This window comes from Lagopus muta, chromosome 2 (genome assembly GCF_023343835.1).
Source record: "Lagopus muta isolate bLagMut1 chromosome 2, bLagMut1 primary, whole genome shotgun sequence".
Lineage (NCBI taxonomy): Eukaryota > Metazoa > Chordata > Aves > Galliformes > Phasianidae > Lagopus > Lagopus muta.
The window spans coordinates 93,033,308-93,174,751 of record NC_064434.1 but is presented as its reverse complement, the minus strand read 5'-3'; the positions used below and the strand labels follow the sequence as shown (position 1 = coordinate 93,174,751).

Here is a 141,444-nt window from a genome sequence, read left to right as displayed (position 1 = left end):
ATGGATGTGTTTCATGTGTAGGTAAGCTCCCCTTTCTCCAATTAAAAGTGAAGCACTGTACTCCTTACAGCTCATTTAAGATAGTTCTCTGCTACAAGAGGGTTATCAAATGTTTCTGAAATTGAGTCATTTGCAGCAGAAGCTAGGTGGTGCGACCTACACTGGCAAACCTAGATTCCAAACACAGTGGGCCTTTGAAAAACATTCAGTAATTAATCTGGCAGACAAACTGGGCCTATGTGAAGAGTCATTACAAATGACACTGTCTTCTGAGACAGAGTTCACGTGGATTTTGCTTATGCTTCCTCTTCTGGTTTGAGGCAGCTGCGTGGTCTTCCTTGACTTCTTGTCCTGACAGTGAATGGTCAAGAAGGAATTGCTTTAAATTATAAGATGGGAGATTTAGGTTAGGTGTTAGGAGGAAATTTTTTCCTCAGAGGGCAGTGAGGCCCTGGCACAGCTGCCCAGAGAAGCTGTGCTGCCCCAGTCTGCTGTCAGACAAGGGCTGAGGGATAGTTCAGCCATTAAACCATCTCCTACTTATGTGATTGCTAGAAATTAGAAAAGTAGGCTGTGTGGACCTATGGAAGTGTAAAGAGAAGCAAAGCAGCCACCCTTTGTCCATGTTCTAGGTGCTCTTCTCCAAACTAACAGCTCAGTGCAATTGTAAGCATCTAGACCAGCAATGCAAAGGCTGCTTTCTGACTTGACTGATGCTGTTTCTTCTGGCAGCTGAGCCTACTGTGCCTTTCATTAATGCATTTGTAGGGAAAGGAGTACAAGGGGGAGCTGAAAAGTCACCTGGGGCAGCCTGCCTGTGCTGATATGGCAGTGTCAAGTATGAGTTCTGTACTTATGGAACTGTTGCTTAAAAAGCAACTAAATACCTGCTGCATTTAGCACTGTGTACTGGAAGATTAAGGCAGAGCATGAAACTTTATCCCAAACCTTCCCTCACCTTCCTTCTGGTTGCACACTGACAGCCTTTCAGGGGTACCTGGCTCATGGAAAAACAGTGGCTGCTGGGCTTAAAAAAGTACACGAAAATATTTGGATTGGTGACACTATGCGTGCAGAGATCTCACTGGGTATCCTAGGAGACAGGGAATCACAAGGAATGAAGAAAAAGGTGTCACTTGTTCTTTGTAACAAGTTCTGTCCCTGGCCTTTACCCATCCTGCAGTACCAGTGCTGTCATTCGCCCTCCCTCCCTCTTTTCATTTAGTGGGAAGCAGGGACACGAGCTGCAAGATGAACAAACCCATGCACTAATACAAGACACTCAAGGCCTCTCTGCTCTTTGCAGTGCAGGTGTAGATTACAGCAGAGGGCTCAAACACTCATAACCTTGGATCTGATTTCTAGACTGTGCTTAGCAGTGTGCCTCTGAAGCAGCCTATAAAACACCTGGAAGTTATTTGTGTCCTGCTTGGGGATGTTCCAACAGGATTGCAAAGCGAGTGCATTACAACTAGCAGAGGTTTGTGTGACACTTAAAACCCTTTTACAGTTTGGTTCTGGTTTGCAGAGAACAGGAGGCTTTTTACCCTTCTAAAAAAAAAAAAAAAGTGTTAAAGTTCAGCTTGCTTTATGTGTGTAGGGATGTGGGGTCCAGTTCAAGTGTGATGAAAGGAAGAGCAGGGTGGGAAGTACTTTAGTGCTATTGGCCTTTGCAAACATATCTACTCCGGGGCTTAAAAGAAGGCTAGTGAAAGTGTGGGCCATCTCCTGAAGGGAAAAGGAGACTTGGTTACACTGACAGTGGAAAGGCTGAAGTACTGGATGCCTTCTGTACTTCCCCAAGACTGGCCTTCAGGAATCCCAGATCTGGGCTGAAAGGCTGGAGCCAGGAAGATGGGCCCTTAGTGGAGGATGATCATATCAATATGATCATATGATCTATGATATGAATACTGAACTGGACTTCCATGCGCCTGGATGGGATGCACCCACAAGTGCTGAGGGAGCTGGCAGATGTCACTGCAAGGCTACTCTGTAATCTTCTGTCATCGTGGCAACTAGAAGTGCCCAAAGTCTGGATGAAAGCAGTTGCCCCATCTTCAGGAAGGCCAAGAAAGATGACCTGGGGGCGAACAGGCAGGTCAGCTTCATTTTGATCCCTGGGAACGTAATGGAACCATTTCTGAGCACACAAGGGAAAAGAAAGTCATAGACACAGCAGGAATTCACAAAGGGGGGAAGTCTTGCTTGACCAGCCATCAGCCTTCTTAGCAGCAAAGGCACGTTGCTGACTTGTGTTCATCTCAGTGTCCTCCAGGACCCCCAGGCTCTTTCCTGCAGAGCTGCTTTTCAGCTGGGTGGCCCCAGGGGTTGTTGTGCAGATGCAGTGCTTTGCTTTCTTGAACTCCATGATGTTCCTGTCTGCTCAGCCTGTTGAGGTCCCTCTGGATGGCTGCATCGCCCTCTGGTGAGTCAGACAAGTCCCATAGTTCTGCCACCAGCGCTTCACACGGAGCAGCTGTCATTTGTACCATTAGATGGGGCTGTGGTTAAAGAATCAGGATTTGAGAGTTACAGCTTCAGAGCCAACAACCTGCCTTGAGGAAAAGTGGGGAGGATGAGTCTCTGCCCTTGTTCTGCCTTCCCAGTGCGGGGTGGGAATTTCAGAGACCTGAGGCACCACAAGAGCAGTGGGCCTGCCAGCCATGGAATTGGCATTGGGTGCCCGGGGGAAACCTGCATGGATTTGAGGTAAGCCAGTGTGCTGTGCCTGCAAAGCACCACCTTGAGGGATGGTTTGATCACAGGACATTCCTTCCCCAAGGGCTCATGTGCTTAGGATGTGAACATCAGGGTGAGTAAGAGTAGGGGGGTTGCCATGGGAATACCTCTACCATGGCTTTTTGTTGTGCCTGGGCACAGGGGGATTTCTGGAGCACCAGCAGGGCCTGAAAGTTATTTTGTGTTTTGGTGTTGTTTTTTTTTTTTTTTTTTCCTTGGCTGTTTAATCCCAAACAAAGGAAATGGCAGGAAAAGCCACAGTGTTGTCAGCAGCAGCCAGGCTTCTGGCAGCGCTCCCTGCTACCTCCATTATTTCACAGCCACATTCCAACAGCAGGCAGGAGGGGAGAGGAGGCTCTGTCCTGCCCCAAACCTGTCCTGCTTCTCTTTGCCAGAGGGGCAGAGGGCAATGGGGGGCATCCCTTGGAGCAAGGGCTGTGCTGGGACCCCCAGAACCACCAGCAGCCTGGCCATGGCGAGCAGGAAAAACAATAGGAAATGGAGACAAAGCCTTTCTGCTGTGTCTCCAGAGCCGCTTTCCGCAGGGGAAGCTGGAGCAGTTTTCCAGGCGCTGGGGGGCTGGGATGGGCTGCACCTGGGGCCTGGGTGTTCCCACAGGACAGCCACCTCCTCTGCCCTTCTCATCTTCAGGCCTTGTCACAGCCAAGTGGCACTTGGGAGGCAGGGCAGGATGGGAGGTGTCACTGCACTGCACCAACATGTGAATAAGCTGTAAGGCAGTAATGGTTAATGCTTTAGTTGGGTCAGAAGCTTTTTTTTGGAAGCACCCTGGTGTCAAGAATGCAACATGGTTATATCTTGTTAGAGGTCTTGCAAGGCCCTCTTCCACCTGATGCTGGAGCCTTTGGTGGCCAAAAGGCACCTCAGTCTTTCAGGCAACTATTTTGGATCCCACTGATGTCTGCTTTGTGTTTCTAGCATGCCCTGCTGTCCTAGCTAGGTGCTGAAGATGCTCTGTTCCCAGCAGCTGACGAAGAGGGACAGGGGCCCAACTGTGAAATGTGTTGTCGTGGTTGTGATGTCTGGTTATTAAAGACACAGGGAGAGGGAGCATGAGGGATTTTCCTGCCAGCTACCTCCATGGATGTCACACTGCTTAAAGCAGCATGGATAGGAACAGGAGAGAGGCTGCTGGAACCAATTGTGCTGGGATGGGCTCTGAAGCAATGAACCTGGTGCAAAGGAAGGATGACCCCTTCCTTTGCACAGCCTCAGATCAGCACTGGGAAATATGGGAAACCAGCTCCGTTTCGCATCGAGGAGTGAGCCACCTCCTTCTTGCAGTGCACAGTCAGGTTAATGAGGCCACATTTACACATTAATTAGCTTTTGCTTAGTGCCTAGAAACTCCTGGTGTACCCACAGCACTTGGCACATCCCAGTGCCCATGTGCAGGAGCAGGATGGTTCCAAGTTGGGTCCAATGGGCTGTGCCCCTCTGAGCCATGCTGTGTAATCCTGGAGAACAGCATGAGGAAGACAGGGTCATGCATGGCCCCGGGTCAGCTGCAGCCACAGAAAGCACAGGGCAGCCTGATGAGCTGCCCTCCTGAAGCAGAGGGTAAAGGAACCATAGGAGAAAAATAGGTGGTAGCTGCTTCACTACACACTGATTTCCCATGAGAATTAATTAACTCTAGTTAAGATATATATGTTTTTTCATGGAATTATGCTTCAGTTAGGGCCAGCTGCTTGCTAGTACCATGTGGAGCCAAAACTCTCAGCCCATGGGGTCAGTTTGCCCCTCCCAAACCCCTCATGGCTGCTGCCTCCAGCATTGTGCACACTGCAGGGCTGCAGGAATCAGCAAGGATGGGTCTGTCAGCCAGGAGAGCACTGTGCCATTTGGGTTAAAAAAAAAAAAAAAATCCATTTCCTCAGCTGCCTTTTAAGTAAAGTGGGTGGTGTACTTCCTGCTGTTTGAAGCTGTTCAGTAGGGCATTTATATCTTTACTGACATCTACACTAACAGTGAAAGCATCAGGGAGCTCAGTGCTGCTCCTGGAAATAGAATTCCACAGGCAAGGGCGCCCACATCTGCCCCAAAGAGCCCCAGTACAACCTGCCCTAATACCTGCACCCTGCAGAGGGGTGACAGCAGTCACCTTGCTTTTAGGTGAGAGCAGGGAAGGCCTGGTGGTGATGCAGTTTGCCTTAGGGGCCCTGCCCTGGGGTACTGCAGAGCCTCCGCAACCTGCAGCGGCACCTCAGAACCAACAGACTGCTGTTAAACCAACAGCAGAAGTGGCCAGTGCAGATAGGGGTAGGACAACAGTGCCCTTTAAATCACAGCTCTGCCTTCCTCTCACGTGCGCTGGGCAGGGATGTGAAGGCAGAGGGAAGGAGTGCCTGATGCCAGACTGCCTGGGAAGACTGCTGAAGTTGGGCATTTGTAGTTGCTACTTGTCAAACTCCATCTTTGCAGAGTTTGAGGCACCTCAACCCTGAGGAGCTTGCAAAGCACTGGCTGGAATCACTGTGACAGGGGCCTGCTTTGGCACCTAATGAAAGAAAGAGAGAAAGAGGGCATCATTTGGATACAGCTCCCTGAGGAGGGACAGCAGAGGATGGGAAAAGGCAGGAGAGCTGCTATTCATCCTCCACCACCCATGCCCCTAGTCTGTGATGCTGGTGTCACATGTGTCACCAAACACCTGGCTTGAAAATAGCTTACTTCACTGCTGTGAACTTCAAGGCTCCTCTCTTAGTGTTTATTAATTTACTGAATAAATAGCAGCAAGGTTCAGTACTGTCTGTGGCTTTGGCTGCTGCTTCTACAGCGTTCAAAGCAATTAGTGCCATGAAAGCAAATGGTCTATTTAGTGGGGGAATTTGTAGGGTAGAAATGAGATCAGATTCCTGAACAGATGTGCCCTCCTCTAGCAGGATGCAGCGCATGGTAGGCCTCAAGCTGACACCAGGCAGAACCCCTCCCTGCCTTCCCCAGCTGGCTGTGATATCAGAGCCAGTCCTCTAACTCCACAACAAGCACAAGGAGCTGCCAATTTAAAGCATTTTGTCTGCCAGGGATGAAAAAGAGGAAGGATTCCTTTGTTGTGGGGGCAGGAGGTGGCACCAACATAAAAACACTCCCCCCAGTTCTCTAAAAGGAAGCAAGCGCCTCACACAAGAAAAAAGCCGGGCCTCCAGTAAAGGGCACAGTGGCAGTCCTGCCCCAGTCCTGCACTGCTCCCTACCTGCTTTGTGGCTGAGCCAAGGCCTGAGGTCTCAGGGCTGCACATGCCTGTGCCTGGCAGCTCTCCCAGCCCTGCACTGGCTGGCACGGACTGCTGGAAGCTGCCCAGCCTCCAGATGCAGCTCCTCAGCAGGAGTTGGTCCTGGGGTGCAACCAGCTGGGGGCTCCTTCCTTTATCCAGGGCTCCGTTCCTCCCCCAGTGGCACTCGCACAGCCCTGTGTCAGCCTGGCAGCCTTTCCATCGCACGGATCATAACATCATAAAAATGATTTGGGTTGGAAGAGACCTCAAAGCCCACCCAACCCCAGCCGTGGGCAGGGCTGTCCCCCCACCAGCTCAGGCTGCCCGGGGTCCCATCCAACCTGGCCTGGAGCACCTCCAAAATAACTAATTTTGAAAAAGCAAAGTCACCTTTCATACCATCCTTCCCCCTTGGTCCCCACCTAACCAGTATCAAGCAAGAGGTCCATCTGCAAGCAGATTCTTTGGACACATCAGAGGTGAGATGGTGCACTCAGGGCAGGGCATCGAGGGAGCTGGAGCTTAAATAATTTCTTCTGTGACACAGTGGAAAAAAATCCGCTAAGAATGAAAATCCATCAAACCTGAGAAGACAAACGAGGACCAGAAATGCAATAGCCAAAGATTCTACAGGAATAAAACCAAGACAGCACATCTGGTCTCAGTAAGCATGTGCCCATGGCACCTCCAGTGCCCTGACTGACTGAATGCTCCCAAGTAGCAGTGCCTACATCTGAGCTGTAGCACCGCATGCTTAAGCACTGTCGCCTATGTAATTCCTGATTCCTGACCAATCCTTTGGTCTTTTCCCTTAGGAATTCCTCTGGCTTGATTTCCTTACCTGCATTGTCACTGTCCTGAATCTCTCTTTCAAAAGGAGGAAGTCAGTATTTCATTTGCATACCAGAATTTCTAGATTTATTTCTCTAATCGAGATACAAAAAAAAGAAAACTTCAGTTCCTTTATCAATGCTTCCACATTAATAAAAGAACAACTAATTATTTTTTTTGTGTAGGTGGTTGCAACATTGTCAACAGATGCATGAAGCAGTTCTGAAGGACAACACAAGTAGATAATAGCTGCAGATGTGCTACATTCAAATGCATTTGTATCAAGTTTAACAGGGCTGTTACCAACTTGACAGGAGCCCAGTCTCAAAGAAGTTAAACCTCAGTTACTCACCTTTTGTATGTGCTGTTCTGGATGCTCCCGGACAAGTGCTCCTTAATTTTTACTTTGTGGCTATAAACTGCTTGGCATCAGAAGTGTGTGATCACGTTTTGCCTAGCATTAGTTCTCAAAGTGACAAACTACTCCATTAACACAGACTTTACACAGCGCAACCCTGGCAGACAGCAAGTTATGAATAATGTGATTTATTCTGCAATTTTGGGCTCTGTTCAAGATACCAAAGCAGAGAATACTTCTCTGTTAATCCTCTTTGGAAATCTTCAGACAACCTCACTCGTGTGCTTAGAGCTCACTCAGAATTTCTTGAAAAGTTAGCAGCTAACAAGCTTTGCAGGGAATCTCAGCACAGAGGTGAAATCCATTCACTGCCTACGTTGTTTTCTTCTGTGCAACTCACTGTCTATAAGAGACACCAACAAACACACCACCTAACTCATTTTCAGACTGGTCACCAGAATCCATAACCAAGTTTCAGGTAACTGCATTTGAACAGAATGTGACTTCAGGTGTACATTTCTTCACAGCGACTTTCATCAGTGATTGCAGGGAGGCATATAAAAAAAATTAAGTTTCAAACATATGTTCCTGTCTAAGTACTGCTTCTAGAAAGTACTCTAACTATGAAGAAAAACCACCACCACCAACAAAAACACCATTACGGTTTTAATTTTGGGTGGTCCTGAGCAGAGCCAGGAGCTGGACTCAGCAATCCCTGTGGGTCCCTTCCAGTGTGGGATATTCCGTGGTTATGAAAGTGATTAGAGCATACAACAGGCACTAATTGCGCGTGGGCTCAGCTCTCAAATGTGCTGGAGGATGTCAGTGAAACAGAAAGGAGGCAGTCAACCAAGAAGCCAATACCTACACACCAAGAAACCAGATAACGGAGTGTAAAAAGCTTTAATAAAAGCAAACAAAACACAGCTTACACTGCCTGCTCTGTCTGGTGAACCATGAAGAACAGAGAAGGTTCCAAACTTGCCATTAACGCAAATAAGAGAGGAATCTGGACAGCAACACAGCTTTCTTTTCCTCAGCTCTATTACTAAGTTAGGGAGCTCATTTCAGCTCCAGACTCTACCCAGCAGTATATACACCAAGCTTGCAGACAGATATAAAGCTCAGATTTAAACCATGACATATGCAGTACTTCAGCCAAGGTAGCAACTCTTGTTTGTTTCCTAAACCTACTGGAAGTACTGGGGCCACAGGTAGAAGAGAAAAACGGAAGGGAAAAGATGCAGCCAGATGCAGAAGGGTAATTTTTTAATCAGATATAACCCAAATATAACGTTTAAGAATCAAGACTAAAACCAGGCATCATTTAATGTATTTTAATAGCAAACTTACAGGAACAGCACAGAAGACAGACAACATTAAAAACATGTACTTGCATGTAGGACAACTCAGTTAGAAAAGTATAGTGAATGGATGGAAACTACTGTATGATAAAAATGCTACAAACACCATTTAGTTGCCATTGGTAAGAAATTTACTTGTTTAAAAAAATCCAAATGCTGGCATTGTCCAGAAAAATTTGACAGGCTTATTTATACTTTTTTTTTCTTTTTTTTTTTATAAAGTTGAATTGTTGAAACTTGTTCACTCAGACATTTTTTTTTTGACCGCATTAAATGTTTTGTCCCCTCGTTTATATTAAAAATCCACACACAAATGAAAATGGAAAAAAACTTGCCAATACCCAATTCTGTCCCCTATTTTTCCATTTGCAACCATATACTTAGGTACCTTTTAACCCCATGGAAAAAATATCTAACGTTCATTACTACCAATAACAGGAAGAAGATTTTGCTTCGAGAATGACAAACGCATCACGGTGAAGTTTAGGCACGCTCCCCACGAATGCGGCGTGCTAGCTGGATATCTTTTGGCATGATTGTGACACGTTTGGCATGGATAGCACACAGGTTGGTATCTTCAAACAGGCCAACCAAGTAGGCTTCACTTGCCTCCTAGTATAGAAGAAAAGAGTAAAGAACACTTTCACTCTGTGAGTATGAGGAAAAGGAGAATTCCAAGTACAACATAACGCGGTATTGAGTTTCTATCTCTATTAATACACATCTAAAGGTTGAGATTGCCAACGAAAGAAAAGTCACCATTTTCACGTAAACTGTCAAGTAACACCCATGTCAAAGCTGTGTACTAATGCCATTGGGTGAGGACATCCTCTGGAACACGACTGAATAAACGTTGTGACAGCACTCACGAGATAAGGGGCCGTCTTATCAAAAGGTGAGTTTGTTTAGGAACTTCTCTTTTTAAAGGCTGGCTTACACCATCTGAGTTACTCGTCTGCTCTTCCAGAGTAAGAGCTGCTGAGCACCAGGTGCAATTGGCTGTTGCTAGGGAAAAGAGGAGGCGTTCTTTCACAAGAGGCAGTTAAGGCACACGGCTCCTCGCTGCAGGATCTGTGGCTACTGAGAAGGTTGCTTAATTCTAAAGTCACAAACTAGCAGAAAAAACCGTATGGAGAACTGTTAGATGTAAGGGGACAACACCTTTAATTCAGAAACTTCTTCCGTCACCAAAAGCAGGACAGCAGTCTGAAAACCACCATTAGACAGCTCTCCTTTTCCTACAGTCTCTTCCTCCCTGTAATCACAGCCTAAACCCCTGATTAACACCTGAAGACAAGACCCAATCAGCCCTGGGAGTACAGGTGAAGGCAATTCACGCTGAGGTGGAGCCTGGCTCCACCTCTACTGAACCTCATTTAAGGGCTTCCAGCCACTCTGGAAAGGTCTCCTGGAGATCCCTTCTCTGTGAACCTAGATCCTTGGAGACAGGTGAGCAATCTTTTCTTTGTAACATCTTTCTACTCTGCTAGTCTTTCTACCATTACGCTCCCTAAGCATCACCTGCTTGTTTGGGGCATGGAGGGCACAGCCCTATTAATACAGAAGGCTCTCACACTTGTGAATCCTAGGGCCAGCACCTCAGGAATGAAAAGGACAACCCCAGTTCTAACAAAACCACAATCCTGTCCTTGTTACTATGACACTGCAGGCAGGATCTGGGGTTAGACAGATGCTCGCTTAGACCTAATTATTCTCCTGGCTCACTTTAAGCTTGCTGCTAATTAGGCCTAGCACAGCAATGGCAACTGTTTCGACGTTCTCAGGTCGATTCAGAATTCCAGTATCTAACAACCTCCTAAGAAATATGCCAACATGACTTGGCACACAGGGTGAGCAGGCAGAAACGATGGGGTTAACTTCCAGAAAGAAGACTGAGATCCATTCAAAGCAACAGCTTATGTGAGCTACAAAAAACCAATTAAGTTACATACAACATTAAATTAGAAGAAAAATATTTACTGCAGATGAGGACTGTAGTATTAAGTTACTTGATATTCTGTGTTATTCCAACACAGTTCTGCTAATTCACTGCATGAAAAGTTAAGAAACTTCACCAAGTAAACCATACATAAATAATACAGTACTGAAAGGGTTAAGGCTGGGCTTGTTTTTCTTTTTCTGAAATATGCAAGTAGGAAGCACTATGAATATTCCACAAACAACTTCTATACCAACAACTGCTTAGTGCACAACCTGGAACATTCAAGCTAGTATTCTGAAGATGCATCAACTACGGTCTAAATGTTGGCAAGCAATTCCAGTTTACAACAAAACAACACAAACGCATCAATAAACCTCAGGATGGAAGAATTACCATATTCACAGCCAGGAGTGAAGTCAGAACACCAAGAAAAAGCAGCAACCTTGGAAATGCATGCAGTCACCTTTCAAAGCTAAGCATGTGCTCAAGTTTGTAGGACTTCATGGTGCACATTTTGGCCCTTTCCATGTGGAAGCCAATAGTCAGAAAGAGAGCTACTCTACAGAAAAGACAAGGTGCTCTACAACTAGGTTTTGGAATCAGGAATATACTTCTATCATGAGAAAACTCTTTCACTCTCGTAAGAACAAAGCCTTGGAGGAGATCTAACAAGACTAAACCTTTGGGCACTTGATTTGGGAAGCACAACCACACAGCTGGAGTCCATCAGTTTTCAGAACAGACAGAGCAAAAGGAACCTCAGCAGAACTAACTGAACAGGAATACTGAGTTCTAGGTAGCTTATACTAGACTCAGACTGCCAGGAATTTGGCTCAGGAGGAGCAATCAATGCTTCACCCTCAACTTATTTTAAGTTATTTAACTAACACAATAAAAATATTGTGCTTAGTATAAACCACTTTACACAAATACCCATTTCATCAACCACTTTTAGATGTGGCTCAGCAAGCTGTTTTTCTTTAACCTGAATTTCAGGACATCAAGACATTCATTTGGACAGACTGGAACAAGTTCTACTTTCAACACTTTCCATTCTTCCAAAGGTAAGACGTTTGTTCATGTTTGGAGCTTAGGGTAGATGCATTTATCTACAGCGTCTTATTAACTGTGCTACTCTTTTGCTGGGAGAAAGGGCGGGATGGCCAGTTAAATAAGATACATTGACAGCTGTTATAAGGAGCTGCTGACCTGTCACTATACCATTTTAGCTGCGGCACCTGCAGACCAACATCAAGTCAACTGTAAACAAAGGATGCACGTTACGGTGCGTCCTCCATGTTGGAGCTGTGGCAGCAGAGGCTGTGCCCACCACAGCACAATGCAGCTGGAGCCAACCATAAAATCCCACTGCCCAACAGGACTGGTGGGGCCGAGCCCTGCCTTCCATTTCTGAGTTAGGGTGGGAGCCTCCCTGTTGCAGCATTCACATTAGGAACAGCAGCATCCTCACAATTACCATTTTTTTTGGAAACCTCTCCCAGTGATCTTGCAGATCTCTGGGAAAGCAGATGGGTGCGTGCTTTAGCACAGCTTCTTGAGGGAGCCATCAGGCGAGGTGCTGCTCCCAGTACCACTTACCTGCAAAGCACCGATAGCAGCGCTCTGGAAGCGCAGATCTGTTTTGAAGTCCTGAGCAATTTCACGCACCAGACGTTGGAAGGGAAGTTTGCGGATCAAAAGTTCGGTAGACTTCTGATAGCGCCTGATCTCACGGAGAGCCACAGTACCAGGCCTTTAAGAATAGACGATAATAATTTTTAAAAGAGAATTAGTATTCAAAACATAATTCTGCATCACCTTAAGGTTCATGACCTACACTGAACTGAACATAAAAAACACGTGTAATTTTAGGGGACGGAAGAGACCTCTGGAGATCATCTTGTCCACCCCCTACTTCAGCAGTTCGCCACAGGAGGGCACACAGGTGAGTGTCCCGGTGGGTCTTGAGTATCTCTATGGAAAGAGACCCCCACAGTCTCTCCGGGCATCCTGTTCCAGTGCTCTGTCTACGCACTGCTTTCATTAGAAGCATCCTGGTGGCAGCAACAGGAACTCGTTTTCCCTTTCTCTGTCACTCACCACTCATCTGTGTGCACTCCCAGTGTCCCAGTAGCATCCCTCCCCTCACGAGCACAGGACAGCATCAGGCCGCCAGAGGTCCTGATCACAGTGATCAGGGTGCTGGGCACACGTCCTGACAGTACGCGGCAGGCTCAGCACAGCGCTGTCAGTTAGTTCGTGCAATGACCCCAGAGCCACCATTCCCGCAGTCATTCTGACAGGTACACACGCTCGCAGGGACACGGTTCTTCCTGCCTGATGACTTCAAGCCGTGTCAAAATTCCCGGAAAGAAAAAAACGTATCTGCCGTATCGCGCAGCCCGCATCAGGAGCGGTGTTATTTCCCAGCACTCATCTCGGCGCCGCCACTACCGACAGCACGCCCTTCTCCCGCTAACACTGATTTCCGCGGACGCTCCGTCCCGCCCGGCCCCGCTCCCCCCACACCGAACTTTCTCCGCCGCCCGGCCCGCCCCAACCTCCCCCCCCGCAGTCGAGCGGCGCGGTGCCGCCGGGTGGCGCTGCGTACCGGTAGCGGTGCGGCTTCTTCACCCCGCCAGTAGAGGGCGCGCTCTTGCGGGCCGCCTTGGTGGCCAGCTGCTTGCGGGGCGCCTTGCCGCCGGTGGACTTGCGGGCGGTCTGCTTGGTACGGGCCATGCTGCTGCCGACGTCGCTGCCTTACACCTGCCGCGACAAGACGCCCGCCTCACCTCGCGGCCGGGGCGCTTTCCCCCCCCGCCCTGCCTTGCCCCACCGCCCCACCCGCTCGCGGGGTGCGGGGGGAGGCGGGGGGGCGGCCGCGCCGCCGGCCCGCTCCGCCCAGCGGAGCCGTTAACCCCAGAGCGCCCTCCCGCTCCTCCCCCCTCCCTCCGGGAAGCGGCGGAACCCGCAGCCCCCCCCGGCCGTCGGGAGCGGCGGGGGGCCGCGGTGCGGTGCGGCAGGGCACCCCCGGCCGGCTCCTACCTCCCCTTCCCCCTCCCCGAGCCGGCCCGCGCCCCTCTCTCCCTCCCTCCCCGCGGCCCCACCGAGCGAGTGAGCAAGCGGCCGACGGGCGTCCGCGGCGCCCGAAGGGCGGGGGAAGGGCCGGGACGAGCACGAAGGGAGAGGGCAACTTTCGGGGGGCGGCGGCCGGGCCCCCCTCGCTCCGTGCAGGAGAGCCTCCCGGCAGCGCCCCGCTCCGCGGCGCCTCTCGCGGGCGAACTCCGGCGTCGGCCGCAGCGCAAGATGGAAACAGCCGCCGAGCGCAGCCCCGCGCCGAGCAGGAAGGGATCTGTCGCCAAAAACGAGGCGCGGAACCCCGCCGGCGGCTCCGAGCCGCGCGGGTGCTGCTGGAGGGGGGCGGCGGAAAAGTTTGCGCTCGAAAACCCCCAAATCGCGGCGCGTTGGGGCCGTTCCCGGAGCGCGTTTCTCTGCCTCCCGATCGTTTTTTATGCGATAGGGGGGAAAAAAAATATGGTCGGTGACCAGAGAAAAGAGACAAGATGGTGAAGCTGAGCAACAACCGCGGGGAGCGGGGAAGGCGGCGGCGGCCGGGAGGTCCCGGGCGGCCCCGGCGGCGCTCCGCCGCCGCTCCCCGGCCCCGATGCGGGGGGACGCGGGGCCTGGGGCGCCGCTGAGGGTCGGGGGAGGCCGCCGAAAGGGGAGGAGGGGGGGGTCCGGAGCGGGGCCGAGCGGGGAGCGGCGCCCGCGCGGAGCGGGGGTTCCGGCGGAGCGAGCGGCGACGCGGGGGAGCGAAGGGGAGGGCAGCGCGGGGCGGCGGCGGAGGGGAGCGGGCCGCGGGGCACCAAAAGTTTGTGGGGAGGGTCGGGGGGCGGCGGGGCGGCGGCGGGGGGGCGCGGGGCGCGGCGCCGCACTTACCCCGTCCGCCTGGGCGAGCGCGGCTGCCGTGCGGGAGGGAGGGAGGGAGGAGGGCGGGCCGAGGGCGGGCGCGAGGAGGAGCCGGAGCTGCGGCGGCTGCTGCTGGCGGCGGCGGCGGTTGCGAGCACAATTGAAAGATGGCTGACCGGGGTGGGCCGGGCCGCCGTTGGGCCGCGCCCCCGCCCCGCCCGCCGGCCAATGGGGCACAATGGAGGGAAGGCCCCGCCCCGGCCGAGGCCCCGCCCCCTCCCTCGGCGCCGTGTGTACAAACACAAAAGGCACGCCGCGCGCCGTGGGGGATTCCCGCCCCCGCCGGGCGCTTAACGGCCGCGCAACGGCGCCCAGCGGCGCGCGGGGCCTCGCTGCGGAGGGCGAGGGGGAAAGACGAGACTGGCGGGGAGCCGGACCCGCCCGACCCGCCGCCGCTCGCGGAGCTGCGCGGAGGCGGGCGGGAAATGGGCGAGAAGCGGCCGTGCCGCCCCTGGGGTCCGGCCCGGAGTGCGCGGTGCCGTCCCTCACGAACGTGCGGGCGCTGCGGGCAGCCCCCCGCCCGGCCCGGCGCCCTCTGCCGCCGTCCCGCCGCCCCGCGCCGCCATTGGCCGAGCGCCTGGAATTCCGTGACGTGGCGACGCGGCGCCCGCCCCCCGGCCCGCCCCTTCTGCTTGGCGGCCTCGCCTCGGCTGCCCTCTTTTCCCCGGCTCGGCAGCTGGCGGGAACGCGCCGAGGGCTGTCGCGGGGCTTCGGACCTCGGCTGTAGGAAATGAGATTAGGGTGGGGAACGGCTGGCGCGGGCTGCGGCCAGGGACTGAAGCGCCGCCGGGCAGAAGGAGGCAGGTTGCGATGGGAAGTTGTGTGGGATGCGGGAACACCTCCCGCAGGAAGCCGCCATCCAGCGCAGGGGGCAGAGCCCGTTCGCATTTGGGCTCTGTCCACGTTTTCCAAAATACTTCGCTTCCTTGGGAAGCTCGCTCCTATCCTGCTGAGGAGGTTCTGGCAGGGAAAGGCGTGCATTTCTCATAACGCGTCTTTCAGGCGGCCCCCGGCCCGCTCCAACACCAGCAGAAAGCTTCAGCCCCGGCTAGCGTCTCGTGCTCTTAGCCAACATCATCCCCAGTGTCGCTGCTGGCTGCAGGCAGGTTCGCAAACAATGGCAGCCGCTTCCCTCTGCGGCAGCACAGGTTGCAAACCCCAGGGTAGATGAAGCGCACCTCTCCTGCGGTTGTTTGTACAAAGGAGAAGGTGTGAGCTCAGAGTACAACAGTTTTCAAACGACACTGCTGGCATCGTTAAGAAATGTTTGAAAAAGGTTTTTGCTTTAAAAGACGTTCACAGTTTGTTATATCACCACACAAAGTCCAAGCGGCCTCTGATCAAAGAAGAAATCTTTGTTTCCCACCCACACAAAAAGCACAAACCAAAAATGCAAACCGCTTTGCCTAGCTCCCACTCAGCAGACAGAGAGAGGTTCCCTTCCCGTTACCCACGCAGGGCGAGTTTGTGTTGTTACCAGTTAGCATAACAACTTCTTCACGGTGAGGGTGATGGAGCACTGCAACAGGCTGCACAGGGAGGTCGTGGAGTCTCCTCCTATGGAGAAATTCAGCACCCGTCTGGTTGCCCACCTGTGCAGCCCGCTTTGCACAGGGGTTGGACTCTTGAAGATTGAGGCCTTTAATTCAGCCTCCAGCTCTGTAGTTCCTCTCTTGGAAAGACTTACCCAGTGCTCAATCCCCCTGAACACATTTGCCTATATATATGTGCTACTGCCTCTTAATTCCCTGCGCATCATCAAGGATTCTCATATTATAATCTCATTTGTACTGCCTATTATAACATGCACACGCTGCTGGAACTCATGTATCATCCTTCTAATGAGGTCCTACAGAACATGAAAGAGTAAATAACATTACATAAAACAGCACTAATTCTTTCTTTTCCCTGGTCTACCGAGTTTCCTTTGGAGGAAAGAGTGTTACACAGGAAACTTGTAAGAAAATACTGTAATGACATCCCAAAGTTCCATTCCCTTTTAATTCGTTTGGTTGTAAGTTTTATTTACAATAGCCTTTAAAAGATGCTTAGTATTTTAATATCCTTTAAAATATCAAGTCCATTTCCTTTTAAAGACTGGAAGTTAAAAACAGCTTGAATTGCCTGATGCACAGCTAAGAACAGAGTTTGAGATGCGTTAAGGTTCACCGTAGCTGTAACCATTGCCTCCATTCTTATTAATCAGCTTTGAAGAGCTTGGGTACAATAGTTCCTTATCTTTTGGGTGGAAACAGCACATTGAATATTTCACCCCCAAAAAACATCATTCCAATTATACTGACATTGTAAAAACCCTCAACAGAAATTTAAGTAGCTTTTCAAACAACTATGTTTCATATTTTCTCCCTGACTCGCACACTTAGTACTGGATAATTACACTCTCTTTTGTTACACACATGAGATGATAAAGGAAAATGATAACAATACAGACAGGACTGCACTTCTACACAGTCAAGAACCTCCCCTTGTCAACAGAACCTCCCCTTCTTAATGTCTCTGTTGAGCTTATACCTTTCTTCTTCCTTTTCTAAGCAGCGCTATGCTATTTTTCATGCACTTAGGCAGACATTATCAGTCTAGAGTGCACTGAAGAGTTAAATGAAACAGAACTCCAGTAAGAGCCAGGGAATAGTGTTCAGCAGATTGTTGTGCGGTGGTTGTACTCACCAAAGACTGGAGATGATACAGCAGACTTTCTGTGATTTTCAGATGAAATATAACCAAATGGCATAACGTATTTTGGAAATATGCTGTGAACTTTTAATATGAAGCTATGTTACAGCCAACGACAAATAAAAAGAGAGTTCATTTCCTCTAATGGTAATACGGGATTTTGGAATTTACTGTACCTAGCTGAGTTAGTTTGCATAGATTTCAAGCAGGTTTTTGCAAGTCTTTCTGCAGCTTAGGGAAGAGCAATTGTCCTGGGGAGCGTCTCCTCCTCCATTTACAATAGCACAAAATTATTCAACTCTTTCTAGCCCTCCTGGTTCTTCACACATGACTACCTTATCATAACAACCTTCTTCATCTTTTAAAAGCACTGCATAGTACTGCAGAAGGAACTAGATAGCTGGTGGCCTTCATCCTAATGGAGACTAGTGTAAAATCTTTTATGTCCTGGTACTTCTGTGTTGATAGATTCATTAAAGCTGTCAAGGGGAAACAAGCTGCACAAACTCTAATTGGTTCCAAATAAGATCCCCGCTACTACAATGATTTATTTTGAGCTCCTGTTGTAGTAGAGTTTTATCAAGATGATTTGCCCTAAGACTCATACATGCTGGCAAATAAACCCCTGCAGGCTTGCATTAGGGAGGAGAAAAAAACAGCTCACTGTTTTCCACCACCCATTAGGCTCACATTGGCCTCATTTTGCAGTGCTGTTCTTGTAAAGGATGTCTTTTTTTTCCACACTGGTGCCGTATCTAGCCCATGCTGACACTGCCTTTAAAAGCTCTTTCTGTGAGCTACTATTCTTGACAGAACTAAAAGAGTAGTATTATCTATTCCATTTCTTTGCTCGGTGGGGTAATCTCACGAGATATGAATCTCCTCTTCATGAGGGCCCTAGGGATAGCAGCTGGAGTGAAACTCAGCCATGCTTTAATACAATGCAGACAACACCGAGCATAGTACTCAGGCTCCAACAGCAAAGCAAAGCATCTGGTATGATGCCCAATATTATAATTTATTTGTGACAATATTTTATGGAAGAGTTACATTCAAAATAGATCTGTTTCTTCCATGTAAAACCTCATAAACAAGACTGTCTTGAAATGGCGTTGATGCTTCACAAGCCCACCTTGTGAATCTACTGAGAAAGGTTTTCAGAAATGAAATTATTATTCTGAGGTCTGATCCTAGCACCACTGTGAGGTGTTCTGCCATATCCTGTCTTTCTTAACAAGTACTCCCAAATCTCAAAGCCTACTTTGGGAAGCCTAGTCTCCTGAGTGACAGCAGAAAAGGGAATGAGAAGGTGGAGTGGCATACAGAACATTGACAGCAAGGAACGTTAATTAAGTTCCTTTCAGTCTTAGGAGGCTGCAGAGTTTGGGGGTTTTAGAGAAATTAAAGCTTCCTAGTTTCCCAACATTCTCAGTAACTCCCATGCTTTGTAGTCTATACTTTACTGTGTCACATTTTAAAATCATCTTTATGCATTTCTCCTCCTTTTTTCCAATTTGCATCTCACGAGGCATCTCAGTGCGAAAACTACAGTTGCTGTTAGCAGTGCTTGATGTTACTGCTGCTTGGGAGAGTTTCCAAATCCTCAGAAACTTATCCAGCATCATTCACATCCGAGTCCTTTCTGGACTAACTTGTCCTTACTACACATTGCTGAGTATCTTCGATCCCAGCTGAGATTTAAAGGATTTGAAGGTATTGAGCTCTTAATCTGGCTTAGTATGACTTCAACTGCGTTCCCAAAGACAGGAACCATGGTTAAAAGCTGTCTTAAAAAAAAAAAAAAAGAAGGTGCTTCACATATGCCTGGTGCTAGAGCAAGAATTAGAAGTTCCAGGCTTCCAAACACACTCCATACCTTCCAAGTCTCATTCTCTTTGTGGGCACTGCAAAGGCACCTTCACGCGGCCCAGATGCTTTAAGAGCGTTCCGTGTTCCTTGGTGTATGAGAAGAATTTTTCAGGCAGCTCCAGTTCTTCCTATTTGACTTCCATGTCTTAGCTGGTTGCCAATAAGCCCTAAATCCTTTCAGACAGGTGATAACATCAGAAGTTCATCTTCTATTTTTGAATGCTGAAGAAAATGTCAGGCAGCTGTGCTTGCAGAGACAGGTTTGATTCCCTAACAGCTCCAAAACCCACCAAAACAAACAAACAAGCAGCAGAAGGCAAACGAGAATGCACAGACTTAAGGTTTTTTTGGCAAACCTTATGTTCTCTGGGGACTGACTACAGTTTTGTTATGCTAACTCCTGGTACTAATGCTTAAAGCATACAAGCAGTGTTATGATATTAGCTGAAATCTAGCCACCAAAGTGGTGAACATCAGCTGAGGTTAGCATGGAGACAAAGGCAGGGAAGAACCACTAAACGCCTCAGCAAAAAAGCTGCAGGAAAGGCTGCAAGTGTCCTCTGGGCTATAAGGTTTTCAGGCACAACTCCCATACTGGCACTGTGTCTTACATCCAGCAGAGGGGCTGTGCTTACACAGGCTAAACCCCTACTGAGAGAGGGAATAACTTATCCAATGCTACTGAAGTCAATGCCATTACATTGAAGTTCCACCCTTTAGCCTGGCTCTGACCCACACGGGACATTCCTGGGAGATGCCATCATTTCCCACCTGCAATGGGCACAAAGGACCCTTCTCACTTGGCTTGGTGAAGAACGAGCAGGCTATCTGGCACTACCCAATTTTGGTACGTGGCTCAGAGAGCCATGAAGATCAGCCACAACTCAGTATTTAAGATGCTTGGTTATGACTCCCCCAAGATCATTTTGTACAGAGCCTGTGCAGGCAAAGGGCTGCAGAGCACACCATGCAGTGAACTTGCTTCTGCAGACCTGAGACAAGGAGACGTGGCTCCAGCGGCACAAGGCTTCTTTGACAAACTGTTCCTGTGATTTCCTGCTCCAACAGAACAGTATGTTGGGGGAGAGCAAAACAAAACAAAACCAAAATAAACAAAAACCCTAACAACAACCGCCATCACCAAGACTTTCTGGCTGTGACTTTTACACACTGGCACAACTTGTTCATAGCACTACTTTCAGAATCAAGCCGTCTGACACCAACTTCTAGGCCAGAGCCCAGGCTGGACAGGAAAACGAAGGAAAAATATGCACAGCAGTGTCACTGTCATGTCACTAATGTTCAAAAGCAACCATACGGGGACACAATTTTTCTAGGACTCACATACATGTGTCTTAAGAAAGATCCTCAAGGGGCATACTATTCTGTACTGTAAATTCCTCATAGACGACACATGATTACTTCTGTTTTGGAAAGGATTAGAAGAAATACTGAGAGGAGTCCAGGGTACACCGATGATACTTCTAACACCATGCTAATGACAACAACATGTGTGTGAAAAGTTGTATAAACAATACAGCAAACTATTCCAAAATCAAGCAAACAAGAATCTACTCATGGCTGTAATGTTATAAAGTCAGTGTTTCCCAAGATTGAATTTATTGTATAAAAACAAAGAAAAGCATTTCCCTTACCCCCCCCCCCCCCCCCCCCCTCCCAGAAGTGTTTCTTCTAAAAAGAAAAACATGCACCTGTCATTATCCATTTGCAGGTCCTCTTCAGGATAGCAGAATTATCTCTAAACCAGAAGATAAGTATTATTATTACAAAAAAGTTGTCTGAATGTATGTGGCACTCATAACAAGCTGGCTGAAAGGCAGCCATATCAAACTCAGCATTCAAAGAATGAGGCTTCTCTATGCTGCAGACTGGATCCTTCAGTTAAGACACTTCTCCCTGAAGTCAGTAGAGCTTTGACAGTGGTCAGTAGGTGAGGATCTAACTCATTGTTTCATCAAGGGGTGAACAAATTGGTGATGTGATCTGCTTTAAATGAGATTTATGAATACACACAGTATGCCGTGCCCCGTAAACAGACTGCTAGCCACTCATTATCTCTGCTGAACATAACTCAAAATGAGGGCATACCTGTTTGAAGCACTACTTTAACTTTTTATCTTTTTAGATAGGTTCTCTGTGCTCCTCCTTTTGCTGCTGTGCCCTTTCTTTCCTTCAGTTTCCTTGTAGAATTTCCCGAGGTAAACCGAAAGCAACCAGACGTGGGTGGGGTAATGTAATCTGGGAGCTCCTCCCAACTACTGGAAATGCAACTTCAGTTTCAGCAAGGAACATTTCCAAATCGACTTCCGTCTCAGTTGAAAAGAAAATGAGGACACCTGATCTCTTTTCCCTTTTTCCACCTCAGCCGATCGTTTCAAGAACAGTGTGATTTCTTCTGCTCTTGGAGCTTCCAGTTATTGCAAGCAACGTCACAATTGGATGAAAAGCTCACATGGCAAAGGCACGCAAAAGTTCAATCTCTGCTGTTTCTTAAGACTTTATAGTATAGAGGTCAGACACATTTATTCATGGAACACATTTCATCCTGTTCTCTCTTAGCTTTGGACTTTTTTCAAAGCTGCCAAACATTCAGATGCCAATTAAGAAACCAGAATCCAGACTTTAAACGGAGATTAAGTAATTCGGCAGTGTCTCTACAAGCTATAATTAAAAGCAGTTAGCTTCATTACAGGGAGAGCAGAGGTATGGAGGCAGAGACCTACATTTGGTATTGTTTTCCAGTAAAATATACTGTAAACAACAACTAGCCCATTCATTCCTCCCCCACTGCATTCGGTTAAAATTGATCAGAACAGATCAAATCTAAGCACTGAAACTAATAAGTAAGAGGCAATGTATGAGGTTAAGGAAATACCAGAATCTGACTGGCCAGGAAGTATCAACTGCAATATTACCTGGGCGTCTAATTAGCCAATTTATCTCAAATTATTGCTGCTAAATTTAAAATGATCATTGACAACACAAGCAAGGCAGACTGTGGTGCTGATACTCACAGCCAAACAAAAACAAGCCTTAGTTTCTCAGGTTCAATATTTACATGCACAGAGCAGTACGTGTTTCTTTGAATAAAACCCCACTTTCCATATTCTTGCATAGGATGAAGACAAAAGTACGTCCACAGCAAAGGGAATGCTGTGATGGTCAATAAAAAAAAAGCAGTTATTTTTAAATCTCAACAAGTATCTGCATCATCACCAACTGAGAATAAATGTAGTTATTCATCACAGGACTTATATGGAGATTGATATGTAGGTGTTCACCGTGAGACAATAAGCAGATCTAACAGTCGCCATTGCATAATACAGGGTCATACAAGTAATGTGATGTCTCTAGTTCTCCCCTAGCTGCTGCTGATCCAGTATCAGGTATCATATGCACTGTCTCGAGCCATTGTGCTGATGACACAAAAACTGAAGCAGATGACTACTGATGCTTGGCAGGAAGCTGCACCTGCAAATACCAACTTAGATTCATTAGGGTTAATCGCATTTTTGTCAAACACTGTGATGTCAGTGTCTGAAGTAAAAAGTGTTCCCTTGTGTCATACAGCTTCTTACTTATTGTTCTGAGAATATGCATGCACAGGTTTCTTTTCATGCTGTCCTGACCTTCATGCAAAAATAACATGAAAGTGCATAAAATGTTTATGGTTTGCAAATATACTATCTGCAACTTACACATTGGGACCATGAAAACGTAAAAGAAAATATAGCCAGGTGAGCCAGTCTCCACATACATTACAGAATGTGACAGACTGTCTAGTAGATGGAAAACCAGTTCCTAAACGATAGGTTTTCAAGTTCTTTCAGTGGCTTCCGTTTTTTAACATCTCTGCACACTTACAATGTTGTAAAAGGAAAATGCACGTCTGTTTCACATTGTAAGCGATACACTTAAGAGCGAGAAATGTTGAATTCTTATCAGTACAACTTCTGACTCAATGTTTGTTACGCTGAGCATCTTGGTGAACAACCATTTCCGTGCTCTTCCCTACCACAGGCATCTTGTATGCACACATTAGAAGTGATGGGCCAGTGAGTATCTCTCAGCACTGAGTCTTGCATAATGTGATCCTGGTCTTGAGTGGGGCCGTTATTAGCTGCTGTAAAGTGCTGCTACTGCTATTAAAATGCAATATACTGGAGGAAATAATGAGGATGAGTGAATGAATGACCAAGTAGCATTTTGATGGTTATGTATCTCATCGTTTCAGATACTGAAAAAGAAAATCCCTCTGCTGCACGTTAGATGAAGTAACAGATTTTAAGCAGAAAATAGTCCAACATATTGCATGTAACAGACCATGAGGCCACACTCAGTAACCCAGACATCACATGCAAAGAATGAAACAAGGAAAGAATGGGTGCTCTGAAAATGATACCAAAATAATACAGAATTTTAAATTCTAGCCTTGTTCCTGCCACTTACTTGAGAAAGCAGTACAACCAGTTTGCCTGAGTTTCACTGCTTAAAAAGTCGGAGTGCTTCCTTATTCCACGAGGACAGTGTCAGGTTTAATTAATTATGTCTGTAAAATCTTTTCTAAATGAAAAGTGTAGGCATGATTTATTAATTAACTCTGAAACACCACTGCACAATCAGAGACTGATCACTGTTTTATCAAGAGGATAACATTTTAATAAAATATATCTCAAACTGGAAATTACAGTAACAGCCTTTTTGACTTATTTAGATTTCTTTTGTGGAGAGCAAAGCAATAGATTTTTGATGAGTTCTAGGAGTAGAAGGGTAATCAAGAACAAGAGAAACAGGAACACTCAACCAGCCCTTCTACTGCCATGAATGTGGTACCAGCTAAATGACATTGCATAAATCATGAGAATAGGGACTGTACACCTAGTGCTGCTGCCAGACCAAGCTGAAAGAAAACTACTCTTCTACCTATTAGATGTCACTTGTAGCCTGATGACTTGCAGGGATCCGTGCGAGTCACTTACATATAGCCATCCAGAACTGCAGTGTGGCATTAATAGCTTCAAATTACCTGCAAGTGACAATGTGTGATCTATAAAGGTCTTGATTTATGTTGTGATGACTCCACTATTGTCAGCTCTCAATTTCACAGGTGCATTGCAGTGGTAGGATGCATCTGCAGGCAGGATCCACGCGTCAGAGTTATGAATGACTGTTTGCTGCAGTGGAGACAAGTGGCACCTCTTTTTTGGTGCTCTTTTCCCTGCGAGGAGCTGCCATCACAGGGACATTGTCATTCAGCCAATACTGAATTCATCAGCATGGATGTAAGAGTAGTACAAAATATTTAGACAAGACGTGGATCAAATGACCTGTGAACTACACTGACTCAAGCATATCTTCCGGACAGTCCCATGGCCCAACTCTTTCCTGGACAACTCCATCTATTCTTTGGCCTGTACTGGCAAGCTCCACACCCTCAGTGCCAACAGCCCAAGTTTCACAGTAGGAAATGAATCATGCTCTCAGAATGCAAACTGAAATCCTACAAACCTAAGAAAATAGCTATTCATCTCTCATATATCAGCATCACTCATGTATTGCCTACTATGTTTTAATCTGATATTATATATGAATAAAAATGCCCAAATTTGTCTAGTGGCCAATGACCCTGCCTGTGGCAAGGGGGTTGACACTAGATGATCTTTGAGGTCCTTTTCAACCCAGGCCATTCTATTATTCTCCGATTCTATCAAATCTACCAGAATTCATCATTAGATGGCATTCCAAAGATTAAATACATGATTATAAATGAAACTAGTAACATCAGGTGATTTGAAATACAATGTAGGTTGAATTGGAGCCCAATCCAGGACAAAATAACCACAACTCTTCCTGGCTACACAGACATCAGGTTTGTACTGCTGCAACATGGCATACAATTCAGCAATACCACTTGCTCCAACAGGTAAGACGTAAGGGATTGTCCTGCCTGGGTGAAAATACTTTGTGAAAACACTGCAGCTAAAACGAAAACAGTGTAACAACAGTGGGCCAAGTTTGACTTGTTAGTAGGTCAAAACAAGCATATTACCTTAATTAATTACTCATTTGTTTATGTGAAGTCCACGCTTGCTGGTCACATCATCTCTCTGCTTCTGAGTTTCTCAGCTTTCTCTTTTTTGCCACACATTCTTCAGACTGCCTGGCAGGAGAGCTACATTTCTGCACAGCCCATGCTCATGCTGACCCAGCTGAGCAGCACCTTGCTCCCCTGAGCAAAAACACAGTGGGACAGCCATGGCACCAAGCCTTCCAAAACAGCCAAGCAGCCCAGACATGAGTTTTATTTTGTTGAGGTACAGTCGGTACCAAAGGCGTTATGCTACTCTCGGGCTCCGATACAGGCATCCTTCTCCCTTCCAAACCATAAGGGTGGCTGAGAGCCACCGGGCCAGGCTGGAGCAGGCAGATTACACTGCTGCCCAGTGCCAGATAAGCTGCCAGCCAAGTACCTTCCCAGGCACCTGGGATGGCCCCATGGAGCTGGGTCTCCCTGCCCACCCCTCCAGGAAGGGACTGGACAGGCATGCTGAATCTGCAGCTTCCCTCAGTGTTCCACCTGCTGCATGCACAGCCTAATAATAGTGACATGGGGGTAGGAGGCCACCTAGCCCAACAACATTTTCAATGGTGTTTGCAACAAGGCGCAGGAGGCAGCACCCTGCCTTCAAAGTGTGCTCTCACTAGGTAGCTGTGCTGAGGGTGTGAAGGAGACCAAAGCCTAGATCTCCATCATGCCATTGCACAGATCTCTTCTTTGAGAGGCAAAGGTACACACTTCCTTATAACCACTCCTCAGGCCTCCTGCTTATGGCTAGCTGCAGCGCATCACAGAGAGCTCAACTTCCACCCTAAACACTCCATGTAACTATGCCACTGGATCAGCCCCAAGTATCACAGACCTTCAGGATTGCTTCCTGTGCAGGAATGCTGGGCACGTCCTCTGCGCGGTGAGCTCCAAGTGAGCCACACAGAGCCACTCCATGAAAAATGCCATGTTCCCGTGGGCCTCCAGCTAAAGAAAGATGTGGAGTTTTCAGAGTAAGTTCAGAGAAGGCTACAAAGATGCTGGAGGGCTGGAGCACCTCTCCTATGAAGAAAGACTGAGTGGGAAGAGTTTTTTCAGCCTGTAGGAGGCTCTGGAGAGACCTCACTGCAACCTTTCAGTGCTTAAAGGGAGCTTGTAGACAGGAGGAAAATCAACTTTTCACACAAACAGTGACAGGAAAACGTGGTTTTAAACTAAAAGAGGAGAAAATTAGGTGAGATATCAGGGAAAAATTTCACTGGGTGGGCAGTGAGGCCCTGGCGCAGCTGCCCAGAGTAGCTGTGGTGCCCCATCACTGGAAGCATTGCAGGGTAGGTTGGATGCAGCCCGAGCTGGTGGGGGCAGCCCTGCCCACGGCTGGAGGTGGGGCCGCGGGGCTTTTAAGGCCTTTCCAACCCAACCCGTCCCATGCTGTGACTCTATGCCACACAGGGTTGTCTCATTGCTACGCCGTGGTAATGGACTCACAAACCGATTGCTGTAAGCTAGCATTTAGGAGGCCTCGGAAGCAATGAACTGAAGGGATTGAGACAGCAGATCGACCCTGAAGGTTATGGTGTAACACTACAGGTTGTTTTAGGCGATGCTTGAGCCACTAGCAGTTTAAATACGGAATCCAAGCCACTAGGAAGCCTTTTATAGCTCCTATGAAATACAAGCAGTCAATTGCCACTAGCAGCGCGCCCCAAAGGCTCGAACGGCACAACCGACAGCACAACCACCGCCGAGCTCAGGCACCGCCCGCCCCTTATCGCCCCGCGCCAGACGACGCTCGCCGCCCCCGCGCGTCACCTGACCGCGCGACGCTGACGTAACGGGCGCGCGGGGCGGCGGTTGGTGGTGGCGAGCCAAGATGGCGCTGCTGGTGCGGGAGCCGCTGTGCTCGCGGGTGCGGCTGCGGGCGCTGCCCTCCGGCGGCGGCTCGGTGCGCGGCCTGCTGCGGGACTGCGCTCGGGAGCTGGTGAGTGGCGGCGGGACGGGGCTCCGGCCCCGCGGGCGGCACTCCTCGTCTTGGAGGCCGGCCTCCCTCGCCGCGCTGTTCCCTTGTTGGGCCTCGGCTGGGTGTTTCGTTTCCCGTTGGGTGACGAATTGTTGTTTGGTTGTTGTTGTTTGGTTGGTTTTAGAACGTTCCCGAAGAAAGCTTGTATGTGAAGTGTAACGGGCGGCTGGCGGCTGGAGAAGACGCGCTGCGGGATGGCGCCGTGTACAGCGTGGAGCTGCGGCTGTGCGGGGGGAAAGGAGGTCGGTGTGCTCTGTTACCCCATACACATCGTGCGGGCTTCTAAGAACTGACCGTGCTGTTCTCGGGCCTGGTGCAGCTCCTGCTGCCTTCATGAACGAGCTTGCTGCTGTTGATTTTGGGGAACGTGTCCTGTCCAGGTGTAGCAGCTAGGTCCTTCAGAATGTGAAAGCTGTAGCATGTAGTTAATGAGCTATGTGTATTTTCCTTGGCTTTATTAGCTGAATGCAGTAGTGCTCTGTGGTACGGCAGGCTGTTTAGAGTGTTTAGTATTTACAGCACTCCTTAAAGATTACTTAAAGGCATCAGTGTATAGATATGTTCCAGCTTTTGCTTGAAAAATCATGCTTGCTTCTTTTAGGCTGCTTAAAATTATATTAGTGTTAGTCCACGTAGTGTCTCATTGAGGTAGCTGAGGGATTTTGTCGAACTTCAGACAATGTAAGGTGGGACTGAGTGAGAGAAGTTAGCAGTTAGCAGAAGTTGCCTGTGACTAGTAGCTGAGGAGTTATGGAATCACTAAGGTGGGAAAAGGCCACTGAAATTGTCACATCCAGCCATCATAATCTATTTGGTGAAGCTGTACGGCATAATTGTGGTCAGCTTGATGACATGGCTGTGCCTATCTCTTAAAAATAGGTGTTTTTTTTAAAATATTTTTTTTAAAGGATGTTTAAGTTTGATGGGAGGTAAAGGGACATAGGGGAGAAGTATATTCTGGATAAATTGGGAAGGACTGAGAATGTTAAGTTGAAGATGGAGAAGATTGCAAACAATTCTGCTGGGGGGAATCCAGGGGTAGGCTCTTGTGTTAGGTGTGCTGCACAGGTCCTGGTAACCTTAGTGTGCAATATTAGGAAAGCAGAAATGACATGAGTGGTAAATGTTGGATTTTTTAAAATTATTTATTATTAAAACATTCTCAGTGATGTTCTAACATTGTAACTTTCAAGTTACCTTGTATTTCAGTAACCTTGAAGGAAAGTGAGGCATCGAATCACTATTATTTTTCCATAGGCAATTCTATTATGTACTATCTCATCTCAGTTTGTTTCTGCATATCTAATTCTTGATTACTCTTTTTCACAGGATTTGGATCTATGCTCCGAGCACTCGGTGCTCAGATTGAGAAAACAACCAACAGAGAGGCTTGCCGGGACCTCAGCGGAAGGAGGCTTCGAGATGTCAATCATGAGAAAGCGTGAGCATTTAGGCATTTTCTTAGAAGCTAGCACTGTAAAATAAACCCATCAGAAGAGGGGTGGCCAGCAGGGACAGAGAGGTGATTGTCCCCCTCTACTCTGCTCTTATGAGGCCCCATCTGCAGTACTGTGCCCAGGTCTGAAGCCCCCAGTACAAGAAAGACAGGGAGCTGTTGGAGAGGGTCCAGAGGAGAGCCAGGAAGATGATCAGGGGACTGGAGCACCTTCCATATGAAGGCAGGCTGAGGGAGCTGGGCTTGTTCAGCCTGGAAAAAAGAAGGCTGTGGGGTGACCTCATTGCAGCCTTTCAGTACCTAAAGTCAGCCTACAAACAGGAGAAGAATCAACTCTTTGAAAGGGTAGATAACTGCAGGATGAGGGGAAATGGTTTTAAGTTGAGGGAGGGAAGATCTAGATTGGATGTCAGGGGTAAGTTCTTTACAGAGAGTGGTGAGGTGCTGGCACAGGCTGCCCAGAGAGGTTGTGGATGCCCTGTTCCTGGAGGTGTTCAAGGCCAGATTAGATGGGGCCCTGGGCAGCCTGGTCTAGTATTAAATGGGGAGGTTGGTGACCCTGCTTGTGTCAGGGGGGTTGGAGATTCGTGGTCCTTGAGGTCTCTTCCAACCCTGGCCATTCTGTGATTCTGTGAAATCAATGGCAGAGTTTGCTGTTAACAAAAGAGGTCACATGACAGTTACAGCAGTTTTTATTTTGAATACTAAAAAGTCCGAAAGACTTTCTGTATCATCCATAATTCCCACGGGTGCTGGTGTTCTTCTTTTCTCCTTGTCTCCTATCCTAGCAAGTGGTAAAAGCATTGGTAATTGCAAAGTCATGATATTATGTTAAATGTTGGAGATGCTCTCATTTTCATGGATCCGTAATCTGCAGGATGGCTGAATGGGTGAAGCAGCAAGCGGAACGGGAAGCAGAAAAAGAGCAAAGGCGCTTGGAAAGGCTGCAACGGAAACTTGCAGAGCCAAAGCACCTGTTTACAAACACAGACTACCAGCAACAGTGTCACGAAATGGCTGAACGCCTAGAAGATTCAGTCCTTAAAGGTACTGCAGTTTAGCCTCACTCTCTTTCCTCAAAAGATAAAGCAAACTAAAAGCTCAGTTCAGCATGGAATTTAAAGAAAAAAGTATGGCTGACGATAACTCTTTCAGTTGAACTACATTTTAAATTCCAGTGAAATTTGTTGAATTCATTTTTCCTCTTTGTCTACTGCTTTTCTTAAATTGTGTTTAACAGCATGACTAAGGTAGAAGTGATGCTTTGTCTGTGAAATACCTTGTTTCATTTGCTATGCTTTGTAGCTATTATATTTACCCACTAGTTGGTCCCTTACTGGCAGCTCATAATGAAACTTGAGGCTGATTGGGATGTAGAAACTAAGAGCTCGTGTCAGGAATCCAATTGTAAGAATGACTCTGTGTCTTAATAAAGCAGCGTAAGGAAGCTTTTGCTGCTTCTGAGATTGCTGAATCTTCAAGTTTCCATAAATATATATCAGTAGTGATTATTTTCAGTTCGGGTTTTAGGCTGCATCTGAAATTAAAAGAAATAGAATTTAGGGCAGGTGTGAGCTGTGTATCAGTGAGGTAGACTTCAACTTTTCTTTTTAGGATTGCAGGCCTCATCTAGCAAAGTAGTGTCACCAGAAAGTGGCAGTGGTCGGAAGCGTCCTGGTGAATCCGGAAAGAAAGGAACAAAATATGGAAAAAAGAGATGTTTTTGGTAAGTATTAGGACTCCATAAAGGTTTGAACACAGTGTAAGTTAGGTACGTGCATGTAAACAGCATCTCATCTTAATGTAGACTTAAATAGCAGTGGCTACATTGAGGTGATTAAATTGGAGAACAACATATCTAAATATTTGTCATGTACTGCTTGTGCCAGGCTGGGGTTGGAAGGATTGGATGATACCGACAGTTCAGATTCTGATGATGGCAGTGAAGATGATTCCCCTCAGACATCTGATGGAAGCTGTCCATTAGGAAGCAGGCATAATGAAAATGCTGGAAATGCCAATGAATGTTCAAGCAGCTCTGTGGATTCGGTGGAGCACAGTCCAGCTGCCAGTGCTGCTGAGGAGAAGGCATCGCAGCAACCAGAGCTTACCAGAGTAGATCTGCAGGAGGAGACCCACACGGGTGGCCAGCCTGAAGTTCCAGCTGATGAAAGCAGTGAAATGACAAAGGCACCTCTGAAGGAAGAGGCCCAAGAGAAGAGTGAAATAACTCAGACTCTGAAGGAAGAAGAGCAAGAAAATGTTTCTTCTAAGGCCCAGGAAACAAATTGGTTACCAAGCACAGTAAGTATGAAGCAGTACAGAATGTAGTATATTTTTCTTCAGTTGCTTGTACTTGGATCATTTCTTATTTTCTGTGATCCACAAATTGAAGAGGAAGAGAGGGTATGTATCACCTGAATTTAATGCAGTGGCTGTAAGTGCTTGAATTAGAATCAGTTTTCCTAGGAATTTAATAGAATCTTAAGAGTTTGATTCAGACCAGACATCCCAAAGTTAAAAAGGAAAAACAGCTCATCTGAAGATGGTGCATTAGAATCACACTGCTTAGGTTAAGGGAGTGTGGAAGTTAATGGCAGCTGCAGCCAAAAGAGGCTCTTGGTTGAGAGTCTCTTTGCTGATCCACATTAACTCCACATGTTGAAAGCTGAATTGCAGTAAAGTAGCAGTCTTGATTGATCCTAAGTAGAGCAGGTCAGGGCAAAACTTTTTAAGATGGAAGATTTTTAATAGTAGTTTCAATTAAGGTGCAGTTGCTCTTGATCATGTAGTTGTTTTTCCCAACATCTGTGTTTCCCTTTTTTTGTTGGTTTTTTTTTTCTCCTTCCACATAAATAGATGCACTCAGTATCACCTATGGTTGGTGAGTGAAGGAAAATAAAACCCTTGTGTAGAATGAAAGACTCCTAGCAATGCTGTTTGAGACACTACCAAACACTTGCCAACTTGACTAATCTTATTTATGATGTACTTTGTCCATAATCTTGACCACAGTTTTTAAATTAGAATTTGTTACTTGTAGAAGTGCCGTAAACCAATCAGCTAATTAATATTTCTTAGTGTTTTATTTATAAAAGACTTGAGTTTAATTCCCAAACTGACACAAACTTCAGCTTTTATTTGATCATTAAAAGTCAGCAAGCAGTGGCTCCTTACTAGAGAATTAGGATTAATGTGTTAGGCTTGACCTGAACTTGCAAAAGATGGTGGAAGAATGATTTTAAAAAGATCATCTAGCCTATCAGGGATAGAAGCACTTCTGTACTGTTACTGTGCCATTAACCCTGCTGGCAGTTGGGGTTGGTGTCCCATCAGGAGCAGTGCTGACCATGGGATTCTTTCTCTGGCAATAGCCAGGAGCATGAAAGGAAACAGCTTATTCTAGATATCAAACTAAAAATATATTTTTTTCAGCCTTGAAGAGATTGCTTGAATATTCTTCCTTTGTTCAACATGAGCAGAAAGTCTCCCATCAGCTGCCATTGACAATGGCTGAATTCTTTATAAGTGAAATTTAGTACAGTTAAATGGAAAAAAAGACCAAGGCTGCAATCTGATAAGTTAAAACTTAATCATCTATTGTACCATTAAGACAGAGAAGCTTTTAACTGAATGTTTACCATTCTCCAGTGTTTACCTTTAGCTTAGTATTTGAGATGGTCTATTCTTAGAACAGGAAACTCCACCAGTGCTGTAGCAGATTGTTATTGCAGGTGGAAATATTTTTATAATAGTCCTTGATGGATTTATTTTTAATTATTATTTTTAAAGTAGAACTAGAATAATGTGACAGCCAGGCTTCTTTTTTTTTTTTTTGTTCTTTTGTATGGTCAGCAGCACAGGTTCTAATTCTGCTAGCACTAGTGGCTTTTGTTGAGCTTGTAAGGGAGCGGGCTTACTCGCACCACTGGTGCTACTTGCTCTGAAGTCCTTTAGGTACCTCCAGCATTATACTTACCCTGGGGATAATAGGTGCTCTATATGCTGAACAAGGTGGGATTTTGTGTCCTGTTTTGGGTGTTAGTCAATTCCAGCTTTTGACATGTCTCATCCTTGTCTGTATTCTTCTGTGGGCAAAGCTCTGACCAACTGCAGCTGGTGGCTCCTTGCTACTGCTGTTATGGGTGTACTGGTTGTATTCTGCATGTTGTTAAAAAGGGTCTGACAGCTTTGCCATGATGCTGGAAGCCAAGTTTAGGCTGCTGAACCACTAGGTGAGATGGTGGGCTGTTGTTTTTAGTACATTTTTTCTTGAGAGTACTTAACTTCCCTGGGGATAAAAACAGTGCTATCTGTTTTCTCTCCAGAATAAATTAAGCACTGTTACTGTTTTTCATTATTATTCTATTTTGAATGTGTTAATTCTACTGGAGTTACTTCAAAAATTTAGCCACTTTCATAGCATTTAAAATGAGCAGTGCTTCCATCCTGGGGGCTGTGTACATCCCTAGCTTAACCCCATCTGCAGCTTGTCTGGACATCAGGATTGAGCCTCTGACTAGCTCAGAGACACTGCCAGTAGTGAAGCTGCAGGAGCACAGCTGCACATTGGATAGGAAGCTGGACATTCACTGTGCTCTGGGGTGTGTTAGCACTGCTATGATTTGTGTTGTTATGGCCCTGATGCTAGCTAGCCTCAGTTTGCTTACACATGATGGAGTATTGCTTGTATTGAATAGCAGAGACATCACTAATAATGGGAATATGCTACAGAAGTATATGTGGGGATATTGCTGAACTTTTTCTTAAAGTTTGAACTCATTTACTGGGTGAACCTAATTTAAGGGCTTTTGTGAAATCAGGCGTTTTGTCTGTACTTGTTCTCTTCCCTCCCCCTTCAGGAAGAAAGCAATGATTGTCATGGGATGTTTTTCTCTTTGCAGGATGTGGAACCAATCGACCTGCTTGCTTTCAACTCTGCTGCTGAAATGGAAGTGCTGGGGTTAGATAAGCTGAAGATGCAATTGATGGCCTTAGGACTGAAATGTGGAGGCACTTTACAGGAGAGAGCAGCAAGGCTTTTTTCAGTGAGAGGTCTGTCCAGAGACCAGATTGATCCTTCCTTATTCGCAAAGCCTTCCAAAGGGAAAAGAGGGAAATCTTGAATTACTTTGTGTCTGTGTACTTGTAATTTTTCCTTATTCTGCTGTCATTCTGTACTTTCATTCTGTGTTATAGAGAATCCTTTGGCATCTCTGGATAATTTTTTGCTTCTTTTTTTATGAAGTTTAGTTGACATAGCACAGAGGAAGCTGTTAAATGGCAAGTTAGTTATGTGGTCAATATTAAAGGAGTGAAATACTGCCTTTTGATAAGCTTTACCAACAGTTATAACAAATCTTAATGTAACAGAGCAAACTCCCTGCAGATGGGAAGGAAGAACCTGTGTGTTTTTTAGAGAGTGAATGTATGGCACCATCCTCACCTGTTTAAAGAAGAGTATCAGTCCTTTATTAGCTTTGAATTGGATCTCCTTTAATATATATTCCAGTTAGCACAGGTAAAAGACAAACATCAAACTTGTGATTTGGGCTTATGCTGAAGTTTCTTTGTATGAAAAGAATGTTTCCATATGGACAGGGTCAGTCTTAATAAATGCTGTTCTATGAATTAGTGAGATGTCAGGCATCAGTAACTAATTGGTAAAAATATTTCTTATATAAATGAAATTATTTTGCTCTCTAAAAACAAATGAGTGAGGGGGAAGAAGAAAGAATTACATCCTTAAGGAATTAAAAAGAACGAAATGCATTTGCTCCTTGCTGAAGGTTAGTACATTACAGAGTGTTCATCGGAACCTGGGTGGGAAATTTCGTATAGGTCCTAACTTCTTTCCAGTGGCAGAAGCTAGGCACCCGAGGACTTGAGTATCTGCAGTGGTGGTGCTTTATCCCAGCTCAGTCTGTAACATCAGAAATGGGAGTTATCCCATGAGGTGGTGAAGGCTCCTGTTAGAACAGTGGCATGCTTTTATGACTGCAGGTACAGCTGCCATTTCTGTTTGAGAGGCTTTGGATTGGTGCCTCAGGCTTCAGACTTGGCCACCGTATGCTGAGAGTATTATGCATGATCTATCTATGTATCAGATTTCCTTGGAGAGACTTGGCCAAATAAAGATTTCCCTCCTTTTCTGACACTGTACAAGCAGTACAGGCAGGAAATGGGTTTCAGATGCTAGGGAGCAAGTTCACTCGTGGTGTTTCATGTCTCAAACATGAGCAATGCTTATCTACTATTTCAGTTAGCAGTGAGCATTTTGCAATCTTGTAAGCTTTCTTCTCAGAAATTGTTTATACTTGGGAGTTAGCTTTGGATTGACAGTTTTAAAGTTGTTGTTGTTGACAAACTGTACAGGCAGGCTGCTAATACAGTTGTGTTTGTGCAGCTGCTCCAAAATGCTGGTTGATATGACAACTTATACTCAGTTACCAGTCAGCCTATTCTGTGACTTGCCAATATGCTGGAGAAAGTTAAGGCTGGAGCGTGGTGGTTACTTCTGGTTGCACCTCATCCACTCAGCACAGTCCCTGGCATTTGACCAAAGCAGAGCTCCCCTCTTGATTTTTTTTTTTTAATTTTTACTTTTTTTTTCCTCCCCTGAGGCACTTGGTTAGAGAATGTAGATGGAGGATTTCTGGCTCTGGAGATGTAGCCACCTGAATTTACTGTGTGAGCAGCCCTGCTGTTCCTCCAGGTGTCGCTGTGGGCTTGGGACGGCTCAGGTGCGAGCATCCCCAGCACAGCCGGCAGCCAGGGCTTCTGTTCTGCATTCGTTCTGGTTTGTAGGAGATGGTGCTCAGTCATACCAAGGAAATGCGTGTGAATTGCAGGATTAATTTATAATGCAGCCTCTGATAGGCAAGTCAAAAGAGCTTCCTGTATTTGTTTTTTAACTGTAAGATGGATTTGAGTCTGCTCACTAATTGTAAGCGTGTGGTGCATCTAAATAAAACATTCCTTAGGAGTACGAGATACTCTGTGCAAATCTTCAGTATCCTGTTGGATCTTTCAACTGGTCATCTGGAAGTTCTACACCAGCAGTTATGAAATAATCTCATTAGTATCCCAAGGAATTACGAAAAAGATAGATATTTGTGCCACTGGTAGTTATTCCATCATACACAAATCCAGCATTCCTGGATCTGCTTGACATAGTGTTCTGAAAACATGGATTGTGACACCCGAGGCTGAAACGTGCATAAGCTTCTGTTTCCCTATGCATGTGACCCTAAAGCTGTGAACTTGTTGTTTTGCAGCTTATTGTTAGAATAATGTGGTCTATTTGATGAGAAGTGATTTACACAGCAGGTAACTAAAAATAATACATGGCAGGTAAGTTGATGTTTGATATTTCACATGTATGACACTTTATCAAGGACTTAGAAAATTAGAAAAGGGCAAAAGAAACATGAGGACACTGCAAGTCGTATCATATGGGGATTGTGACAGCACAAGTGGATCTTGCATGGAAAGGTTTGGTTTCCTGAGTGTGTTTCATTAGAGAATGGGAAGAGGTGGGGGGTCCCTCAACAAAAGTTACATCTCAGCAGCAATCTCACCTGGCTGGCACACTGTCAGTGTGCTTACTGCTCTTCTCATAACAGTGTGTACACACAATGAGTAAGGAGAGCTTTTCTCTACGTGAGGTGTGTCTTGCAGAATTCTGAGGAGTCATTTTACTACTTTTTTTTCCTCCCTGAACATGTAAAAGAGCTGGAGCACTGACTTGTGCTCTTCTCGTATTTTCTCCGTTGTCAGCTGATAATAGAATTAGAGAAACCAGTGACACAAATCTGAGGAAGAGGCTTTATATTTCATGCAGATCCATTTATGATCTGGAAGAAAGTCTAATATTAACCATACACAAAATAGTAGGAAGCAGGGTGGGTGATTACCCAGGTGAAATACAGGTTTTTGGTACAAATTCTGGGAAGTTCAGAATTGGAACATGTTTTCTTCTGTGTTGCTTTTTAGCAATGTTTTTGTCTGCTGGTCAGCTTAAGCAGCAGTTTGGATGACCCAGAGGAGCATTCATTGCTATACTGAATAATTTTGTCTAGATATGTTTCTGTGACACAAAGGACACTGTTAAGTGAGAACTAGTTTTCTCGTCCCCCTCATCTCAGAGAAATTGAATATCATGTAATAACACTTAATGTTTTTGTTTTCCATGAATGTTTTCCATCTCATAGCAGTGTAGGAAGTCCTGGAGTTTGTAGTCAGAAGAGTGCTGCAAGATTAGGGGCTGAATATCTCCATTTCTTAAACAGGTATCAAAAAAGAACTTGTGGAAGTTTGCAAAGAACAGACAGCAGCTGGCTGCCTTCAGTCAAAAGGCTTCTTTCCTACTTTCCTCTGCAATGCCGACAAACGAGCTCCCGAAAAGCCAATTTGCAGTTTTTGCACAAACGGCACTGTGCCTGCGCTGGCGGAAAGGATGCAGACAGCACGCAGCTACGTCTTCGTTTTTCTGAGTAGGGCAACTTCTAGGCTTGCTGCTGTAGGTGGCAGTGCACTAACAGGAGGATGTGTCCTGTTCCGGGCGGTGCTGGTGGAACCCTCTGAAAAAGCGTGATCGTAAACCCCGCCTGCCTTCCGGTGGAGTCCAATGGAGAGCAAGAAGCTCCTCAGAGAGCTGCCTGCGAGGTCTGGAGAGCAGAGGGGTGCTCATCAGGCACCAGTTGGCTCGTGGAACCTCTGCTGCAGTTTTATGAGCTATTGCACAGCTCCCTGAAAACATTTCTGGTGGTTACAGGTGTTGCTGCATACAGTGCAAGGTAATGGAATCATAGAATTGTTTGAGTTGGAAGGGACCCTTAAAGGCCACCTAGTCTAGCTCCTCTGTAGTGAACAGGGACACCTACAGCTCCATCAGGGTGTTCAGAGTGCCGTCCAGGCTGACCATGGATGTCTCCACCACCTCTCTGGGCAGCCTGTGCCAGTGCATCACCGCTCTTACAGTAAAAAAGCTTCTTATATCCAATCTAAATATCTCCTTTAGTTTAAAAGGATTTCCCCTTTTTCTGTCACCACAGATCCTGCTAAAGAATCTGTCCCCTTCTTTCTTACAGCTCCCCTTTAGATACTGAAAGGCTGCTCTCAGGTCTCCTTGGAGCCTTCTCCTCTCCTGGTTAAACAGTCCCAGCTCTCTCAGTCTGTCCTCATAGGAGAGGTGTTCCATCCTTTGGGTCATTTTTGTGGCCCTCCTCTGGACACACTCCATCAGGTCCGCATCTCTCCTGTACTGAGGATTCCACATCTGGATGCAGTACTCCAGGTGAGGTTTCAGAGCACAGAGCAAAGGGTCAGGATCACTTCCCTTGACCTGCTGGCCACGTTTCTTTTGATGCAGCCCAGGATGTGGTTGGCTGGCATTTCATTTTACATTGTTATTGGCAAAAACTAGATATTGAGTCTTTTGGATGGTTCCTTAAAAATATCAAAGTCTCAGGGGATCACACAGTGGTCTGAAAAGCTCTTGACTCCCTGTCTGTTTGTGCTGGGTCCCTCTTTCCCAGCCTCCAGCTGTTCCCAACCAGGGCAGAGGAGCTGCTTTGGTTATCACCTCTGTTGAGATGTGGATTGGGAATTTGGCTTTCTACTTACGCCAGCAATTAGGAGGCTGTCCTGAGAGGCCAAGTGTCAGATGCTATTTGTAGGAGTTTGTGAAATGCAAAGGGGAAAAAAAAAGAGGCAGAAATGAGGTCTCACCAGCAGGGCAAAGCTGCAACTTCTCATAGATTCTTAAAGAAAATAGAAGAGCAGCCTCGATTTGGATGAAAATGTGCAAGGATCAGACAGGGCACTGTAGCTCAGCTGGCAGGGGCATTTTGTGTGGCTTGAAAACTGCGCTACTCCTCCTTATTATCATTTTTTTTTTCTAGTGAAGCCTAAATGTTAATGCTGAAACAAGCTGCTGTCATGCATGTAAGGTGTTCTGCCTTTCCTCAGGGGTTGTGCTGCTGCTCCGGTGGGAAGAATAACATGACAAGCTCGACAGGCTTTGTGTCTGCTACAGCTTGTACCAATACAAAAGCAGCAAGACAGCATGCGCATGATATCACAGCAATTGCTGCCTGTGCTGAAGATGGCTGGCTGGGGGATAATTTCTGTGGCACTGGGGGATGTCTGGGGAAGCAGGGCTTCATCTGCAGCCTCTGCCTTCAAGTTTGCACTATAGAAGCCTCTGGAGCCTTCTCCATTTTAGACCCACCTCCCACCCTGCTGATCTTCACTGCAAAGCCAGCAAGGGTGACTCAGCAGAGACGTGCTGTGTGTCTCATGAAGCATGAATACTGTGCTTGTGATATTTGGGCATGATGGGTTGGTGAGGTCAGTGCTGCCGGCCCTCTGCCATCCTGGCCCCCATAGTACAACTTCCTCCCAGCCTGGGAGGAGGATGTGTGGCTTGGGCTGGAGGGACAACAAAGTTAATGCTTTTCTTCCTCAGTCAAACACCAGTTCAAACGCTTTCTTCCCCAGGAGCCAGAGGGGTGTAGATAAATCTTCTGCTTTGTTCCTCACAGCTGAGGTTCCGGCTGTGGCCTGTCCCTCCTGGGTGGGTAGGAACTGGAGCTGAATGCTCATTGAGAAAGACTCCATGTAACTGTGAGAAGAAAATGGCCATGGCCGGTCTGGCTCATCCTGCTCAAACCCGGGTCACCCTTGGTGATATGTACCTAGCTCCTTTTTTTTCTTTTTTTCTCCCATTAAAGCTTTTTTTTATTTGTTTGTCACCAGCATTTACACAGGTGAGAGGTACCAGCTCATCCTCAGGCTGAGGTGAATGCAGGTGTGGCTGGTGACCTCAGAGCTGGTCTCCTGCAGGGTGGCAGGGACACCTTGCTTCTCAACCTTCCTGATGGATAAGCCGAAGTCACAGCTGGGCCCATCCAATCCCCCTCTTCACACCATTATAGAGTGGTTGAGGTAAGAAGCCATCTCTGGAGGTCGCCTTGCATAACCCTGCTGCTCAAGGTTGTCCAGAACTACGTCCAGACAGCTTTTGAGTATCTCCAAGGAAGTAGGCGCTTGGGGAAAGGTTTGTCTTGTCTGTGGCCCATAGGCTGGGCTCCACGTGCAGCTTACGCTGGTGTAGGAGTCAGTTACCATCAGTGACACTCCAGTCAGCAACCCAGTACTTGTTTGAGGGTGGAAGGACATAAATCTATTGGAGAGTGTCCAAAGGAGAGCTGCGAGGATGGAGAAGGGCCTGGAGGGCAAAGATGTGTGAGGAGTGGCTGATGCCATGGGTTTGCTCAGCCCAAAGCAGAGGAGCTGAGAGGAGGCCTCATGGCAGCTGCAGCTCCTTACAGGGAGTAGAGGGCAGCGCTGAGCTGAGCTCTGCTCTGTGTGACAGCGACAGGGTCTGAGGAGATGGCGTGGAGCTGTGTCAGGGGAAGGGCAGCTGGGGGTTAGGGAAAGAGTCTGCACCGGAGAACGGTGGGCATGGCCCCAGAGTCAGAGTTCAAGGAGCATTTTCCATGATTTTGTGTTGTTCAAAAGGAGATCACACCTGACACTGGGGAGAAGCACCGGTGGTGCGTGCTCCTCCCTGATTCAGCCCTGTCCCTGCCCACAGGAGCAGATAATCTTTATCATAAGCAGGCAGAGACACGTGCACAGCTGATGACTGTTGCTGGGTGTGTGCATGAAGAAGCTGGGCACTGGGGTACAGTCAGAAATGTTACAGATTTTTTTCCTCTGCTTTTACACCTAGGAATAATGATATGCAAACATGGCTATTTAAATAATCATATTTTATTGTTTACTTAATTTTGAAAGCAATTAAGACTAGAAAAGTAGCTGAAAAAACTGTAATACACAATCAGAAAAAATGAGGACCTGAGTCTATAAACACTTGTTTGTGCAAGCAAACCCAAGTCCCAATATATTCACTGGCTTCAGGACTCTAAATTCTGCTTAAAACTGTGCCAAATCCTTGGTACAGAGCCCAACAGTACTGTCCTTTTAGTTCTGGATAACACTGTTTGTACATGTATATCTACAGATATATGCATACAACGCATACTTACATATGTACATTCATTTTAGCTCTAGGCAATATTCTATGTACATATATGTACAAATATGTACATATATGTAGAAAATATGTTTATAAACAATATGCATGTATACAATATGTACATATATATGTACATGTATTTGTGATACATATGCATCTGTGTGTGTATACAGCATATACATGTAAGTGCTTTTGCTCTGCTATCCATAGTAAACACAATTTGGGCAGACAAGGACTGAAATGTACAAAGCATAGGGAACAAAGGAACTAAAATCCAAACCCAGGCTTGACTTCTGCACCTGACTGTGATCACTGTCCTTGCCTTTCACCTGCAGCTGCTTGCAGTGCCTTGGAGTGGGGACTGAAATTACCCAGAGGCAGCCACACCAAACCCAGGGAGGTGCACATCCTTCAGGCCCACCAGCACCATTCCTTCCCTAAGTCAGCCCTCACAGAAGTGCTGCACCATCTGCCATGCAGCTGCACTTCTCGGTGATCATGTTGGGAAACTCAGTTGCCTCAATCTCGGTGTGGTTGCCCCTCTGGACCAGGTACATGATAGGGAGGGGGGAGCTCTCAGCCACAGCACAGGCACGTTTCCTGCCTCCCCAGCGCTGCAGTGGGCCGGGAAGCTGCAGGCAGCCCCCCCGGCAGCTGTAAGCCTGGTATCCTGCTGGCTCGATGACCCAGTACTGTGTCCAGGAAAGCTCACGGAAGTTGATGTAGTGCTTCTGCCGGCAGCAGGTGGACTTTCCTGCCTGCACTCCATCCTTGCAGTCCCCAGGGCCCCTGTGGAGAAATGTTAGCAAATAGGTAAGGCTGATGGCACAGCCCGGAGCTAGGAAGCTCAGACCACGCTCAGGTTTCATTTGAAAATTCAGGCAACAAAGCGAGTGCAGTAACGTAGGGACAAAGCTGCATGGATGCAGGTTTCATACTCACCCATAGTCCTCCAAGTCAAGGGTGTAGAGCACCAGCTCAGGTCTTCCCACAGCTCTGTCCCCAGCATCCTGAGAGGTGAAGCGCACGGCCTTGGCAACCTCTGCAGCGTAGCTGCCCACCATTTCCCCTTCAATCCAGACCTGCAGGACCATTGGCTCCTGCCTCTTGTTCCGCAGCCAGTAATGCACAGCCTGGGTCACGTCAAAGTTCTTCCAGCCAGACTCTCTTATGGGAACCAGCCTGCCAGGCAGAGAGAAGCCCATCACACAAAGCTCATGGTGCTTTTTTTGCTGTGGAATAATTTGCTTCCTGTGCATTGTCATGTGCCTTGATCATACGTTAGTGCTTGCTGAGCAGCTCTGGGCAAGTACTCACAGCAATTAACTATTTAAAACAATCGTAGAACCATAGGGATTGGAAGGGACCTCTGGAGATCATCTGCTTCAATTCCATGCTAAAGCAGGTTTCCTGCAGCAGTCACACAGGAAAGCATTCAGACATGCTTTGGGTATCTCCAGAGAAGGAGACTCCACAACTTCTCTGTACCCACAAGGCATGCAAGGCTAACAAGCACTGAATGGTGAAATAAAAACCCTTGTGTCAAGATATTTGTTCACACAGTGCAAGGTTATATGCAGTGCTTGTGTCACCAGCCAGCTGAGCTTCCAGAACTTAAAGGGAGCTTATAAACAAGAGTAAAATCAACCTTTTTATGGTCTGATAGTGATAGGACAAGGAGGAATGGTTTTAAACTAAAGAGGGTGTGATGAGTAGAATAAACTACTAAAAACCTTAAACTAAAAGGAGTGAGATGTGAGTAGAATAGATGTCAGGGGAAGGTTTCCACTGAGGGGGTGATGAGGCACTGGAATACATTGCCTGGAGAAGCTGCGTACACCTCATCCCTGGAGGTGTTCACAGCCAGGTTGGATGGGGCCCTGGGCAGCCTGATTCTGTGCCTGATTTAGGGTCTTGCTACCCTGCCTGCAACAGGAGTGCTGGAACTAGATCATCTTTGAGGTCCCTTCCAACCCAAGCCATTCAGTGATTCTGTGATTCTATGGATCTATGATTGATTCTATGGTTCTATTAATAAAGATGCAGCCTATCATCTGGCACAGAAATGCGTCACTTCAACGCATCATTGCATATTTGCAGCCTTAACCTTATGTCTGCTCTCATCAGCTCCACACTCCCCATCACCTACCGTGAGTCGATCAGTGAGGTCCTGTTTGTGCCATCATGCTGTCTCTGCACCCAGTAGATGCTGACCCTGGCATTGGAGACAGGCCGATGGGGCTGCCTGGCTGGCAGGTTCACCCTGTCCAGGGGCTTCTTGAAAAGCTTCAGTTCAGCCATTGTCACTTCACTGTTTTTTGGTATCCTTCCCTCCATGTCAAAGATGAAGTTCTGGCGCATGGGGTCAGAGTAGAAGACTTCTGTCCGTGATGTAGAGACAAAAAGACATGCTGTCATTGCTATCCTCTGCATTTCATCCACAGTTATCACAGCACATTGCTTGCATGCTCCAATATGATCCCTTGTGGCAGAGACAGCCCTTAAACACACTTTTTCTAACGCACACTTAGTATCTTGCAAATAAACTAATTCCTCTAGATCTGAAACAGCAATGTGGGGACAATAGGAGGAAATCTCCTATATGTAATTATTCCTAAATAGAGCAAGCACCAAAAAGCATGTGTCCCTTTGTGCCAGTGCAGTGCATAGTATCAGAAAACCACACAAATTGCAACCATTTGCAGGTAGTTTGCCTTCTCTGCCCAGGATGCTATGTGGTTTTTCTATCACCCACCCTTTTCCAGGATCATGGGGTACATACATTTTTTCCACCCTGCTCCCCCTCAGAGCCTGACCCCAGCCCCACTCCCTGTGGCTTGCCCTGCCCTGGTGTTACCTGCATTGCCGGGGATCCCCTGCAGGATGCTGGCCAAGCTGGGAGAGGCACGACGCTTCCCCCTGTGCCGCTTCAGCATGGAGATGTACTTGTTCTTCACGTGCTCGGGAATGACCAGGTCCATCAGGTCTCTCTTATGAAGCTTAGGGACTTCAGAGAGCCCCAGCTGCTTCAGCATCACTTCTTTGAACCCTTCCTGGGAGAAGGCATAGGCCATGACAACCAGAGAGAGCACATAGAGAATCCGGGTGAAGCTTGCCTCCATCCTGCCCTTTTGGTGGCTCACAGGGAGGAACGGGGATGTCAGCGGGGCTGCGATGCACTCGCTGGCTGTGGAGTGGGACAGAGGTTTTATAGCCAGCCTCATCCCACTGGCACAACAAATTCCACAAGTGGGGAAGAAGCAGGGGACTTAAAAGGCTCACCCCCGCCTCGATAGACACATGCCAGTTTAACACCTCCACACACCACCAGGCTGACATGGGGGGCTTAGGGGAGCTTCCAGATTCCTGCACCAGGAAGACATTTCCCTGCTCTTTTAACTCCCTGTAAACTTCTGCCTAAAAATCCCCTGAGTGAGCAGCATCACACATCGATGGAGTTGCTGCCTGAAGTGGCCAGTATCTGTCAGGAGAATAAAGCTCCAGCAGAACATCTGCCCTTATGGTGGGCATTACAAAATAACTTAAAATATGGGGGGGGGGAGGGCAGATCCCACTACGATCTCTGAATAGATGATCATAGCATTGAATGAGGTGGTTGGATGGGTTATGGCCTTTTACATTGCCTATAGATCACAGGGAGGTAAGCGGAAGAGGCACAGTCCTGGTATTTTAGATGTGGGCTGAATAATGCCTGTGCTTAAGAGCAGATGGCTTTATTTTCAGGCAGATGATCTCTCAGCGAACACAAGAAACCACTCTGCTTCTCTACAACCCCAACAATAATTGTTGGTGTTCTGATCAGTATCAAAAACCAAAAGAAAGCTTGCTCTGGAGAGTAAAGGTGAAGGGAGCCTGGGTGCAGGAGGCTGCTGTTTGCCTTGAGGTAATCTTAAAACCTGGAGCTCACATCCTTGACTTCCTTGGCCTTTGCTGGCATGTTTTTAAAACTGAGAAAAGGAGAAGATAATTGAAAAAATAAAACTTGAACAGTGCCATTCTTGAGGAACTCAGCATTTGGGACAGATTCTCATCCTTCTCCAGCAGGAACAAGCATGGGAGGTCTGGATCATAAGTACAAAATACTGTCATTATCAACACAGATCTTTGGACTTCTTCTGTCTCTGTAAATGAGAAAGAAGCAGTCCATTTTCACCCAGTGTATGGGCTGAGTGCTGTGTCCTGAGGAAAGCGTGGCTGCAGGACCCAAAGTACTGAGCTCTTACAAAAGCCCCGGGTGCAGTTCATCTCCCACTGGAGGCAGTATGAGCTGAGGCAGACTTCCTGGGCAAGGAGGAGGGCAAAGCTTCTGAGAGCCTGACCAAGCATCTCTGGTGCTGCCTGTTCTGCCTGTTGAGCCTTTTGTAGAAAATGTCCTGTAAACCTTTATCTTTACTCAATTTTTTCTTTACTCAAACGATTGGTCCTGCTGTACAGTGAGGGCTGCTCAAATAAACCTGCACGTAAGAGATGATAACGCCTGAGAACACCACAGCACCCGGCACTTCTGGGTACAAGATGTGACGTCTCCTGCGGCTGATATCTGAACTACCAGCATGAAATCTCTTCCTTGTCTTATGTGTATTGGATGGTGATTTATGGACTTCACACATAAAAAAAATGATTGAGCAAATGCGGTGGAAGTTCAGCTAAGAAGAAAACAGAGGATGTGGATTGTAGGCTTTTCACAGGAGAGTGATTATCTGGTCCGATTGGTGGAGTTGGCATTCTCCCTTTGTCACACAAACAAGAAAAGGTCAGGAATTTTATAGTAGCTCTTTTTGGGTAATGTGTATTAGAGCCTCCATGGTGCATTCAGGGTGTCAAGCAGAGGATTTATGGGGGGCTGCAGGGCATGATGTCTGAGGAACTTACAGTTTTAATGGAAGCCTGAATGCAGTGAAGAGAGAAGCTCCATATTTAAGCTTTTAGGTAGTTTCAAACAGATCTCTAAGATACTTACTGGGCATATCTATGCAATGATTTTTGGTAAATAAATCTAACGAGTTAAAAGAGAAAGTGCGAAAGGTTTAGCCTAATGACGTGGCTATTGCCCTGTGAAACAGGAACACAAACACATTTGCAGTGCATCAGTGAGGATCTGATTTTCCAAGAACTGAATTCTCATGAATGTAATTCTGCTATATTACAGTTGGGCCCATAATGGCCTTTGCTTGAATGATGTGAAAGGCCATAGTTTTTGTTCTCAGTTGTTCAGCAGACTTTCCTTATAGAGGCTGGAACATATCTCTGTCCTGACTTCGGTCTGCTCTGTTTTTTTTTTTTAAACAAAATCAGTGTCCTTTGGGTCTAGAAGTGTGGTTAAAAAATAATGTTGAGATACAGGTACGAACTTGCCATGTTAAAGAAGAATCCGAGCAAAGGTTCCATTTCTGAGTCTTTTTCAGTCTCAAGTCCCCTTGTGCATGCGTGGCTGTAGGACAGCAATGCATTCCCTGCCAGGGAGGCAGTTCTGGGATTTGCTGTTGCCTTTATGCAAGTGGAGAAGGGCAGCAAAAGCCTCGCTCTCCTCCTTGAGGTGTCTGGGCAGCACTGGGTGGAAATGGTTTGGTTCTGGTGGAATGATTGCACAGGGTCTGCTCAATGACACTAGCAGGATCTGCAGCTTCTTTTTTGAGGGTTTGCTTTCAGCCAGGTCAGCAAGTTGCTGTCATGTTACATCTTTTGGGTCATGGTGCAGCTCTTCCCTAAATTGGTAAATAGCAGTTCCAGCTCTCAAAAATGACAATGCAAGAAAATCTCGTGGTGAGCTCCTTTCTTCCTCAGAGGTGAGACCTTCTTCCCAAAAAATTGGAGGTGTACTACCACAAAAGCAATGAACAGACCACAGGGCTGTTATCTCATTTCTTGGCCACTTTAGCTCTGGACACTGCCAGCCACCAGCCTTGTCTAGAAGTGCTCTGATTTGCACAATACTTGTTTTTTGAAGATGCCTGATGACTGCTGAAAGATACTGGGAAACTATCTCCCCAGGTTGGTGGCTTTCATTTTTCCTCTACCACTAAGGACTGCTGTTTTTTCATTAGGGCAAGAATAGCTTGCTTAAAGAGCCAGAATAACAGCACCCAGGCCCATTTAGCTCACTGGAATTTGCATAAACGTGCCTCACAATTCATCCTGTTGTGCAAAATCTAGAATGGAAAAGTTTTAAAAGATAGTTCAGCCTGGGTAAATGCAGTGTCCTGGTACCTGGGAACAAGCAACTCCAGGTACCAGGGCATGTTGGCACCTCACAGCTGCAATGCAGCTCTGCAGAAAAGGGCCCAGGATTTCAAATTGTTCTGGGCAGCAAGGCTAAATTGGCCATCTCCAATGAAAATGCCTTACAGGTCATGTCCTGTTGGGCTCCCTCATGCAAATGCTGCTGGTGAAGCCCCAGGCAGCAATGGGAATGGCATTTCCTTATGCCAGGAGTGCATTTACAACACAAAGTATCCAATATAGTAAAAACCCCACTTAATCTGGGAGAGAGGTTGCGAACCTGCTCTGATCTTAAGCTCAGGTACGTAATTCCGATTACTATGGTGCTATCCAACTCAGATCCCACTGACTTGCAACACATCTTCCTTAAGTAGGCTCCTGTATTTACCCATGGGCTTGTCCTGGTCAAACAGCCCTGACAAAGACATCTGTTAGAAGAGGAATGGATAAAATGTCCAAAGTCCCACCATGTTCTTGGACAACTGATGTCAGCTGGCTTGCTCACAGGTATGTGCTGGCAGCATTTGCAAAGTGCCAGTGTTCTGGCAGAAAAGAGCTCTCTGAGGTATTTTTTTCCTACAGAAAAGCAAACACAACTGTTTAAATACAGCTTTTTCTGTCCTTCCAGCAGCCTCCTCCCTGCTGTCCTCACTTGTGCTTTATTTGTAGCTGGGGTATTGTGTTACCATTGCTTTGTAGGAACACCACATACTTTTCTAATAAAGGTATATGCTCTTTCTGAATGTTCTTTCTTCTTTTGCAGTGAAAAAGAGAATATCAGTCACTTTTTCCCCACTCAGAGAAAGAACGCTTTATTCCAGGGGCTGCACTTCATTACCAGGAGAAGGTGTAAAGAAAGATTATGAACTACATGTCAAATAAAGCTGAATAATTCCTGCTGCTAACTTTGCTGGAAGATGCTTTTCCTCTGCAGGCCAAACATGGAGATGAAAGGCCAAGAGGTGGGATATCTAAATCTAACCTCTTCTGTTACGCATGGTAAGCTGACATGCAAAATAGTAATGTGTTGGTTTAGTGCAAAAAAAAGAAAGAGAAGAAGAAAAAGAAGAAGAGAAAGAAGAAAAAGAAGATGAAAAAGAAGAAGAAGAAGAAAAAGATAAGGAAGAAGAAAAAGATAAGGAAGAAGAAAAAGAAAAAGAAAAAGGAAAAGAAAAAGGAAAAGGAAAAGGAAAAGGAAAAGGAAAAGGAAAAGAAAAAGAAAAAGAAAAAGAAAAAGAAAAAGAAAAAGAAAAAGAAAAAGAAAAAGAAAAAGAAAAAGAAAAAGAAAAAGAAAAAGAAAAAGAAAAAGAAAAGGAAAAGGAAAAAGGATGTTTCTTGCATAGGAAATCACACAGACACAAAACCCAATGTGAGATGAAAGACAAAATTAGGCCATAGTTTGGACAGAGAGGACAAGATAGAACAGATAAATACTTTAGACTTCACTTATTTGATACATCTGATAAACAGTGGAGTAATTGCCCAGAGATTTCCACTAGACTTCACTGAAATATTTAACAGTAGCATGAATGGAGCCTTAGCAAATATGTTAGCAGAAGTTGTTTTCCATCTGTAATATCTGCTGCTGTGGTGATGCTGGGGCTATTGCATGTCAGCAGGTTTTACACTGGATGGATTCTGTTTCAAAATAATCACTTGCACATGGCCTTTTTCCTTGATGCTAACAGCTCTTTAGCTCTGTGATGGAAAGGCTGATGAAGTGGACTTTAGAATGTGTCCAGCAGTACCTCTGGAGCTGCTGTCTGGCCCTGGGTGAGCTGCTGGGCGTTTTGGGAGAGCCAAGAGTTAAAACCAATTCGAAAATAATGGTAGAGATCAGATCATAGCCCCTCATCTTGATGCTTAACTTTCACTCTGTTCTAACAGAAAGAGCCAGGCTTAGTTGGCTGCAAACTGTGCATTATACAGCACTGTTTCTTTCTCCTCAGAAAGTTCTTCCATCTCTTCTGAGAGCAACCATAAAGGCCTACTGCGTATTCCCAGTGCATTTTAAAATAATTTATTTCTGTTAAAAGACTTCAAGTAGTTCATAGTAAATCATTTTTAAAACCTACCGAGCTCTTTACTCTTTATGCTGATTTCTTATTTACACTGTTCATTCCATTGCCTTTCTGTCCAGATTGTGGTCAGCTTTGAGAGTCCCATAACAAGCAATACTACAATAGCCCCTGATTTTCTTTTGCCTTCAAACAGTGCTGCAATGCTAAGAATGGGGTGTGTGGGTCAGGTGTCTTTTTCAAGCAGTTACTGCAAGGCTGTTTTCCACTTAAATATTTATATTATCGTTATAGTGTTTTTTAAACCATTTTTGTATGTTGTTTCTTTTTAATGAAAAAGATTTCAGTAGGAAAGAATGAGAGAAAATGCAGTTCTTTGTGTATTTGACTCCAAAGCAGAGCACAAAGGAGTATTTTTCTTGATGGCAGAGGCTAAATTATCTAATTTCCTGCCATGTAGCCATATCTGTGCAAACAAAGGCTATAAAGTCTTGGATTTAACATGGCTCTTGCAAAGAGCAAAATAAAGTGGTGTGATCTAACTAGCTGTAATCCTTTTAGCATTCATACTGCAGGGCTCTGGGAGATGCATTGGATTCATTTGATTTTAAAAGGGAATCTAGCCACACTTGGTCAGACCACTTAAAGTGTGAAACATGAACTTCAGGTTTTTTGGTTTTTTCTTACTTAACCATTTGCTTATTTAAATGCATTAATACAGGAAAGGCCAACTTTTCCACATAGCAACCACGTGCATTTCTAAACCTTAATTTTGTGCTCAACACAAGATTCTGCAGAAAATGCCATGTATTTGAGGGCGATAACTATAAGCCTTCCAGGCTGAACAATGCAGTGAATATATAGTGACTTAAATTTGGAGCATTTCTGCAGCATGGCTGCTAGGTGCAGCAGTCATCAGCACAGAACCCAGAGTCATCTAGCAAATCATACAGATGGAAAAGGTTTTCAAAGGCACAAAAAGGAAATTAAAGCTCAACTTTCAATTATTTGAAGGAAATTTGTGTGCTTAGTCCTTGGATTTTTTTTTCTTTGTCTCTAAAATAGGAATATTTTACCTCTCTGACAACAAAACTAAACATCAATTACTGCAAGCAGAGCAGAGATGTAAATAACCTGGAATTCTTTTGAAATTTGACCTGTTAGAACACCCCAATAGCAGACTACAGGAAAATGGTGTTTTCAATAAAGCTCAGCTTCTGCAAGTCCAATGCAAGAGATGTGAAAATCACAGTGTGCAACAGAGTTGGAAGATTGTCCTTCCAAACGCTGTGGAGAGTGCACCACTTGGCTGCTCTCAGCTTATTTCTATCTGCCCAGGCTGGAAAACTCTTAAATATATGCTAGCTTAAACACACAATGGCTCAGATGCATGGTGGAACATGGAAATATGCTATTGCCTGGGCTTGTCTCCAAACTGGTACACAAACCACAGCAATTGCAGAGCACAGCTGTCTCGTTTCCTAGGAAAAGTGGATGGGAACTGGTTTCTTGACATGAATTCATATCCTCTGAGAAATACTCACACTGTGGTAATCTGATTAATAAATCTGTGGTCTTATACTGACATATGAAACCCTTCCTAATCATGACAGGAGCTACAGTACAAAGGAACCACAGCGCAAAGGAATTAAGATCAAGCTGCCTCGCTCTTCTCCAGAGCAGTCTGTTATTTGGGGCCTTAGACCACTGGTCTGTTCTCCTTGGGCCTCAGAGCAGCAGTGCCAGCTTGCACTGACCCTCTCAGCTGTTTGCGTACACCTACGTGTGTGGCAGTGCCAGGAACTGATCCAGAAAGTACAAAATGAAAGGTGCTGTGAAAGCAGGAATAGCCTGCCCCAGTACTGCAATGGGATACAGACCTTCCTCCTGCCCTGGAGCCTGTCTCACTCTGGAATCTACTTGTAACTCTGCCTGGATTAATCCTCATCACTCACCTCATTATAATCTGATATATAATCTGCACGTATAAGCATCTGCTTTAGTGAAGCTGTACAGAATATATCAAGAGGAAAGGAGAATGGAAATGATCCAGGCTTTCCTCCAAATTCTGTCCCTGAGTCAGTGTAATGACCTTGAGCAAATTGCTTTGGCCGATATTTTCAAGTCCCTGTTTAGACACCAAGATAAATAACCTGACTTTTGAGGGTACCAGCCAACCACAGCTTCTATCAACAAAACTCTAATCACCAGTAGACTTAAGTTCTGTACATAGACTATATTAGTTAAATGAACAATATAGCTCTTGTCATCTGCTACTGTGTAGCAGGAAGGAGTTTTCCTTCCATGGGAGGAAAATTCTCCAGTGGTCCATAGATCAGCAGTGTGTTTAAGACCAGCTCTTGCAGTGAAAACATGACTTTCTGTTTTTATAGAGCTTGGACACACGCTCATGAAGCAATGTTATACATGTCATATTTCCATCGCTGGAATGGGTGTCAAGGAATACCTTTATACCCTTTGCATACATTTGAAAGGAGAAAAACAGAAAATAATAATAATTTTTAAAAAAGATTAGGGGAAATAAAATCATCACAAAAAAGGAGCTGTAAGAAAGAATGAATGGGGGGAGGCTGCACCCCACGCCTCCCAGACAAGCTCTGCTCAAGCCAGGCCCTGGCTGCAGGATCATTCTATATGGATGTAGCCCTAGTGCCCTTGCTCATGGTTGTTTGTCACTGCAACAGCTTCACGGCTTCCTGCTTAAGACACTTGGCATCCTGTCACCAATTGACTCTGCACACTTGCACCTGACCCCCTGCATGGGCTCACCACGATCATCCTGCTGCCAATAGTGCCCCCCACGCTCAAACACCATGGCACGGATGTACAAAGGGGCTGAGCCGCTGCTGCAATGCCAAGTGTGATGGGGTCTTCCTGTGCTCTTTGCAAAACCAAGCCCTTAAATTAACAGATCAGACCTAATGGCTGAGTCACACAAATCTACAGAGATAATTGTTGGTGCATACTCCCAGGCAGGACAAAGATGCTGTGAAATGTAATTCTTAGTTCAGTTGTTCAGATTGCTTTGAGTTAGCAAATGAAATCAAAGCTCTTTGATTGGCTGTATTCGAATTTATTTTTGCTCATATTTAAATCCAGGAGTTGGAAGGGGAAATTTTTTGCCCAAGGAAAATAAAGATCATATCATTTTAAAAGTCTTTTCAAAAATTATGTAATACAGATTTCCATTTAAATATATTATTACTTTGAAAACATACTTTTTTCAATAATGACTATCTATATTAACACTGAAGCTTTTGAGAACTTGAAAATGTGGTAAAAGACATTTCTAAATGGCCAAGCCGTGTGCTTGATGCTGACTTTTAGGGCAAGCCAGGCCAGTGAACAAGGCCAGGATGATGGCCTTGAAGCCCACTTCCTCAGGATGGAAGCCATAGACTGCAGAGACAGAGTGGATGAAGCAGACTGACCAGTTTAATGACCAGCTTGCTCAAAGTTGTCAAACTGATTAGTTTAAAAAATAAAAACAAAAAAAAAAAAAAGGAAAAGGATCTTCTGTTCTCATTAAAAGCAGAATTTAAGAGGTTGGTTGACAAGATAGTCTGTTTAAGCCCATCTTGGTGATACAGGTCTCAGCCCTCCAATAGGTGAAGCTGTGCATCTCCTGGAGCGTTGCGTGGTTCCTGTGTAAGCAACTGCCCAGCTTTCTGCTCAAGGGAAAGAATGCAAATGTCTGCCCAGGTCTCACCCCAATGCTGTTGCAACAGCAGTTGCTTTGTGTGGTCAGGACAGCTGCTGAGCTCAGAGGCAAGAACACTGGAGCACCTGGCAGAAGCTAACATACATTGTGTCCAGGAAAAGCAAGGCATTAGGAGCCATAAATGGCTCGTAGTGTTACGCTGGGGATAAATACCCCAGCCTTCTGTTTCACCTAAATCAAACACAGGGCCAGGTGCAGTCCACTTCAGCGGAAAAGACCAGGTTGTGACAGATGGTTTCTCCATTCTCCTCTCTCCCTTGGAGCCACCTTAATTACAGATACTGCTACCCTACCTATGCATTAAATCCCTTCAGACAAATTAACAGGGCCAATGCATGGATAGGCATTAACATAATATGTATAGTCATAACACAATGATGTCATCTATATTTCAGGCTGCCTCATCCTGTTTTTATACCAAAATGTGTCACATCAACAGTAGTTTCATTTCCACATGCTAATAATGAACCTAAACTTCCTATATATCAGCAAAAGATTATCCACAGCTACACCTATCCACAGAACAAAGGTTTAAATCTTATGCTGCACTCAGGTGAGCGATGGGGAATTCCATGCATTGTCCTTGAGCAATCATAGGTGTGTCTTAGTCCAGACAGGGCTACGGCAAGGTTGGGCAGATGGCATGGCTGGGTCTGGCAGTGTTCCCAGCTGAGGTATCATTACAGAAGTCCAGGAACACTCCCAGAGACTCCTACTTACACGTGATCAGGATGATCAAAAACAATGAGCTCAATGCACAGAATAGGGACAATACCTCACTGTTTAATAAATCCATTTTTAATGAAAAAAAAAAACCCAAAACATTTTAATCAGAATACTTTTTTTCCCCATACATTTCTCATGGACTTTTCAGTATTGCTGCTTCAGACTGCAGTTACTTGACTATTTCAACACCATTCCAGCTTTCATGCAAATACAACTTGACAAAGATCACGAGAAAAATGAATATGCTCAACTATCAGCATGACAGCACACTTACCAAGGCACATTTCTATCATATATTGCTATATATATATTTAGTTAAATATTTTGTATAATAGTGAATTCTATTTATTAGTAAAAATACATTCAACCCTTAACACAAGGCTATCTTTACCTAGAAAAACAACTATCTTTGAAAGAGAAGCAGCACTAAGGATAAAAAGAGGAGAAATCAAGTATAAGTAAGTTTGTTAACTTAAATTTGCTTATTTGTATTATGATTAAAGTTCACTTAAATTTGTCTCTCTCTGTCTAGATTTTTCTGTTTTTATTGTGCACATATAAATGCTCAGGGTTTCAGAGGAAGACTCCATAATGCCCAACCCAAATCCTTTGGTATATTGAGGCTTGTAAACAGATTGCAAGATGAAAGCAAAGATTAAAAGGTAGCAATGAGCTGCAAGGCTAGAAACCTGAATTAAACCCATTAAGATAGATTTGAATAAGCAAATAGGTAAGAAACAGCAAGCTGGGCTGCTGGGTTTCTTCTGAGAGAGCAGAAGCTGTAACCCTGTGAAGAGCTGCCACGCATGGTAAAGCATCAGGCCACTTCATACTCATGGCCCAGAGACTATTGATGTCTTGTTGAAAGTTCACCCATCAAGGGAAACCCTGCTGTGATAAATCAAACAGAAAGTGACAGCTCTGCTCTTCAGCCATAAGGACATTTAACAAAATACCTTTGTCTTACTCAGGCAAAGCAAGAGTAAGTGTAAATACCCTGCACACTTGTTCAACTCAGTGCTAAAGAGCTGTGAAGGGGTTATGGAGAGTGGGAAATACAACAAAGATGGAAGAATTTTACATTCTGAGGACCTGCTCCCTAGGTCCTAAGGCTGGACTTCCATCTGCTCTAGCAACATAATTAAATGTTTGCTAACTAATGACAGTATGTGGCTTTTGTCACCAAGAGAACAGACAGTGGTAAACAAATCCCTATTTACAAGAGGTAGGGAGGAGGGAAATGTGACTCTGCTGCTGAAATTAGAGATAAACAAAATCACACCACTTAGCTAAAGAGCCTGTCTAGACAGAGGAAACGAAAAAAACAGATGACAAAACCTTGATATTATTCTTCCGAGAGAGAAAAATGATTCTGCAGCTGGGCAAAAGTCTTCAGAACCAAGAATGTCAAGACTATGATGTCAAGTCCACTGAACATCACCTATTTTATACCACAGAGTAAGGCAGCCCAGCCATAGCAAGATCTCCATAACTCTGAAAAGTATGACAAAAATCTATAGTACAAAGAGATAAGGCAAACAGTGAGAAAATCAACCACGTGGATTTTGGTTCTAAAAATATAAGAACTGCAGCAGTGGAAGTAAGGTTTAATTTCAGAAAGAAGTGTTCTTCTTTGAACTCCCAATTCTAAATGATCTGTCCGTGTGAAGATCTATTTCAGAAAAGTCAGGACAGAATAATTACTCCATAACACATCGAACTTTCCCATCACCTTAACCCCAAGTAGAAAAGAGCGTGCTTTTAAATTGAAAGCAACATTCAACAATAATGGAATTTCTTTATTCCAGCAGTGAATCTGAGCTCTTTAAGCTCCCCTTTACAAGGAGGACTTTTGTTCCATTTTCTAATGTAAATGTTTATGGCCAATTTAGAGTCCCAGATTATGTACTATGCAGCTGCTAGGAGAATTATGAAGTAATTCTATATCTCTTCACTGTTGTGTATAAGTGGGATTTTTTCCCTTTTTGCCAGATGGAGTGGGAGAAGGCACACAGCACGTTTACAGCCACAAGCTGCCATACACAGAGCAGGCATTCTTGAAAAATTAGATGGGGATTCGACAAAGAACCAATTCTTCTCTTATGGCTTAATAAAATGGCAAGGTAGCAGGCATGCATGCAGACATCAGAGAAATGCAGTTTGAACACAGACACACAGAGGAGTGGGATTGCCAGTGGGAGGAGAAACTGTCTTTCAGGCAGCACAAATGTTACCTTTATTTAAAACATACAAATCAGTGGATGACTGAGTACTAGCCTGAGATTTTGATTAGTGTAAAATGAGAATGAATCTTCCAGTGCCCTGATGGCTTGGATTGTTTTTAGGGTGGATCATCATTGTGAAACACCACTACTACTTCATCCATGAGAGCAGAGGCAGCATGCAAATCCTTTACAGCATCCAATTTCCCTGCATCCCTCTGAACCATTAATTTTCTTCATTACCATCTCCTTCCTTAGGTATCTACTGCCCATCAAAGTCGATCATGTCAATTGAGAGTGAAGGATGCAGAAATGGGAGACGATGAAGGTGGCAGTATTTAAGATATAAAATGACTGTTGAGGGAACACTGAAATAAAGGGTAGGGAAGCAGCAGACAGCAGGGTCTTGTCACACTGTGTTTTGGTCTGTTGACTGGAAGCAATAAACTTCTGTGTGGGATAGGATGTCTTTTTTGATGGCTGGGAATCAGTCTTATCCCAGACCTACTGCAAACACGTTAACTTAAACTCCCTAGGTCTTGGTTGTTCTTTGTTTTTTGTTTCAATTTACAAGATTTAAATTCCATTTCTGTCTTTATAGGTGCATGGAGACAAGAGGCTTTGAATATTTCATGGGACATTCATATTACTACTATTATTGAATTTATTTCAGAACTGTTCATCCCAGCATATGGACTGCTCCACCGGCACCTGTGTGCTTGCACCCTGCATCAGTCTGGGAGCTGGGAAATGCACTGACTCTGTAGAAACCTCACTGTTCTTCCTCCTTTTCTGCTAAAGAAAAAACCCTTGAGATAATTTTTTGGGAAGGCTAACTGCTAATGTGCACCATGAAGTCACAAAAGGGTTTGCTCTGAACTTCAGAAAAAGCATTGCAGTGGCACAGGCTGCCTGGGGAGGTGGTGCAGTCCTTGAAGGTGCTCAAGAAGCATGGAGATGTGGCACTAAGGGACGTGCTCAGTGGGCATGGTGGGGATGTGTCAACCTTATGGATGCGATCATCTTAGAGATCTTTTCCATCCTTAACGATTCTGATTCTGTGATAGCACTGTAGCCCACACTGACCTCGAAACTTAGCTGTCAAGAAGCTAAAAAATCCTTTAGTCTTCAGCAGATTGCTGCCTTTAGGAAGCAGCATAAAATTTTCAGATAAGTAGTGAAAGCCTAAAATAACTGCTGTGAGCCATTACGAACACCACCTATTGGCGTTAGATAATTACAAAATCAGTTTGTAGCCTTTGAATTCTGTACACTATTTAGATGAAGAAAACAAAACCAGACCACTGAGGCCATGCTTAGAGGTGTGTCGTTCACGTGCAGATGTGGATGCTTGGTTGCTTAATGATATATGCACAAAGCGTTGTGTGATGCTCTTGATGTATTACAGGTAAGTCTGACAGACCCTGGCCTCCACCTGAAAGCCTTTAGCTGACTCTGCTATCTGGGAATAAACCCAGTGCCAAGCCAGTCCCGTGCTAAAATAAAGCCTCGCTGGGTGAAAGCGGGTGGCCGTATCTCCCAATTGCCGTGCAATACTTTTGGCAGCGCTACAGAAGAAAGAGATCATGAAAGCAAGAGCAGCTTCCCCTCATGATTTTCCTGTATCATTCCTTCTCTGGGGGCAGCGTTTCAGGCTCTGCCAAACACGAATAAGGAGGCGGCCGCAGTCAGGAAGCAAAACCCGCCCGCTGCGCTGCCCCGCCGGGGAGCCCGGGGACCAACGGCCGCCGCCGCTTCCCGCCCCGCCCGCTGCCTCACGGCGGCTGCCAGCCTGGGCGCGGGACGGCACGCATGCGCGGGGACGGGGACTTGTTGCTCGGGCCGGTAACTCGGGCCGTGCGGCGGCAGAGGGAGGGCGGGGGGCAGCGGGGCCGCGGCCGTGAAGGTAGAGGGGGGAGGGTGGGTAGGGGCGGCGTGAGGCGGCCGCGGGGCGGGAGAGAGGGTGAGGCGAGGCCTGAGGGGCGGCCGCAGGGCGGGAGAGAGGGCGAGCCGAGCCGAGCCCTGAGGGGCGGCCGCGGGGCTGCGGCGGGTGCTGCTCGCTTCCTTCAGCCCCTCAGAGGGAGCAGTGCGGGTCGCGGTGCTCGCGTTCTCCGCGAGGTCTCGTTGGGCTGCAGCCGCGCAGCTCCACCTGGGGGTGTTGCTGTACTCGTTATCTTCTTAGCAGCTACCTCGTTTGAAAGTAAAGGCTTGCAAAATCGGACACTGAATCTGATGAGCTGGGTGCGTTGCTACCGTTCTAACCTGTGGTCTCTGCGATGGATGTGATGGAAGGTCCCGCAGTGTGCTAAAAGCTGCTCTTCTGTCAGCACTAAATTTCTTAGAAAGCAAGAACAGGTTCGCAGCACACATCGTGTATATATCTTTGTCAGCTGGGACAAAGGCTGCCTGTTGTCTCCCAGCTTTGTGCAGTCTAACACTGAGCAAATTCTGGTTTGGGAGGAGCATTCTCCCATGCGAGCTGTTCTGTTTGGTGGCTTTTGTTTTGTTTTGTTTCTATTTAAAAGGAGACCTTGTGGTTAATCATATTCTTTCATTTACATCCTCCAGAATAGCGCTGTCATGTGTGGCCTTCTTGTAGAGGTGTGATATCCCCAAAGTAGTGCATCTAGGCCTGTGATGAGGACCTGCAGTCTTTGATTCCAAAGGATAAAGCTTTTTGGGGTATGCTTTCTTTATGAATTTATCAATCAGAAGCATGTTCTACATGGAGCGTATTTCTGTCTGAAATAGATAAGAACCATCACATTTATAGGGTCCAAGAAAAGCAATGCTTGAAGCTGAAAGTCTCAAAATAAGTGGGCAGCTGTATGCACTGATTAAAAGGTGTTTGTATCGGTAGCTGAGTCTTGTGTGTTGTCTACTAAATAATTTGAGCAAGTCAGTTGAATAAAATGAGGTAAATGGCTGTTCTCTTAGAAAAATGAAAATATTCTTTTGTGTTAGCAAGGTACTGTAGTCACTGTGCCTGTTCTCTTAGCTGAATTCTCCTGTTAAAAAGGAAAACATGCAGTGTCCAAAGAGCAGAGAAAGAGGAATGTATTTGTGTAGTAATTCTTTTCAGGAGAATTAGTGACAATTTTGTTAATGATCTCAAGGCCTTTACAAGCCAGTATGGTCACACGTGCTCGTCAACTAGGAACAAAGTCTTTGAACTGCTATAATGTGTTAGAGTGTCTAGTGCCCTGTGTTACTCCTACAGTCAGAATCCAGCCTGAAATAAGTAGTTTAATGTTATAGATCAGATGATGGAAAGGTCTGTGTGTTCTTCAGTAGCTTTCCTCAGGTGTCTGTGGAAAATGGGATCAGTTAGATGTCAGGCATTCTCACTTGGGCACTGCCAACAACTGAGTCTGTCAATTATTGCAAAAGTATTTCCCAGATAAAGAGAAGTGATTGTCAAATATGACTATTTTTTCCAAAGTTCTTTCCTTGTTGAGTCTTCCTGTGCTTTTCTTTCAGTACATCATGCAAATATCAAGCAGGCTTTTCATGTAGTTTCTTCTTTTCTTTTTATTAAGGGAAAGACAAGATGAGCCCTCTCTTCTTTCTGGGTATTGGAGATTCTCATCTGGCCTATTCCTGGAATAGAAGTGGATTTTTCAACTCAACAAATGAGACGTACTGCTACAGCACTGCCCGGGGCAGCACAGTGCTCCAGGGAGTAACTTTCGGTGGAATCCCAACTGTCTTGCTGCTTGATGTCACCTGCTTTTTTGTAAGCCTGGTTTCTATTTATTATATTGAAAATACTAGAGCCTTCTCAAAAGTTACAGGTTGTGCTGGATTCTGTGTTTATCGGGTAGTGGTTTGTTTCTGAGAATCACCAAAAATAACAAATATGCTATGGCCATCCTGGGAACTTCAAGGCACTTTTCAGGTATTAATAACAGTGACAGTCATCCCACCTGTATGTGAACTGAATGTTGGATGTATAAATGTAGGAAGAGTGCAGAATGATTGGGTCTGTATTTAGGGCCAAGGTGCTCTTTGAAGTGGTAACTCAAACTTCTATGTTTTGTCTTATTTTTTTCCTTACTATGGGTATACTTTTGGTAAGGGAATGCAATTGCTAAATTGCTTGTCCAGAGGAAAATGTCCTGATTGTTTTGCAAGAGAAGTTGCAATATAGAATATCTGTCACTTCCCAAGTGTCTGAATTAGATCTCATAAAGCAGTGAAAGAAGTAGTGTACTAAGAAGCTCAGTCTGGATAAAAGGAAGAAATGGATTAGTTTGCTAAGGCAGGCCTGGGGTTCCAAAAAGTTTTTGGTTATTTTAATGAGATTGGTCTCAAACTCAAAAGTGTTCCTAAGTCACTAGAAAAAATAAGAGCTGTAGGCTGGCAAATTAGTATGAGAATTGAGGTTTTGATAATAAAATCAGACTGAAGGGATCACATTTCCCAAATTCTAGAAAGCCATGTGAGGAAACTTAAAACTACCTATGTGAGGTCTGAGCTGGTAGTTCTGTAAGAACTAGAAGATGTACCTAAAAATTATTTAGTAGCGCTTAATAAAATTTTGTCAATTTTTTTTTTCCCAAGCTGTGGTTGAATATAAAGGTAGCCTCTGCACTGCACCTTTGCCTAGACAGGAAGAACTAGCTGCAATGCAGAAGACTTTTTCTTGTTCAACTACCGAGTACTGCAATTTATTTAGCAACTCCCGTACTCCTCCTATGCTTATGACACATTTATGCAGATCTCTTTAATAACTGCCAGTTGATGGGTTTCTGAATATTATTTCTAGCCTGGTTTCCTGAGGAAGTGAGGCTTATGTGTTGCATTATGCACCCATTTTGCCTGTCAGTTCCTCCTCCTAATAGCTGGAGAATATATTAGCCAATTTAAGCCTGGGTTGTCTTAGACTATAGAGGATTTGGCATCGCTGAAATTTATGAATTGCATGAAGCTTAATGGACAGATAAAGGAAAAGGATCTCAACTTTTATTTCCTGTTGGGGAGAAGGTTATTGTAAGAAAGCTTTATTTATTGCAAAATGCGGAAGTTAGCTGGGTAATCTTGACATGTATCCTGGCTGACCCTTCAGTACTTGCATAGCATGAGATAAGTTACATCACTGGCACTACTTTCTGGCCAAACAGGTATGGGATGTAGGAGGGGCTGGAAGGTGAGAGTGTACGTGTTAACATGTGCATGGAAAACAGGTCTTGTTAGTTCTGCGTCTTACAGAGCAAGTTCTTCTTTTAAAAAAAAATAAAAAATAAGGCAGTACGTCTGTGAAATACACTGATTGTTATTATTATTTTTTTACTTAGCCTCTTTCAAGAAAGGAAAATATTGGGAGGAAGTCAAAAAATGAATGTTTCTGGGTTTTATGAGTTGTACTAATGCATGACTTATTACTGAGTAGGATATAAAATAATTCTGGAGAAAATGGTTAAAACCCTACAGCCAGTTACATTAATGTTAAATAAAAAATAATAAAAGAACGGCATTGGAAGTCTTCTGTCATAGTTCTGGATGCAAGTAAAGGAGAACAGTAAAGGTGTATATGTGAAAGCTTTGAACTGCTGTCTTTCACAAACCTGGATATGCATTCAGTTCAGACATACGACATTCAGGATTCCTTCATAAATGAGGACAGGAAGGTGGCTCTTGTGCTCCTTTGGTCCCACTGGGTTGGTTTGTAGTGTGATCACCACTGGGGCCATTAACTTGCGATAGCTGGTTTAAGACTTAGGACAGCGTTTTTTTTAACAGCACTTATGCACCCAAGAAAGCTGATTACAAAATAAAATATAAAAATCTCTGTTTTTGTTTTCTAGATTTTAATATTGTTGTTTTCCATTATAAGGAAGAGATTCTGGGACTACGGACGCGTTGCTCTTGTGTCAGAAGCTGAAGGGTAAAAAGATACACAATCAGATTGATTTGTTGAAACCTTCTAGGGAACGTGGAAGCAGTGGAGTTAAGCAGGGCTTAATTTAAGTGAATTTGTATCAGTTAGATGTTGGTAATCACATATGTGTACTTGTTAAAAATGTAATCCTCCTACCTTGTTTGAAATATGTTCTGCTGCAAGTTCCTCTTTGCAGTGTCAGTTTGAAAACTGCTTGTTTGCCTTTGTCATTGTAAATTCCCTTCTCCAGCTGTGGGTTAAGGGAGTGGATGTAAAAAAAAAAAAAAAAAAAAAAAAAAAGGGAGAGAGATAATGGGTTGCTTGTCTGCTAACAAGTCATGTGGCTACATATTAATGTTTACAGTGCTTCTGTGACAGAAGGATACTGACTGTTGTGCATGTCTCGATTCAGGCCCAGTATCTTCCCAGAGCTCCTCTATGCAGACTCTACTGTGAAGGGTTTAGAAATAATTTAAAATCGAATGTCTTTTAAATGGTTTCTGAAATTCCCCACTGATTTTTAGTGAAAACTGCAACCGAGCTTTTGATTTATTTATTTGTTTTTATTTTTACGATTATTTCTACGAGGTGATGTCTCAATGTTCAAAAACTGGTCATCTCTTACGAAGAGAATAAGCTTTACAAGTGAGACTCTTGCTTGTTTTAATGGTACAGCTAAATTCATAGAATTGTAGAATGGCCTGGATTGAAAAGGACCTCAAATATCCACAGGCAGGGTCGCCAGCCACTGGACCAGGCTGCCCAGAGCCACATCCAGCCTGGCCTTGAATGCCTCCAGGGATGGGGCATCCACAGCCTCCTTGGGCAGCCTGTTCACCACCCTCTGAGTGGAAAAACTTCCTCCTACTATCTAACCTAAATCTGCTCTGTTTCAGTTTAAAACCATTCCCCCTTGTCCTATCTCTAAGTTGTAGTTAAGTCCACAATTAATTAGAAGGAAATGGCTCAAGGTGTTTCTAGACTCATTCCATGTACACGTGTGAAAATTAGATGTGCAAAAATAAATAAATAAAAAAGGGCAATAACTGAGGCAGCTTTAATCTAGCCAACTCAGGCAACAAGAATGAAGAGGCTTCTCTGTGGGCTGTAGAGATCTGCATGGGACAAGCAGGTCCTTGAGCAGTGAGTTGCACTGTAGGCTGTTCCTGTTCCTATAGCACTGTGGCCTAGGCCAGAATTATTGTTAATACATCCACAAATCCCGTAATTATGTCACATCACCATTGCAACGTTTCTTTTTAGCGACAAACTGAAAGCAGGTACTTTGCTCTTTCTATTGAAAGCTGCACATTCTCTCATTGTCTTTAGCCTTGCTACAGGGCTGAATTTGAATGAGGAGGGCACCCTGCTGGTAAAGAGAAATTCTGAGTAGTGGCTGTAAGTTGAAGGGAGAGATGTAGAGGGAAACAAGTTGGTCTCTTGTGATGAGGAGTATCTGAAATACCTTGCAGAACTGATCTTGCCTAGACTTAAAAACCTGTTTTGTATTAAACTGCACTCATATAAAAGAACACCTCAATAAAACGCTCGCTTTTATTTCTAGTTCAGTTACTCTCTTTTCAGGAGCTTACAGGTCCTGACTTTTGAACGTGAGGCACTGTACTAGCTTCCATAGTTAGGCATATGCTACAAGGTGAAAACTGCTGCCTTTGTAAGTGGAAGAAGTGTTTTAATATTATTTCAGGTAGTTACTTCAGAATTGTTAAAGTGGAAATAATTATTTGAAACTCCAGCCTCAGTTATGAAAGATACTTGAAAGCATCATTTAATTTATTTCAGTGGAGTAAGATATACCCACTCATCAGCATCTTCATCAGCACCTGAAGCTCTTGAGTATGACAGTGTAAGTATTTTAGGATTTCTTTAAGTTTTTCTGATATAAACTACATAATGCAGTTTGTTATAATTTGCCATTCCACCTTGCCCAGTGTATTAGTCTGTACTTCTGTACAGATGGTCTTTCAGTGTGAAAGTTAGTAGTACATCATGTACTGTGTTTTTATAGAGCTATTAATAGTGTGTCCATTTCTTGACAAGTTATTGTTGTATAAGCAATCAGTATCTTGTGTCAGTGTTGTTAAATAACTCTCAAGTAGGAGAGTGGTTGTACATTGTACATTGTAATACTAAAACTAGTTAGTAGTGGAAGAATTTTTTTGCTTAAACTCAGCAATTCTATCATTGAAACGATTGAATAAAAATGTCTCTTAATTGAATACTAACATGAAAGAATAGGCCTTTCAAGGGAGATGTGTTGTTTTTTTTTTTTTTTTTTTTTTTTGCTCTTAACCATACTAGAACATTCAGTGGGATGTGATCTCTCCTGTACTGTTTCACAGGAGGGTTTTTAAATCTAGATGATTTCTAACTGGAGTTAATATCTTAAACTTGTATCAGATTCTCATACAGCTTCTCCTTGAAATTGGAATCTCTAAAAGCATTCTTTTAAGGGGAGAAAATCACCATTCTAAAATTGTGCACGAAATACCAATTTTCATAGTGAGATTAAATCTTGACTTCTCTTCAGTGAGGATGGGATCTAGACTTGTATAAGTTTAAGGAGCCCAAGCAGTAAATACACAAGTAATGCCCCTCAAATCTTAAATACGCTGTGAAGGCCGACATACAGATTACCTTTTAGAAAGTGTGTAGAGCAGTAGGTGTTTTTCTGTGTGTATATTCTGTATTTTTCCCTTTCTAAACAATGATTTCAGACTATCTGGCTGCCAGCTTTTTAGCTAAGAGATTGGCTTAATAGAAAAACCCCTAGCATCTACCCTGTCCAATTAAGAGAAGTATTTCTATGTTAACTCCTACAACTTTTTTCTTTCCAGGGCTTTTGTTCTTGGATGGCGGCTGCTTTTCGGATGCAGTAAGTACAAAAAATAAATAGTAAATCACTTTTTAAAATTGTTTTTATAAAAAAAAAAAAAAAGAAAGACTTTTTGTGCTCCTTTTTTTTTTTTTTTTTTTTTTTTTTTTCTTTCCTGAGTAGACAGAATTTTAATACAAAGAGCGCTGCAGGTGCCTCCAGTGTGTGGGCAGTAGTGGGTTGGGGAAAAAAAATAACATGAAAACAAGGTGACTATATAGGAATGCTTCTCCAGGATACACTTGCCTTTCAGTTGACAGGCCAGAGACTTCCTGATATAGGAACAATGTGTGAACTGAATTGAATCTAGGCCTTTTGTATGGATTCTGAGCTAAGAACTTGGCTCCAGGCTTACACCCTTCAAAGGGTACGATGTGGGTGTTCCCCTGTTTGAAGCCAGTAGGCCCTGGAGCAGGAAACATGGTTTCCGTGCAAGGAATTCTGTGGAGAACTGGTGACTTAGTTGGGGCTGGAATTGCAGGACAAAGTAAAGCCCATTCTGTTGTTTTCCAGAAAGCGAGCACTAGATTTGTGGTGTTGGTTCTTTATGTCTCTTGGAGCTTAGTGAATAATGATTTTTAAAAATGCACTTCTAGCTTGGATACCTTGAAACAAGAAAGTAGTGCAGTTGAGATTTTCTCCCCTTTTGCTAGTCCCTTCCTTTCTCAAGAACTCATACTTTACTCATCTGTCTTGCTGAAATTGAGTAGATGCTAGGAATTCTAAGGTTAAGGTGGTTCTGTTATCATTATCCTCAAAGGAAGCCTTTCTTGAGATGTGTGAATGCTGTCACAGGTGACCCTAAAATTTGAGATGTAGGCTTTCCATTGTGGCTGTTCTAAAGCAGAAAGTTGTGGCAGATGTCTTTGTCCTCTTCCAGCTTGATATAAGGAACTTGCATGCATATTTTCACGTTACTTGTTTCCATCTTAAATTTCATCATATTAATTTTTGTATGTTGATTCTGTGCAAGAAAAAGACACTTCTGAAACTCAAAGCAGTTAAACTTATAGATGAGAGAACACAGTGGTGTTGAGAAGCGATAGGAATTGGAGGGGAAGTCATTGGGTGAACTGAGAAAAAAATGTATGTTCAAAAACCCCCAAACAAGCAACTGCATGAGAACTAAGTAGACTGATGATGTGCTTTTTTGTCTCTGATGTAGTGATGATGAGATTCATGACAGATGTGGTGAAGATGCCATACATTACCTTACCTTCCAACGTCACATCATCTGCTTGTTGGTTGCTGTCAGCATTTTGTCTGTTGGTGTCATATTACCTGTCAACTTATCGGGTGATCTTCTTGGTAAGAATTTTTTTTTTAATTCTGAAAGGAATCGGCTTTAATGCCATTGTAAAAGCATTCAGGACCTTCTGTTTGTTTGCTCCCTTCTGCCCTGGTTTTGTCCCAGTTTGAGTAGCAAATCATTTTGCTGAGTCTTTGTACTGACCGGGCTGAAAGAATTGTTTCATGTTTCTTGCAGTCTTAATCCTGATCGACTGGTACTCGACAAATACAGTGTGTTCTCTAGTCTGCCACCTGTCCTATGGAATATTAATGAACACAACTCTGGCAGATCTTGTTTAAACACATTTCTGTTTTTGATAACAAGCCTTTATTAGCCCATAAAATGTACTTATGTGCTGACTTCCTATCAGTCTTGCTAAGATCACATTTACAGGCTTGTACACATTTACAGGCTTGACCTCGGTTGATGATCTTGGTTTACACTGCTACTCATCAGTTCATTTTGATTTTTTTCCCAGGAGCTCTCAGGCAGAGGGCTTCTTTATATTTTGTCTGGTTTCTCTTATACAATGTTGCTTGCATCTTAGTTTGTGTACTGATTTGCTGATTTTCTCCCCCCCCCCACCTCATTTATCCCTCCTCTACGGTGAATTTTAAAATGTAATTCTGCCAACCAATATTGATTATGATTAAATCATTTTAATGTTGAAGTAGATCAATGTCTGGGAAAAAAAAAAAGCATTTTTAGTTTGCAGGTGTATTTTATACCAGCTAATGATGCTATGTGGTTTGTGTTTTTTCCTTCTTAGTTAAAGATCCCTACAGTTTTGGAAGAACAACTATACAGAACTTAGAAACTGGGTGAGTGAATCTTGGAAGGTACTTTTATGCTGATGTCTGTTTCCTGCCATAGTTTCTGAATACATGCGTTGATGCTTGCAACGTGGCTCTCAGGGTAGGAATTACTTAATCGTGCTTTGTCAACTGAAATCAGGATGCGTTCTCCTTCAGGCTGTATGTTATGGCTCTGATAAGAAATCTATGATCTTGGCTTCTACTCTCCCAGCTCTTTTTTTTTTTTTTACCACCTGTTTGTCTTGGCTAATGATTGCACATCTAACAATATTGTTTTGAGAAATACCTATGCCAGAAGAAACTGTGTTGTGGAAAGGAAAACAAAGCTGACAGCTTTACTGTAATGTGCAACTCAGATAACTTAAATTCTCTTGAACCAGATTTGTGAATGTCTCTCCCATTTGAGTTCACAATTCAAGTAACTTCATTTAAAAAAAAAAGTCTGTAAAAATGGTTGCAATACTAATCTGTACGGCTTTTCTTTTATATCATTGTTCAAAACTTCTCTATCCATTCTGTAGTGTCCAATAGAATATTTGCCAATGCACTTTGCTTTTATCTAACTGTTATGATTCCTTGTAGCTAGTGAGGATTTTGTTGTTCGGTTGGGTTTTTATCTGCAAAATAGGTTCCTGTATTTTATGTTATTAGTAGTACTCATCTCAAAACTGAAGAGCTGCATACAGAACACTTTTCTGTGTTTAGGTTTGGAGGAAGGAGCCATCGGGAAAGTGGGGTTTAGCCTCTGTATTAGGATGTTTCTGGTTTGGATAAGGGTTGTATTCAAGGGGAGTTCGGTTATGCGTTTAGCACAGTAACCACTGACCAATGAAAAGTACCTTGGCTAATATCGTGGAGCTTCCAATTAGTCATCTGAATGCAAAGGCATAAGCTCAGTGTCGCCTAAAATCAGCTGTTTGTCTTGCACCTTCATTAATTGTGCACTGTAAAATGTATTGGGTAACCCTAATGCCTGTCCAAGGATCCGTATGTGCATGAGTGTTTATCAGTTACTACCTTTTTTGTTGTTTTGTGTTTACAGAAAGGTTTTAATCTGCTTAGCATTTTGATGACTATGTGTATCGGTAGGATAATTAGTTCTTCCTGCTTCTCATGTTCATAATGTTTTGTCCAACAGTAACAATCTTCTTTGGCTGCACACGTGTTTTGCTGTTGTTTACCTGATTCTGACTGTTGTCTTCATGAGTCATCACATGAAAACAGTCACATATAAAGAAGAAAATATAGTAAGTTTCTGTGTTGGGGTTTGGAAAACAATCAATCTGTGTGTGTGGGCAGGGGTGGGGGAGAGAGGGAAGGAATGGGCCAGGTCTATTTGAAAGCAGACAGTGCTAAAAAAGCAAGTTGCTGGGATGCCTCCTCTTTGCTAGAATGTAACATAACTGAAAGAATTCACTGCAAATGAATCACCACTGAGTTGTGAGAAGTGTCTGGAGATTGGGGTGGGTGGGGGTAGTAATAGGACCTTGTGAAATTGTAGTGCCTTTAACCAGTGCAGGTGTTTTGCTATCTTGAATAGGTACTGCTCCCATTGAAATATCCTACCTTTTTTTTTTCTCCCCATCTAAAACACAGCTACTTAGGAGGAAGGCAGTGATGCTGCATATTCTCTCTTTACTGATGCCATTTTTCAAAATAGGATTTCTTGTTTTTCTTTTGCAGGTTAAGTGCACATTGTTTATAACTGGTCTTCCAAAAAATGCAAAACAAGAAGCTATTCAAGGCCATTTCGTGTAAGTTCCATGCTTAATTAGGAACAAAGGACTTAAAATTATCCTAGTAGTTTTAACTCCCAGGCAGAAATGTGTTTGACTCTTGCGCTATTTCTTATCATCTTCTAAAACTATCTCTTTCCTTAGAAGGAATTGAGAATAGAATGAAAAATGCTATGTTTCAATAGAACTAGTTAGCTAATGTTAAAAATAGAACCCAAAATGTGGCTGTTTCCACATTTCCCATAAATATTCCCATATGGCTTTTAGTTGGGAATAATGCTGCACATCTCATGCTAACGTAACTTTGAACGCTGGTCTCTGTGGAAGGCTCTCTGTGCTACCTTGTTCAGAAGTAATTGAGATACCATTTAGACACCAGTGATGGTCTTTGAAACAGTTTATTCAGTGTACTTCTCTTGTATTGCTTCGTTTTCAGTGCTGCCTACCCAACTTGCGCTGTGCTGGAGGTCCAGCTATGTTATGATGTATCCAGGCTTATTCATCTATTTAGAAAAAGGTACTTGTTTTTGTATCTATCTGAATTTAGCATAATTTTGTAGATATCTTGCAGGTTCTTAATCAACATTTTGACATTTGCCAATAGTACTAAGCTTGCACATACTAGAAATGATTTCTGCTTTTACAGTTCTGTTCTGCTTTTCAGTCAGATTCAGTTGTGTTTTGAAGTATGTGTTTCTAAAGGCTTGGCTGGTATGTCATTGTTTGCTTGGTCAGACAATACAAATTAGAAAACCCAGCTGCTGAATTAGTAATACTAATTAGTAATTAGCAGACTGCTGCTGTGGTCAGGGAAGAGGGAAATATGTTTACTTCTGGACTATACAATAGCAACTTTTTTCTTCCGGAACCTCAGGAGTGTAGACTCTTCAATGCCATTACAGGCTTGAAAATTAATTGTACAAAGTAGCTAGAATAAGGTTTATGAATGCCTTTGACTGATTAGCTGTCAGTCTTTGACACAATGTTTTCTCTTGGGGTTTATGTTCTTTGTAAGCTTGTTGATACTGTTTTCTTGCAAAATGTTTTGGATGTGTTTTTCCACCTAGAAATGAGGCAGAGAGAAGCCTGACTTACTATAAACATATGTATGAGAAGCATGGCGATCCAGTCAAAGTCAACCCTAAGCCATGTGGTCAGTTCTGCTGCTGTGAAATGAGAGGATGTGAAAGGGTGAGAGATCTGTTCATTTTTACAGTGACTGGGTAGATCATATCGAGTAGTTTTTATGTAACATCCTGTGAGCTTAAAAAATTACTTATTCAGGGAACTTATCTTTCATATTCTTGTGCAATAGAGGAAAGGATTTCCCCAAAACTTTAGTAGTGTAACCTTAGTGCAAAAAGTAAATACAAGAGAACCTTCTGTTTGTTTGTCTTCATGTGGTGACATGATTTGTAATTTGTGGAAGGAAGAAGGACCGTGGTTTGTGTAGACTGTATTTTAATGAAGGTATCAGCCATCTGATGCTTGGATGTAACACTCATCAATTTCTTAACAGGAAGATGCTGTGGAGTATTATAGTAGAGTTACAAATGGACTGATTGAGGAATTCTCAAAAGAGGAAGAAGCAGTTCAAAACAAACCATTAGGAATGGCATTTGTAACATTTCAAGAGAAATCCATGGCAACCTAGTAAGTTTCATCTGCCATCTTCTTTGTTCTCTTTTAACTTTAATAGTACAACTGATCTTGTTTGTGTTGCTTGTCTGCTTATGTTGCTTCTTCTTCCTTTCTTCTTCTTCACCATCATGTGGATTTGTTCTGCTCTGCTTACTGGTAAGTTTTTCTGCAAATATGCATTTAGCCTCTATATTTCAAATGAAGAATTAATTGCCTAAGAGACTAAGTGGCTTGGGTACTTACTGGGGTAAGAATCCCTACTTTGTGGGGTCCATTAGTCTAGGTTAGTAGTAGGCCAAATTAGTTGGATCTTGGAAAGGGGTTACTGATTTCTCCATTTTGTAATGTACAAAAGTAGTTACTAAGCTATCACAGTGGGTGCTACTGAGTAACCTCGGCAAAGCAGTGAGCTTGTTTTAGAAGTAGATTCTAGATGTTTGGTGTTGGTGAAGTACTGGGAGGAGTAAAGAGAAGAAACCTAACTTCCCAGCACTGTGTGTCCTTAAATATGTAGAAAGAAAGCTTAATCACTTGCTGTGCAAGTTACAGGAAAAAATGTCTGCACTCAGCCTTTTTATGTTGTGTGTGTGTGTGTATAAATGTGTGAGTATATATTTAAAAAAAACCCTTCTTTTGTGTTCAATACACAAGTTGTTAGATGACCTAGGATAAGATGATTCAAAAGCCTGTAAAATGAAATTTGTGTTGTAGGACTTATACAAGATACTCTAGATTTTGGTAATAGTGACTACTTTTCAAGATGGGAGGTGATTGTGTGGCACAACCTTTTGCTTTCATGTTGCTTATATGACCCTCAAGATCTTGACTTCATACAGATTTTACAGTTGTTACATGTCTCTTACCTGTTTCTGTAGATTCTTGTGTAGATGCAGTATCAGAAGCTAAGCCCCTTATACCCAGTTGTTTATACAGAAGATGTACGTAACCTGTCCTTTTCAATTGACATTTTGTGGGAATCCTCTACTAACACAAGGTTGAGTAGAAGGAAATAGAACAATACTCGTGTTACAAATGCAGCACACCATGCCTTTTTTTTTTTTTCTTTTCACTATAGTCTTTCTAGTTTTCTACATTCTTTTGACCTTCAAATCACATTGGTGATAGAGTCTTCCAAGGCCTTTGTCTTTTCAGGGAAGTCTAGGCTGTAGGGTTTCAAGAATTTAAAGTGCTGGGGAAGTTTTGTGTGGCTCCAACTAAAAGCAGTGAATTGCATTCCTCTTCTGATCTTGTCATGTTACACACTTATTAAATATTACACACTATTTAAATATTTTAGAGCACAGAATAATCTTTCAATGTGTGAAACTGGAAGAAGAAATAAGCACTGAGGTTTCTTCTCTGACTGTTAACTTGTTTATAATTTGGATGTGATAATTTCTCAGTGCGCGCATCAGAGTTGCATTACAGACATCTCTGAGTTGAATCATGGAGAACTGAAAAGATTTTTATTGCTGTGAACTCTATTCTCTGGAAAATTAGATTACATTTGATGTTGAAGCCACCAGATTAGAAAATTATACGGTGTCACTAGTGGTCTCTGCTCCACAGAGCCCTGAAATAGGATGGGAGAAGCAGAAAGCCAGGACTGAAGTTCATGGCATCAGATAGCTGTAGAAGCTTGATTAGTGCTGGTGCTCACGTTTGTGTAGCGTGTCTGGAAGTGCTAAAGATTCCTGCTTATTTACTTTTAAAAAACAAGCTATTGAATTATAATTAACTTTCTTAAATACTTGCTGCAAGATGCTGATGTCCCTGCTTGCATTCTGGTAAGGTAGAGATCTGTTTTGTCATTTTTGCTTTGTTTGTTGTTTGTGTGGTTTCTTAATTGTCTCTGTTTTCTTAATGTTATGAGCATAACTGAGAAACAAGCGTAACCAGGAATTTTAGAGTCCCCTCATTCAGATATGATATATTTCTATTTCCACGCTAGTGTAGCAGAGAACTTCTGCACCACAGCACACACACAGTTGTACTGTGTCTAAATAAATGCTAAGCATTTCTGTTGGTGTGTTCTGAGAAATCTTTGGAAGGACTTACTCTGGCTGTGTTTAAACTTAAAGTACACTGATAATAAACTCAGGAGATAAGTATTGTGGATATTCTGGGAGTGGGTGAAAGAAGATATTTCAAATTGTTATATTACTTGCATTATAAAAAATTGTGTGAAAAATCAAAATTAGTTAAAATTCATTATGCCAACATCAAATCTGAATGTAGATTAAAGGATTGATTTGCTTTGACTTGAAAACAACTGTAATTACGTGAGATGTTTGGGGTACTGGCTGCCTTTGTTTCTATTTTCCAATGCTCTCAGAGTTTTGTTTTGTTTTTTAATATGAGCCTTTGCTGCACTGATAGCAGCACTGAACAGTTTGATTCAAGGTTATTTTTTTGTTTTCCAGTTTTGTTAGGTACCAAAGGCTTCTGTTAATAACTGTATCTAATGGTCACTGCATGCACGAGATGAAGTTACAACGTTATCTGAACACTGTCTTGATCTCTGGTTATTAAAAGAAAAAAAAAATGCCTTTTAGTGCTATGGGCAGTGTTCCTTCAGCATTTTCAGGTGTAGTAATTTGGAATAATCCTATTTGTTTTCCTCCTTGCAGTATCCTTAAGGACTTCAATGCCTGCAAATGTCGGAGTATTAAGTGTAAGGGAGAACCCCAGCCATCATCCTACAGCAAGGAATTGTGCGTAACAAACTGGGAGGTTAAATATGCTACCTATCCTGAGAATATATGTTGGTAAGATTCCTGTCTTCTATCCATTTTATTTATAATACTTTAGGTTTAGAATAGGGACAGAAGAAAGGGTCTGTATTTTATTTTATTTTTTTCCTCTAACCCAGAAATGAGACTGATGTAAATTCTTATTTCTATTAATGGTGTTCTTCTTTCACCTTGGGGACACCTCTCAGAGGCTGATTAGGGTTTTGCTACCCCAAAGTTCTGGCATCTGCTTTTTCTGTTAACATGAAATAAATAAATAGATACATAAATAAATAAAAAATATTCATCACTCTGTACCTCAGCAGTTCTGTCTTTTGGCAATCGTGTGTAACTGTTGCTGAGGTCTGAGGTGAGGAATTTGGTGTTAGAATGGAGTATTCTCCAAGTTTGTATAGGTGTGTATCTTTTTTTTTTCATGTGCTGCAGGACAAATATAGCCTGATCCACTGTGTGAACTGTGGTCTGTCTGCCAGTATCTTTTGAGTGATCCAGTAACTTTACCCATCACAGACAGGAGAGAGTGATGAAAATACATAATTTTGAATCGGGCTGTTTCTGTGCTATCTTTTGTTGTGCTTACAGGCTAGAAATGACCAAACATTTTCTAGTTGCTTCATAAGTAACTTAAGATTCAATCAATATAATGCTCAGTTTATGTGACAATAGATTAGTTGTGGCATCTCTGTTGCAAGTTAGGCACAAAAAAATGTGTTTGTTTTTTCCCCGTGAAGAAGAGGAGAAACAGTGATTTGCTGTGGGTTCAACATGATAGTTGTCATTGCTGGGGGTGATAAAGAGCCTCTCTGTCCCTGTTTTGTCTACTTTAAATGCTTGGCTTTGGCTGAGGCTCAAATCGTTCTGTTCCTTTGGGGAATTGTTTCAGGAAATATTAAGAACACTGCCTGTTTAAGACCAGATTTTGCTGTGGATTCAGTTGGATGTTTTTTCCTTACTTTTCAAATCACAGCATCTTGGTAGATTCTGCCTCTGAGAGCTGTTCTTCATATAGTTTCAGTCTCTTGTTTTAACTTTCTCAGTTTAATACGTAGGTGCAGAACAAAAAATTGCTACATCCCAGGTCTTAACTACTTTGAACATTGTGTTTAGGTGTTATAAAAGACTGAAGAAGTTCTCCTGCATGCGCAAGCTATGTTATCACTTAATGAAACCACTGCAACTTTTCTTATTTCTATTAACAACTGGAACTTTGTTTATGTATCTTGTTTGTACAAATGAAGTGCTTTGTTCATACAACGTAGAGAATATGAAAAAGCAGTGCCACCTGTCACTTGACAGGTAATATGTACTTTTAGCAGCAAATGCTTACTGCTTTTTTTTGGTTTTTTTTTTTTTTTTTTTTTTTTTCAGGAATAATCTTTCGGTGCGTGGGCTGAACTGGTGGGTCAGATGGTGGTGCATTAATTTGTCTCTTCTTATTTTGCTGTTCTTTCTTACTACTCCATCCATAATCATATCAACCATGGACAAGTTCAATGTCACTAAACCTATTCACTACCTTAATGTGAGTATCACCGTGTTTGGATATAGCTGTATATAGGACAAGATGTTATTAAAGGGATGGATGTATGGTTTAAAAAAACAAAATCAATGTATACAGGCTAAATCTGTTGAAATTTTCAGAAGTGTTTTGTGTAGCTGCTGACTTACAAAACACCCACACACCCACACCCACCCACCCACCCACCCACACACACACACACACACACACACACACACACGTATGTCCAGAATCAGTCCCTGGTTCCTCCTCTTTTGTTCCTTGATTGGCTGAATATTTTCATCTGAAACTTTATATTATTATCAATCTTATATTTACTCGTATCTTTGGATTGTAGTTTTTACTACATTTAAAATGTTGAGAATCTGAAACATTTGCCAGTTTTGTATCCAACTTATATTTAGATTTTTAGCATGAGAAGATGGGAATTCAGATTTTAAGCTCTGAAGAAATGCCATGGTTTGTTTTGCTTACCAGATTGAAAACCAGGATGCCATTATACGTCTAATTTCAGCTAAAATCTCTTACAAATTGTTCATTTTAGATATTTCCAAAAGCTTGCGTGTACGACCTAAAAACTGCTTGTCAGACTTCATCCTCATGGAATTCAATCCCCAGTCCTGCTCCTGTTTCTTGTCTTGCACACAAGAGCTGAGCTCTAGCTCATTTTGAACTTATTCAGATTCAAACTTGAATCTCAAAAAGATTGCCTTAGTGTGATCTGCTGACTATCTACAAAAAGCTGATTATTGCAGCCTCTGTTCTAGCACAGCTGTATTAAAATGCCTTTAACATTTACTCCACCCTCTTTTTTTTTATTTATTTCCATCAGAATCCTATCATCAGTCAGTTCTTCCCAACACTCTTGCTCTGGTCCTTCTCAGCTTTGCTGCCAACAATTGTTTATTATTCAACATTGCTGGAGTCCCACTGGACAAAGTAAGCAAAATCTTCCACTGTTTTGGCCTTATCAGCTGAATTACTGATTTAAAAAAAAAAAAAAAAAAAAAAAAAAAGGAGAAGCACTCAACTGTTTATGGTGTTGGTTTTGTTTTGTTTTGTTTTTTTAAGTCTGTGGAGTTCTTGTAGCAGGGAATATCATCTTTTCTTCTCTTTCTAATATTGTAACCAATGTTTTGGAGTTATTCTACTTGTAGTATTAAGTACAAAACCAACCAGATGATTCACTTTTGCTCCCCCTTCACACACACTTTGTGTTTAAAGCTTAATTAGAAAAAAAATACTCCTTCAACAGGGAGCATGGTTAGTACCTCAAATCTCCCTGAGGTCGTTCTCTAGGAAGGTAAAAAGTGGGGGGTTTTGATCCCCTAAGGCTGAGAACACTGGGGTCTCAAATCCTATTTTGAGGGCTCCAGCTACTGACAGCTACTTATAAGAAAGCCATCATTGTTATTTTGCATGACCTGGATGTAACAGTGCACAAATCTGTGCTGTTGGATATTGCTAGTGGTGATCTGAGAAGGCCTGCAGGACCACAGCCTGTCAGGTCTGTTGACATAAGATTTTCCAGGTACAACCAGGCCACCCATAGGTGTCAGGTGATGTGCTGCTAACCTGGTGGAGCTCTTGATTCGTGTGCTGGGTTTCATGCTCAGTTTACCTGTGTTACTGCACACTGAATCCAGTTGTACCTGCTGTTGTTTAATCTTCTCCCTACAGCCATTGTTCATTTTTTTGATTCTAGGGTCAAATCCTTTTTATTTTTTGTACCATTCCCTTCCAAGACGTTGTCCAGAATTTTCTGTTGACTTGTCAAAGTTGCATACATTTCATCAATGCTTTTTATTGATAATTGCACTTGCCTCATCAACTTTGAGCCATTTTAAATTGATCACAAGTTTTCTAGAGTTGCTAGCGATAGCAGATTTAATTTCAAGCCTTACTATAGCTGTACTAACTGATAGATCCCATAGTGCCCAAGGGCTATGTGATCCTATAAAGCCACTGTGGTTTTAATGCCTAATTTGATACCATCCTTAAGAAAATCAGTTGTTTATGGCGATCTCTGCAGTTTTCTGGTGACAATTAGTCACTAGAAAGATGTTCTTGCTGCTGTAGGAGTGGTAGATTATTAGTAATGTCATGTTGTTCTCAAAGTGTTGATGTTTGGCAAGTAAAGTAGCTTATCTGAGTGTCTGATTTCTTGGAGGTGATGCCATTCTGCATACTGCCTACTCTCTCCTGGCATAAGGTTTGGTGTGGAGCTTGTTCACAAACTGTTGAGAGATGAGTATCACTGGCTGACAAACCAGCTGTGATGGGTGCACATCTCCTTGCTTGCAGTGCAGGACTGTAGTCTTGTTAATCCAGCATCTGGATTAGTATTCTAAAATATTTTCTGTGCCCAAGAAGATACTGAGAGTCTGCTTGGTCCAAATCAGTGTGTCTCAAAGGCGTTTCTGTTGTATCTTGCAGCAATGCAATATGGCAGGGGAAGCTGGAAGTCTTCTGGGTGCTGATGTTCTTTGGGCAAAATTCTTCATGCGTGGAAGGCTTTCATATGAATTTCTTATTAATTTTCTTTTGTTGGTAGATCTGCAGAGAACAGAATAATGATGCATAAGGTCTACATATTTCTGATCTTCATGGTATTGATTCTGCCTTCCCTTGGTCTCACTAGGTAAAGCCATATTTTGGTAATGTTTGAATATTTTAATAATATTCTTATAATATTTTTGTAATATTCCTTTGTTTGCTAGTTGAAACTTAGATATTGTACTTTCATCCTTTTCCAGACTGTCTGGTGATCTTGTCATTACACTTTAAATATAATGACAGTTATTACAACTAGATAATATTACAATATCTCAATGTTCACCTTTCATCTGAGGCTGTCTTAGCCTTGCCTATTTCTGCAGTCTGATTTTCTTGTAGCAAAGGGATCTCTTGACAATGAAAGATAATTTCTAGTTGAAAGTAGCCCATACTGATACAGCCAAGAGCCAAATTTCCTGACTCTTCAGTTACGGTTTCTTTTCTTTTCTTTGGACCCGTACAGTGGTTAGCTAACTGGATAGCATGTCTTTGCCCTACCTATATGATGGTTGCTAAAAATGAATCATTAAAACTTTAGTATGAAGTGGATGTTTGATTATTCGTCTTCTTTTTTTCTCTGCCAGCTTATGACTGTCAGTAACTATAAAGCTGAAATAGTATTCTGAACTACTGAAAAAGAAGCATTTTTACACAATAAATTACAAATAGCCTCTAAATCACATTAGCCATCTTTCTTTCAGCCTTGATTTTTTCTTCCGTTGGCTGTTTGACAGAGAGTCGTCTGATTCTGCCATTAGGCTGGAGTAAGTATTAAGCAACTTCTTGCAAGGTTATTTAAAATGCTTTTTATCTGTGTCTAATTTTGGTTAGTGTTTACTAAAGTTAGCACTGGGGTGATACTTCCAGAAAAGTGAGAGTAGGAGACAACACAAATGCCTTTGTTGTGAAGAAATCCGTACCTTTTCCTGCTAGGTAGCATATGCAAAATTTCAATGAAGAGTTATTTTTCCACGTCCTTGAAAATTCTGTCGGAGATGCAAAAAGACAGGATGGGGTGAAGGGACTAGATAATGTAGTGAGGATTGTTGCATGTCATTGATGGGAAAATCCTCCTGAAGACTGCAGTGAGACAAAATAGCTGCAGCACTTCTTGAAATCCATTAACTCACTTCTGATTTTAAGAAATACAAGTGTTTTTATGCCAGTACTGCAAACTTGCAGATATTGGTTATTAGAACCTCTGTGACTACAGGCTGGACACAGTGGCTAGTTTGTGAGAGACTGGAGGGAAAGAATAGGATGCAGTTACTAAGAGATGATGTTTTCCCACCGCTATTTCAGATCAGTAATGGGAAGATGGTTAGGAGTTTCTAAGCTGGGAGATAAGGCTGCCGTAGGGTAATTTTATCTCATCTTGTCTCAAGTTGCTGCTAATAGACATCAACTGTTGCTCTCTTCTGCTATCAGCCACCCATCAGACTCACTGTCTTGTTTCTTGAGCAATTTATTCCTTATCCAAACAGTGTGACTCAGCAAGTCTTCTTACAGGCTAATTTGCAATAGCACTATAAAAGTACACTTTTACAGTATACTGCACGTACTGCCTTTATAGTTATGTTGTACTCTTTTTCAGCAAGATTATTAGACTTGTAGCTACTTCTCATGGTGTTCTGTACCTCTCCTTATGGAGAGAGATTTCTAGAAGTGTGCGTATGTTCTTTCTACTTGTTTGTCTGCCTTCCAGTCACTGATGTATTTCCTTGTAGATGTGTCTTTTTGCCTGACCAGGGAGCGTTCTTTGTGAACTATGTGATTGCCTCTGCTTTTATTGGCAATGGGATGGAGCTGCTGCGCCTGCCTGGCCTCATCCTTTACACCATACGCATGGTAATGGCCAAGTCCACTGCAGAAAGGAAAAATATTAAACAGGTATTAGAGCCTTTCCTTAGCACTGGGAATAATGGCCAAAAGCTGTGGCATCTTGAGCTTTCTCTACTGCTAAAGCCAGCAGAGGGATCAGTACAGATACAATGGGCTATGCAGTGAGATGAAGGTTCTGTGTCTGGCACAGTCACTTTTAACCTTGTGGTTTCATGTAGTTGCTTCCTGTAATTGAAAATAACTTTGAGGAATTCCTGTAAGGCTATGAAAGTAGTAATGTATTTTCTGTAGGTATAGCTGTTTAAAACATGTAATGCTAGTGCATATTTGCTATTAATACCTCTCAAGGAAATAAGTGATCTCTCCTAGGAGGGTATAAGAGAAGGTGAACTGTTGTTTTAGTCTGTCTACCTTAACTTCTGACATGTTGATAGATTACTTGAGAGATAAGAATCTTTGTTTCTCTTTCCTAGCAACAGGCATTTGAATATGAATTTGGAGCAATGTATGCCTGGATGTTGTGCGTGTTCACTGTCATCATGGCCTATAGCATTACATGCCCCATCATTGTCCCATTTGGTAAGTTTCCAATGAGCTGTGGGCCCTGCATAGGTGAGGCTGAGGCAAGTGGGAGCTACATAAGGCCCAGATCTGGTTTCTTAGTGTACTCTTCAGATGCTGATCACTCTTAGGACTTTGATCCACATTTCCATCCCTTCTTGTGGAGAAAAGGACAGAAGAGGCTTTGTTTGGCACGTGGTCTTAGGCTTGCCTATGGACAAGAGGAATACTGTGTGCTCCAATAGCCCTGCTGGCTTAGACTGCCAGCTCATTAGGAGTGCAGGACCTTCAGAAGTTATCCAAATCTCTAAGTCACAAGCTATGTTTTTTCTAGGAAGTTTCCTTTGCACCGTATCACAAACAAAATTAAAATTTATGCCTTAAATTACTTATGTAGGTTTGAGGATTTCTTTGCTTTTGCTGTACCAGTCATTAAATGCACTATGAGCATGCAGAAGACATACCACTGTCTAGAACTCTCGGACAATTGCCCATTTTCACTGCCTGGGATCTGAACTATGTTTCATTTTATTGCATCTTTTGTTCGTAAACATTGTTTTTATGTATGAAGAACTCTTTCAACAGCTACACTTATTTCCATTCTCAGGCATGTTGTACGAAGTCATTTGATAGTATTGGCATAATCTTTTTTTAATCTAAAACTTTGGAAAGCTAGATGCAGTATAATTAGCTAAATAAGATATTTTTTCAGAACAATTTTTAATCACCAATCTTATTATTGGGAGAGTGTGGCCGCTTTTTAAACAACACAGTTTATGTTTATTTAGACTTCTTTGTGTGCAATTGTAAATATTGGAATGTGCTACTGTGTACTTGAGCTGCTGTAATTTGCAACTGTCACATCTGTAAGTGTTTTGTTGGGGATAAAACACAGCTGATTTGAAATCCAGACATGAATTTATCGAAGGCTGAGAAGCAAACGCAAAGCTGCTGTTAGACCTTTCCTCTTTACCAGTACTGTGTAAGGAAGTTTCCAACTCTACCCAACCACTGTGACCCCATGTGCCAGCAGTAGGGTGGAGCTCTGGATGCACCCTGAGAGCAGGAGTGGGTGATAGAAGTTTGAGGAGAGGGGGAGGGATGGTGAGACCTTGGGGGTCTTGGCACTGCCTCATGAGCAAATTTAGGAGCAGACTGCTGTCATGCAACTGTATCTCATTCATATTTGGCCCGTATCCACCATTAGTATCTGAATTTTGGGTCACTTTGTTTGTGCAGGTTTCCTCGCAGAATTGTTGCTTTTATCACATTTGCAACCCCCTTCTCCTTGGATTTTCTTTTTTTTTTCCTTCCAGGGTTAATATATATGCTCCTGAAGCACATGGTTGACCGTTACAACCTTTACTATGCGTACCTCCCTGCTAAGCTGGAGAAAAAGATGCACTTTTCAGCGGTGAATCAAGCTCTTGCAGCTCCAATTCTCTGCCTTTTCTGGCTTTATTTTTTTTCTTTTTTGAGGTTGGGTAAGTATAACCTGTTCTCACTGAGAAGATACTCCTACCTCTTTTGCCAGCATACCTAAATTACACGTGAAACTTCATAGACACCATGGGCTTCTCTTTTTGCTCCAGTAAATATGAAGTTATGGTGGTTACGTATTGCACTGAGTTTGAACTGGCCAATTGAGCTGTGGAGTGACAGACTTATTACAACAAATTAAGAAAAAAACCTCCACACAAAATATATCAATCTCTTCAGAGCTAGTTCTCACTAGTGAAATGGCTCTTGGCTTTACTACATGCATTTGTATAATCAGTCTGGGTGAATTGGCTACTGCTTCTTTTGTTTAAGAAAAGAAGTGTTAGAATGTTAGCTAATGATGCTACTAAGACCTGCTATACGCTGTCCATGAAACTTCACATGAAAAACTGCAGTGAGATAGTGACTCTCCTCCTCATTCTATGATTTGAAAACTCATGGTTTTACATAATTTCTCTTAGATATGTGAGTGTTCTTTATTTTGCAAACACTTGGTACTAATAGCATTGGCTGTGATACGCTAACAGCTTTGACATCAGAAGAGGTTCATGATGGCTCTTTACCCCTAGGAGGAGGCATTTGGCAAGGGATGAGGGTGACACTTGAAGGAGCTGAATTTCACTTCTTGGGAAGGGAGCCCTGTGTTTTATCTTCTCTGTTCTCGCAGCACTGATGACAAATCAGTATGCTTCACAATGTTTTTCTAGCATACCAGTAGTTAGACAATACTGTTGGCAGACTGTCATTTAACTTTAGGTAGCTCCCAGTAGATTTAAGAGGCACTCAGAACTACTGCTTCAGGCTATCCTTGGGTTTGAGCAGCTGTTGCTGCAGTAGTTGTATGCTTGAAAGCTTGTTTTTTCCCATGTTTCAAGAACTGTTTTTGCAAGCTGATATTTTTTCCACTTCCCTTTTCTGTTTGAACAGCAACATTTATTTGCTGTTATTTGTTGTTGTTTTGTCTCCAACCAGTCCATACAGATCTGTTCATATAACCTACTAAAAACTTGTTTGTTCCATGTCATTACCCATGCTGGTGTTATTAAAAACAAAACAAACAAACAAAAAAAAAAACCACCAAGCACCAAACTGGTGTTTATTTTTCTGGCCAAAGAAACTTAGGAACAGATGAGTTAACTTTTTTTTCCCCTTAATACTTACTCGAATAATCTTTACTGCAAAATGTGGTTAATTTCTTCAGAGTACTTCCTGAGTTTACCTGGAGAATAATCTCTGTATTCATTCTAATTGTTTTCTTACTAGTCTTCTTCTAGATCTTTTCTTTGTGTTCATTCCATGCTCCTACCACACCACCCCAAAGAATCCCACCTGGCTCCTTCATGTTTCCTCAGCTTTTTGTCTTCTTTCCTTTTCCTTAGATTCCTCCTAGTTCTGTCCATACTTCTAGTGCAATGCCCCATTTTTTGGTTTTAAAAGGCCAGTAGTACAGAAGAGCTTTATTGTTTGGTATGTGTACCTGAGACTTGCTTTTTTGGTAGCAGGGTTGCACCTCTGACTGCAATCCATTTTGTAATCATTGCAGCTGTATGCAATGGAGCTACAGTCTTATTATTCATCTGTAATCTGTGAAAGTCACTTTTCTCCTTTTGGTTGTTTGCAAGCCATTCCATTTAGTGCCATCACCACACCTAATAAATAGACTCTACCCATAACATTTCACAGATCATCAATAAAAGCATTTTAGAAGTAGATCCAGAATAGTTGACTGAGGGATGAAGGGAAGGATCTGTGAGCTTTGTCGCTCAAGTTTTACAGCTGCCTTTCTTGACCTCTGGAAAAAAAAAAGCTGGGAAAATGGCTTGTTCAGCAGTTTTACCAGCCAAAGAGATTTGTACTTAACCAGGCTCTCCAAGCTGAGGCTGGAAGTGGATTGTCTGGTCCTCTAAGGAAAAAACATGAGGCTTCTGAACGTGGGGAAGACAGAACGCGTTTTTCTTGCTGTGTATTTTTATATTGTATTCTCTGAATATTTTTCTAGGCTTTAAAGCACCTACAACAATGTTTACATTGCTAGTTGTCAGCATCACAATTGCTGTTTGCGTGGCTTACACTTGTTTTGCGTGTTTCAAGCACCTGAGCCCACTGAACTATAAGGTAAGTGATGGTAGGGTAGCACTTTGTGGCACCAAGCTATGCACCTAATGTAGTGCCAGCTGTTTGTGTGGGATTGTTTCTTGCCTTGTCAGCAGCAGTGCCTGTCTACAGGGATGCGTTACAGTGAGATGACCAACAAGGGCTGATCAGTAGAGGTGGGTTATTTGGTGCAGTGGAAAGTGTGGCAATGTTAGCAAGATTGAGAGGAAAGCAGTATGGGAGTGTATGAAAGAAAGCTAGAGGCGAGTTCATTACGAGACTGCAGTAGAGAACTGGCATTGCCCAGTGATTTATTTCTGCAGGTTTTTAAATGCTCACATTCCTTAATATTGTTTTGACTTAACAGTTTAATGTTCTCTCTCCTTTTCCCTCACCTGTTACCGGTTACAGATAGAAGACGTTCAAGGTGAAAGTGGAGACATAGATGTACGAACCATTCCGGCATCTTCTGTAAGAAGTTAAAAGTTACTAACATTCTCTTTCCTAGAGAAGCTTAATTTCTCACCCTGCAAAGAGCTTGTGTAGGATGCATTAGTCTGAATGGACTGTAGGACTTCCCATGAGTTGGTGGGACCAGCAAGTTCTGCAGCTGGGCTCCTTGACTGTTCCAGGTGGTGTTCCAGAAGTACCTTCGGCCGAAGCTTTAGGAGTAGTTGAGATGTGCTACTGTACGCTGTGTTACGGGCCTTACATCAGCCAGTACCTAATCTCTGGACAGCAGTCAGGTGTAGTCAATTGCCACTGCTTTGTGACTTTGAAGTTGTGACGTGACCAGCAGGTCTCTGCCTTGATGCTAAAAAGGCTGTGAGACTGGGGTAGAATTAGAAGTCTTTGTGCCACAGTCTACACATTGTGCACATTCAGATGAGTGTTGCACCAGGAAGCATCCTGTAGGGTGCAGAAGGCCTTAGTTGTTAAGGTGAAGAATGGGAAATGGATGAAAAGAAGAATGGCAAGGGAAAAAGATTATCCTGAGTAAATTTTCCCAGTATTACTCTGAGAGACTAGTAAAATCCTTAATGCTTGTGATTTCAGATGTACATCCCTCGAGTTTTGCAGCCTCGTTCTACAGAAAGGACGATGTTTGCCCATGAGGAGAAGCAAACATATGGTACCATGGGCAACAATACTTTAGGGGCAGAAGTCGCAACCTACTCTGCCCAGTCAGCAATTGAAAGAATAGCAGAAGGATCCATTTGAATGCCAAGGACTAACACACGGTGGAGCACTTGATCCAACTTTAGAAGAACTGATTCCTCACCATTGTCTATTAAGAATTCTGTTTCACAGATTACTGCCTACAGAAGAGATACAGAAATGATTCATTGTGTGGTCTGCAGCTGTGCTTGGAGATTAAAAAGCAGATGCCTTGGGACTGATTGTTTACCCTGCTGTCTACAAGCATTGCAAAATAAACATGTTGAACACGGAGCTGCTGATCCTCAGGGACTTCATGTCTGCTACTTCATTGCTTTCCTCACAAAGATAACTTATGCTGCATATAGATATCTGATCAGCAAAGCGAATGCAGCTCTATTACCAGATGTCATTTATTTATTGAAAATGATTCTAATTTTTTTAAAGCTTTAGTATTTATAAACTCCTTGGTATGTGCTAAATCCTGAAAGCAGTGCCACTTTTTGATAAAAGTACTGTTTGTGTGGGAGCTGAGGATGGTGTGTGGGAATCTCTCCTCTTGCCCCTCAAACTAGTTGGTATACACTTGAGCACTTTTGTTTTCCTCAAATAAGATGAGGGAGTTACTTTGCACTTGGATACTAAAAGTGCCAAAGCATAGGACTAGAGTAAAGAAGGGAGCCACTTACCTGATACTGCTTTTATATAATTATGGAGGGCACTTACATTGTTAGTTTTTGTTCACTATTTTTAAGGACCTTCCACAATGAATGCTCACCTGCCACCAATAAAGGAACATTTTATCTTTCTTTTAGTCTTGGGCCAAAAGAACAATTCTCTGGGGTTTTTTGTTGGTTTTTGTTTTTTTGTTTTGTTTTTTTCTGATGCCAATATAAGGTGTACGATACTAAGATTTTAAATTATGTAGTAAGTGCCAATTTATTTCAGACTACATTGCATCAAGGTGTAACTAGTGATCACAGAGCAATAAAACACTGGGTTCAGAGACATTTCAGACTTTTTTTTTTCTTTGCATGTTGAGACAGTTTATTTTATTTATTTATTTATTTATTTGGTTGTTGTTTTGCAATGTGGGCAGCACAATAAGCTGTTCATTAAGCACTGTCACAAGGTTCACAACGACACGTTCCATGAGAGACTTGAATACCTTTACGTTTCTTGTAAAGGTATTCAAATCATTTGAAGGGATAAATCTTTGTGACTTGTGGGTGGGAAGATGATTCTGACATTCCAAAGCCCTGCTCACTGCTAAATTGTTAGATCCTGAACGTGACCTTTATTAGTATATCTGTGAAGCAGCAACACTATGATTGGAGCAAAATTTGTGCCACACATAAACGTGTGCAGATGCTTAGTGTCTTACAGGATGGCCTCTAGTTTCCTGGGAGCAGTGGTTTGGACAACTGCAGAGCGGGAGGCCTGCCATGCTGCCAGAAGGACCCTGCACAGCTCTGGTAACCCTGGTGACAATCCTATCTTGGTAGTTAAACATGTGCATTACTCCTTCTTCGTGAAAGGTAAGTGAGAAGCCCTGTCTAGCAATGGCACAGATTTGTGCCAGTTTTCTTTATACTGTCACTTTCGTATTATAGTTTAGTGAGGGAGGATTTTCAGGGTGGTGTGATTTGTTTGTTTTTAAAGATATCTGCTTGTTTAGCATTTGTGGTCTTAGTGTACCCTGGATACATACTGGCACGTGAAGCTGGGATTCAGACTATGTTTTCTTGTCTCTGAGTGTTTCATACAGCTATGAGGACAGAAGGTGGAGACAGAGTCTGTTTCACTAATTTGATCAGAACTCCAATTGTTCAAATACACTCCTGTATGGGACGGAGTACTGTAGCAAGTCTACAGAAGCAGTGAACACTTACAGGTATATTGTATACTTGTATATAATTGTGAAAGCAAATAATGATCCACTTGACCTGTCTGCAGTGCTGGCACTGGGGGATTTTTATGTTCTGTGATAGAACTTATTTTGAACAAATGGCCTTCTATATTAACTGTAAAGTTACATGTGTTGTACAAAGGGCAAAATCTCCTTGGCTATTGGATTTCCTTCTTGTGTTCAGAGGCTGCTTAGCCTTGGTGACCAAGCTGCTTGTGGCTGGCATAAATTCAGAATGTGCAGGAGCGGTAACAGGGCCAGCTCTCCTGTGAACTTGAATAAACTCAATTCCAGTCACATTAACATGCTTCAGATCACAGAAAATGGAAAATCTATTAGGTAATGGAAAGTCCTGTGTTGCTAAATAGTTGTTGCTGGCCTTTAAGGAACCACCTAACGTATCTGATGTGGAAACCACCTGCATGTTTCACCTGTCTTGCAGCAGCCACTTTTCTTCACCACTGGAATCTGCTGCAGTTAAGCTCATGGAAGTATCTATGATGTTAGGACATGCTTTCATTCGAGTAAAGACTAGGGTAGTCCTCTAGTAAATTAGCACAATGCTTCCTTGTGTAGCAGCACACAAACTAAGGGCTGGTCTGCCAGATTTCTCAGGCTGCCCTTGCTTATCTAGTGTCATTTGGGTCTCTGTCTCTGAGATCTGGAAGTAATAAACTGCACTGATCCACATACATTCCTTCATGCTGGTGGATATCTCTGAGAGGATAAAATTAGATCAGCAGGAGAAACTCCTTGCATTCCTTGCAGAGCTTTGGAGAAATGTGGGGAATAGAAGCCTTGACAAATGTGGATATTGGCTGCACTGTATTTGAAATTCATATTTAAAGCCACTGCACATTCTTTACTGTGCTTTTTATAAATCCCTTTGGCAGAAAGCCTAAGCAAATGGCCCAGCTGGAGTTACTGATTGCAGCTCCTAGAAGCCATATTTGCTGAGATCCAGTGCCTCCTGTTTGCCTTGCCTTGCTCAGTTGGAATGGCTGCTACCCCATGCTTCATCTCCTGCAAAGCCCTTGCTTACATTCTAACAGCTTCTTTGGAATGTGAATCCTAAGCAGTCTGATGGTCAATGTGAATAAGCCCTGCAGAGTGGTTGATGGGATTCTTTGTGACACAGCTGAGGACATGAGATCTGAAAAGCTAAAGAAGTGAGCCCTGTGATATAATATCTGTGATATTTGTGCAATTCAGTTGAGTTTTGCAAAGACTAAGTTCCTTCCATAGTAGAGAGTACAAAAAAAAGCAACACACAGCTGGGCTTCTTTAGATGCTACTTAGCTCTTGGGTGTATGTACAGATTAAGCTCTATCTAGTTTACCTGCCCTCTTACAACCTCCATTTAGGTGTTGAGGATGTGTTGTAGTTTCTCATTTGCGTGTGTTCATACCTTGTCTTCCTTTAGCTTTTCCTATGTGCTGAGCCAAGAGCAGATCTCTTGGCTAAGTTTCTATGTGCTTAAGTGCAGCAGAAGGCTGTATTCTGTCTGTCTCTTCACAGAAATCCACTCCCTGAAGCTTTGCATACCCACAGGTAACTAACAGCACACCGAAAACTGTTCCGTACCTTTTAAATCTTTTAAATAAATGGCTTTCAAGAAGCTGGGCTAATCTTAAGGCCTGCAGAGGATCACAGATAACTGTTCCCTTGACTCCTACCAAAAGTAATGTGAGAAGCACAGGAAGATATGGGGAGAAGATTTTTTTTTTTCTTTTGTCACTAATGTGAATACAATTCCACTGAGTTCAGAGAAAATACTTTTTTGTCTCTGAACTGCAACAGTGCAAGGAAACATACACTTTAATTCCATATGATGGCCAAAGCTGTAGCTTTCTAAGAGGACAGGTGCCCATCTTCTTTAAGTGGCTCTGCAAATTCTTCTTCTGTCTAATCTGGACAAGACTTTTTGGAAGGGTTTTGCTTGTCATCTGTCTATAACAGCTGCAAGTGCCTGTTTCAGATATTTCAGAGTTGCTGAAGTTCTTTCTCTCTGAGGGCAGCTGTCAGCCAGATCAAACTGGAAAGAAAATGGTTGAACATGAAGGCACTGAAATTTGGGTCATATAATAGAACATTATTCTCTCTAATTTCTCACTTTGTGGATTATCTCCTAACTCTTGCTGGATATCTGACATCTTGTTGGTTAAGCCATAGCATCCCAGCTGCAACAAGTGCAGGTTCCCAAATGTTTGTGTTCAGATACAGAGTTCCTGGGTTATCTTTACTTGTCAGCAGAATTGGTAAGAATTTGTTGTTTGGAGAGAATGTATACAAAGATCAGCTGTCTTTCTATTGCATATTCTACAATTAGCTTTTAATTCCATTGATGAAAGAATGAATGTGATTCTCTGATGTAACTGTTGGGGTATTTGATGCTGCTTTTCCCTGTTCACAATGCCTTATTACTGATTTTTCAACCAGGGACCTGCAGTGTGGTGACTCTGGATTCCTGGTTGACAGCAAACTTTGTTGTCTTTGTAGGGAAGGATTTGTTCTCTAATATGGCAGCTTAGTTCCTGATGCCTTAGGGAAGTTCTGGTGTAGCTGATATTCTTAGGCTTGAATGGATTGAAATTGCTACCTCAAGACCAACTTTTATGGTCAGTGGAAAGCAAAAGTCTGGTGTTGAGTAAGGACTTCACTAATGCCACAAGGTAAGCTTATTTCCAGCCTCAGTTTCCTCCCTTTGAAGGGCAGGTGTCAAAATGATGGAGCTGGATTCTTCATAGTGATGCCCAGCAATAGAACGAGAGGCAATGGGCACTAAGTGCAACACAAGAAGTTCCATACAAACATGAGGAAAATCTGTGAGAGTGACAGAGCACTGGAAACAGCTGCCCAAACAGGCTGTGAAGTCTCCTTCCTGGAGATATTGAAAACCTACCTGGACACATATCTGAGTCGTGTATTCTAGGGGACCCTGCTTGAGCACATAACTACCACAGCCTATCGTATAACACAGATGTGATAAGTGTCATTTTAGGGCCTTAGAACACTTTTGTCTTTATGACTACAAACTGAAGATTAAGTTTTGAAGTAGAATAGGATTTCTGAGAAGTCACAGGGCAGTGGTTGCAGTGTCCGATACCTTTCACCTCTCTGTATTAGATCTCCATAATATTCAAGTAGGAATGTGTGGGACAGTAACCAGCCAAGGAGAGATGGAGATGGTTCATATCTGTTTCTAGACTCAGTGGCTAATTAAATGCTGGTTAATAGCTAATGAAAATGACAAAAACAATCTTTAAAATGGAGCTCCAGAAATCTTACGTGCAGTATAAGGGACTCCTGCAGGTAGAGTCAGAGTCAGTTGCCATCTCAAACCATTACTGCTGTGTGGTTGTGAACCTGCAATTTGTATGTAGTGAGACAAAGGGGTGAAGGTTTGTGATAGAAGTCAGTGACTGTTTTTAGTAGGTATCTGTTTTGCTTCTCAGATGTCTAAAAAAAAAAAAAAAAAAAAAAAAGTCGCAGTAGAGGAAGACTCAGAGCAGAGGGAAGATTGATTGATTTTTGGCACACAGCTCTTCTTTCTATATGAAAATCTTCCATGCATTTACTGTTGATTTATATTTGGCTTTTCAGATCAGTTGCCTTTGTTATAGTCAGCTGTGCTGAAAGGTAAAGCACCAACTTGTTTCAAGTGAAGGTGTTTCATGTTAAGACTTTGAATTTTATATTTTTTCTTGCCCAAGGCAAATCAGCTGCATTTTGATTTTTCTTCATCTATACCTGTAGAGAAATTAAACCAGCAGCTATATTCAAAATAGAACAGAAAGTGATTTAGAGAATTGCTAAGAACAGTAATTTGGTTGGAGGCATAAGATTATTTTTATTTTTTTCTACGACAAGGCTCTCACTTTAAAGAATGGAGTAGGCTTTTCTTACTCTTCCATGTTTTACATCGTTTCAAAATTATTTCTGAAGTAGAACCTGCTTATTCCTTGGGAAGCACATAAATACAGAACTAATTGTTTGGTGCCTCTAGGAGGACTCGTTTGGGCAATAATGGCCGTTACTTTTCCTAACAGGAAAAAGACGTAATGGTGAGGTTAAGAGAATTGATATCTGTGTTCTGCAGTGGGTTCTGCTGCACAGTTTTGCATGAGATATTACTTAATCTGTCTCTTGTTTCTCTGGAACATGAAGGGTTCTTTCTGATTACTGTAAAAAGCTTGAACAGCCACGAAAAAACCTGTGGGTGATATAATTGAACAGTGAGACAAAAAAAGTATGGACAGACCTCATCTCCCTCGATGCTGCATGAGAACTCCTAGAACTCAGGAGCTGCAAATATGTTTTCATCCAAAATCATCCCAGCAGTGCAGACTTGGTTGAAAATTAGCTTAATAACTGCGGGAAAATAAATTCTTAAGACTACATCCTGAACAATTAACCTCTGCACTCTGAGCAGAGGTGAGAAAGCAGCGATGGCCTTATAGCCCCAGGAAGAATGGAAATGCTTAGGCTCAGCGGGAACAGAGCTGCGGCCCAAGTGTCTTATTCCTGAAATTGTTCTGAGGGAGGGCTGCTGTCCTGAAAGCAGAGGGAGGTGGAAGGTGGGCCAGGCCTTTCAGATTCCTTTGGACAGGGAGAGACTGACATCATTTATCCTAAGTACTTCTGGGCAGAACCTATTTGCATCCCCTTTTGCCACAGGGATCTAGGAGTGAAGCATCTTGAAAAGGAAGGAAAGGGTATTTTTCTGGTAGCCAGCATCAGCAGGATGGGCAGAAGTTGGTTTTGCATTGGATGTGGACTGGATGCCAGAGCCAGATCAGGGACAGAGAGGAGTTTTGGGGCACAGGTTGTGCATTTTTTCACCTGTCTCCTCCTCTGTTCCTGCCCCTAGGGCCAGTCCGTCCCCCAGACCAAGGGGCTGCAGCTGTTGAGCAAGGCAGACAGCTGGATCCCAGCACAGGGCAGGGATCCCCTCAGCCCTGAGGCACAGTAGACAAGGTGAAGCAGTCTGTTTTTTTCCTTGTGCCTCTTTTGTGCTGTTGAAGCAGTCACAAATCAGTTTTCACATATAGTTGAGATTGTCATTTTGATGTTCGATTCAGTAGCTGAGTGGTTGTGTATGGTTTGGTCTTCCTGCATTTCTATTCACATTTTCTTTGTGCTGTACTCTCTTTGCAGTGGTCATGTGCTGTTGTTTGTACCATTTGAGTGGTACAAAATGGTGTGAATCTACCACGTGGGGGTTATCCTTAAGGAGATGGAGATTTGTCAGTTAAATAGAATATCTCATTGTTCCTCCCATTTTCAAAACTACAGCTATTAACCAGACATTATTATTATTATAATATTATACTCAGTTATTAAAAACAGGGAGCATGAGCATCCTTCTAAACATCTTAAAATCCAGTCAGGAGGGGATTCTGAAGACTGAAGTTCAGACTACATCTAGTAAGGGGAACGAGCTGTCGCAGCCCAGATTAGTTTCCAGATAACCAGTGCCAATCATAAGGGGACTACATTTTCTGGTAGCATGGGCATAACACCACCAAGGCTGTCTGGCACTGCACAGAATAGTTCTTCCACACAAAGAGAACTAATCCTAGCAAGACGGTTTTGGTGTGACTTATGTTCCTTCAAGTGCTATCGCAGCAAGGCAAACAAATGGCATCATTTCTCAGTGTTTTCAAATAAGCAAGCCTGAAATCAATATGAATTTATTCCTTGTCTCTTCCTACAGCTGCTAGAGAGATGTTTCCACTCCTCTTACAGACGAGAATGTATCTTCATGTAATGCACGTTATGTATTGTACTTGCTTCAAAACAGTGTGTGCATTTGATTGACTGCCTTGAGCAGACATATCCTTCCCTTTGCTGATGTGGTGATGAATGGGGCCCCTCAAGCACTGTGATGCTGGACTTAACAGATTTCATTTTTCACTAAATGATGGTTGAAATTCCTTTCTGGTGTAAACAGTGTGGGGTCTATTCACACTGTTTTTAACTCACACTCTGAGTAAGCTTGACTTTTTTGCTTGATGAGAACAAAGTCTTGTTTAACTGCAGAAGGTATACAGACAGCATTCAGTGGCTTGGATTTTCAGGATTTTATGATTTGTAGTTTGAAAATTAGGAGTCAAATTTGGTTGTAGTGGGAGCTAGTTTTGCTGGAGTGTATGAGAAAGTGATGATTTAAAATGTTTTTCTATGCCAGAAACAAGTACGTTCCATCCCCTAACTGAAGTTCTTTGCAAAGTAAGTTCTGCTTATTTTCAGTGGCATTGCTCTGGCTTTGAAATTCTCATCTGGACTCTTCACAGTCTGTAACACCTGAAAAGCAGGGCTTAGGTCACCTATTTCTGTTTTTCAGTGAGGAATAGGTGTATGCTTTGAAGCAGCTTAAGGAGGAATAGTAATTTCATTGAGCGGGGATTTTAGAACTACGGTCCAGAAATGGAAGTTTCACCAAGAAATGGCCCTTCAGCAGAACAAAATGCTTTAAGCATCATCATATTCTGAGTTCTCCTCAAGGATGTAGCTTCTATTTCAGAGAGCCTTATTCCCCAGCAACAGCTCAGCCAGCCTAACAACTGGATATTTTATGGCAGGGTATTTGGCCTCATTAGAGGAGACTCTAATGATACTCTGCTGGCACACTGAAGTATCCCAAAGCACAGGTTCTTACTATTATTACTATTGCACTAATATGATACACAGTGTTTCTTGCTAAAAGGAATGTTATAATTGTTTCTGGTTACCTGACACTCACTTTTCCACTGCTTGCTGTAGTACTGTACCAAATAATTGTCCACTATGAAATAGCAGAGCGTGTATCAGAAGTGAGTCTGGGTTCACTAAAGGTGATTATAATCCCAACCTTGCTCTCCTGGGAGAGTTGCTGCCTGCAGGAAGAGATGCAGATGCTGTCAGTAGCCCACAGAAACTTTGTTAGTATTAAACCTTGTACTACAGGCAGTGCAATTGGCTGTATTTTGCTAAAAACAGGTGTTTTTTTTTTTTTTTTATAAGGGGAGGGGGATTGATGACAAGCTTTATGGCTGGCACATAGCTGAATTTGGCACTTTTGCACATTGCTGCAGGATTCAGCTCTGTTTGTGTCAAGGTGTTGATAAGCAGGTGATGAACTACAGCTGTTGATTGCTGTGGGTTTAAGGTTTGAGAAGTGTGACATTAGAATTCAGAGCAATCTTTGATATGTAACAGGTGCTTACCCACCATTTCTTAACTTCTAAAGTCTGTATCCTTTTATGTCTTCTTTGCTTTCTTTCTTTCGAATAGAATTCAATCAAACCCATTTTCATGCTGGATTTAATTTCTATGACTATTTTCTGTGCTAAGTTGAACAGACAGTAAGGACAGCTAATTTGTAGTTGGCTGAAATGCACTTACCTGGCATGTAGAGTGGGGCAAGACATGCTCACTTAGCATGTGTTCGTTACCTTTGAGCGCTGTGAGGCACAGTTGAAAGTAGAAGGGTCTAGAGGTAGGGATTTTTTTTGTTTCTTGTTTTTTTTTCTGGTGCCTGGATGGGTGCTGTAACATAATGTTGCTAAGTGAGCCCTGATGTGCCTCTTTTCACTGAGGCTGGTCCCCTTCAAGCAGATCTGCTCCAGAAAAGGAGACAGAAGATGGAAAATGCTTCATGCCTTCTACTTACATCTGAAAAAGGGTTTGCCAGGTATCATGTAGCCAACTTCCTTCCCACTTACTTTATCTGCACTGAAACTGAGCAGCCTCTAGGGAAGTATTCAGTTATATCTGTGTATGGCAGTGTTCCCTAGCACCACAGCAGATGTCTGCATGTGTGTTAAAGATGAGAGAGGATGATCTCCAGCTCTGAAATACAAGGCCGTGCAAGAGAGAGAAGTAAGACAAAAACAAATGGCCAGAGATCAAGGATTAGTGCAGGAGGGAGCCCGGGACCTTATGACCAGCTGTCACTGTCAGAGGTAAGCCCATTTCTTCTGAATAAGCCATGTTTTGGCAACACTGAACCTGAACAATTCTATATTTTCTTGCCTGTCTCTTCACACCAGCCTAAGCCTCAATATTTAGCAGATGAGAACAGAAAAGGCTGGAGTACAGGTAGTGAGAGCTCTCATCCCTGCTTGGAAAAATGGCCAAAGTTGATCTACAAGCAGTCTGTCATGCCAGAAAGCTGGCTTTGAGCCCTCAGATTCAAATGTGTTCGGCATCAGTGTTGCCTTCCCCAAACCAAACTGTGGGAAGAAGCAGTAACTGTTATTTAACAGTTTCCATTCCGATTAATGCTGTAAAATAAAACTAATCTACACAAGTGTTATTAATGGATTATATTTACCCTGCAAGCATAAGGAAGGAAGTATATCACACATGATGGGAGAACAAAGCCATTCTGAAGTCATTCATCTGCTTAACAGTGCCTGAAGCTCAGCTGCACTCACTGGGGATTGTTTTAAGTAAAGATACTCAGCCCTTCAAATTCAACCTGATCTCTGTAATAGATATAATACAGAATCAATAGTTTCTAATTCGACATTTACTTTTGCTTTCACTAAACAAAATCTCACCTGTTTAAAAACATAAGACAAATGTTTGTGTAAGTGTTATTCAAAATTTAAAGCGAGTTCCTTTTAATTTCAAGTTAATGTTTTATTCGTTAATATGATGTGTTTACAATACCCTGCGGAAGCAGTGCAAAGCTACTGTGTCTTGAACCTGTCCAGGGCTTTTACATTTACATTTTAGTTAAGAGCAGAAATTCAATGCAGAGGTAGCTTGTCATGTCATATAACTACTCCTATCCCTGCTCCTCCTCCTGGTTCAAGCTATGGGAGCCGATGTGGCTCATGCACTCAGCTGACGCTTCAGCTGCTCCTCACACATTGTTTTCCTGGGAGAGCCCGGTGCAGGGGAGTGGAGCTTTCTTGCAGCCAGAAAGCTGCTTAACAGCATAAGCTGTAAGAGAAAGGCAGCCAGCTGGCTGTCTTACTGGGCACTGTAGATCAATGCTGATTAATGGATGCAGTTAGGTCTTGTTAGGCTGTTCCCCATTGTTTATGTGAGGAATCTCTCACATACACCAACTCAGTTTTTACTGCTGTCATGGAGAAAAGCTGTTAGTAACAATTAAACTGAGCACAATTAGTGGGAAGGTCTATTTTTCAATTTCTACGTATGAGGCAGTAGTGTTACAGAACAGATTTTAGAAGTCTCTGCTGAGAGGGAGAAAATAACCAAGCAACTTCATGCTATGTTCTTAGCCTAGCTGCTAAGAAAATTTAAAGCATTTTAAAATAAGCAGATTTAAGTTTCTGAAGTTGTATTTTATCTAGCTATCCTCCATTTTTCTTGCTGTCTTATCACATCTGATCGAGAGTGAGATCTAATTACACTGATTAAGTAGACTTACTAAGGCCTGTACATTTGCTAAGCTGTAAGCAATTACCCTCCTTTTCGTAAGGGGAGTTACTTTTTTGTCTTTGTCCAGAGTTGCTCTTTCTCTACTTTCCCAACAAACTGTAGAATATCTTCAGCAAGAAGTTCAGGTTCCTCCAATGCTGCAAAGTGGCCACCTCGAGGCATGAAATGGAAGGAAACTATGTTGGTGTATTTCTTCTGGGCCCAAGCCTGGGGTGTGTGCATGATTTCATTAGGAAAGGAGGCAATGCCAGTAGGTACTTGCACTGTGAGCCTGAGAGAGAAGAGAGAATAATTTTATCTTTCAAACACTTCACGGAGCAAGAAATGGAAAGTCCCTTGGAAATGCTATTCATCAACAGTCAGGCAGACCTACTAGGCAATTAAAGCTGACTTCCAGATCTTAAATTTGAATACTAGACAACACTCCTGTTTCTGAGGCGGAAAATGCCAAAAGACTAACTTTTTGCATACACTGATACAGATGGCAGTTTTGTAAGGGATCCATGACAGAAGAGTTAGAAGCATGGAAACTGAGATCTCCAGGAGGCAGCGAGTATAAGGTTTCCTCATGCTGCAGTCAGGGCTCAAGAGTAATGTATTGAGGGAAAAGCAAATTGACAAGGGCTGAAGAGAAATTTACAGTGCAAATTACAATTAGAACATGTTGAGCCTGTCAGGACAATGGGAGGATTTGAGGAGAAGAACCTGAATGGTGGCTGCAAGGCAAAGGTGAGAAGAGGGAAAGCAGTAACGGTAAATCTGGACTAGCTCAGAGAAAGCTTTTCTTACCGTGAGATTTTGTCCTATAAAGCATACTCCCATAGACAGCTCTTGCTTTTAACTGGCATGAATGTGCTCTACAGAATATTTTCTACACGAGGAAGTAAAGAGAAGCAACTGCATTTCAAGGGAAAAGTACCTTAAAGTGGAACTGTCCATGCTTGTTATAAACAGAGTAATATGTGCTGAGGGCCTAAATATCCCCTACGCGTGAGCCACTTTGTCTGGAGTGACAAAGATTTTCAGATTTAGACAGAAGAGGATGCCTACTTTTATGTAGGTTCTTGAGACTCCTTCCTCTAGGCATGTAGAAGTTCTGTATAGCTCATCTCATGTAGGCAGAACTGGAACAGGATACTGCCCACAGTGCAGCCACAACAGCTTCAAGAACTGTTCAAGAACTGAGTCAGCTTTCTGGGAGAATCATTGCACAGCTAAATAAATAGCAGTGAGCTGTGGTTGCATATACCTCAGGGCAGGTTTACCTCTGCGTTCATGAACTTGCAGCAACCACAAGACACAAACAGCTTATCTGCAAACATAGAATTCAATTCAAAACAAAATATTTAAAGAAAAATAGCACTTACTTTTCATGTTTCTGTGTGCCTATTCCTTTATGCAAATTTTCTTTGTAGAAACGCATCGAGGAGACGATGCAGCCTGACACCCAATAGATCATGATGTTGGTGAGAAGATCATCCAGGTTAAACTTCCTGAACAGGTAACCCCAGATATTTCTTAGTTACTAAGTAGTGCAAAATAGTATTTAGTTATAAGGACTTCGCTTTGGTTTTGTTGAAAGAACTGTTTAACTCATTAAGAATAAAAATGGAGAGAGGAAGTGTGTTAACTTCCCCCTTCCTGTCAGTGGCCAAATAAACATGCTATAGGCTTTCAAACACAAACTGGAAAGTGAAATTTTAACTTGTACAGGACAGACAGACTCCAGCATAGCTGTCTATACTGTCCAAGTCTGGGAGAATAGAAGCAGCAGAGTCCATAAAGCAGATTGCGCTATTATTCATAATTTAAAATGCTACCATAAGCTTTCAGTACAGGAATTGCAGGTACTCCAACATATGCAATAATTAGTGCAAATTCAGTATCAAGTTGTAAGCTGTTTGCAGTGAAAACATTCTATTCAAATTCATTTTCATTGGACCCTTTTGTAAAATGCTGTTTTGTTCAATTCCTGCTAAGTACCTCAGTAATTTTCAAAAGGAGCTTCAACTATTTCAGATTTTTACCTCAGAGTAACTGTGATCACTTATTAGCAAACTGTACATAGATGAAGCAATACTGATTAATTTAAAGCAAGTTCACAGAACAGTTAAGTATTAATATTACAGTGAAATGTGAGTTCTGTTTTCGAGCATCTTAGATCAGGTGAAGTTTACATTTGTCTGTCCTAACGCTGTACTTCCATTTAAGTCAGTTTTCATTCCACAGAAGCTGGGGGATGTATCTCCTTGTAGGAGATCAAACTGGGAAGTACAGCACTGCACCATTTGTAGTCTCTGCAAGCTCCTTATGAGATGTGATAGACATTTGTTTAGCTTTGACTTGAGGCTTAATCACCTCATCCAAAATAGCACTTACCTCTCAAGTCCTCCATCTTCTAAGTTACGGAATTCTGGATCAGTCCACACAGAAAACTTCTCCAAGATGTATGCAGCCAGTCCTACTGGAGAGTCATTCAAACCACAGCCTGAAAAGGAGGAGGGAAATTTAACTGAAAATGAGATGTTCTACTGCTGTTCTCAATTTTTTTTAGTTTTAGATGCTGCCCACTATAGTACAGGGGAAATAACTTTACAAAGCTATTCCAGCACCTGTGATCCTAAATAGATTAACAGAACAAGTCAGAGCCATTTATTGTTGAATCATTAACACAGTACCTGCAAGTCAGCAGACTCCAAATTAGCTCATACTGAATGTTTTTAAACTGATGTAACAGTATTGGAATTTCTGCTGGTTTGGTTTTTTTTTATTTTTTTCTTTTCTTTGTAAGCTAATAAGATCAAGCAGTATGTGCCAAGCAGGGTTTGCTTCCATTAATCTGGAAGTTGGCACATATTAAACAGTACTACAGGGCCAAATCCCACATGCCTACTCATAACCAGAAGAATTTACACCATTGTCTAACAGCAAAAACTTTTTAAGGATTATTAGAAAGTAATTAAAGAAGAGCAAGGCTTTGTTAAAAGGTCCACCTTCCACGCTAGCAAAAGCAAAGTGCCTTAATGTAGAACAAGTCTTAATGTAACTTTTACAATTGTTTTGTTTGGATTGAAAAAAACACACATATAATTGGAACTTTATTAATACATCCTAGTGCCATGAAACAGGGACTATAAACTGTTCACATTGCTCAGAAAAATCTTAGCAAAAGGTTTTCTTGAGATACGGCAATATATTTGAAGTTCCAGCTGTGCAACCTAACTGTGCTGTGAGACAACCAACACTACAGCTAGCACAACTTTACCCATTAGTGCTATTTAAATGTGTTAGTTGAGTTTCAGTTAACAAACAAGTAACACTTGTAATACATAGATACTAAGTGATCCAAAAAGCTGATTTAGCATGCAGAATTGGACAAGCAATGTACTTCTCACATAATTCACTTTGATGGAACAAAGAAGAGTGCATCAGTTTACACACAGATAGAATTTACATTGATCCTCACAGTACTGTGAATACAGGCACTGCCTCTTCAATCATCTGAAAATGAACTCACACTTCATGCAGGTAAGTATAAAACCAGATGCATGCATCTGCTGATCAAAAGCCAGCTCAGAAACAGCCAACATACTAGTATCAGCTAAAAGTCAGAAATGACTTCCCTGCTTAGGACAGCTCCACGTCGTACCGTGTACCACCAGAATACTCAGGAAGACCTTGGCAGTCTTCCTGGCTGGGCTTCTCTCAGCTCCTTTCAGCTTCCTTCTCCTCGGTGTTATTTTCCCAAGATGTCTTCCCCTCTGCTGTTCCCCCTCTCTTCACTGTGCTCAGAATTGCTCCTGCTTCAGCTCTCAGAACATGAACTTACTGCTGGTTCCCAATCTGTACAGTCCACACAGTCTGCTGTGGCAGACCACAGATCACAGCTAGGGACCAGAATGGGCCAGAAAACCACAAGAGAGAGCCCACCTGTGACTAGGTACCTGCCAGCTTCCTTGTCCTACAGCAAACAAGGAATTAGAGACTGATAACTTCTGGAAATCACAACTCAAAGCAAGCCAAATTATTTTAAATCCATAAAACTATTATTTTGCCAACGGTTTTAGAATACCCCATTTCTGTAGCTAAGTTTATGGAAGGACATTAAGAAATAGTTTCTACAGCTCTGTCTTTATTAAAACCTATAGTGAGTGAGTCTTGCTGCACTAAAATAAAATACATTTAGTATTCTTGACTCAGTTTTTCAATTCAGCTGCAAAAGATACTTTTAAAATAGAAACACTTAACAGTTAAAACAGTTAAGCAATCTGAGTGATTAGCAGAACACTCATAGGGATACACGTTTCGTTTTCTTTAAAGTCTGTAAGTGATTCATAGCAATGAGTAAGAACCAAATTTGATTTTACCTTTCAGGTATTATTTTTGTCTATAAATAAACTAGCTTGCATGCTGAAACAGCTAAAAGCTTTTTGGAGTTTACATCTTTTGACTGTGATTGATTCTCTGTAAAGAAACTGTCTTTTGTTCTCAGCGTAGCTGCATTTGTAATTACAGTCCCCAGTGGCAGCAGATGTGGAAAAGTATTGTGCCATTTCTGTTTATGAAAACTGGAAATGAGGTCAGTGGCACTTGGAGGGTGCTTGCTTTTGAGGTACAGATGTATCCTTTTGTATGCAAAAGTGAGTTTAATACTAGATACCCCTCTACCATAGAATGGCTTGGGCTGAGAGCCATTCCAAAGACCATCTCGTTCCAACCCCCCTCCTAGTCTGTTATGAGTTACACGCACGCAGAAGAACCTGCTGTTTAAAACCTCTAACCTTCCTACTTCCATTTTTGTGAAAAACACTCATCTTCTGCATATTTCAGCAAGGTGTTTTGTTTTCATGACATTACAGCTAAAATTAAATAAGTATTTTTGTTTATTTCTTTACCAACAGTATCAGGTCTTGTAGCCTGTATGTGATTGTAGCCAGACTCTTCCAACATCTTGTAGAGCCCCTTTTTCAAGAAGGGAAACATCCTCCTGATGTCTTCCTCGTGGAAACCAAAGAGCCCTGGAAAGTAGCGGCCCAGCAGAATGGAGAGCAGGTGGGTGAACCCCAAGTTTGTAACTAAGGCTAGGTTTAAATGAAGACCTTTCAGATGGCTAAAAATAAAAACAGAAAAAAAAAACCACAAATTACTGAAATAAAATATGATTCAAAGTTGTTAAATGTGTAATATAACATTTTATGATGCTTTGATAGATATAAATGTTGTTAGATGTTATATTACTAATCTATAACCTATATAAAATAGATTACATATATAAATGTACAGATATAAAAAGTTACATTTAAAATATACAGAAATGGGCATCCTTTAATTCCAGTCTCCCAATTACATCACTGCTCACAACCTTGGTTGTACTTTGTAATGTTGCTTTTCACACAAAAACAAGTCAAAGCGGCAGCTGCCAGTGGTCAGCATACAAACCCAGCTACTAAGCCCCAAATTCTGCTATTAGTGTAAGTACTCATACCATTCCAGTCCCTCTGGGACCATCACAAAGCTACTGCACAGCTGTTTGTGCTGGGGTACAGTTCTGGATAACTGCTTTGCATAGAGCACTGAGGAGGAAAATGACACAGTACTCGCTTGTTTATGGACTTGGTTTGGAACAGTCAAGTCACACAGAATCACAGAATTGTAGGGGTTGGAAGGGACCTCTGGAGATCAAATCCAGTCTCCTCCCAGATAAAGCAGATTCCCCTGCAGTAGGTCACATAGGAAAGTGTTAAGGAGGGTCTTGAATATCTCCAGGGAAGGAGACTCTACAACATCTCCAGGCAGCCTGTTCCTGTGCTCTATCATTCTCACTGTAAACGTGAGCAACAGCTATTTAAAGAATAAAATAGCTTTATATACCAGTTGTGGAGCAGTGTGTCAAATGAGTACTCACCTGGGAGCTATCTGGGCCAGATTGGTGCAGATGAGCCAGCCCCAGTCACCACCTTGTGCGTAGAACTCGCGGAATCCCAATCTGAGCATCAGTTCATAAAATACAGAAGCAGCGCTTACAGAATCAAAGCCTGCAATAAAAAAAAAAATATTGCATTACTTTCAGCTGCACTTCTGAATGTACAGCATTTGTTCTCCCTGTCATGACAACAGTTAAATTCCTAAAAAGATACAAGTCCATTTTTCCTCACCTGTCTGACAGTATATGAAAGCCCTTGTCACATTGTCTGGGCAAGGTCCAGAGGAGGAAGCCCAGTCTACACTATAGCCTCCCTTAACCCTACCTGTTCTCCATGCATTTGTCCCACCAAGGGGTTGCTGGACTCCTTCTAAACGACAGTCATGCTCTGAGCTGAGCCCTGTCAGAGACACTCGGCATTGCCTGGGGAATGTGTTTCCATTTTGTCTCTGTGAGAACAGTCTTATCTTAATGATAGCAAGAAACTGTCTTATTCATGAGTCTTCACTTCATAACTTTGCATAGTCCTTTCAAAATGATCTATATGTTACTCCTGAATCTAATTAATGGTGACACCTAAAGTCTCACTCATCTCTCTCTCTCCATGTGACATGTGAAATCTTTGCTTCTACGCTGGGAAAAAGAAGAAGAGGCAGAAGTTACCATCTGCCAGTAGAGGCTGTCTCGCTACGAGTCTGGACTTTTGTGAGTTCAGTTTCTTCTTACACATCTTACCTTTTTTGTGAGGTGCTTCTGAGAAGCCGTATCCAGGGATCGAGGGGCAAATGACTTCAAATACGTGTTCACTGCTGAGGCCATGGCTGGCAGGATCCGTCAGGAGAGGGATAATTTTGTAAAATTCATAAAATGAGCCAGGCCAACCATGAACCATTAACAGTGGCTTTGCAGACTGGCCCTCAGGCAAACGAGGAGGCTTTACATGAACAAAGTGTATATCAATGCCTGGAAAAAAAAACCAAACAAACATGCCTAAGTTTTCTATGACACTGAAACTAATTACACAACAGATTGTGAATAAATCTTTTCTGGTTTTTTCTGTTGGTTGGTTGGTTTTGTTTTTTTTTTGTAAGCATGCAAGTACCCTGCACCTCTCTGGATCCATGTTATCCAAGGAGCTTAAAGCACTTTATAATGTACAGTTAAGCATCACTACACCTAAATGAGGTTGTTCTCTTTCTGTTTTAAAATATATTGGAAAAATAAGACATAGAAGTGAAGCAATCTACCACTGCTAACACTGTGAGTCAACTTAAAAGCAGATGAGACGACTGCATCATCTAGCTCAAGAGCCCTTAAATTTTACGCAAATATCCCTATATGGCACCAGAAGGCTCTGTTAGTCACAGATTTTTCTTCCTCAAAGGCATACAATTGCAACTTGAAGGCAGCAAGAGATAAGGAATCCATCATAAGCAGCAGCTGTTTCTTTGGGGGCATTAATCACTTTCCTTGTTTTATCCGTGCCTGACTTCTCATTTCAACATGTCTAGCTTCTTTCTCCAGCCATTGATCTTAATGTTAGAGCAAAAGGAATTTTAAAAGCAATCACTATGCGTTCTCTGTCTGGGGTTCATCTTAACTTTTGATGAACTAACTAACCTGTGTCCAGGATTTGAAAAAACATGTTGCTAAGAGTTGAAGAGTTCAACTTCTTGATTCCATTCTACCTTTTATCCAAGCCTTTCAGTATATTTTTGATAAATCAAAATAGAAAATGATGTTCTTGTAGCAGCCTGGTCATTGTAAAGCAAGAAGGTAAAAATTGCAGTTCTGCTTTTTTCCCGTGATCCTTATGATGTACTAGCCATTTCACACAGTGTTGCATTAGGACCTACAGGTTATCTGCTTTTCTTCGAATTCATTCAGGGCTCTGCTTTCCTGGAAACAATAATTTGCTCTTAGTAGAACCTGAATGCTTCATTTTATAATGTATTTAAGCACATTTCACTTGCATCAACTCCATCCCAGCCTCCCACTGGCTGATAATCCCCCTCCTTTGCAATTCTGTGGATTTCTGCATTCTCTGAAAAACATTCAATGGATGACAAAAGCTAAGGATCCAGTATTTGACATCGGATCCTGTCTTTTCATGGCAGTCACCCTTAATGTTCAAATCTCTCTTCTTGTTGCTATACACATGACATTGTTCTTAACTTCTTTTCCCTTTCTTGTCTCAGGTGGTACTTTTTTTTCCTCCTTTTTTTGGTCACAAATTTATTTTAAATATTACAGTTAACTGCCCCATTTCAAATAATGTGCGTTCATGGGGGCAAGTAAAAATAATATTGCATGATCTCAAGCGTGAATTTTACAGTCACATAAAACAACTGTCTGCTTTGCCTAAATCCATAGCTGTATATCAAATCACCCAAGTACATCCCTAACTGAAGTATTTAAAGCATCCAGTTTGACCAAGCTCCAATAATAACAGACCTTAACTGAATGGCCTCTTTCAAAACGAGTCTGTTTTGAATGAGAAGACAAAGCAGTCACTTGGACCTGGCAACACATCAACTCTAAAGGAAAGGCATTCTGCCTTCCTAGGTCTATGAGAGCATGAAATGGTGCAGCAGGGTACGTTGGCCCTGCCAGGCTGGGATAAACATGATCAGCCAGCACACTCAGCTGATGATCCTGCCAGACTGACAGCATCACCGTGACAGCAGCAGCTGGGGAGCTGCATGGAACAAGAGGTGGCATCTGTGGGTATTTTTGCATGATCGCAAGTCAGAGAACACTGCTGCATCTCAAGATGCAAATCCATTTCCAAATGCTTGTGCTTGGCTCTCTATAACTCCAACGGACAACCCATCCATGCACAGGGAAATGCTGTTTGTCCTCAGCGGTTTCAATTACAGTGAGGTAGTTTCTCACTTCTGCTGTAACAGTGGCAAGGATCCACATTATGGCAGCCACAGAGGGAAGGCTCATGCAACATGGCCAAGAGCGTTCTTACACTGAGATCCCTGTAAATGAGATTATGTATTACTGTTCATTTTTAAGGAAAGAAAACAGATACCTTGAATTTTAGTTTTGAAGTGTGGATACTTGTTGAGAACTTCAACTTGTTTCTTCCAGTTGAACTGGTTTTTCCAGTAGGAGACAACCTTCCTGAGACATGCCACGTTAATCCCATAATGGAAGCAACTGTCCTCCAGTGGCTCAGTGAATCTAGCCTGGTCAAGTCTTCTAAATAAGTCCTACAGGGAAAAGAAAAGAAGGGAGAGATGTTACAAGCACTTGTGTCTGCTGTCATGCTCTACTGTGTACAGTTTCTAATCATTCCCAAGTGGAAAAAGAACAGTGTCTGAATAATGTCTCCAGTGATGACTGTGCCTTTCACCCATGCTCCATCACTTTTTTTCATTCCTTGTTCTCCTCCAGATGCTCCCTGTTCCACTTCCAGTTATAGCTGTTCTTAACACCTTCACTTTCTTTAGCAGCACTGGCTAATCTGTCTGCCAGACCGATAGCCACAGAGGGTAGAACCCAAAAAGCAATACTGCACTATGAAGAATCTTGATCAAATTAACCTCAGAATGTAAGTCTTCTTGCCTTTTCATAGGGACTACCTTTGAGCCCAGTCTCACAGAGAATGCAGTGAATGCTCATTGCTCTCCTTCCCAGACCAAGCTGCTGGTCCTTCACTGTGAAACACTGAGAATTTCACGCAGTTAAAGAGTTGGTGAAACTAGACTGCAGTGAACGTTTCCAAATCATGTGAGGTCACTACTGCACTTCACGGTCATGGGAGATGCTGCCAATACTGCAAATTCAGTCAAAAATCACTCAGCAGGGAAGGACAGCCAAGAGCTTTCTTCCTGAAACAGAACCACAGAATAGTTGAGATCTGGAAATCCTACCCTGCTCAGGCCTCTGTGGGGCTTAAACTTGAGCAGCACTTTCCAATAAAGACAACTCACACTTATAAGACAAGTTAGGTGTACGTGCTGGCTCATGCCTCACACTGAACAGGCAGATATTAGTACATAAGTTTGGTATTGTGTTTTGTTTTTTTTTCTTTGTAATTAGCACACATACCAAAAAAAAAAGAATTTTTAAATGAAGCCTTTAACACATTTTGATGTGCAAGTTTTTTGTCCATGCTCAACATTCAGAAAAAAAAAATTGTAACTTAGTATAATTTGTAGCTTACATAAGAATTTATTTGAAAACAGTTTGTTACTGGTAGATTATGTTGCAATAGCTATTATAAAACCAAATAATGCATATCACTAAAATCCTAAGGTTATAAATTATGTAGCTTTTTGTCTGCAGTGTAAGGGGAAGATGTATTAGAAATGAGTGTCCACTGCTATTACTAAGGAGGACAACAAAGTCCAAAAAAATCCAGGCCTAGCTTGGAAAATAGTGATCTAGAGACACATTGAAAATGAATAATATGAGCAGTCCCAGGAGTATCATTTGAATGATTACTCCATAGAGATCTATGAAATTGTGCAATCCCTGACAAACACTCACAATCAAGGTCTTGTTATCTAGCAAATTCTGCTATGCATGTATTTACTGTAATTAACACTGCATTACTGTTGACCCAAGTAGATCATAAATTACAGAATTAGCATCCAAGGCAGCTGCAAACATAAGGCACTCAAGGAAATGAGATATAATTATTCTTTTTTTTTCTTTCTTTCAAAACCAAAGATATTCTTTGTATTCTGGTCTACACAATTAAGCAGAGGAAGGTGCACAAAGAGGAACACAGCTGAGTAATCTGTAATATGATTTTCATGTTTATTAGGCCTTATAGAGAAGGCTTATTTACTAGCAATTTTGGGACAGACAGCTGAAAACAACACAATACAGCAGAATGTGAAATCTGTCTATCCATTCCTATCTTCTGAAATAGTGGGAAGTCCCTTCCCCCAAGCCCTCCACACTAGTCAGTCATTTTCATGAATATTCCACATTGGTTCAATGTGAAAAATACTTCCAGCAAGGCCTGTATTTATTTGGCCACTTCTGACTTCTTTTTCCCCCAAATAGAGATTTGCTTACGCTTAGCTCTTCTTCTGTAGTTTCCACCTTGAATGGCCTAATTGTCCTATCTTCTTCAGTGTCAGGCTTCTGTCCCTTTCCCCACCATCCCTCTTTGAATGCGAGCGTCTCTTCTTTCTTTTTGGAAACTAAGAAGTAGATGATGATTGCTCCCAGAATCAGGAATATCTCCAGCAGCATAATGCCTGCAAGAGAAGGACAGAACTGATGAGCCCCAACAGATAGCTCAGAGACACGTGATGTACTTGGTAAAGACTGTAAAGGTTTGCTCTCTTTCTAAGATAGGATTTGGTCTACATGTTTACAAGATGTTCTGTCAGCCTCAGGATATCAACACTTCTGTAAGATTTCAGAAATAGAATGTTTTAACCTACACAGCTCAACTGGGAAAGAATTAAGCATTTTACATAAATGAAACTTAGTAAAAATAGGAGTTAAAGCAGGTCAAGAGAATACATGGCTTGATAATTAAGCAGTCCTCTGATTAAACACACTTCCTCATTGGCTACTGATTGCTGCTGGACTTCTTCAATAGCAAAGGGAGTGACTGTGGCTGCAACTCAAGTTCAGAGCATCCTAAGTAGAGCATCTCTTCAGTAAAGTACATATTAAAAAAAAAAGAAAAAGAAAAGGTGTATGCAGAATGAGAAGCAAGAACATGAGGGCAGCCATCTTGTATCTCCCCATCACTTTGGAAGAGGGGAAGTATTTGCAAAACCCTTGAAGGGTAAAGAGTGGAAGGGCCTTCCTTTTCTTTCTCCCACTGAATGTTTTTGAAAAGAAAACAGAAGACCACAGACATTGCACTCCAGCTCTTAAACACCCCTCCACAGTCAACAAAGCTCTCTTGAGGTGAAAAGCAACCTGATCTCATGGCAACAGACGCATTACCTGCCTGCAGAGCTGCTGTGTCTTAGTCAAACAGAATATCGTTTAAAAAGAAATTCATTTTGAATATATTTGAACTGCTTTATGCTGCAAGTAGGAAAAAAAACAAGGTTACTCATTCTCTTCACCAGTTAATGTTTTCAAGCATCCCTTTAAGTGCAAGAAATGTTTGCTGGGGAACACTGCTGTCATCTTCTTAGTGTGTAATTTTAAAGGATGTCATGATTCAAACACTCATACTCTGAGAAACTGATAAAACATTAAGTACTTCAGAACTTCCATAGAGCAGGCACTGTTTATGGATGGCACTGAGCAGCACACATTCTCTCCAGACTTGAGAGGTTTTGTTGGTTTTACTGCTGCTGTGAATTAATTTGATGCTCTGGAATTGCTCAATCAAATAGTAAACAGAACAGAGCAACTGAATTCCTGGGTCAAAATAAGAACTGTAGCAAAAGTTACTCAAGTTCACATGTAACAGGGTTAAGGGTGACTTTATCTTGTAAGTGCCTTTATATGACGTGACACGTTCGCTTCAGTTGAATTTTCTGAAGATTGACATATAATAAATAAGGCAATTAGACGGATAGAAGCATTGAAATAAGCACCCAATAAAACGTTTGTAGAGAAGTCAGGCACTATGCAGATAGGACAGCCAGCTACAAAAATGTATCACTTACACATACAACTGCTACAGCCTTGGAAGTGACCTAATATTCCCAAATCCTCAGGAGCCAGAGAAATGAGAATGATTGGCACTGGAGGAACTTGATCTTTCTATTTGCTTCATGGGTCCTTCTGTACTGTCCGTAATTTGAGAAAGTGCTACTTTTCCTCTGCCACGAACAAGGCAAGTCTCTATGTGATTCCACTATACTTGAACCACAGATTATCCCAGAATTAAAGAGCACAATTACGTTTTACTGCAGAAAGAACTCGAGGGGCTTTTAGAAACTTCAAATCATTTTACACAGAAATAATAACTACCAAGGCATTTAGTAGATAGGATTTCTCCTGTTACGTATTCACAGAGAACAGCAGTTTCCCCCAAATTATGACACAACTCCACATCTGGACTACAAAGGTTTGCCAGCAAAGCTATACAAACACCACATATGAAAGGAAATATCTTCCACTCAAACACTGCGCAACTTGACTACCATAGCTTGAATAATGTGCAGTAGTTACACCTCTGAATGGTGCTATTAAGCCATATCAGTAGAAAGCAGCAAGGGCATGGGTGAAGCAAGTGCTCTAAGAGACCACACTGCTTTCAGACACACACCAGAGGTTATTGTGATTAGTGTTAATAACATTTTTGCTCTAAGGTTGGTTTACTAGCAAATTGTGAGGTGGCTCAGAGCACTTAGCACACTAAGACACTGACGGATACAGGATTTATTGATTAATAATTACTCTGCAGGAGAAATAATGGCTCCATTTACAGATGATGTTTCAGTTTATTTTTGTTCTGTTACATAACCCCCCATTAGGTTTTACTGAACATGTTCCCCTCTGCCACAGCATCTCTGTTTACAGATCGATTTGCCCGGAGAGCAGCAATTACAGGTGTATTTTCCCAGCAGATGTGGAAAGAAGAACCACTGAAGGACTTCATGAACTCACACCACCTCTAACAGAGTCTCTTTGCACTGACAACCTAAAAGGGACAAAGCCATGGCACAATCCACGTGTTTCACCTTCAGCCTGTTGTCCTACCATATTTGGGCACCCCATTTTGGCACTTCATAACACCAGAAGCAAGTAGAAAAATGAGGACATTTGTATAAGAAAAGCTTCCTACTTATGTGGTTTATGGAGCATGATGACAAACTTCAAAATAGCCAAGCAATGCAGGAACTGCTTTGCATGCAACTGATAACATCTCCCGAGTGAGCACAAAAGGATACATTAACATTGTAGGAAAAGAAGAGCAGTAGGCAGTGGGTAAAATAAAGCGTCCCACGCAGGAAAGCAAATGAAAGACAGGAAATACACATCCAGGAGAGTTTCTGGTTTGTCTTGATAAGAAATTTAACATTTACATTTTTATTGCCACAAGGAGGTGGCATACAATGATACCTCCAAAACAACAGGAAGAAGTGATACAATCCTGTTCCACAATCTTTTTCTAGGTTGTTCGCAGCTAGGAGTTATGCAGTCCAGCAGGAGCCTCAGACCTAAGGAGGGGCCTACAAACAAGGAAGGAGGTCACCTCCCCAAGAATGGGAGCCCTGCTGTCCCCTAGGGACAGGGCAGCTGGGTACCACACAGGAATAGGACTGCAGGTGACGACAGGGCTGGGGATATGCCTCCAGCACCACTGAGGGCTGTGCAGAGGAATACCCAGCATCTGTGGCAGTGAGGCACGGCTCCCTAGCAGCTACCCACCTGCTTTGCCCTGTGGACAGCAGCAACCATCAACAGAAGGCTGGTTTAAGGCTCTGAATGGACCACTCAGAGCTTTTGCTTGAAGTCAGTTTGCTGCACCTCATTCTGGAAGAGCATTTGAGTACCTTTATAACACATTCCCACCTATTCTGCCATCCTATGATAGCCAAGAGCATGAACTTTTCAGCACTGCACTGAAATCTGATAGGCAGGGAGACTCGAGCCTAGATAAGTAAAAGTATTATGGGACTAAGTTCACTGTTAGCCAATTTGCCTCACCCAGAGAAGGTGTATTTATACAACCACCGCCTGGTCAAAGCTCATCTCATAATTTAAGAATTTGGTATGCAGTATTTTAAGAGGAAGGAGCTCACTTCACAAGAACATGTATTGAAGCAACATTACTTGCTCTTTCAAATCCATACCCGATGTATTCCTATGTGCTACTTTAAAACACGTCTTGTTTATCTCAGTTCTCTTATTTTGCTTCTATGATGTTTGAATAACCCCATTTCCTCCAAAGAGTCAAAAACCCCAAATAAAACAACAACTACGGGTTGCATAAACACACAGTGGCAGAATCTGACCCAGGCTGTCTGTGCTGCGTGTTACTGTAACCAAATGCCTGAATGGTGGGCATGATTTGGAGGAAAGAAGATCTGTTTCTCTGTGTCTGAAGGCTGATAAAGGATTCTTAAATCAGCACGGTTCTGTTAGAAAAGTGAAGGCCAAAAGAACTGTTTAAACTTCCATAATAGCATTTGACAGCTACAATGTTAAGGTTGGCAAACACAAAGATTCTGTGCAATTTATCCTATCTGGCGAATTCCAACAAGAAAAGCAAACAAGAAAAATATAATTTGCACACATGAAAAGAAGTGACAGCAGCCTGGCACGCGGCTGAGGGGTGAACACAGCTGGAAGCTGGGTCTCCCAGATAGGCATCTCTCAAATCCAGCTAGAGAAGTGGAGGATATCATGCCAGTAAAAAGTTTTTCAGGCCATTCATAGCCACTGTCCAGCCAGTTAAATGACACCGTTCAATGAAATCGACACTAAAGTGCATCTTGAGCTTTACTTCAACATTTAATTTCTAATGTGAAAAAAGAAATGATGAATAGCACATTGTTCTATTTTGCCTTCTAGCGATAATGAGCTTAACCACCTCTTTGTATGCCAACATCTGCGTGTTACAGATGGGAATGGAAAAATGTGCACAAGAACCAAAAGAGTTTGATATAAACAGATAAGGAAATGAGATCGAGGTAATTGTTCCTCAGACTTTAAGCTAAGTTCAGGCTCTATTTTTAGCTTCACCAAATTCTCCAGTGCTAAATATTTAAAGGCTGCCTCCCTCCCTTGCAGTGATATTGCCAACGCTTTGCCCAGCCTGACCTCCAGGTCAGATGCAGACTCATCCTGCACAGCTGCTGCTATGGCACAGCACACGTCCTGCTGCTTACAGTGGGATTTTACAGAGTAATTCTCTTAAGATTCCTCCATTAAATCAGAGAGATCTTCATTAACTAGCAGCTTTACAAGCTTTCTGTATTAGCACTGCAAGGAAACTGTTATTAAAACCTTTAATTACTAACACATGCAGAACTGACATGCACGCGGGGTGCCTAGCAGAGGAAAAAGAGTGCCGACAGTTAGAAATGTTGTACTCCAAAGTACATCAGAACAAAGGATGTGATGATCTTCCAGTTAAGAGAAGGTTTAGAGGCAGAAATGACAAATAAAAGACTGACAGGAGATCAGATTCTGGCGATCTGTAAGGCAGTGAAATAAGGTGCACATCGTAAATTCAATGGGGATCATGACTCCAAGCAGAAAGGGGTAGCACAAAAGACAATATGAATGAAAATGTATCAGATTTTAAAAAAGAATATTTTTCTTCAGTAATTGTGACTATGGAAACAGGAAGAGACCACAACTTGTAATCTCTCTATGAAGACTTCATTCTCAAAGAGAAAAGGAACTTGAGATGATGATGAGAGGAACAGATGGTAGTCATCATTTTCTGTCAAATACTGCAACACCAAAAGGATGTGCCAGTGTAAACGTGTACTGAGAACAATTCTTCCTTCTTCATATCTCTCTTAATAATATCGAAATGTTGGAGTTCTCTTTGGATTTGAGGGCTTCATTCAGAAGTGCACTACCCGTACCCACCAGATTAGAGCACTTAATGCTGAAAATGAAGTAGCCAAGAGGACCGGTCCTGTAGTCATGCTTTAGTTTGGATTCTTAACATACAGCCACATAATCTGACAGAAAGATCTACGAGGCAACAGATTATGTTTAGTGTGCTGATGTGGTGGGCAGCTAGGACCTACAGAACAAGCTGACAGAGCAATAACTAAGTGCCTTCAAGGCAGAAATGAAAATCAAACATCTCCTGCCTCTACCAACAGAGCAATCCGCACAGAAGCGTTCCAGCAGGCAGAAAGCATTCAGTCAGTAACACTGCTTCAATATCCATAGCAGCTGATAACGCTGCTCTAAAACAAAACCAAAAGAAAACCCCACACAGAATGCAGAGGATGGCCACATCTTTACGCCAGCTGCCCACCTGGCTGTGCAGACTGTGACCAAGACACTCAAGCAAATGTCATTTCAGAAGCAGAATTTCGTTAACTGAACGCTTTACCCTTTGCGTAGAGGTCCACTTGCAAATACAACAGTTCTTCTAATTAAAATAACGCGTTCAGAAGAGGAATCTGGGACTTTTGCAGTAGTAATTTTCAGAAAGAGAAAAAAAAAAAACCAAAACGTGTTTCAGCCTTAATTACAAGCAGACCGGAGCTCTTCGGAGAGAAAGACGGCACTGCTTTCCAAACGCCTTTTCTTTGGGGACTTGCACACTAATTAGAGCTCCGTTTGCCACGTTTGGAGCAGCACCGCAGCGCCGAGCAGAGCGCCCGGACACCCCGCTCCTGCCGCTTCCTTCTCGAGAAGTTCCCTTTGCTCTCGGCTCTTCAACGGGGACGGCGGGCAGCGCGGCGCGGCGCCCGCCGCTCGCAGGGCACTCGGAGGGCACCCCGCGGCCCCCCCGCCGCCACCCCGGCCCCGCCCGCCCTCCCGCGCTACCTGCCGCGGTCGGATCGCGCCTCGACTCGCCGATCGCCGACTCCCCCCCGCTCCAGGCAGGGCCGGTGACGCGGTGGCGCGATGGTGCGGACCGCCGGGAGATGTAGTTCCGCGGCGGGGGGCCGGGCCGCTGCGAGAGCGAGATACGATGCGCGGTTGGGGCGGCCCTACCGCCCTCGGGCTGGCAGCGGGCCCCTCCCGCGCGGGTCGCGTTCGACGCCGAACCACCGCCGGGCTCCGAAAGGCGGGCAGCCGAGGGTTCGGCCCGGTGAACGATTTGCTGCTGCGGTGCGGAATCGGCACGGGCAAAGTAACGAGAGACCGCGGGTGAGCTGCCCGTGTCTTCTCAGACAGAGCCTCCACATGCATTCCGACTCCGAGCACGGAGAATGCCTGCTTCTTCCCCAGGCCTGTTCTCCAAGGCATGTATGTCTCTAACTGGGTGTCCCTGTTCATTCAGTCTATTTCATCCAGTTGGACTAGATGGCCTTCAAGGGCCCCCATCCAGCTCCAACGGTTCTATGATTCAGTGTCATCTGAAATTGGTTCAAGAGATCAGAGTGAGCCTCAGAAGAGCAAGCTGCAGCCACTATTGCCAGTAGTATAAAATCATAGAATTATAGATTCACCAAGGTTGGAAAAAACCTACAAGACCATCCAGTCTAACCACCTATCACCAGTAGTTCTCACTAAACCCTGTCCCTCAACACAGTGTCTAAATGTTCCTTGAACACCTCCAGGGCTGGTGGCTCCCTGCAGAGGGACAATTACTTCCCCCTCCTGCTGGCCACACTGTTTCTGATGCAGGCCAGGATGCCATTGGCCTTCTTGGCCACCTGGGCACACTGCTAGCTCAAGTTCAGCCGACTGTCGACCAACACCCCTCAGGTCCGTTTTCTCTACGCAGTCTTCCAGTCACTCTACCCTAAGCCTGTAGCATTGCCTGAAGTTGTTGTGGCCAAAGTGCAGGACTCAGCATTTGGTCTTATTGAACCTCATCCCATTGGCTTCAGCCCAGCGATTCAGCCTGTCCACATCAAGTAAGACAAAGTAAGCAGCTTTCACTCCTTTTTGGCTCTTAGAGGTCATGCCATTCCATCTCAGTTTTCATCTACCACTTTTTTTTCTAAGAGCTGGTATTTGTTAACAGCCAACAAAAAATAGAGGGAACAACCACGGTAGACACTTATAGGACTAGAAGTGTGAGAGAAACTGCATAGAACCCTGAGGGAGGACCATGTAAACAAGAAGAAACTGAGAACCACACATGTGATTAGAGAACAGCTTTTTTATTTTACAATGTACGGAATCACAGAAAATTGTAGGGGTTGGAAGGGACCTCTGGAGATGTTCGAGGCTCCACAACCTCTCTGGGCAGCCTGTTCCCATGTTGTTTCACTCTCAGAGTAAAGAAGTTTGTTCATGTGGAACATATAGCAAATATGACAATGCAGAATCTCCCTCTATTGAAGCTCAGATTTGAGAACAAAATCGTTGTTAAATCCACAAGTAGAAGAAAGTGAAGATGCAACTGCGTAACAATCCTCTTCCCAAAGAAAAGTCACCATGGTCAACTACGAGGAGAAAATAAGATGAATTAGCCCTATAGATATAAAGAGCAAGATTAAACTTAAAATAGATGGAAAAGAAGAAAGGAAAAAAGAGTCCAGAAGGAAGTTTAATAAAAGTTAGAAGAATGAGGAAGGAAAACCTTTTTTCTGATCCTGAAATCAAAGAGCCCCATCTCTCTAGAGATAGAACAAGAGGTAATGGCCTTAAGTTGCATCAGGGGAAGTTCATATTGGACATTAGAAGATGCTTCTTCTCTGAAAGAGCATTGAGACAGTGCCCAGGGAGGTGGTGGAGACACCATCTCTGGAAGGGTTAAAGAAACAGAGATGTGGCACTGAGGGAAGTAGCTTAAGAGGGGAACTGACAGATCATGGCCTGAACTGGTGATTGAGCACCTGGAGAAGAGGTGTGGCTGGCCTAGGAAGCACAGGCTAAGTGTTTGCACCTGTGCTCCCCATGTAACCGCAAGAGGTGGGCCCAGGGTGGCTTGTATAAGGGCTGGGCACTAGAAGAAGAGCATCTCTTGGATCTGGGATGCTTCCTGAAGAGGTGTGCTGTGTGGTGAGAGAGCCTGTCACAGCTGGGTGAGTTCAGCTCTTCTTCTTGTCTATGATTATTAGTCTACCTGTAAGTACTTTGCCTTGTGTTGCCAATAACCTGTAGAAGTGATGTTGCTTCTTTGTGAGTAGAATGTTAGTTATGGGGGATGTGGGTTGCTGGCTTTACATGATGATCTTGGTAAGCTTTCTGAGCCCTTATGATTCTATTAGTGAAATGGTACCCTGTAGATGTTGTGGTGTTTGAATGGGTTATTGTGAGGGGCCACCTGGATGCAGCCAGGAGGCACCTTAAAAACATTCTGGTTTGGAGTAGCTGTGTGTTGGGCAGCTGCTATTGATGTTGTGTATGCTTTCCTATATGCTGCTCGCTCTCAATCCCAATACTCAGCATTTTAAGAGTTATCAGACAGTTCTGTGAATCTGTGGGATATTCCTTTACCTTATAGCACACGTTCAGTTCAGAATGTTCCATCTGAGAGGCTTCTAGAGGCCCTGAGTGAGAAACTAGTCTTTGTTTCTGTACTACTAAGTACTGTCTATATGAACTAGAACAACATGGAAATATTTCAGTTATTGACAGTCTTCCAGTTAAATGTTAAGTAAAATCTACACTGTAGACCATTTAATGGACAACTATGAGGTTTTTACAAGCAAGCTATGGAGATAACAGAATATAAGTAATAGAGGTTCTGGGGTGGTCTAAGCCAATCTAACTGGTGGCTCTTCTATTCCAATCACTCTTCTTAGCCCTCCTCAGAGCCCCTGAGCCCTGACTTTCCTTTCCCTAAGCACTCATCTGACCTTTGGTGATGCTGCATCAGCACACAAATAGGCAGAATACCATAATAGCAGGTCTCCAGATGAAGGAGCTTTTTGATGCACTGGTAAATGGAAAGGGTTTAGCCAAAGCTCTGAGGTGTGCTAGAAACTGTGTGATAGAGATGGCAGGCATCAGCAACCAGCTGTTACATTGACCCGGGCTAGTGTGGAATTCCAGTTTTGTTATGTTGGTCAGATGACACAGAGCACTGCTGGAGCGGTTAGGGAGCTGTTTGGAAAGCAGCTGTTTGCTCTCTTGGAAACACTGAAAATATGGTCAGTTGGTTGCATGTTTAAGTGCAGTCACCTGTTATGCACTTTTGCTGAGTGAGAAGCATATATAAGGCTTCCCCCTGAGTGTAAGCCCAGGTGAATCTCTTCTATTTCTTTGGCTACTGCCCTCGGCTGTTGGGTAGCACTGCCATGGGAAACTTGTCATGAAACAAAGAAGAGCAGCCAAGCATTTGAGGCCGGGCTGGATGGGGCTGTGAGCAACCTGGTCTAGAGGGGAATGTCCCTGCCTATAGCAGGGTATTGGAACAAGTTGGTCTTAAAGGTCCCTTCCAACACAAACCATTCTATGAACCAATTGTTAAATGCTCACTGAGAAGGTCAGCTGCCTCCTTGTTCTCCAATTTTAAGAGCTATTTTGTAGTAATTTAAAGAAAGACATCAACTTTTGCACTGACATGCTTAAAGCATTAGTTCATCCTCCTGTCTGCTGGCTCCTTAAAGGAAAGGATATCTTTGGGAGGTAGCTTCTCTAAGGCTTGCTCAAAACTTGCCGGAGCTCATTTATTAGTGCCCTGAGGCAAGCCTTTCATCTTTCAGTCACATAATGACAAGAGAACTGTATTTTAGATGGCTCTATTTACATGCATCAGCAACCCACTTAAAATACATATTTTTTTTTACTAGCCAGTGTGAGCAGTGACTTCTCATTGCTCACAACCAGTCAGCAAGTATTTCAATAGGTTTCCAGAAAGCTCGACTCCCCTATGAAACTGGTGTTTGAAATCTTGCTGTAAACACACATGCAATGCTCAGGAGGATTCTTCTCAGTATCAGCAGAACAGATTGGGCCTTTTATGGAGATACCACTTCTAGACAAAAAATGAATGCAATGTGCTAGCACAACTTCAAAGGAGAATGCAACAAATCAAACCTTTCCCAGGCCTTTCAGCATGACTAATATTAAGCTCTAGCAAAAAGACTAAGAATCGCCACAAAAAAGCAGACAGAAGAATGAGTGCAGAATCAAAAATCTCTTCAAAGGTGGTCTTGATTTAAATAGGAAACAGTTTCATGAATGCCATCAATTGCGGTATAAGAGAAATTTGTTCTTAGTTTTCTAATACCCAAATTCCCTGCATCATGGGCTGCCATTATGGGGCACTCAGGCTGAGCACACAGGCTCCGGCTGGGAGCCTGGCCAGCTCCTGAACCAAGAGCCCTCAGAGATGGCACTAATGGCTTGAGATGTTTTTAGGATAGCAGAAAGTCTTTGTTCCCATCAGGGGACTCCAAGAGCAAACACCTGTGACTAAGTGACTGAGGCACAATGTAAGGGGGGGAAGAATGTGTATTCGCTAGAAACAAAGACAATGTACAAAAATAACTGCATTTACATGTAGGTAGCTAAACTCTGCTATCGTACTGTGACTGTGCTCTTACTGGCTCACAGTTCCCACAGACTTGTATTACGTGGTCCAATTTAAGCCCATGTTCTCCTGCCAAACTTCTGGTCTGTTACAGCAGCCAGGGGGCCTACACCAACTGTCAGGGATTAGTGGACTGCCTCTCTGTGTTCTGCTGAGTAACTGCTCTCTTCCTGAAATACTGTGGTAATGTTCTCTGATAAATGCACCACTTCTACAGACTAAAAGGCCACATCTACCTCCAGCGCATGGTAATTCCTCCCAATAAAAAGCTGGGGAGGTGTATCTGGAAGTCAGTCTGAAGAGTATTTGCTGGAAAAGTAACAACAGATGAAAGGTGTTTTTTATGTCATCTCCAACACGAAGGTGATTTAACTCTTGCCTGGATTTAAATACCTTTCAAGGCCTGTGTAAAAGATAATGCAATTGTTTGCTTACAAAGATTTTTTTGTAAGTCATGCAGCATCTACCTTCAAAGTGGTACCGAGTTCTCAGACTAGATACCTCATCTCTTGGAAGTGAGATCACTGTTAACTTAAACAAAAACTCAGTGTGCAGCATAGACTAGATTTCTAAAAAGCAAGTTAGTTGTTATCTTAATGGATCTTCACAAGAAAGCTTCTAAAATATGCTTGACGAAAGCAACTTCGTTTCAGTCAGTGACACTTAAAGTTACCTCAGCACAGTGCATTGTACAAACCAGGCTTTCAGTTTGAGATCCAACTTTGTAAGGCTGTGTGCTGATGTTCAGTCTCTTGAAAGAATGGGAACTGTTGCAGAATCTGGTCTTTAGATGAGAAGATATCACACGTTTTTACTTCTGTGTAGCTATTTGCTGTAGATTCCTTTTTCCACTTCAGATCAATCTCAAATGCCTTTTAGAAGTGGTCACAGTATCATTTCTGTGGAACATTCTTCCCCTAAAGCAGAAAAGAAAGGGAAAAAGCTCAAGTACAGGACAACAGTGTGTTCCCATCCTTATTTATAAAGAAGTGAGCAGATTGCTTCCCTCTGAAGCAAGAGGGCAACACGCTTTACAGATGATGTAATCCCTTAAAATCAGCCCAAGGGAACAACAATCATCAAAGGCTTACTGACAGTGACTGGCAGAAACCAAGGTTCCTCCACATTTATTACAGGGATGTTGAGCAGTATCCACTTCTTTCTTGCACTGCAGGAAAGAACTTATGGAGATAAAATGTAATTATTTTGACAAGTTAAAACATTGTCAAAGGCTTGGCTTCAGTTCAATTCCCTATTTGCACGGACTCAGGCACAAAAGCACCTAATTTTCCGGAATAAATCTGATGCTCTTGAAAGCATTAGCTCGACTTTGATGAAAACAAAAGCCTCTTTCACAAGCATCTCTAAAACCATGACTTGTAACCAGTTCTCACTTCTACAGATAATTAAAGGATCTTCCTGTAATCCAGAACATGCTTGCATATCCAGAGGCTTAGAATTAAAAACTCTGAAGGAAATAGACCCTCCTTTTTATTAAACTGCACTCACAGAACGAGATGGTCACTGAAAATGACTAACATATGCAGCAACAAAATAAGCTAAAGTAAGCAAAACCATCCTTTGATTTTAATAACTTCAGTCCTCCTGCAAAGATTCCCATTACCAGACAAGTCCCACATTACCAGACTTACCAGACAAGTCACACATAGGTTCCTGAGCTGGCTGTTTGCATCCTTTAATTGGCACAACTGCTTCTGGAAACCAGAAGCATTTGCTGATAGGCTGGGCTGCTGCATTCAGTGCTTCTGAGTGCAGATATTCTGTGCACATCAGTTATCTTTTTTCCATCATGTATCAACAGACACCTTTGAGCAGTTGGCAGTTTGGCTTAACTCTGTGACAAAGTTTATTAGGAGTTGGTAACTACAGTACAGATGCAACAAGTGTGAACAGTACTCTCAACAAGAGTGTTAGCAGTATGAAGCAGAGCTTTGAGTTTGGTGTTTCTACGAAGCATCCCATGAACAGAGTACTGAAGTGACTGAAAGCTGCAGGACAAAGTCAAAAAGCATGAAATATGTCATCTTTTTTCCCCTAAGTGAATTTCTGAAGGCTTGTTTGTTTTTAAAGCAATAGCTTTAGCAGTATTTTTATTATAATTGCTTAGTACCATCTTCATTTTCCAGCAAGTACACAAAGAATAAGCATAGCATCACCTTTAAGAATGCAGCTTTAATATTTCCTTGTGATTTTACAGCAATAATGTCTGAATGTAGGCAACCAGAAATTGATTTTCCTGCCTTTTTCTTGACAACTGCAATTTAGTATAGCACTGTAATCCCTTCCTCTGCTAGTCACCAGTACTCCCCTTTAAAACCTCCTCAGGTCTCTAGTTCAATCCTTTCAGCCCCCTGGTGCACAAAGTTTACCTGCAGCCCTCTCTTTACCTTTATCCTCCATGCACAAGTGAATACAGTCAAATCTTTCTGTCCCTCTGCTCACAGAAGATCTCTCATGCCAAACCAATTTGTAAGTGGCCAAAAATCACACTGAAATAGCAGCAGCCTTTGCACCTGCCAAATTAGTAGTGTAAAACTTCACTTGTGTGACTTCTACACAGCACCCATACACCGCAGAACAGTATTCTAGATTAAAAAATGGCTTGAGTCCTAACATGCTGTATTGTAATATTAAGATGACAATTTGGAGCATCAAGGAAAATTTTCAGATCACAGTATCTTATTACAGCTTAATTATGGACAAACTCCATAATTCTCTCTGGGTTTATCTGCATTTCAAAAGCCAATCCAAAAACATTACATGTAGGTCACTCCTACAGAGTGGCTACTGGCAATTTAGCACCTAAGGGCTTTCCAAAAGCATGCAGTGTTGCACATCAGCTGGTTACTGGGTACTCTACTGCAGCAGCTGAGCCTGTGTTTTGTGTTAGAGACCTCAGCAAATGTGAGAATTCTGTTGCTTCTAAGTAGACTGTGCTTATTTAATGTCAGTGACAACAGGTAGCTATTGAAGTGGATTGTTTTGCCATATTTAAATGCTAGCACAGACAAGTCTTGTATGGCTCTGGCTTGTTTTCATGGCTTGATTTTTTTTTTTTTTTTTTTTAAAGCCAAAACAATCTGGGCATACAGTACAGCAGTAGCATATTTATATAAAAAGAAAGTGTGGTTTTAAGTATGCATGGTCCAGTATCAATTTCAGCTACTGGGCTGTCAAGCATAAAAACATTTGCAAAAGACAAAGTTTTCATCACCTTACCAGAGGTAAGCGTGCAAAAAAAGTCAAAGCATAGTGGGCACGGGTCTATTTTTGACAGTTGTATTTATTAAGCTGCTTTTTATCTGTCTGTTCAGCTGGCTGATATCCATGTGCCTCATGTAACATTTGAAAATGCACAGTTCACAAATAGCTAAAAATGATGACTGGATAGTGGCTGGTTGCATTCTTCTATTAACATAACAGGCAAGAGCTTCTAGAATTAGTCCTGCTGATACACTTCAACTCTGCCCGAGGCAAGGATGGCAAAGGTCCCCTTTTCTAGTATGCAATAGTTCAAGTACTGAAAGAATGTTCTGGTATTTTTCATCAATATTTGCCTAACCAGAAAAGAAACTGCTCAAGTATTGCTAACTGCACACAGCAAGTGTTTCTTTAACATTTCAAACAGAGAAGCTTAATTATTTACCCAATATAACATGGATTCTACAGATGCATTGCTGATGTTACACGTGACCAAAATCAATACTAAAAGCTAAAATTTTGCTAGGTGCAGTCTTAATATACATTGGCTGCTTTCTGAAGTGAAATGTTAAAATTGCATTCTTCTAAACCCCACTGAAGTATATTATTTATGTAAATATTTATTAGATCCATTAATCACACTACAGTATTATGTTAATAAAGCCTCTCACTGAGAATACATCAGCATAACATATGAAGACAACAAAACCTATATGGAATTTTATTACAACTTTCCAGAAACATGCTTGTGGCCCACCAAATTCACACAAGTACTGTAGGATTGTGAAGACTTGTCTTCTTAGCGTACTTAGTGTGTAAGAATAGTTTCTTGTTCAATTCCCGAAAATAAATATAAGCTTTCAATTGAAAGCATTAATTTTCCTAGTTTTCCAAAGTGGAGTCTGGGGAGGAGGATACTCTACACTTGTAACAGTCCACTTTGGCATGAAAAAGCATCTCCTGTCCCGCTATTTGTTCAAATCCAAGAGATGTTTTCTTCCAGTGAAATCCGACCGTGGCGCTGCTTTCTTTTCAGCAGCTCAGTCTGTTTCCATGGCAGCACTGCGGGATTCCTTAGCCACCATCAGTCGCATCAGCTGACTGTGGAACTTCTCAATCTTCTTTACATCCTGTGCCTGGTCTGTTCTATACAGCAAGCACTGCAAGAGAAAGTTGCTTAATATCAGATTCCATTTTACTGCTTTTACCCCACTTGCAGCTGTAACGAATTTGTGCTCGAACCAATGAAACAAGTATTTCAATGAACATTTGTGGTATGTTGCTACCATGTGGCAGCAGCAAAACACATCTACCTTCTTTTAAAATGCCTCTTTCAAAGGTTCTTGCCTTCTGTTTTGAAAACAGTGAAGCTCATCGTTTCTGTTATCTTTTCTCTCAAAGGTGGTAAAACTTGGGCTTTAAAGCTGTCTTTAAGGGCACACTTGGTTTAGGTTGAATTTTATCTAGAAAAAGGTTTTTCACTATCCTGTTCTCTGTATCTTGAAAGTATATTCTGCCTCTAGCAGTCCCTATACACTGCTAGTGACACAACATCAGTATTTCCCACTGAATAGGATCCCCCTCCCCTACGCAAAATCCATTTTAAAGATAGCTCTAATGAGGAAAATAACATCTAATTAAGATGAAGAGGAATTCCTTCATGTGACAAGCCTGTAAATGCAAAAGGAACGAGAGCAATATGTTAGTGACTAATTATAAAATGGCTGCTTAGCTTTCACTGCATGAGTAATTTCTTATACCTGCACAGCATCAGTTTGACTGCTCAGACCTACGTAACAACTACACATAACAATGCTCCATCCTCCAGCACTCTGAATGCAGCAACTTTTGCCAGCAATGAAATCCTCTTTTAATTCAGAGGTGAGCAGTAGAGAAAAGCTTATTTTTTTTTCCCTCAGCTATATTAGTTGTACACTTAGCAGCAAGGAAACCCTTTATTTCCTCTCTTTACAAAACAATCAGCATAACAGCCTTCCACAACTGGCAGCAGGTAAGAAGGCCTGAAATAAAAAAACTGAAGCTTACAAGTCACAGACACCAATCTTCCATTACTGAAAACTTCAAACTGAACTGCCTTTTACTTCCCTGTTATCAGTACACCATGATCAGCATCTCAAACTAAGCCCTGTCACTACTGTGTCATTATTGGAATTTTGCATCTTGCCTTGGAAATACCAGTGCCAGGCCACTCCTGGGAAGGAAAAATCAGGTTTTTTCTAGATCTCAGTGTAAGGAATGGGCATACTACTGTTGCTTACTTGGGCTGCACAACAATAACTTGGCTGTAATGTTATTACAACCAGAACTTGTTGCTGGCGTGTACTTCTGCATGTGGATAAATTCTATTTCTACCTGCTGTCCTCTTTGAATCCCTTGTGAGTTTAAGCACCCTTCCAGACTATTTAGATCAATAGCAGTAAGTAAATGCAGCTCAAATGCTTCTGAATGCATAACAAATGGCTGTGGTACCATAATATTATTTGAGAGGATGGGATCTTTGTGCTGTGAATGAATGTCATGTTTCACTGTGATAACACTCTAGTGTCTTCTCATCACAAAGCAGCAGCTTACCCTACAGATTAAACCTGTCACCACTTTGAGCAAAGTGAAGGGACCACACTTGGCAGTAAATGTGTTTGAAGATGCTCCTGAAACGCTTCAGCAGGAAGTACCAATGTAGTTCCATGAAGATGGATTTTTTTTGTAGTGCTCAGATAACTATTTTAGGATTCTACAAAATCAAAGATACGGGGAGACCTATAAAGGATACTGAAGTGTTTGTTAGAGCTTCTTGTGGACTATGTAGAGCTGAACTACAGAGGTCAGTTTCAGTCACCAGAAGGAAATTAGGGAAACCTGAGCAAAACAAGGTTTTAGAAAACTGTGAGGTACTCAAGGCAATGGCTAAGAGCTTATACTTGCAGAAAGCAAATACTTGAAGTCCAGTAAGCCCCGAGAGCATGCTCTGTACTTACAGCTACATCATCCGTTACTTTGATGCAGAGGTTCCCATCACAGTGTCGATATTTGAGAACAACTCGCACCTGAAATGACAAGCATTTTAAGAATTAATATCCAAATTACTTGCTATAGAATGTATGAGGGAAGTGCCTGAGTTCAGACTGCCTTCATTAGAATTCTGCACTGCTTCAGTTTCACTGCCTCTCAGTGGACCCCAACTCCACTGTCTATTGACCTTACAGACAAGATGGTTTGGAAGCTAATCACCACGCTTCCACATGCTAAATCAGTACTATAGTAGCAACAGGCATGTTACAAACCACACTAAATACAGCAGTGACATGTGCAGGGACTCCAGTGACAGGTAAACAGATGACAAGAGTCCTGCCAATGCAAGACACTCTCTCACTGTGTATCACATAGTTTTGCTTACAAGAAACCTTAGGAAAATAGTTCTGTGTGAACATTTGAAAAAGCTTGACTGAGTGGGATAAACTCAGCATTACTTCTTTTCTTATACAGTATCTAATTATGTATTAGGTGAGTATGATGTAAGTCTTCTACTTCCAGTCACTACAGTTAATTCAGTAGCTACGTTCATGCAGACTTGAATCATGCTAATGCTTTCATAAGTGGAGAGGGGAGACATAACAAAACGCTTCTAGTGTAATTTAAAAAAAAAAAACAACAAACAAAGGGCTCTTTCAAATTGCTTTCAAGACTCAACAAGGCTAGGTTTGAAGTCAGGAAGCAAGCATTCTACTTGCTAAAAACAGCTCCTACCACAGTAACCTGCCCTGAGATTCAACCTACCCACAGCCCTTCTGCATTCTTCAGTTACAAAAGTTCTCAAAACCATTGTGACAAAAATCAACTCTCAGCAACTGACTGAGCATTGAATGAGTTTTCCTGAATGCAGAACTGAATGCAGAACAAGGGGACTTCTATTGTTTCTGATGTCAGCTGGCATTAGTATCTATAAACAAAGCAACTTGTGCTTTTGAGAACGTTCTGAACTAAGACAACCCATGCTATAAACGTGTCTTTGACCTATGATGTGGTCAACAATCACCATGACTACAAAATGTGTTTTGAGACTGTCTCTATGAGAGATCTCTTCACAGACTTATCTTGTTCAAGAAAGCCTTCTGACCACGGCACCTGTGTAACTACACCTCAGCCAGGCAGGCTCAGCAGCACAACAGAGGCTGTTAGAGACATGGACTAGGTAACTTGCTCCCACTAAAACAAGACCGCTTGCTATCCAGCTTCATCAGCTCCCAAACAACACAGACCTGTCTCCCACAGTTCTTAGTTTTTTGGTAAGTCCAGTTGCATACAAAAGCTTTTCAGGCAAGTAAAAGAAGGGTACTCCAACTATGACTCTGGAGCCTACATAAACCCTCTCATAAATAACCAAGTTGATAGCCACAGCAGAGTGTGAAGGAAGAGAGTGCCTTAAGGTCCCTTACAAAGAGGGAAAGGTGCTTCTGGCTGCAATGGCAGCCTTTCCAAACTCTTAATTTAACTGGATATTGCAAAGCATTACGTAACAAGTTATTTTTAGTTTCTTATCAGTAGGTAGGAAGCAATTGCATAAGAAGTGGCTATTAATGCTAATGGCAGGTCTGGGACCCCCAGCACAAGAAAGAAGTGGAAGCTCTGTTCTGCCTAGAGAAGGCTCTGACCTTGTCATGGGCCTCCAATACTTAAAGGGAGCTTATAAACAGAATGCGAATCAACTTTTTACATAGGTAGATAGACAATGAACGAGGGTGAACAGTTCTAATTAAAAGAGGGGAGATCTAGATTAGATGTCAAGGAGAAGTTTTTCACTGAGAGGATGGTGTAGCACTGGCACAGCTGCCCAGAGAAGCAGAAGATACTGCAACCCTGGAGGAGCTTGAGGCCAGATTGGAGGGGGCCCTGGGCAGCCTGAGCTGGGGGGGGGGGAGGAAGTGGCCTGCTCATGGCTGGGGGGCTGAGACTGAATGGGCTTTAAGGTCCTCTTTAATTAATGCTATTCCAAAATTCTATGATACTACTTCTGGTGAATGAAACTAAGCCTTTCCTACTGGTGTCTTCTCAGGCTTGTGAGTCCTGTTACCTTCTGTAACTTTTTGGCTGAAGGTTTTTAATGTTTGTGCAAACTGAAGACAAAGGTTACTGGAAACAAAAAGCAATCATATATTAAGAAGTTAATTCCTAGAGCAATTACTCTCCAGGAAACAAAGCACTTCCAGTCTTAAGTGATGCTGTGGGTAACAATGTGACATGGGAGTTAATCAATGCTTTTGGTCTGGATCTCCAGAGGTCCCTCCCAACAGCTCTGTGATTCCTTTAATTCAAACAGATACAGCCTCATACGCTGTAAGCCAGCTCTCAATATACCTTCATTCAAGAGAACTGCTTTAATCCCCTTCCCGGATGTCACGGTGCACCTGCTGTACAGAGGCACCACAGGTCAGCGCACACACAAGTTCTCTGAGATCAGGTCCTCGCGGTCCCCACGTTTCACGGGTAACGCGGTTCCCTGGGCAAGTTACACGGGAATTTGGTTCTACTTCTCGGAGCGTGACGATGATGTATCAGCAAGGAGCCCCCTCCTTACCGCTCCGTTTTTATCCTTGAAGGCCACCGGGATTAAACGCAGGGAAACGCTCTCCTCCGCCTCGTGCAGGGCGCTGGCAGGCACGCGGCCCGGAGCGGCCGCCTTACGGCGCTGCTTCCCTCACCGGGAGGCTGAAGAACGCGGCGGCGAGAGCCCCAGGTGCGCCACGTTACTCGAGGCCTCCCTCGGGAGCCGGAGGCCCGGCCCACCCGCCAGGCCTACTCGGCCCGACGCTGCCGCCACCCACCTTCATGGGATCGGCGAGGTAGAGCTTCTCCGCGGCGCGAGTGAACTCCTCCCAGGCCTGGTAGTGCGGCATGGCGGGCCCGCGCGGCGACTCGCTGCCCGCCGCTACGCTCCGTTCCGCTCCTCCCGGCGCCGGCAAGATGGCGCCGTAGGCGGGCGCTGACTCGCCGCGAAAGGACGCCTCCCATTGGCCGGAGGGAAGCGGCTGCCCAATCACGAAGTGCGTGACTCAGAGTTTGTGGCCCGGCCGGGACGGCCCAGCCGGCACAGCGACCCCGCCAGGAGCGGCGGACCGCGGAAAGGTTCGCGCCAGGTGGCGGCTCTGCCTCCTCCGTGTGTTCCCGGTTCGAGTCCCGCGGCAGCCCGGCGTTGGGCGTTCCGCTGGCTAACGGGATCCGGCCTTGAGGGGGTGCGCGTGACCCGGTACCCGTGTGGAAGCTGAGCAACAGCTGCAGCCTAGCATGTGAGCAGTGAGACAAACTGAAATTACAGGAAAGGCACGGGTGTGGTGGGCATACATTCTATTCTTGATGATAGTTTTGCTGTCGTGCTGCTTGAGAATCCACCTTCAGAAATGTGTTGTCTTCCAGATCAACAGCTCTTATCAAAGGCGATAGATACATTGGCAGTCTGAACCAGCTGTCCCAAACACAGAAGCTAACATGGAGGGAGCGCTGCTTCGCCATCTTACGTTGGGGCAGCCATGTATAATTGCAAGGTAGGAATTGCTTTTTGGTAGTTTTATAGACAAGAAGGGCTGTAAGTATGTGAAAGTGAAAGGTGTGGGAGGTGCAAACCCTGTAACACAACCCGGCACTGCACAGAACCGTGGCACACCAAGTTTGGAACCTGTTTTTCAAATCAGATGTGGATATTTTCTTTCTGAAGGAGGAATCCCAGCTTTGGGTTGTGTAGTCAGGAGCAACTTAGGGTTGATTTTTAGAGGATTTTCATCTTAATGTAAGTGTTCAAGATCTTTTGTACTTTCTTCAACACAAGAGCTGGCTTAAGAGCTTGTCAGCACGCAGTTATTAGCCTCATTGTTCGTAATTTCTTCAGTTAAGCCAATGTAACAGAGAATGGCTAGGACAAACAGCACATCTTGAGATTCCTTTTTTCTTAACCAACGTGATTTCTGAAATCCAGATTAGTATCTTCTAGAATTCTTGTATGTGCATACTTTTAGATGGCAGACTGCAGGAACTAGGACGAGAAACTAAAAGAAGGATTTCTTCATTGCCTGTGGTGTGTCCCTCTGACAGTTGCATACAATGTGATGTACAGTTCTACATAGCGTGTTCTTGGCTGCAGGTTTTAAGGATTTCCTGCTCTCTGCCACCGCCACCTATGGCCCCACACTTGTGCTGCCACAGCTGTTTGTGACTCCAAGCTGGGGATCAAACCAATGACCTCAAGTGGATTAAAAGCAGCACCATTTTTAGTAACACATTTTTTAATCAAGGTTGGTTCATTTTTCCAGTTGACTCCGTGGCCCTATGGACTGCTGTGCTGACGTAGCTGTTGAAAGTGCACCTTTTTTGGTGGTGAGGCGGGATGTGGGAATTTCTACTGTTTTTGCTGGGTTGGCACCAAAACCAGGGGGTTCTACTTTATAACCCCAGCTCTCCTGGAAGAGAAGCTGTTTGCTGAAATCTCAACAATTAAAAAGATAGGCTATTTCCAAAACTCAGTAGATGTCTGGAACCAAGAGCTGGTGTGCTGCTTCACTGTGTTCTTGTGTCCCTGAAGAACAGAATGTTTTCTTGACATGTTTGAAAAGTAACCCAGACTGTTGCAGTTATTCATCTGTGAGTTGTATTTTATGTGTGTCCAAAACTGTATTTTTCAAGTAAGTTCTGGTGAATGCAGCAATAGTAGAAATCTTACAATGGGCTTTTTGTTTGGTGAAATAGAAAGAACAGTTGTTTATCACTGTGTGAAATATTTGATAGTTAGCCAATAATAATTTAGCAGTTAGAAAGAATTCTGCTAAAACACACATACTTATCTTGCTTACTTTTCTTGAGCTCCTGCTTTCTTTCATGCAAGAAATCATTCCAGCAGCCTAGTGGCTATTCTGTCATTAAGTAAGTGAAATTAGGAATGCTACAAAACCTCATTGATCCCTCTGTCTCCTTTTATATCCTTGCTATATTCCCTAGGCCACCTTAGATAATGTCTTCTTAGGTTGGATTTAAGGCCACTGAGAACTATGAAGCAATAATATAATTACTTGCGTGATGAAGATTTTTTTGTGTGTTTTCCCTCAGGCCTTTCCCCCTCATCCAGCGTGTTTATACATGATGAATGATCTCTCTTTGATCGTGCTTCTACATGTATTGCCACTGCAAGTCCTGCTCTGTGTAGTTATGTTCAGGCACCTGGATTCCACATGGAAAGGCTGTTGTTTTCTTTACGTAGTGTCTTCCTTTGCATAAAGGAAAAAAAAAATGAAAGAAAACGGTAGAATAAGACCTTGCACTTAAAATATCCACTGAGATCTTGAGTTTAGAAAGATCATGGAAACTGTAGCTGCTCAGCATTGCTCAGGGTTCAATATTTTGTTCCTGTTCACTCATTAATACTCTATTTAGCCTAAAGCAGGTACCGTATTACTATTTGCAAGTGTATTTTTCAGGTAAGTGTATTGAATTCATTAAAACAATTCTCTGTCACCACAGCATACTGCTGGTGGTTCCTTCCAGCTGAAAGTAGCTTTGTAGAGAACACTGTGTGTTATCGCGATAAAATGATAGCTGTGATGGAAAACAATAGGACAAACTGTGATCTCAGGTGGATTGGGTTTTTGTTTTTCTTTTTTCATATCTGAAAGAGTTTAATTAGGAACCAAAGTTGATGCTGAGCTGATGATGCTGTTCTTCAAGAGCAACATAAAGTCAGTGGAGTTATACAGGTCTAAAAAAGTTCTAATAAGGAGTTAGTTACAAGGCAATTACTACTGCCAGGAATGCTTCGTGCTTTATGGAGATAGAGTCAGGTCTGTCAAAATATCTTTCCTTTGGTGAAATTAAAGGAAAAGCATGAGCATGGTGATTACACGTTCCATTCTTGTGTGTATGTTCTAAAACGGCTTGGGATTTGTACTGATGCAAATTTTAATTATGCAAGCTTATTTATGTGCATAAGGATGCAGATTGATGTTGAGGACAGGAAGCTCAGTGGTTTTTGACATCTCATTCGTTTTTTGAGCCTCAGCACCCATGAGAACTGAGTCTGCAGTCAGAAGAGGTTGATGCTCCTGGATGGGTTATAACGTGCCAAACTGAGCTACAGTTTTTTCATTCTGCAGCTCTTGAAGGAGCACAAAACACACTGCTGCTTTCTATAGGTTTTATGTTTTAAACAGCTTGGTTAATGGTTTTGCCGGGCTGAACAGCATATGATTAATTACATCAGTGTTAATTTCCTACCTTTCTTGTACATAAGCATTTAATCAAGTGATTCAGATTCACCTTGTCCTAACAACAGCATAATTAAATATTGGTGTAACTGAGCAGAAGCGTGGCTTATGGCAATGAAGGCTGTATGGGGGTGACAGGATTCTGAACTGTTGTTCACGAATCTACGTGCCTCTCCCAGCCAAGTCACAGCAACTAGCCAGGATGAGACCTGAATGCCCATTAATTTCCTTCCTTTTTCCCCAGTGGCCTTATTTCTGGGAAAAGAAACACACTCCAAACAAATCCCTGGGTCACTGGGGATTCGGAAGCCTTGGCTTTGCCATCATCTATGTTTGGCATACATTATAGCCATAGCCTTCCCCAAGGCAGCATTATCTGCTAGTTTGCTTTAACCATTTGAAAGAAATACTGGCCATTTAATATGGTTTAATCTAATCTTGCTCTATCTTAGGGTGTTTATATAGGTACAGGTCAATAGCCATTGCATGAGGCAGAGGGCTGTCCCTACATATGGCCATGTTGCCTTAATAGAAACTGCTGTTTCATTTTTGTATGCTGTTCTGATGCAGTTCTTGTTAAGTTCTTTGTTTTTGATAGCTAGAAAGATATATCCCTTCCTGTTAAGTGGTCAGTTTAGTCCCCTCAGCATAATAGTGCATTTAAACTAATGTCTTGTTATGCGAGAGACATATGTTGGAGAGCAGTCTGTATCTTGTCATAACGTTGACTGTGGAGATTTCAGAGTGAAATAGCAGTCCTCGTGATGGCCTTCAGGGTAAAGAGGAGCACATCTGGTAGACAGCTTATGGACCCCTATGTCAAACAGGAAGCAGACAGGCACTCAGTACTAGCTACTCAGATTTCGTGTCATCATTACATGAAGTTTCTGTGTATGCTTAGGATTGGGTTAGATCATCAGTTTGTACAGACTGGAGGTGCCCTGATTTCTTACGTTAATCTTTAGAGACATTTTCTACTGAATAGACATGTCTGAAGTCTGATTTACCTGTGATGTTGATGCTGCTATGGCTGATAGAATTGAACAGTGCAACCAATGGAATGGACAGGCGATATCAGATGCTTATGGCAAATACCTTCCAAAGTCATCTGTCCCAGAATAACTTATAGGTGGTGAAAGCACTGAAGGTACTTCTGACTACATTGATTTCTAAGACTAAGCTACGTCTCAGCCCATAAGATTGTTTGAGCATCCTCCTGAGTTAGCTGTTGGTAAAAGGGATCGATGGGCCCAGCCACCTGCCACTGCCTTTTCCCAGGAATTAATGCCCTCTCTCGATCTGTTTACAGAGATGCTTGTGTGAGTGCCCCTTAACCCACTTCAATCAAACTGGGTTAGCAAAAACCTCCCACTTAATCCATTTAAGCTAAGTCTGGCTCAGGTTGACCAAAAGTAGGTTAGGGGGTGCCCACACGAGCCTCTGCAGGCAGAGCTGAAGAGGTGGTGATTTCCACAGGAAGAAATAGGATGAGCTGAGCTGGGGAAGTGGATCTGAATCAGCAGCTTTTTCCATCCCCTCAGCTGCGGCAGAAGATGGAGAAGGGCCTGCTCCACACACACGGCTGTGCTGGGCCACTTGGCTGGCAGCACAACATCTGAAGCTGCAATAGCACAGCTGTTGTCCCATACTCCTCATCATCACAGTAGTAAAAAAAAAACAAAAACCCAACAACTTTGTGAAGACCAGCTGTTGCTAGAGCACATGGCAAAGCCACTGCAAGCTCCTGCACTTCCACTGAGTGTTGGTTCTTGTTCAAGAGTTGGTGCAGGTGGAGCTCACAATTGAGTATGACCACGCGTCAAAGTGAATGCTCAGTATTGGCATTGCCAGTTCCTAAAACAACTGCAGGCATGCACATTGCTCCTCTGATGCCTGCAGTATGGCAGCTTTCTATAAAGTATATCTGATACAGAGCTTTTGTAGCTGTCAGGCTTGCAGGCCCACGTAGAGCATATGCAAAAGCTGGGATCTGTGCTGGAAGTGCTTCCATACTTCCGACATATGTTGTTGCTGTTACAATCCCTGTCAAGGAAATAGCAAGTATTTACCTGGCCTGTCGACTAGCTTTAGTCTGCAGAGAAATTTTCAGTTCAGATCCATAAGTTTAGCTTTTTCATAACATTTGGAGCATGTGAAAAATAGGAAAGGGGAGCTTGGCAGGGTATAGGTGTGGGAGCAGGGAGAATGTTGTGTAAGTGATACGTCAGGGCTGTGACTTTATACCAAAGGGCTAATTCCTAACAAGATTTGAAATGTGTCCTGACAACTGCATTCTTGCTAAAGTATTTTCCTCTCCACGTCAGCAACTTTTCGTGATCTCTTTTTTTTTTTTATTATTATTGTTGTTACGCAAATCAAATAAGCCAAAATTCATGCGATCCACTTTAGGAATGAATTAGAAAGTATCTGCTTCTTTCATGTGGCAGAATTTTAGGCATTGTGCAGGTACCAGAAATGTGCATGAAAAGATCGTGAGTGAATGAGGAAATATCTACTGCTCTGTTCATTTCAGGGTGTGGGGGAAGATGAGAGGCCTGCAGGAAATTCACAGCCTGGTGCTGACACTCCCTCCCTATCTCTCAGCCTGTTACCTCCTGCTGGATGGGAGGGACAGGAGCTGGGAATGGTAGCTGCATGTTTTCTGAGAAATCTCTATGGCAGATCTCTATTTATCAGGATTCAGCCAATCTGTGTCCCCTTTATGCGGCACAAAGAGATGAGGCAAGGCAGTGCATCTGCTCATACATATTTCAAATCCTTTATTCTTTTCTTTTTTTTTTTTTTTTTTTTCATAGGGCTGTTTTCATTTTTCTTTTAAAACAGTTAGAGTAAATCTCAGTGCCCTAAAGCAAACTCTTCTTCTATACAGTTTACTCTTGTTGACTTAAAAACAAGCATCATGAGGAGGATTTGCCAGCATAGCATTTGCCATGCAAAATTTACATGCAGCTGCTTTGAACTAAATTCCCGGCAGAAGTGAAAAGGATTTTGAGGCTTCCAGATCTTAGCAGGCTGCTGTTTTTTGCAGACAGAAATCTATATGATATATACTTCTCTAGAGATCCCTCCCTGCCAGCTAGGACTGTACTATCCTGCTCCAATCCCACTGAGACATATTATCAGCTTATGGGAGGGGATGCTTCTGGACCAAGTAAGTTAATTAGCTTTGCTTGGGAATGTCTTCTACTGAAGTAACTGATTATTTTCTTGAGGGGAGGAAAATTCTTATCTTTAGAGCTGAAAACAGCAAAAACATGCAAATTTGTGCAAATCTTGATGCCTGTTTCTCTTCTGTAGGGCAGCACTCTTCTCACAAGCAGGGCAAATTTTCCAGCAGTTCTGCAGTAGTTGTAGATTGAATCATAAATCTAGTCTTATGGATTGAGAATATGCTCAGGAGTGTTTGAAGTCCATTTTCAAATCAGGTGTTGATAATTTCAAGTAAGTCCTACTCTGTCTGAATCCACCCTCACAGTAGCTGAGAGTCTGTTGACACTGATAGTGTTTTTTTTGGTAACAAAACCGTGATCTAATCCAGGATCAGTGGTAAACAGGTGGTTTGCTGTTCAGGCATGTAAGGTAGCTAAGGCTATCAAGGTAGTGCAGTCCACTGACTTCCAGCACTGACACAGTGGCCTCCTCACTCTTCAGTGGCAATGCTAACTTCAGAGTGTGGAAGCGGCTCTTCTTAGGAGCGAGATCAATTAAGTGCCCCATAAATCTTATTATGTATTCCATTCATTCCTCAGAGAAGTATCACGAGGGTTAATTATTTCTCTGCTCTGACTCAGACAGTGGTTTTGTGCCAGAGGATTCTGGCAGTAAGTATAATCCTAGTGATACCCTCTGTGAGGAAACCATTGTTAACGATGTTGATGAGGAAGCGCTAATGGAAGCTGAACCGGAGCCTGATATAGAAATCAAGAGACCTAAGGCAAACAAAGGGAAGAGGTTGGAAACCTTGCTGTTTGCTGCCTTCCGTAGCAGTTCTTGTGAAAAACAACTCATTGTCTCCTTCCCCCTTCCCTCCCCAACCAAACCCAGACTGCAGAATGCCTCTCCTGAGGGAGGAGGAGGGAGGGAGATGTGCTGCATTGTTCCCTTAGGACGCTGTGCAGCAAGGAGCAGGTTTCACACAGAGTAAGTGACTCTTAAGCAAAGCTGGGCTGCCAGGCAGGGGCTGATTCCCCCGTCCTGCCCATGTTCTGGAGCGAGGCATGGCCAGTCAGCACCGTGAATTATAAATACATTAGCCATGTTACTCCATTCAGAACTAGTGCTGTGGAGCTGGAGATTTCATGAATAAAGCATATATTGAACTCTGTTCTTCTCTATTAGTATTTCACAAACGCATGATGAGAGACCAGCAATGTCTGCCTGCTGCACAGCTGTGCCGTGAGGGGCAGAAGGGCTCTGTGTGAGTAAGCAGAGATAGGTACAGCCTAGCCTGTAAAATTTCCGTTGTCCCAAAGAGATTATTTTGCTCTCCTACCCTCCTGTGGTTTCCAAGGCCCAGTTTAAATGCATACAATGACATAGTGTAGATAGCTATTTTCCATACATGGCATTGGTTGTTCAAGAGGAATCATTCATTCATTACTTCAAGGCAGTACTGGAAGGGGTTCCCACTCTAAAAGAGAAGTGGGCAGGATTATCTTGGGTCACATCCTTCTTCTATTAGTCAAATGGTGAAACCAGACATCTGAGTTGTTTCAGTCTGTGACCTTACCCTGTGTTTCCTGACAGATCTCACAGCTTTTCTGTTGTCTCTAGTTTACATGTAGGATTTTTCAGTCCCTCTGGCAATCTGCATTCTTTCTTGAGCTTTTCCTAGTAACTTAGGCCTGTGGGAGATCACAACCTTGCCTTGGTGCCTATGTGACTGCATAACTATCCACTTCACTAATTCTCTGCCTTTCTCTGGACCACCACCTTAAAGTGTTTCTTGATGCTATTCAACATACCCGACATCCTTTCAACTTGCATTCCTCTTGGGTGCCTCCAGAAACAGAACAGTAGTCTCTAATGTTTCTGGATACTGTGGTCCTTTGTAACAACCAGCAGTTTACACATTTGTCATTCAACTCACAATCTGTTTTGCTGTTCCTGGCATCTTACGGTTGCTCTCTCATTCTCTAACATGCTTAACCTTCCTTAGGCTCAGCAGCTGCTCCCGGAAGGTTCCTAAGGCTAGGGAACTTTTCAGATTCTCCCTCATGCACTCCAGCAATGAATGTCATTAGCTCAGGTTTTTCTTTTTTTTTCCTGTTTCGTGATATAATACGTTTTTTTCCTTGGCATGTTTCTAAGTACTTCTGCATTTCCTTTTAACTCCTGCAGAATGTGTTACTCTCCATTAAATATGGACACTCTGTGACTTTATTATTTCAAACATCTTTGTAAGCTATACCCTGCAGTTGTAGCCTGTCTTCATCAGACTGCATTCAGCAACAATCCCTGGTTACTGAATTCCCCAAACAGCTGACTGCCTTCTGTCCCCAGTAGTTCTCAGCCTTCTCTGGTTTTTATCATCATCCTGAGGCCCAGTGCTTGCATTTTGTAACATTGTGAGGCTTTCTCAGACAGCTCTGTCATGGTAACATCTCCTCTGATTTGCTCTATCACCACAAGACCTTTCTCCACATACTTCTCTTCTTCAGCATCCCCGATACCCTGCAGCACTTCACAGCTTTTGCCTACATCCTTAGCAACTTTCCTGGTTCTCTGATGTCCCCTGGCTGCTAGCTGGCTCTGTTTGATTTTTCCCAATCTGAACTGCAACTCTCTCAAGAAATCCCTTTCTATACCATATATGATCTTTTCAGGCACTTCTGGCTCACTAATGGTTATTTCCACGTTTATTTAAAGTTTGACTCAAGACACTTTCACTCATCTGGAAATGTTAACAATCATGAAGATAAATAGGACTTCCTTGTAAAGCAGCAGTTCAAGCATTCACTTTGTTTTTTTTTTTTAGCAATTATTTTTAAAGAAAGCACAGAGCTGGCTCAGGGAATTCTGACAACAAGACATTGTTACAGCATTTCCAAAAATGTTCACTGTCAGTGTGGGTCTTTTCCATAAGCAACTAAGCAAGGTGTCCCAGGTCCTGTATCACAATGAGCTTACTCAGTTTGTAAGGACCCTTAAAGAGTAAGGCTGGCAGAACTGCTGAAAATTTGACCCATGATCGCAGTGCCTTTGCTTCTCTTTAATAAGATGGATATAATTGTCCGATGCAAATCAGCCAGGTAATATTTTTACAATACTTGAAATATTTGCATGATTGATACTGTAGAAATTTAGACTTTTGTTGCTCTTCTGTTAGACATCTCAATCCATAATAACCAATGATAGCATCCTGAGCTGGCCCTGATAAGGTAATTTTTACAAAACCTATTTGATGCTCAAAGTTTTCAAACAAAAAAAAAGAAACATTTTGAACTTTATGAAGCTGTGGAATTGCCTTTACTCTGATATCAGCCCTCTTGAAAATATTTGAGCGTGAAATAATACCGGTTGTGTTTCTTATTAGCTATTGGTGTAGTCGCATCATCATCACTAGACTCATCTCTCTTGGTGTAATGTAAGCTAACTGCATCTGTTCTACACGGATGTCATTACAAAGCGAATTTTTCTTCATAAACACTTGAACTCTCTGTCATGTTTCTGTACTTTGACTCTCTCCTCATCCCCAGCGCTTTGATTCCAGTAAGAATCCTAAAATGAGTTTGTTCTTGTAGTTTGTCATGTGCAAACACGCACACTCATTCCTGGTTTCCACTTATAAAGATTACAAAAAAAATATCCATGTGACGTAAACCTTACAGGGGTGCGTTACAGTTTTATTTATATAGTTCCTTTGTCAACCCTGCTTCTAGTTATTTCCAGTATTGAGTTCCCTTTTTAACTATGTGAGGGTACGTGCTTGTTTGCTTACATTATTTCTTTTGCTGTTTAAGTTCTAAAGCAGTCAATAGCACATTAAATGTGGATTTATTACTGCTTGTGTATCAATGAACTGCAAGGGAGGGGAATGTTACTGAGAACAGTGGGGTCATTTTCTTTTTGCACGAAAGCTCTGTTTAGCAGAAGGGGAAGAACCTGAACCTGGCACCAGCTATTTTTGCACTAGCCAAGTCCCGTCATCAAAACGGCACGGGAACTGTGCTACTTTAATTCTGCAGTAGGGTAAAATCAGCTTAAGATTGCAGATGTGTGCTTCCACAGACCTCTGGACCAACCCTCTCCTTCCCTTTCTCCCGTCCCCTCAGCCCCTTCTAGGACAAGGGCAGAAGCCATCCCCACCAGGTGGATGCCATCTGATGAGGTCTGTGATGGTCACCCTGTGACCATTCTGCAGAAGCCAATTCAGCACCTGATCCACATTCAGTCACAGCACAGCTGGATTTTTTTTAATGTGAAAGCTGAGCTGGACCTGGTAGCTTTTAAAACCTGGAAGATTTTGGAGAAAGAGAAAAGCAACAAATGCTGAATATAGTTTGTGTCACCCTTGCACCGGGTGGATGTTTGTTTTTCCATTTTTTCCTGGTAGGAATTTCTCTGGAGTGAAGGATTTCTTTCCAGGTACAGGCTGTCATTGTAGCACGGAGGCTGGAGAATAACCGTAGAATAACTTGAGATCAAGTAGACCTCCAGAGATAATTTGCTCCAAACTCCACTCCAACCAGCACCAATTATATAAGACTGCTCCTTGATAATCCATCTCAGATAGATGGCCCACAGAGAAAATAAAACCCTTGAGTTTACATTAGAAAAATATTCCTTAAACTTCTTGTGAGCATAAACCTCTCCTGAATCATTTGTCTACCCAAGAATTTCCTGAGCGCAGCACTTCTTCCTGAACTGCTCACCACCTCTGACTGACAGCAGCAGCTCAGATCCCTCCAAGGTGAGGGAGTTGGAATTGATTGTAATGTACTGGCTTGCAGTGTGAATCTCTGTTTCTTGCCTTGGCAGAACCGCAGTGCAGTGAGCAGCTAGATGATCTTGCATAAGTGCTTACAGCCAGTGCTAATGGCCACAGCCTGGAGGAAATGGGCATCACCTAGTAAGCAGATTTTTCACCCTCTTCTTTCTGTACTCCATATTCTTTCTGCGATTGACCTCAGTTTATGGTTTATACTTAGAGGGAAAAAAAAATATTTTTCTTTCTTGTCTTAAATATGATTATTTGAATCCTCTTGCATTGGAAAGTACATTCCAAGCTGCCTATGGTTAAGCACAGGGTTGAAGGAGGATATTAGCAAGCAGGTTGAGCCATGGCTTATTGCAAAATTAAGTTTTTTATTTGTCTTGCTTTGTAATTTGCCTCGTGGTTGAAATAGCAGCATTACCTCTAGCAGTGCTCATTCTGCCTTTAGCCTCTCTATTGATATTGCTAACAATAAGTGAGCCATCTATTTTTGTGAGCGCCTTGTGACAACCAGCTCAAGTGACACGAGGCGCTGAACGCATCTAGGCTAGGCTCAGAATAATAACATAGAGCAAGAAGCCTCCATGTTCAAATAGCAACTGCAGGTTAATCTGGACCAAGTGTTTGTCTTTCAGCTTCTGGTCTGTATGACAGCTATTCACTTAAAATAGCATTTCAGTGGGAAAAAAAAAAAGAAAAAAAAGGAAGATGTTCCTCATGACAATGCTCTCAGCCAACCTTTGGAAGGCGCTGGTTTACCCTTAATACGACATGTGCAGCTTCTCTGAAGTCCCCATCTCATCTGTCCTTGGTACCCACAGTGTCAGGAGGCAGTTTGGAGAAGAAGGTACAGAATAACTCCTCTGAATGCAGCTGAAGTGGAGAAGCATTAAGGAGAGCTGGGTATAATTACCTGAGCTGGAGCTCAGCCAGCACAGTGCTGATCTGAGGAACAGGAAAGTCCTGACTCTGCACAAGGGATCCAGGCAGATTTGAAAGAAAGTGCAATAACACAAGTGCATTTGAGTATCTGGGAAGGTGTTTGAGAGAGTGAATGAACCCCGACTATGACCTCTGGGGAGCGTGACAGGAAACAAAGCAGCAAGATCAAGAGTGGAGGAGTATAATGGCAATATATGTGGCACAGCGCTGCCTGATAAAACCGTAAGCATCAAAGAGAGCTAAACTATTGGAGTTCACTTAACCCTCTACCCAAGCTGAGTGACACGAGCACAGAGGAATACAAGACAAGTTATCTCTCCTGTGTCCTTAAATAGCAATGAATAAGAACTGAGTCAGAGCTGAAAATTATTGTACATCTTTAAGGTAACACCAGGTTAATTAGCCATCATAAAAGGAGAGCTTGTGCAGGAGGAAGGATTTCTCCCTGCTGGGACACTCCCTGACTGAGGAGACCTGGTCTTACCTGGAAGGATATTACCTTTACCTCCAGAGTCCTTAATGGGTGGTTATTCCACCACTTGGCCACAAGCTCTAGCCAGCACCAGCACTGAGCAAGCTTTTCACTCCTCCTTCATTCAAACAAAGCCTTCACAAGTCAGAAAACTGATACAAGCAACAGAAGGATGAGAAGGGGTTTGTTGCCAGCCACATTGCATTTTAAGGTCCTCCTGTGCTTTTCTTTGTATTTGCTGGGAGATGAATATGTACTCAGGTGGCTGCCATTGATCTGATTGCCCGCAAAGCTTTTCGGTGTTTCTGAACTTTCTCTTTCAGGCATTCTAAATGCTTTATAAGTTTTGTCAAAAAAAAAAAAAAAAAAAAAAAAGTGATTTAAAAAGGAATGCAAATGGAAATGTGGAGAGTCAGTGGATAGGAGCAGGAAAGGTGGTTCAGAAAGCAATGTGAGAAAAAAGGAAATGAAATGAGGGGCTGACGGGAAAGTGGGGCGAGAAGAAATCCAAGCAGGACAGCAGAAGGGATTTGAAACCCTGCATTCTTCTCACTGGCAGGTTTTCTCTTTTCTTACTTTCTCTGAGCTCTTTTTTTTCCCCCTCAGCTCATTTGTTTTGTGCCAAGAGGCTTATTTGTCTTTCCTGGCTTATTAGCAGTGCATCTGGATTTAACCACTCTGATAAATCAGCTCCTCCAAAGGCTGAGATCTCAGAATGAAAATTAGGATGGATTTTGAGCTAATTTAAACTGATATACATCTGATGAAGTAACGTTTAGCCATGTGGAATTCTAGTGCTTGAGCAAATGCATAAACAACGAACATTATACCCCGTCAGTGTGTCAGAAAAAGCATCGTCTGCTTCTTCCAAAGAGATTATTTTACATTTGAAGCACATACCCATAAATGTCTGTATTATGCAGTTTAGAAAATTTAAGCATGGGAAGTTATGTTGACACACACCAGGCTCCGAGGGGCTGTCTTCTACCGAGCGTATTATTTTTGCAAAGTGGTAAACCTTTCATTATTTTTATCTGCCCAAATGTAGTTTCTAAATTGTGTTTGATTTGCTTTCTGAGTACCGTGTGTGCTTACTCTGCTTTAGCCGACAAATGCGAGCTGGGGTCAGAGTGCAAGCTCAGACAATAGTCTGCATTTCTCAGCACCTTGCAGGATTTGGCAGTTCAATGGTATTTTTCCCCCCCTATTTATTATTGAACGCAGAACAAGAGCACCGTGGAATGGATTTGTCTTGGTCACTGTTCTAATATAACTGGCTTGGAATCCAAAAAATACATTTTAAAGGCAGCTTTGCTTCCTAGCGTAGGAAAAGCACTGATAGGAATTGGTTAAGCACCTCTATTTAAAAAACAAAACAAAAGAGGTAATTGGAATCCAAGTTTCAGTCATGCTGCCTTAGAAAGCAAAACAAAATCAGTAACAATCTGAAATCTTGTCCCTTGCTTCTTCTCACTGTAGCAGCGAATGCCCAGTTCCCTCAAACAGTTTTTGGTGGTGAAGAATGAGCTGGCAGGAAGGACCTCAGCCACACCTCAGCTCCTTTATGGAAAGCCCAGTTGCCTACTTAAACTCATCTCGATTGGATTTGTGACTGGATTTGTACCGCTTTGAGGTGGAAGCGTGGCCTTCCTGCTGCCTGCTGAGAGCCTCCATGGGAGGGATGGAGCAGCCAGGGGGACTCGGTGCTCCCCAGCGATACTCATCCATTGAGGCTGGGGTGACACCTGCGTGGCAACAGTAAGGTGGGCCAGAATGGGGGCAGGGCCTTGAGCAGCAAAGCCAATGGGGATTAGTTGTGCGTGTGGGAATAACAGAACACTTGAGGATCCAAAGAAGAATTCATGTGTTGAATAAAATGATAATTTCTTTGGAGAGCTACAATTCAAGAGCAGTATTTGCTGTGCGGTGGCTTACTGATTTCAGTCCAGGTCCTGGTAGGATATCGGTGCTGGTCAGACTACAAGTTCTCAGCATGGCACAGAGTGGGCTGTTGTGGGGAAGGCTGGCTCTCTCCTGGCCAGAACCAGCATGCTGAGCAGCGAGATCTGCAAGGATGGGGGCTGAGCAACCTGCACACACTGAGTTATAAAATGGCCTTTAAAGTGGCGAGGTGAATAACCAAGACAAGCAGAAAAAGATTTGTGCTTTTATTGTTGTGTACCCAAGGTTCAAGTGCCGCATCAGTGGTGCTTCAGCCTTCTGTTATCTCTGAATACGGGAGAACTGCAACTGGAATAAAAGTGCAAGGGCACCGTGGCCTAAGCTGAATCTACCACCTGCTGCTAGTGTAACAAGCAGTCATCAGCATTAAACATCTGGGCCTGATGCTGAGCTCTGGGCAGGGCGGCTCTGACTAACTGATGTTCCTTCTTGCCCTGCAGTCCAGCTGGAGACCCAATGTTTAGACGTGTATTTTTGCAGTTCATTATTCAGCTTATTCCTCATAAGCTCGTAACTTATTTGCTACAAGCAGGATGCATTTGTCCAGCAAACTGCGTGCAATTGCTTCAGGAACTGCTGAGCTCCTGTCT

At 43.0% G+C, this 141,444-nt stretch overlaps 6 protein-coding genes and 1 long non-coding RNA gene across 12 annotated transcripts; 3 read left to right on the top strand and 4 right to left on the bottom strand.

The window, feature by feature from the left end:
* Positions 1-8,491: 8,491 nt before the first annotated feature.
* On the bottom strand, positions 8,492-14,530 carry LOC125690042 (histone H3.3A). The gene is made up of 4 exons (XM_048937976.1): positions 14,415-14,530; positions 13,087-13,241; positions 12,075-12,228; positions 8,492-9,145 (listed from the first exon to the last, which is right to left on the bottom strand). Exons 2-4 carry the CDS (start codon positions 13,212-13,214, stop codon positions 9,017-9,019), a joined length of 411 nt encoding a protein of 136 aa, XP_048793933.1. The 5' UTR covers positions 13,215-13,241; positions 14,415-14,530; the 3' UTR covers positions 8,492-9,016.
* Positions 14,531-26,883: 12,353 nt separating this feature from the next.
* SDE2 (SDE2 telomere maintenance homolog) lies at positions 26,884-34,188 on the top strand. Its single transcript, XM_048937957.1, has 7 exons — positions 26,884-27,055; positions 27,219-27,336; positions 28,424-28,535; positions 29,428-29,597; positions 30,165-30,276; positions 30,440-30,854; positions 33,455-34,188. The coding sequence occupies exons 1-7, from the start codon at positions 26,948-26,950 to the stop codon at positions 33,674-33,676; spliced, it is 1,257 nt and encodes a 418-aa protein (XP_048793914.1). The 5' UTR covers positions 26,884-26,947; the 3' UTR covers positions 33,677-34,188.
* Positions 34,189-34,303: 115 nt separating this feature from the next.
* Positions 34,304-44,514, bottom strand: LOC125690033 (left-right determination factor 2-like). The gene is made up of 4 exons (XM_048937962.1): positions 43,454-44,514; positions 42,746-42,977; positions 41,539-41,778; positions 34,304-41,385 (listed from the first exon to the last, which is right to left on the bottom strand). The coding sequence occupies exons 1-4, from the start codon at positions 43,818-43,820 to the stop codon at positions 41,046-41,048; spliced, it is 1,179 nt and encodes a 392-aa protein (XP_048793919.1). The 5' UTR covers positions 43,821-44,514; the 3' UTR covers positions 34,304-41,045.
* A 12,761-nt stretch (positions 44,515-57,275) lies between these two features.
* Positions 57,276-84,792, top strand: TMEM63A (transmembrane protein 63A). Of its 4 annotated transcripts, none has more exons than XM_048937923.1 (25): positions 57,276-57,389; positions 57,727-57,899; positions 58,113-58,226; positions 59,084-59,280; positions 61,352-61,431; positions 63,226-63,289; positions 64,281-64,318; positions 65,484-65,626; positions 66,379-66,430; positions 67,563-67,671; positions 68,108-68,178; positions 68,597-68,677; positions 69,228-69,351; positions 69,680-69,813; positions 72,432-72,569; positions 73,923-74,076; positions 74,906-75,012; positions 76,628-76,714; positions 77,331-77,393; positions 78,357-78,519; positions 78,945-79,050; positions 80,349-80,516; positions 82,532-82,647; positions 83,038-83,097; positions 83,683-84,792. In XM_048937923.1, the coding sequence occupies exons 4-25, from the start codon at positions 59,095-59,097 to the stop codon at positions 83,845-83,847; spliced, it is 2,409 nt and encodes an 802-aa protein (XP_048793880.1). In that variant the 5' UTR covers positions 57,276-57,389; positions 57,727-57,899; positions 58,113-58,226; positions 59,084-59,094; the 3' UTR covers positions 83,848-84,792. The 4 variants fall into 4 exon arrangements, with proteins under 4 accessions (XP_048793880.1, XP_048793879.1, XP_048793881.1 ...); XM_048937924.1 differs by having other exon boundaries at positions 57,278-57,389; positions 57,730-57,899; XM_048937922.1 differs by lacking the exon at positions 57,727-57,899.
* A 4,362-nt stretch (positions 84,793-89,154) lies between these two features.
* On the bottom strand, positions 89,155-112,535 carry EPHX1 (epoxide hydrolase 1). 3 transcript variants are annotated; one of them, XM_048937948.1, is made up of 9 exons: positions 112,428-112,535; positions 106,056-106,240; positions 104,056-104,236; positions 101,751-101,978; positions 100,998-101,127; positions 99,988-100,202; positions 97,472-97,580; positions 96,460-96,585; positions 89,155-95,363 (listed from the first exon to the last, which is right to left on the bottom strand). In XM_048937948.1, the coding sequence occupies exons 2-9, from the start codon at positions 106,233-106,235 to the stop codon at positions 95,138-95,140; spliced, it is 1,395 nt and encodes a 464-aa protein (XP_048793905.1). In that variant the 5' UTR covers positions 106,236-106,240; positions 112,428-112,535; the 3' UTR covers positions 89,155-95,137. The 3 variants fall into 3 exon arrangements, with proteins under 3 accessions (XP_048793905.1, XP_048793904.1, XP_048793906.1); XM_048937947.1 differs by lacking the exon at positions 112,428-112,535 and adding an exon at positions 109,335-109,517; XM_048937949.1 differs by lacking the exons at positions 106,056-106,240; positions 112,428-112,535 and adding an exon at positions 109,335-109,525.
* A 1,184-nt stretch (positions 112,536-113,719) lies between these two features.
* On the top strand, positions 113,720-141,113 carry LOC125690048 (uncharacterized). The gene is made up of 3 exons (XR_007375479.1): positions 113,720-114,583; positions 137,523-137,613; positions 140,372-141,113. It is a non-coding gene; the product is annotated as an uncharacterized LOC125690048 (long non-coding RNA).
* On the bottom strand, positions 118,883-126,250 carry SRP9 (signal recognition particle 9). The gene is made up of 3 exons (XM_048937979.1): positions 126,102-126,250; positions 123,258-123,326; positions 118,883-121,421 (listed from the first exon to the last, which is right to left on the bottom strand). Exons 1-3 carry the CDS (start codon positions 126,171-126,173, stop codon positions 121,302-121,304), a joined length of 261 nt encoding a protein of 86 aa, XP_048793936.1. The 5' UTR covers positions 126,174-126,250; the 3' UTR covers positions 118,883-121,301.
* Positions 141,114-141,444: the final 331 nt, after the last annotated feature.

Coding starts and splice junctions, on each gene's coding strand:
- LOC125690033 (XM_048937962.1), bottom strand. CDS start 43,820: ATGAGGCTGGCTATAAAACCTCTGTCCCACTCCACAGCCAGCGAGTGC. Junction 42,978..43,453: donor GGGGATCCCCGGCAATGCAG/GTAACACCAGGG, acceptor CATCACGGACAG/AAGTCTTCTACTCTGACCCC. Junction 41,779..42,745: donor ACCTCACTGATCGACTCACG/GTAGGTGATGGG, acceptor TCTGCCTGGCAG/GCTGGTTCCCATAAGAGAGT.
- EPHX1 (XM_048937948.1), bottom strand. CDS start 106,235: ATGCTGCTGGAGATATTCCTGATTCTGGGAGCAATCATCATCTACTTC. Junction 101,979..104,055: donor CTTCAAAACTAAAATTCAAG/GTATCTGTTTTC, acceptor TTTTTTTTCCAG/GCATTGATATACACTTTGTT. Junction 100,203..100,997: donor CTGGCCCAGATAGCTCCCAG/GTGAGTACTCAT, acceptor TTTTATTTTTAG/CCATCTGAAAGGTCTTCATT.
- SDE2 (XM_048937957.1), top strand. CDS start 26,948: ATGGCGCTGCTGGTGCGGGAGCCGCTGTGCTCGCGGGTGCGGCTGCGG. Junction 30,277..30,439: donor GGAAAAAAGAGATGTTTTTG/GTAAGTATTAGG, acceptor TGCTTGTGCCAG/GCTGGGGTTGGAAGGATTGG. Junction 30,855..33,454: donor CAAATTGGTTACCAAGCACA/GTAAGTATGAAG, acceptor TTCTCTTTGCAG/GATGTGGAACCAATCGACCT.
- TMEM63A (XM_048937922.1), top strand. CDS start 59,095: ATGAGCCCTCTCTTCTTTCTGGGTATTGGAGATTCTCATCTGGCCTAT. Junction 77,394..78,356: donor GATTCTGCCATTAGGCTGGA/GTAAGTATTAAG, acceptor ATTTCCTTGTAG/ATGTGTCTTTTTGCCTGACC. Junction 79,051..80,348: donor CCCCATCATTGTCCCATTTG/GTAAGTTTCCAA, acceptor TTTTCCTTCCAG/GGTTAATATATATGCTCCTG.
- SRP9 (XM_048937979.1), bottom strand. CDS start 126,173: ATGCCGCACTACCAGGCCTGGGAGGAGTTCACTCGCGCCGCGGAGAAG. Junction 123,327..126,101: donor ACCTCGCCGATCCCATGAAG/GTGGGTGGCGGC, acceptor TTGTCATTTCAG/GTGCGAGTTGTTCTCAAATA. Junction 121,422..123,257: donor AAGTAACGGATGATGTAGCT/GTAAGTACAGAG, acceptor TTTCTCTTGCAG/TGCTTGCTGTATAGAACAGA.
- LOC125690042 (XM_048937976.1), bottom strand. CDS start 13,214: ATGGCCCGTACCAAGCAGACCGCCCGCAAGTCCACCGGCGGCAAGGCG. Junction 12,229..13,086: donor AAGAAGCCGCACCGCTACCG/GTACGCAGCGCC, acceptor CTATTCTTAAAG/GCCTGGTACTGTGGCTCTCC. Junction 9,146..12,074: donor CTGCTATCGGTGCTTTGCAG/GTAAGTGGTACT, acceptor CTTCTATACTAG/GAGGCAAGTGAAGCCTACTT.